General features: G+C 38.0%; 1 protein-coding gene across 2 annotated transcripts; it reads left to right on the forward strand.

Moving 5' to 3' along the window:
* The first annotated feature begins 16,898 nt into the window (after positions 1-16,898).
* Triqk (triple QxxK/R motif containing) lies at positions 16,899-71,694 on the forward strand. 2 transcript variants are annotated; one of them, XM_041656738.1, is made up of 5 exons: positions 16,899-16,979; positions 25,011-25,162; positions 50,975-51,053; positions 63,098-63,183; positions 68,483-71,694. In XM_041656738.1, the coding sequence occupies exons 3-5, from the start codon at positions 50,993-50,995 to the stop codon at positions 68,594-68,596; spliced, it is 261 nt and encodes an 86-aa protein (XP_041512672.1). In that variant the 5' UTR covers positions 16,899-16,979; positions 25,011-25,162; positions 50,975-50,992; the 3' UTR covers positions 68,597-71,694. The 2 variants fall into 2 exon arrangements, with proteins under 2 accessions (XP_041512672.1, XP_041512673.1); XM_041656739.1 differs by lacking the exon at positions 25,011-25,162 and having other exon boundaries at positions 16,919-16,979.
* The last annotated feature ends 72,485 nt before the right edge of the window (positions 71,695-144,179 follow it).

Genomic DNA, 144,179 nt, shown 5'->3' on the forward strand with positions numbered 1-144,179 from the left:
AGGCTAACTTCGGAAGTCTTCCTTTATTATCCTCCACTTTACTTATTTGAAGTCAGGGTATCAAAGACGCAACCCAAGTATGTGAGTTTGGTTTGTATGGCCATTTGCTCTGAGCATTGGAATCACCAGCAGGCTGCAGTGAGCACCAGGCCTTTGCATGGGTGCTGGGAGGGCTAAACCCTGGTTTCATGCTTTGGGACAAGTGATTTACCCACTGAGCTAGTTCTGCAGGCCTGGGGCAGACACTATTGACTGTAAATGTCACGCTCTGCTGTTGATCTCACAAACCTGTCCTTCCTGGAAGAAAGGTTGTGCTTTCTGCCTAACGTTTCTGATGTGGGATTCCCTCTGCATGCTCTGAATATCATTGGTTAATAAAGAAACTGCTTTGGACCTATAGCAGAGCTATAGCAGAACAGAGCTTAAACTAAACAGAATGCTGGGGGAAAGAAGGACAGATTCAGAGAGAAGTCATGTAGCCCCACCAGAGACAGATGCTGGAACTTTAGCCAGTAAGCCACAGCCACGTGGTGATACACAGATTAATAGACATGGGTTAAATTAATATGTAAGAGTTAGCCAATAAGAAGCTAGAGCTAATGGACCAAGCAGTGATTTAAATAATATAGTTTCTGTGTGGTTATTTTGGGTCTAAGCAGCCGAGCAGCCAGGAACCAACAAGAAGACTCCTTACAACACATTTCCTTATTGCTTATCTGTCCATCCTAATGTCCATATCCTGGTGGCTGTCATTATTCTCTATATAAATTTGACCTTTTAAGATTGTATAAACAAACAAACAAACATGTGTTTACTTAGACAGACAGATCGACAGGTAGATAGCAGTGTTTGTCATTTTCTGTCTTCATTCAGAAATTGACATTGAGCAAAAAGTCCCTGAGAGTCATCTGTGTTGTTAGAAATGATAGCTTCCTTTTAAAACAATGAATAGTATTCCAATGTGTATGTAAACCACACTTGCTTTACTCATAGGAAATAAGATCTTGATGGAATGAGATACGTTGAGATCCTACTGTATGCCAGCCCCTGTTCTTGGTGCCGGGAAATCTACCAGGGAACAAGATAACCCCAGTCTTTCTTCTTGGCAAGTGTGTGTTCTTTGGGAAAGCTTTTCAACCTTCTAGAAAAGAAATAATGACTCCTTGTCCCTGTTGCTTCCTCCTGATAGAAGTGAGTTAAATTAGCACAGCAAGGCAGTGCCTCCAGCTTCTGGCGTTTCTTTCCAGAGGAAGTCGTTTCTGTGAGGTGATCTGATGAGCAGCACCTGGATAGTCCGTTCTTCTGTCCCACTCAGTTCAGAAAGCTATGCCCTGGGAATGCAGACATTGCTCCACAGTGGTGGAGTATTGAATGCAGAGGAAGCAACCATTCCCTTGCGTAGGTGACCTGGATGATCCTAGAGCTGTGGGGACCGGTGTCCTGTCAATAGATAGGTTTATTCTGCCATACTCCTGCTACGCTTTCAGCTGAGATCTGGTCAGAACTGTGACCGGTCTCGATATCCTGCCCCATATCTGTAGTTTGCTTGTTAGACTGAAGACTGGAGTCCTCTTGGGATCTCATCATGCACCTTGAATCCTGTTTCTCTCCCATTCTCTCAAAATCAGCTTCCCTGGTCTGTGTAGTTTTCACATTTGTGATTAACCATAAGACAGCATTGATCTGCTTAGTATTTTAAATTTATATAAATGTGCCACATATTTATTATCCTGAAGCCAGTTCTCCATTGTGCTTTTTTTTTAATTAAATGGTGTCCACACTAGTTTGTGAATAACAAGTTTACCTTTAATTTCTGCATAATATAAGCCACAGGAATGTGTGGCAAAGGCTTCATCAGCCCCCTTGGGGTAGACGTTTCTCCAGTCTTAATCTTTCATGGCTTAGCACACTTATTCTCCTGTTCTGCTAGCGGCCAGCTCTGGGCTTTTCCACCTTCTAGCTCTGCAGGAACACTCCTCCTGCTAACCTTGTTTCACCCATATCCCCAGCGCCCACGGCCAGCCTACTCCCAGTATTTAGGTTTCATTGTTGACATTCTTCCTGCGTGCACCCTTCTCTGCTCCTCATCGTGGCTTGCTTCGCACTGTATTTCAGCACAATTAAAATTCAAAACAGACATTTAGGTGGCAGATCAGTTTTGTTCATCTGATATTACCTTTTCTACATGTTACACTGCACAACTTCTGACTAGAATAATAAATGACTACTGCCTTAAAAACGTCTTTATGAAATCGATCCTGGAGGACATGTATATCTATTGTCAATTAGCGACTTGGCATTCTTTTTAAAACTGAGGGCCATTGTTTTGCAGAATGTACTTTGTTGATTGTGATAGCTACTAGAGCTTCACGGATTGATGAAAGGGTCTTGTACTGTAGTTTATGATCATGCCGGTTAAACCCGTGCCGAGGCTCTTGTCTACGCCTACCTCTTTGCTCACAGGTAAGATCATCAGTTCTCTGCGAAGATTTTTAAATTTAGCAAAAAATTAATAAACAGAAGCACGTATCACATGTGCTAAGTTTAATCCTGAAAAGTACAGACATCAATTATATCCCAAATTTTTGCTTTGTTTTATTATTTACATTGAGAAAAAAGGTGAGGGATTTTTGTTTCTAGTACACATGGTATTTTGAGGGTAACATGCATTAGGGTTACTGGGACTGAAATAGAAAACTGGCTCTGGTTTTGTGAAACATACAGGCCACATAACGTTTCCAGGAGGGACCCTCTGAAGCCTTCATAATGCCCAAGACACATAACGTTTCCAGGAGGCACCCTCTGAAGCCTTCATAATGCCCAGGACACGTAACATTTCCAGGAGGGACCCTCTGAAGCCTTCATAATGTCCAGGACACATAACGTTTCCAGGAGGGACCCTCTGAAGCCTTCATAATGCCCAGGACACATAACGTTTCCAGGAGGGACCTTCTGAAGCCTTCATAATGCCCAGGACACGTAACATTTCCAGGAGGGACCCTCTGAAGCCTTCATAATGCCCAGGACACATAACGTTTCCAGGAGGGACCCTCTGAAGCCTTCATAAAACATTCATATCACTTGGATATGAAAAAACAAGCAAAGAAAATCCCCTTTAATAAAACATTTGCCCCTATTACTCTACACTGCTTTAGAATTTTACTTATTCAAGCATCACATGCAGTAAATTTGAATGATATGTGCATTTTACACAGAATGAGAGTGAACCAGAGCTTTCATTTTTGTAAAGAAAGAGCTTCCCACAACAGCAAGGGTGAGAATTTGGGTAGAGACTCGCCTGGTTTCCCTGTGTCCTGAATGTTTGTGTATGCTTTTCCTAGTTTGGATTTAAGTTACTTTTTAAAATATATCTGCTGAAGAAGGAATAATAATAATAACAACAAGAGATTATGTCTCTATAATTTTCTGGATAAGGGTTTGTTAAGATTTGAAAATATAAAATAAATAATGACTTGATAACATTTCCTTTGATTGTATTAGCACAGAGCTTGATTGAAATTGAAAGGCGTGTTAGAATTATAAAGGAATTTTAGTCCACGGAGAAGTGCATTTGAAGGTTTCTAAGGACAATACAATGTTTTAAGGCACAAAGGAATAAACATATGCATATGTAAGATAATTTCACAAGTTCTAACAAAATGCGATGTCTGACCAGCTTCCAAAAAGATCGTTGACATCCTGATAGCGTTAAAAGGTTCAGCCGTATGAAGTCATGCTTACATATCTTGGGCGAAATACGCCAGCCTTCTAAAGGAAACGTAAAATGTCGAACATCTATGTTCACTACAAGTAAATAACACATTATATGGCTACATTATGACCAGATTATACCTAGTAGTTACTGCTGTTCGCCATGTAAATCTCTAGATTCCCCTGGGAAGTGAGGAAATCATTTCAGACTTCAATAACTAACAATCAGTTATTGCTCTGGGCAATAATAAAGCTGAATGCAATTACCTAAAGTGAAGTTAGCAGTGTAACAAATGAAATACAGAGGGCTTTCTCCCTCTCTCTCTTAAAATAAATGTAGCATCTCCTCATCCCAAGTTACTGTGTATTCTAACAGGATCTTTCCAACTGTGCATCGCTTGAATGGCCGATTTGAGGTTTGAAATATATGTGATTACAATTTATGAAGTTCCTTTTTGATATTATTGACTTAGTTGGTATTCAGAAACATCACTGACAACAAGTAATAACAGCAAAAAATAAAAACATCATACTAGCAAGGCCCACAAACTGCATACTATAAAATATTTGCTTGAAAGATTTACTCCATGGAATTGTGTGTTTTTTTAAAAAAAGCATTATTTTTCTTAATGAACATGATCATCTTTTTTTGCTAGTGTTTATTCATGTAGCGAAAGGCCAGAACAAGCAATACTGATAAAATTACCTTTCTGAGTTAGCCGAGGCTTACATATGTTTATTACCCTTTATTGTTGAACTATTTACTGAAATGAAGAGTGAAGAGGAGGCAGTGAAGAAGAAAAGCTAATTTATAAGTTTTACTCTTGGAATTACTTTTTCTGTGACACCATTTACATATCCAAAACTGATTTCTAGTTCATTATTTGCATATATTTCCTATTTGTCATAACAGAATGCAATTATCCCGAATCGGATTTCCCAGTAGAAAGTTAATCCTGCTGTTTCCCATTTTGCTTAACCATTTTTTATTTATAAATATAGTCTTGTTTTGGCATTGATGCTCACAAAAAATGTGGCTTTTCTGGCAATTCAGCTGTTAGTATCCATTCTATGGTGAATATGGTCTTTCCTTAGCTCTGTATTCAGATAGCTCTGCCAAAGTCTTTTCCATGTTCTTTACCCATTTCTGTTTATAATAAATCCTTGGACATTTGACGCTAACATCTGCTTTCTGAAGAAATCCTTTCCCTTCCTTTGCAAAGGCATATTCTGACTTATTACTGTCCAGTTGTTTATTAGAGTGAGGCTGATAGCAATTATTAATGCTTAAGAAAACCGATTGTTTCGCAGGGGAAGGCATGTAGGAAACTGCATGAATAATATTACTAAAGGTTATGTAAAATTGGCATCCACAAACATTGAGAGCAGTTGCTTCCCTACAGATTTATATTCTGTAGTTTTATTATATGTTGAGTGATTGGAGGGAGGCTCCAACTTCACGGACCACATTGTTTGGAAATAAAATTCCTGTATGAGAGTAAAATCATTGTTGGGGTTTCTTACTTGCCTAAATATTTTATTTTAACTTCTTTTATTTTATTCTAATTGGTCTTTCTGTCTCCTTTTCCTATTTCTTGTCTGTCATTCAACTGATGATTATTGACAACATATTCTGTCTTGGGTCCACAAATCATAATTCCCATTTGCCATAATAAGTGAAAGGAGTACATGAACTGCGGAAGATGATTGTTTTTATTTGTCTGTGTGTTTGTAGTGCTGGCATTAAACACAGGGCCTTATGCATCCTGGTCATTACCCTATCACTGGACTCCAGACCAGACAATTATTTTTTATACTGAATGAGACTCAAACCAAATATTCAAAGAAAATCTCATTGAATATTTTTCTATTTATTAGCAATATTTTGAGGATGGACTATTAAGAATATTGTACATTATTATTATTTCCTCTGACTTCCACTGAGAGGTTGAACTCATTTAATGCCAGAGAAGTTTTCAAAGATTTAGCAAAGCTAGTTTGGTTCACCAGTCCTGTGTAAGATCTCGCATTTCTTACTTAAACTCTATGCACAAAGACACAAACACACATGCATGGACATGCAATCCACGCGCAGAGCAAGTACACGGGCGGCTTTCAGATTTCACATGCATCTGAATCATTAAGAAAGCATAAATTACCGAGCCTACATGTGTGCATTTCTCTGAGCAGATCTAGGAAAAATCCACCTCTGAATTGAAGACCTACATAGTAAAACCTGCAGCGTATTGGAGCGTGTTCCATCCTCTGCTTCGAGGGCGGGGTCGATAAATCAAATCTTCTGGTACAAGCTATTAACAGAGAGCTCAAGAGGGAGCTAATTCATCTGTGTCACGTGGTATGCCGTCGCTGCTGCTCTGCTCCTGTCTTTGTGTCTGTCTCCAAATATTAGCAAGTCCCGGAATAGATCTGAATTTTGGAATAAAATTGAACATTTGAATGATAAAACAAAGTGAAAACCCAGGCCCCTTTTGTAATTTGTGTGGCCCAGGTGATATTATTCATCGGAGTGCGACCTAGTAGGGCACAGTCTGTTCGTAACTAAAAGAGAGATCTCACCTTGCCGAAACTCCTCTTTCTATGATGGCACCTACTGTCACTGTCCAGATGATCTACCGATGAGAACAGTACATGGACAGAATTTTAGACACCCAGTCATTAACACAGACAATTCCTAGGCATTTTCCTAGGTTAAGATATTGTGTAGTACCAGAAAAAGACAGAGAGATAATTATGTTTTATATGAAAAACAAAACTGGACAGGTAAAGCTGAGTCAAGGCTTGTGAAAGGATAATTGATTCACTCGATTTTGAGTCCCAAATTGCTTCTTGCCATCCCGCCTCTAATTTCGGTCTCATCAGCTTTTGCTCTTCCCCCTTTCCACTTCTTGTCTTCATCCTCCAGCAGTAGATATTCTTCACGGCTTCCCTAGATTCATTCTCCAGGCCATGAATATTCCCCTCTCCTTCCCACTCTCCATCATCCACTTCAGCTGCTCACCCTCAGCATTTGCCTGCACCTTGGCTTTGATAGACCTGCAGCGACAGCTCACGAAAATGGATGGGAGTCTGAATTTAGGCAGGGCTTGAGTCCCATCCCTGCGCATCAGTTGCATTGCCCAGCCTCTACTTCCTGTCTGGTTGACCCGCTTATACTTTCTGCCTGGCCAATCAGCGTTTATTTTAAACATGATTGACAGAATATAGACAATTATCCCGCACCACTCACCGCCCCCCCCCCTTTTTTTAAAAAAAGAAACAAAACAAAGGAAAATATCCATACACATGGCTTGTACAATCCTTCCATCCCTGGCTTTTACAATCCTTCTGACTCCAGGAGCTGGATGTCATTAGGATAGTCACCAATCTGCTTACATAGATGGCCAGTTCAGGAACCCCCCCTTTATTGCTATGCTCGGTCATTCTTATGGATTCCTGTGGATTTCCTTCTCACCAGGTTTCTCCTTAACCCCCAATGTACCCATCAAGATATCTATCTCTTTCATTATTCTTCCCATCCATTTTGCCCCCACCTGCCTAATCTGCTCCCTCATGTTCCCATAGCTCCACCCCTGACCCCCACTTTACCCAGGAGATCTCTTCCATTTCCAGGGTAAATCCATGTGATTATCTTTGGGCCCTCCTTGTTACCTAGTTTTTCTGGAGCTATGGATTGTAGCCTGGTTATGCTTTACTGTACAGCTTATTGTAGAACCTGGCCTCTATCATTGGAAGCCCCTCCCCCTGGGAGTTGTCTTGGTCCAGACTCCACCTCCGGGAAAGCCCGCCATGCTTTTCTCTTGTTTGGTTAGAATTATTCCAAGATATTTTATATTATTTTAAAGGGTGTTATTTCTCTGATTTCTTTATCAGCCCATTTATCATTTGTATAAAGGAGGGCTACTGATTTCTTTTTAGTTAATCTTATATCCAAGCACATTACTGAAGGTATTTATCAACAGTTCCCTGGAAGAATTTTTGTGGTCACTTATGTATACTCTCATATCATCTGCAAATAGCAAAAATTTGACTTCTTCCTTTCTAATTTTTATCCCTTTGATCCCCTTTTGCTGTCTTATTGCTCTACCTAGAGCTTTGAGTTCTATATTGAATAGACATGAAAAGAGTGGACAGTCTTGTCTTGTTCCTGATTTTAGTGAAATTGCTTTGAGTTTCTCTCCATTTAATTTGATGTTGGCTGATGTCTTGCTATATATCATTTTTATTTTGTTTATGTATGTTCTTTGTATCCTGTTCTCTCCAAGGCCTTTATCATGAGTTGATCATGTGGTTTGTTTTCTTTCATTTTGTTACTATGATGGATTACACTGATAGATTTTCATATATTGAACCATTCCTGCATCTCTGAAATGAAGCCTACTTGATCATGGTGTATGTTTTTTTCTTTGTGTTCTTGGATTTTGTTTGCCAGTATTTTACTAAGTATTATTTTTTTCTTGGCTTTCTTTAAGGGATTTATTGATTTCTTCCAGTTTTTTATTTGTCTTTTAAAAATTTCTTTAAGGGAATTTTTTTATTTCATCTCTAAGGGTCTCTATCATTTTTGTAAAGTTATTTTAAAAGTCATTTTCTTGTCCTTCCACTGTGCTGAAATGTTCAAGTCTTGCTGTTGTAGGATCACTGGGTTCTGGTGGTGCCATATTCATGGTTTTCCAATGTATTCTTACACCTGTGTTTACTCATCTGCTATTCCAATTTATACACTGGTTATTCTTTGTCCTTTCTCATTGTTGTGTGTGTGGGGGATACCTTATGGGAACCCAAAAATGTGAGCCTGTCCCACCTGTCTGAAAGTCAGAGAGTTTGAGCTTATTTTGGCTCTTTCAAAGTTGTTGGCAATAGGAGTGGCTACAAAACAAGATATTGTGGCACAGGGTATGGTTACTCGGTGTTTTGGACATTAAAATGGCCCATGGAGATGGATCCACTCCAGCCTGACAAAATAGGAAGTTTGACATAGGTAGTGGCTGCCTACAGAATACATGATGTAAGGTGTGTTCACTGACCCAAACATCAGATACTTTTTTTCAGGAATTAATTTCTTGATGTCTCAAGTATTGAAGCAAGTAACTGTTCTGTTTGTCCTTTGTGTCATGTTAAAGCCATCTTTTGCCTTCTCCCCTCTTTTGTGTTGGGGTACAAAAGTGTAGGGAAAAGAAACATGGATGAACTCAGAACTCAGAATTCAGCATTCAGTGTCCACTGAGTTGCCCTCCCAGTACTTCCTGTTTCTCTGTGTTTCTTTCTTTTCTCTGTTCCTCCTACCTAATGTTTCTAATCCTCACACCCTACCATGGAACATACAAATTTGCCACAGCTAAGATTGTGGGAAAAGATCCCCCCCAAAAAGTGGCTCATGATAGTAACTTTTCATATCTTGAGTGAAACAAAATTGGCCCATTTAAGAAAAAAGAGGAAACCCATCAAACAGCTTTGAGGCTTGAGCATGGTATTCTCAGATAACTTATTATTTAATATTTGTTAATATGACTAAATGAAAAAAATCAGAATGCCATTGATAAGACTTTACAGGTCGTTGAGTTCCCTTTGAGATGGATCCAAAGATAATGTTGAAAAGTTTACACAAGGAAGTTTCTAAAAACCCTAACTGTAAAACCACAAACATTCACTAATCAGCGTCATCTTTCACAAAGCCCTGGATGCTTTTGACTACAGGAATGAGAGGACTTGGCTTTCAGAGTGTGCTGTGCTGCGTGGGTACAGACCAAGACAAAGCCATCTCAGAGAAACGTGTCTGAACCTGAGATCTGGAGACGGAAAGTCTCCTTCCAGGAGCTCGATGAGATGATCGTCATCTTAGTCACCAGATGATCAGGGTATTTCCTGAGGATGGAAAGGAACAAAGGAGAGGGAAATGAAGGAATGAGTAGAAGGGGCCCTGCATGAGGGCGGGGTTGTATGAGCATCAGCCAGCAGGCTGTTTTGTTTTATTTTATTTAGAACTGAATATATTGCTGGAAAGACAGCAAGTCAAGCGTGTAAGAGTTTAAGAACTTCAGGAAGCTTCCAAAGTTTAGTGCAGCAAGTCCATGAAGTACTGATCAATCAGAAATAACAATAATGACAAAGCTGCAAACAATGATTGACCAATCAGAATTAATGATAATGATAAAACTGCAAGCAATGGTAACCCTGAGGCAGGCCCGTGGCATAGGTAGAGATGATGTGGTTCTGTCCACTCCTCCCTGTGAGTCTCATAGCATGCACAGGGGTGAGCATGCTGGACCTCAACTTTAGTGAAAATGATGTGGATATTGTTCCTGATAAGGCATACTCTCAAGAATAATGGAGCAGCTTCCTGTCTCCCAGTATTCATCATTGTGCCCACCCCCACTGTTTTCCTTCTGTTGATGTCATCTGAGTTCTGTCATGTCCTTTCTGTCTAGGTCTAGCCTTTGAGAGCTGGAAGCCCTGCATCATTAACTGATGTGAATTGGAGATGTTAAATCATGAAATTTCCTTTTTGTCTTCAAAATTCATATGTGATTAATAAAGAAAGTGCAGTCTGAGGCAAAATAGTAATGAAACAAATTGTTCACATGAAAATATGTAGAGAACATTGTGAAAATATGTTTAAAATTTTCTATTTATTCTTTATATTCTTAGTCAATATAGAATAATGGATGCAAGAAGAATTTCAACAACTTAAAAAATGTAAAATGCTATAGGATATGTACTATAATTCCAGAATATGTAATAATGAGAAAATATATCTCTATTAAGTATAATTTCTTTTACTCACTATAATGAGTAGTTATGAAGTATTTATGAAATTGAAACTATAATTATAAGCTAATAGGCAAAGTGCCACATTGCACATAATGCCTTAAACAAAACTAAATGTTCTAAGAGGAAATATCATAGATTTAAAACCATTTTTATATTGATAGCATACCATAAAAGTAAAGTAACACTGAATAAATAGAAAAGCAGTAGGATGTTAAATAATATAGGATATAATAACAAATTCTAAGTTGAACTTTATTCTTTGAAAAGAAAAGGTAACTGCATGCCCCCTGAAAGTAACAATACTTATGATTTGAATATGAGCATGAAAATAATTGCAGATACAAAAACAATAAATATTTGTAATTAAAACCTTTGGTATAAAACTGAAAATTTAGCAGAAGTAAATGTCTTTCTAACAAAATACATGGTATTATTGTCAGTAGGACAGGTGAGTAAATCATAAGAGAAACTGGAAACCATAAAACCAAACAGTGAGGTACCAATGTCAAGTACAATAAAATACGGTGTGAGGTTTCTCTGTGACTCCCTTAACTTGTGAGTGCTGGTGTTTACCTGCGTTCCTTTGACTACTCCCGCTTCTACACACAGAACTTCACAGAGCTCGGTACTATGCTAGGTTTTGTATAAATGCTAGCTGCTGTTACTAGCGAAGAAGATTGACTACTAAAGCTACCTACATAATTGGCATGGAAAAACTTAAAATATTATTAATGAAAAACACTAATTTTGATTAAATGAAGACAAATATAAAATTTGATAGCACACACTGACTTTACTTACAAAAAGAAACCAGTGAAATATTAGTTAGGCCAATTTCACAGAAACACCTAAAGGGTGAAACTCAATTATTGAAATTAGGAAAAATACAGGGAATCATTAGGTTATTTTTATTTTCAACTCATTCGAAACAATGCCCATGCCTTTTCATACTTTATTTTTATTATTCACACATAAAATACAAAACATCCTGTATGAGTTATTTATTTTCTAGTTGCCTGCTGGCATCAGATCCTCCAGAATGTGAATTTCAAGAGGACAGAGAGCTTTCTCTGTTCTATTCTTTGCTATATCCTCTAGGCTTTGATTAGCACTTGGAACAAGAATTACGAAGACTGAATACTTTGATCAGTTATCTTATTTACTCCATGTTACATTTGAGGCGATAGTTAATGCAAATCATGAGAAAATAGCATTGGACTAGACAATTGTACTCAGGGATTCCTCCCTATGTCAAGATAAATAAAACTACTCAAATTAATGACTATTTGCTCAGGAGTTGAGTGCAAAGGGTTCAGTATCTCCACAGTGCTGCTGCAACTGGAGCTGAGCTGCTTTTAAGAGCATCCATGCATCTGCCCAGGGGCTCTGGCCCACCAGGTCCTCGGATTTCTTCTCTGTCCTAGTGTTGTTCTGCTGCTGTGATAAAACACTGACCTAACACAACTTCAGAGGAGGAAAGAGTTTACTGAGAGCCGCCAAGGCAGTCATTCCAGGCAGTAACCTGGAGAAGGCACTAGAACAGAGACAACAATGGGGTGCTCTTTCCTGACTTGTTCTTCATGGCTTGCTCAGACTGGTGTGTTACATGACCCAGGACCACCTTCCCCAGGAGTCATTGACTGTGTCTATAGCTTGTGTTGAACTGACACAAACTAACCAGCTAACCCTCTTTAGTGTTTTTTTTTAAGATACTGTGAATTCACCAATGAACATATACATGTACATGTGTGTACAGATACAAGTTTTGCTTTGATTCAAAATTAACTTTTTGTCATTTGTTATCAACAGATCATACTTGGTAAAAGAACTAAAAATTATTTTTATTGTATTTTAAGTTAAATACCAATGATACAAATTCATCTTGGCACGTCTCATCATACAAACCATAGTGCAGACACAAACAAAAAACATAGGAAGCGAAAAAAGAGCATTGATGCAAAAATAGCATCCATATTAGTTCATAATTGACTGAATTCTTAGAGCAACAGATGTTCTGGCTAATTTAATTTTCTTATAAATTGACAAATAAGACAAGAAGCTCCCAACACTTAAGGAAAATCTTTATGAACCGTCTTACTTCACTTTGTTGTATCAGAAACCAAAGAGCACGCTGCAGTGTTTTGTTGGTGACTCCAGGTTTCTCTCTATCCTACATCATTCTGACTAATACTGAACACAGTGACAACAGTTTTCTATTTTAAATTGCCTCTTGTTGAATTGCTAGTGGTTCCTAAAAAATCATTAATGTGATGGTTAATCTTGATTATCAACCTGACAGGATTTATAATTACCTCTGGGTTTTGAGCCTGTTACCAGGGAGCATTAACTGAAGAAGGAGATCATACTTGGAGCGTGCGTGCATTAATCTCCTGGACGGCTACCTGAACTGAATAAAACTGGGAAGTGGAGCTGATACCAGCATTCGCTTCTCTCTACTTCCTGACTGTACATGCGACATGACCAGATGCCACAGTGAGAGATACTCTTCTTAGCATGCTTTCTCTGCCATGATGAACTATATCCTTTTATAATGGCCAGAATACACCCTTCATTAAATTACATTTGTGGGCATTTTATTTCAGCAACAACAGCAGTGATTAATACAGAAAATTGGTACTGGGAACGGGTTGTTACTTTAATAAAGTCCTAATAAACGCAGCATAGGCCTTTGATAAAGGTTGCAGCTATGAGCTAGAGAAGTTTGAGAATTCCCTAAGAAAGGCTTAATGGACCAGTCTGCTGCGAGTTTGGAAGATCAGAACGCTAAGAGAGATGGTAACAGTGGACGCCTGGCTCATTCACGAAGTTCAGAATCGAGCAAGGATTCTATTAGGAGCTCTGTTAGTATTACACTCTGGCAAATAATCTGTCTTCATCATTTTCATATTCTGAAGACAAGATCGAAACTTACCTCAAAAGCGAAGGATGGATTTGTTTGGCTGAGGAAATTTCAAGACAAAATAGCACTTGGGCTATGTCATGGTTATGTCTTAGTGCTCCTGTCCATGTCAAGGTGAGAGGGAGCAACCAGTGAAACAGAAATTCATGAATGAGAAAATGGATGTATGACTTTGAAGTTGTAGTTAAAAAGGCTGTAGAGAATGAAGCTATAGTTGTTAGAACAATTAGCACAGTTAAGGAGAAACCTGCTTTAAACTGAGACAAGACGCTGCTCACGAAAGGCTGCAGCTCATAAAAACACAAATTCCTTTGGCAGGAGAGAAACTGAACAGAGAATACAGCTTAGTGGTTCTTTGCTCAGAAGCCACCACAATGGGTAGGGTAGTGCTTTTCCAGGTTGCCCCAGTTAGGTGCAAAGAGGCTATGGTGAAAGGGAGACAGGCATCTCCAGGTGGCTACAGACCTCGGCACTGGCGTGCATGCTGTACTGGCTGCGGAAGTACACAAAGCACAAGAGCAAGGGGGCCCTGGAGGAAGAAAGCCACTGAGGACTTTGTTTGGTGTCCTTTCCTGTCTCTCCTTCTTCCCTCCAAACCCTCCCAGACACCCCAAATTTCAAGTTGGAGCTATTTACATATATCCTCTTTTTCTTTGATCATTTTTGTTTTCTACATATATATGTATGTAACATGCACAAATATATAAAATATAATTTGCTAAGTCTGTTTTTGTGGCCTGTGTATATATGGATTCAGGGCTGAGCCCTCTGCATTAGATTCCCAATAAGGGGGTGTATTCCTGGGAGAGGCCGATAAGGTCAACTCTACTGTATCCTCATGCTCACCCGTGTGCTGCCGTGTTCCCAGCCATGATGATAATCGACTAAGCCTCTGAAAGTGTAAGCCTGTTCCAATACGTTTTTTTTTTTTAAATAAGAGTTGCTATGGTCATGGTGTCTCCATGGCAACAGGACACTAACTACGACCCTGACCTAGAAACTGCAGCAATTCTTCTGCCTCAGCCTCCCAAACGCTGGGAACGTGAGTGTGTACCATCACACTGTCTTTTGGTTTATTTATTGTCTGTCTCTAAAATATATTTATCTATTTATTTGGTACTTTGTCAGGTATGTTAGGTCTTCCATAGATGTGTGTGTGTGTTCTTTCAATATATCTTATGTCTACGCAAGAATCACAAGCATTGAAGTAGAAATATCAAATGCAAAATAAATAAGGTCTACACAGCCTCAAATTCTTCTACTATGAATATAGGAAACATTAAGTTGGCTGGGGACGGTCCTTTTAGCTTAATTGGTTTTAAAGACTAGAGTAAGGCTACTTTGTAGTAGTTACTGAACACTGTAGCATGGCCAGTGCCAGTTCATACAGCAGTAAATGCTTACACAAAAAGGAACTTAACCAAGCCCAGCTCATAAGGATACCTAGTTAGAAATTCCAGTGGCAGAGACTTATCATTTGCTGTTCTTTGCATATGGAGCAGGGTGTTTTCTCCTGGATGTGTGACAAGATAAAAAGGTGCAGAGTTCCAGCAGTCAGAATAGCTACCTCAAACATCTGCAGCTATCCATATGCGATACATACAGCTGTGTTTATTCCAAAGATAACACATTCGCATGCACACAATACATTTACTTAAGTGTATATTTTATGCATGTGAGGAATTCAAACAAAGGCTTTTTTTGTATTTTAATATGCATTTGAAAAGTGACTGAAAGTCTCCACAGTTATTTAAAGATGCTGATATTCTACAGCATATTTTTCAATACACAATCATAACTCTTTCAGGCTAAAATTCATTGCAAAATTAAAGAAACTTAAACGGTGGGGTCACACACATCAAGAAAATTTTGGGGATAGTTCAATCTTTCAGAAGACTGAAAATCCAGCATTATAAAATTATCTTTTGTAATTGGAATTTGTTTTTTTTTTCTTATTCCAACAATTTTGTCACAACATGGTGGGCATTTTATTTGAAAAAGGAAGCTGTACCTGAGGTGTTTAGTTTCCTTTCTACTTTCACGTCTGACAAGATACACATTTCTTGTTTTTGATTTAATAAATGATAAATAGAAGGCTTCATCATTTTAAGCCCCTCCCTGGTAAGAATAGTTACACCAGCCTGGCTAAGAACATTAATATAATCTCTTTTAATTGTACCGTTGCTTAGGTTTACAGAAACTGGATACCAGAAAACAATCTAGAAGTACAGAAAATAAAAACACCTTTAAGTTTCATTCCTCAATGTGGTATCAGGAGAAATTTCAGAGAAATCTGTATGTGTTTACATCCTTTCTGTACGCTATTTTGCCTTTTCCTAAAGATGTGATGGGTTAGCCAAAGGACAGCAAACTTTAGTAACAAATATAATGGAAGGGATTTTATTTATTCGTTGTTATTATTACATATTTTTCTTTTTAAATTAAAAATATATTATCCTCTCAAACAATACTTTCAAACGAGCTTCCCCCATTCCCTCTTCCCTAGATGCCCTACCCCTTCATTAGCTCTTCAGAAAAGCATAGGCCAAACAGAACAAAACAAAATACAGTAAGACAAGACAAAAGCTCTCATCGAGGCTGGACAAGACAACCCAACAGGAGGAAAAGAGTCTCAAGAGCAGGGAAAGAGTCAGGTGTGCTGGCTTCCACTGATGAGTCTCACAGTAGACCAAGCTAGCAGCCATAACGTATAAGCAGAGGACCTGGTGCAAACCTATCCTGCTTCAGTCTCTGGGAGCCCATGTGAGTCCTACTTAGTTGATTTGGTGGGTCATGTTATCCCGGTGTCCTCTACCCACCCCCCCTTCCTACAGTTTAGATTTTAATCAGTTTACATCAGTATAAATAAAGAGCATCACTGCTGACCCGTAGATTTGTGATGAAATAAACGTAACCGCTTCTAGTCTGTACCATACACTGTAGATAATAATATCTCTCAGGATCGCAAAAACAGCATAATTTAGAAAGCAGTCAGTTGTCGTATACATTCTAAAAGGTAAATACCTCAATATTGTTTGTTCCTATTCTACAGATGTGAAAACTGAGTTCCTGGAACACGCCCACAATCATAGTCATTGGTCATGTTTCAACAACTACTTTTCCTAAATTGATTGTCCTGTTAATAGCTAAAAATTAAAATAAGAATTTTCCATCAGCACACCCCCAGCCTCTTGACTCTCAGGCACACCTTCTCACTGTTGGAAAGTTTCCTAAGAATATCCCCTGACTAGATTTGGGTGTGCTTGCGTGTAAAAGGCTGGCCACTCACTAAAATAACTTTTGGTTTCGTTTTATGTTGGTTAACTCGTCCATCCTCAGCAGTCTCAAAGCTTTCTTGCTTGGAAAATAGATGGGCCTAAGGGCTCCCGCAGGCTGGCGCAGGGAAGGCCCAGCCAATCAGAGCGCAGGCTGAGCGCCGGCCCCGCCCCTCCTGCTGCGCTGCTCCTCGTCCCGCCCCCGCCTCTGAGTGACAGCAGCGTGGACTGCTGCCCGCCCGGCTGGACCCGCGGTTGGGCCGCCCCGGCTGTGCTACGCTGAGGTGTGTTTCGGCGAGGGCTGGGGGTTCGGGGTCACAGTGCGCAGGACGCGGGCCCGGGGCGGTCCCCGGCTCAGGGCCTGGGCATCGGGGGGGCTCCTCCAGGAAGGCTGGGCTCCCAGCCCTGCAGGGCGGCCTCCTCCTCCAGGGGTCTCACAGCCTCTGGCGCCCAGAGAGGACGGCTGGGCTGGGGCGGGTGGGCGTGGCCGCCTCGGTTGCCGAGCAACGCGGGGGTGCGTCCTGCCAGCGTGTCCCGGAGCTCCTGGTCCTGAAACTGTCAGTCCCACCCACTCCTCCCCCTCGGACTTACTCTAGGCTGGGGATTTGCTCCTGGTGCTGTCCATTAACTTTTGGAGCCTTTTCTTTGCTGCGTGTAACTCTGGTTTTTACAAACCCTGCTCGCCTAGGACTCCCTAGTCTGTGTTTTCACTCCTATGTACTCTTTCCTCTTTCCCTTTTATAGGAACAGAACAATCTCTGAAACCAAAACGTTTGTAGAGAAGAGTTGTTTTTTTGGTTAATGGTGGTGATGAAATGAGGTTACTTTTACTGTTGCTTCGTGAATCCCTGAACCTAAACGAGGTTGCTGTCTAGTGGATGACTGGGAAAGGGGGTTCTGGGGTATAGCGTCTTCCACTTGACCTTAACGAACTTCTTCTGCAAGTTGCAACTCATTACAAGAAGGGCTTTCGCCTCTGATCTTCCTTGCAGTCTACCATGAAGCATATTAAACCTCTAAGCACCTACTATTGGATCCATATTTCATGTAACTACAAGATAGCAACACCGATAACTCCTGCAGGTCTCTCTTCCCCTTATCTTTTGACCCCTCGTGATTCAGCAGAACAAACATCCTGTAGGAAAACACAGAGGAGAAGGAAGTTGGCCTTTCCGGTTCTGTACCAGGTTTCCAGAGTAAATCTCTTCAGGAAGGGAGTATTGCTTGTTCTGCTGTTTTTACCCTGCCAGTAAGGCAAGATTAGTTTTCCTTAGGTGAGAATCCTCAGCCATTTTTCCCTCTGTAGAGAGCTCAATCTAGTATCTACCCTAGCAGGATTAACTGATTTAAAAATATAATTAAAATGGTGATCTGTAAAAAAATGCAAGGTGTTACTAATTACATTTTCCATTCCTTTAGCTTACTGTACTTAAAAATGCTCTTGACTTTCCTCTTATTTCTTTGGTTAGTTGAGAAATGAACATTAAGCCGATTACTCTCTCCTCTACTGGTTCAGTGTTGTTACTGCTTAGGTAGCGCCTGAAGTGTCCTGCTTGGCAGTTTCTCTGCCCTTAGCAGCCTTGGTTCCCCACCTCTCAAGGATACACAGAGAAGTGGGGGTGTGGTCATGTGGGGGCTCTTGGAAAGATTAGGAAATGTTAATATTAAATCTAATCATTTCCAAACTCTGATGTCACCATTTTGACCATGGAAAGCTGTGAGTAATCCTTTAGCTTTCTTAGCAGAATGTAAAGATTACATGGGAACTGTATTGACACCAACCTGTTTTGGTTTGTTTGTTTGTTTGTTAGATTTAGGGACAAGATATTTCCTTTCTACCATGTCTGACCAAAGACAACTTGGAGCAGAGATTTTTAAAAATCATTCTTCCAAAGAGCCTCTTAGCCCATCTACCTGTCCAAATAGGGTCATTATAGTCTGTCTCTTTTTAAATAGTAATCAACAAACAGAAACAGCCAATGTTGAATAAATGTGTTGCTGTGTTAAAGAGTAAGCTGTATTTCATCCCAGATCTCATTGGTCTTGCCAATGACAGCATATTCAGATATTTAAACAAGTGAAGAAAATTTAGTGTTATATGGCAATACTAAATTGTATTTTGAGATAAATATAAAATGTGTAAAATTCCTCTGCACCAGGGTTCATTTGGACAAGGAGATTGAATATGCTTAGGTCATGCCACTGTAGAATCATTGCCTGATTCTTACTTATAACCCGAGTGAAAGGTCTGTTGTGTTTTAATTTTCATAGGCCAACACATATATCACGGCTGTCTTTACTGGTAGCTGTTTTCCTGACTTTATTTTCAAATAGAAGACTTTAGATTTTGATATTTTCTTTGCTCATATCACTCACAAAAATGGGCACCAGTTGTAGGCACGGTTGGAGAAAGCGTCAGAGTAAGAAGTTCCTATTTCTTTTGTGGTAAGTGTTGAGTGTACAAAAGAACTTGGTATTTCTTAGAACTGATCTTATGAACCCTACCTTTCTTTACTGGACTCTCAATTTTAGCAGAGAAACTGAATCCAAGAAAGATACACTAGATAGAGCATTAAGGCTTAAACATTTTAAGACTTAGTAATAGATTGCTGCTTTTTGCCTTGAGTTTGTACTCTATGAAAATCGTTGCTACAAGCTGACTGGGTTAGTGCTTTTGAGGGGATAGCAAAAATGGCTAGTAGTTCCTCCTAGCCTCCCTAAGCCTTTATTCCTTTCCCAAAGACAAGACTTAATCACTGAAAAACATATTGAGTTTTCAGAATAAGTATGCATACTCAGACTTACCATTTTGCATCACCCACGTTAGCTCTATCATCGAAGTGATGTCGCCTGGTGGATTCCAGTCACTGATTAGACATTGCTGTAGTAGTTACCTTGTTCCTGAAAAAATCCCTGACTACAGCAAATAAAGGACGGGAGGGTTTATTCTGGATTAGTGTACCAGAGCTAGTGAATGATGGGAAAGACGTGGAGGCGGGGGCATGGGGCTGCTGGGTAATATTGCATCAACAGAAGTAAACAATAAAAGATTGTGCTAACTGACTTCTTTTTATGCAATCCAAGACTCAGCCAAGGGAATGGTGCTGCCCACTTTGAGACTGGGTCTTCCCAGCTTTACCTAGTGACAATGATCTCATAGACACGCCCAAAGGATCGTCTCCTAGAAGATTCTGGGTCCTATCAATTTGATAGTTGATATTAGCTATCTGTCACATTCCCTTATTTAACTGAGTGGAATCCGAGGTCAGCATCGTTAACCTACTGCTCTGGTTTCTTATAATGAGTGACATTTCTTGGTCATTGGAAGTATGTAATCGCATTTTACATCATTATAATGTATTTAAGGAAGCTATTCTTGACTTTCGAGACTCTGACCCTGGGTAACAGTTGAGGAATAATATTCTTTACTTACTGCGGTGCTAAGTGATCCATCTCAAAGCATCCCCCTGGGAATGTTTCTCCTTGTCAAAGCATGAAGTGAGGCAGCGTTTCTACAGACTTGGTGCATATATCCTTGTTCTGATTTCAATAACTTTGGCTCTATGAAGGTTTTAAACGTACTTTTTAAGAATATAGTATTTTTGTATTCTCTCAGAACAGCCAAAATAATGCTAATAGAAAATAGTGATACATATTTACTCACATTTGATTTCCTCAGGAAATTTCTTAATTAAACAATAGGAATCATTTAGTCCAGGAGATAATTCTTTTTCAGACCTCTGAAATATACTTAATCTTTTTTTATGATAGAAATGCCAAGTGTCTAATTTGTGTGTGTATTGTAGTGAGAAAGAATTCTTTTACCTCATGCGTTGAATAATTATAAAGAGATAAACATTCTGTACTCAGTGATATAACAAACCATTGCATTGAAGCACCCAGTAAGATAATTTCATAAAATAAAGTTCTTGTCAACAGCATATCTTAAGTCACGGATCCAGCAAGAACAAAGTAGCTTGCTGCGCTTAGAATTTCTCATAGTTCTATAGTTGCAAAAATAGCAGTCCAGTTAAATTGTAAAATATAAATGTTAGCTATGACAAAACAAAAATTGCTCAATCCAGAGAACACTTTGTCTTACATAAAAACGTTGTATTTAGAATAATAAATTATAAAGCTACCCATGACTAGATCCAAATTACAGATTATAGTTTATACCCTGGTTCAAGTGGGAAGCACACTGGATGAAGAGCTTTAGAATGGATTCTGGTAGCACACATATTATTTATTGGGCTCTAATACATTTCTGGTCATCAAGTTCCTTCTGTGCAGGAAGGGTTGGAGGTTTTGGTGTTTTCTCGCCCCTGTGTTAGAGCATTGCCGTGTGTTCTTCACAGTGACTCAGGGTAGCACGCAGTTTCTCTGCGCAGGTCATAGCAGATGATGTACTTTCTGATGCTGTCCCTCCTCTGCTTCTTTGTGTCCCATTCTCGATTCATTCATGTCCTTAAATCTGTTTTCCCTGGAACATATGGGAAACACTGGACTATAGAGAAATGTCCTATAAAGGCTTTTATGTGCTTGTCTGGAAAATATAAGATTTGACAGTAAGATCAAGTGAAACAAAACACCCCATCAAATCAACGAAGTTAATGAACAACTCAGAGGCTTGCCTGAAACCAAAGAAGACGAACTGAAGGAAATCTTCGATGCTGATGAGTTCACAACGCATGGCTTCAGTGTTTAGAACTCCATCCAAAAGGAACAGGCAGTGATAAAATGATAGTAGAGAGATAGCAGCAAAGATGAAAAGATGACAAGAAATGAAACGTATGAGAAACATCAAGTCTTTACTTTTGGTGCAATGATACTAGTTTATAGTTTGTGGTTTATAAACAAGACATTGTTATCATTTTATACTCCAATATTTGGGAGTTAGATATGTATTACATTGGATGGTAGTAACAAGGTTATCAGGGCTGCATTCCTTTGTGTAACCTTCAGTAGACAATCTTGGTGCCACCCATATGCCTGTCTGACCCTCTTCTTTTATCTACCAAGGCAGCAGTGGTGCACATGTCGCCTGGTCCTTATTCCATTATGTGGCTGTGTCTGTGTATTATGGATGAGTTTCTCTTTGCAGCTGTCAAAATGACACTGTTCTGAAGACGCATGTGCATGTTTCATACAGAGATGCTATTATTTCTCTTGAGTGTGCACTTAGGAACAGACATGTTGGTCATATGCAATTCTATTTTTGGGTTTTTGAGAACAGTTTCAAAAGGTGGACACTTAAAAGAAATCCAACACTAGCTCATAACTGAGTATAATAGAGTATTATTTATTTAGGGGTAGACTCACAGATCACAGTTCAGAGGAGAGGCCGGACATGTGCTTTACACTGGCATATAGTATAAGAGGCCACACCCAAGTGGGTGGGTAACTTAAAGGCTACTGGCTATAGGAATTCCTACAGCATCCCTGTTTGTTTAAATAAGAAAGTTTTAAATCTAATACAAACTTATATACAATAAGAACAAATTTCAGGTATAAAATTTAGAATTACAACAGCATAAACAATATCAAGCAAGAAACATGTGATAAATGTTTTAATAATTATCCTGTCCTAATGAATTTAAGTATTGTATAATAAATAACTTGGCTAAGTCATGAGAGAAAGTAACTACAATTATCTAGTCTTTAACCCTATCAAAGTCCTGAGAAGGGAAATAATATTACTTGAATAAGCATGAAGTACAATCAAGCAACTTCCAAAATGTACAAAAATGACAGAGACAACTGGCTACTAACTTTGGCTAAGGCCTAGAGTAACTGACAGACTATTTTTAGAGGCAGGAAATTTTTTGAAACCATATTACCCTGTCTTGGCAAGATTTGACAGTCTTTTTTTTTTTTCCTGCTTGTCTTGTCTGAACATTGTGCATTTTATCAGTGGTCGATGCATGGGCAGTTCCTTGCTCAAAGCCCAGTTTTGCCAAGAAGAAAACAAGCTCCAAGGGGAGTGTCTTTGGTGCTCAACATTCTCTCAGGAATAGATCATTGCTGCCAAGAGAAGTCGTATCTCACGTCAACAGAACCCTAAGTTATTTAAATGTCATATTTTACAACTCTTTGAAGTGGTTGAAGATTACCTATCTGTGCAGACTGATTTCTAATGCATGAGCTCACCCCTTTACTTTCCTAACCAATGCATGAGGGTTCTACTCTCCCTTCACTCTTGTCCTCTTCTGCTGTCAATGTTTATCATTTGGTATAGTCAGCTATGCTGAGGTGAAAGGGATGTGCAATTGTTCTGAATTTCTATAATAAATAATGATGTTGAAGGTTTTTTTGTGCTTGTTGACAATTTGATAAACCTCTGGAAAAATGTCATTTCAAATATTTGATCACTGGAAGATTGGATTAATAATTTTTTGAATTGCTAAATAGCAAGAATTCTTCATATAGTCTAAGTATGAAACTTTTATCCAATAACCGATTTGTAAATGTTTTTTGCATTATGTAGATAACCTTTGTACTGTTTTTTGAAGTATATAATATTTTAGTTATAGTTGTTTTTTGTTTACTCTGGTTTTATTCTCTAAGAAACTATTATATAGCTCAACATAATGAAGTTTATCTCAGATGTTTTTTCAAGTATATTCTAATACTAGCCCTTTCCTTTAGGGATATGATTTTTGTTGTTGTTGTCTTTATTCTGTGGTTTGAGATAAGCAGCAAACTTTATTCTGTAAGCGCACTGTCTATTTAGAGCCATTCTGTCAAGGTGTAACTCTTGACTTGAATTTGTATCTGTAATTATAAAAGGCCTTCGGGCTGGATTGATGGCTCAGCAGGTAAGAGGGCTTGCAGCCTTTGCAGAGTACTGCAGATCAGTCCTCAGCTCCCATACTGGGGTTAACGGTACCAGATTCACAGGCAGCCTGGGGCTCTCTCACTCACATGCGTGTGCTCGTCTGCATGCATACTTGTCTGTGTGTGCGCACACGCACACACCCACCCAGTCCTACACACACAATTTAACAGAGTAAACTTTAAAAAATTATAAGGTATTTATATTGATATATGGAAGCTAAACATTTATGTTCTCAAATATATTGTTTTTAGTTTTCAGTTAGTATTACTAGAAAGCAGTTTGGAGTCATAGAAATTTGATTCTCATGTATACAAGAGTAATTTCAGTGTAATCTAGAGAAAAACTCGGAGTTTGATGCAATATGTATGTATACATATATATTCAATGAACATGTATATAACTGAAAAATAAATTACATATATTAGCTATTTTCCATTGTTACTGTTAGTAAGTGTTTAGGAACTAATATTCAGTTTAAAGCATATGATTAAGTACTATAGTTTTATGAGTTAATGATAATCAAATTGAAATAGATAAAAGCAATATGAAATTAATCTTTTACAGGCATGCATGGGTCTAGTGGTTCTCAACCTGTGGGCGTCTGCTTCTCTGATGGTCACACACTAGAAATCCCAAATATCAGATGCTTACATTGTGATTCGTAACAGCAGTGAAATTACAGTTATGAAGTAGCAACAAAATAATTTTACGGTTGGGGTCACCACAACATGAGGAACTGTATTAAAGTGTTGCAGTGTTAGGAAGATTGGAAACCACTGCTCGAGAACCTCAGCAGAATATCTCCCACGGTTTCTCAGATGACCTTTGCACTATACTAGGTCAAGTAGATTCTGTGATGATTTTCTATAATAGACCGTCTCCCAGCCATTGTTACAGGATTGTGTCTTATGAAGGTGCATTGTTTTCCAAATTCCCTGGGGAAGTTAAAACTGTTTTAAGTTGAATAGATAACAGAGAACCAGGAATCAAAGAGTGAAACAAAAAGAACCGTAGGAAACTCCAGCCGCTCTCATCTTTTCTGATACATTTTAATTTTTGAGCTCTCTTTTGGTCATGTGTGTGTATGTGTTCACATGGTCGTCATGGTTTGTGTGTGTGAGTGCATCTGAGACCCAGGGCTAATGTCAGGTGTGTTCCTCAATTATCTCCACATTATCTAACGAGCTAGGGTTGGGCCCTGGAGCCCAGAGCTTACCCATTTGTCTCACCCAGCTGGCCAGCTTGCTTCTGGGATGTCCCCTCTCTGCTCCCCCAGCATGGAGATTTCCCGCAGGCCCCATGCTTCCTGGCATATTCCCTATCCTGGAAACCTGAACTCTGCTCCTTACATAGGCACAGCAAGTTCTTTACCAACTGAGCTCTCCCTCCAGCCCCTTCAACTTGTCTTGTTTTTAGTCAACTATGTAACTGGAAACCGTTCACTTAATTGTCCGTATATTCTCATTTTAATTTACAGTAAGAAAAGTCAGCCGAGAGTGTAATTTTTGGTGACTGGAGTTGAATTTGCCAGGAAAGCAGTGCAGCGTCGGAGGCCTTGCTTCGGGAAACATCTCTTTTCTGGCCGCTGTCCAGAGTTTAGACTTGGCAGCATCAAGGACACAGTATAAGGTGTGTTTTCTTGACTGAATGGTAGAAAAAGGTGTTTTGATTTGTGGCTTGTTTCCTTTTACTTTGTTTTTCTTGGTTTGAATTTTTGCTTCTGGCACTGAACATGGCTTATGAACATGACTTTTTGTTAGAGAGGGCACAATTATAATGAGAAAATGTTTTACATGTTTTTATGTTGTGTAATTTAAACGTATTTAAGTAAATCAAGATTCATAAGCTGTGGATTTTTATCTAACTTATTTTAAAAAATAGTACTGTACTATTGTGCACTGACTTATTACCACATTTAGCATGTAGTCTCTTGATACTTGGTACATTATTATACTTTAGCAGCTTGTAATATTTTGGTAATTACTTATTGGTTTTAATCAATGTTGCAATTTATTAATTAGTGAACATAAAATTAGCTATACCACATAACGCTTACTGTTCCTTACTTCACTGACACATTGCTCCAAAGGCGGTGTAGAGAGGAACCCCAGCGTGAGTCGTCCTCTTACGCTGGCCCACACCCTTCCTTCCTCAGCCCCAAGTCAGAGGCTCTGCAGTTCTTCAGGCTGAAACCCGAGACCCTGAAATCCGCAAGTCTTTCTTTATAAAACCTATTCCCTTGTTTCCTTTCTAATTCCATCTCTGTTCTGAGACCCATTTATTTGCTCCAGCCCCCCCCCCCCCCCCCCATTTCAGCAAACTTGAACTTGCTGTTCTGTTTCTTTAGCACTGATTAGAATGCCGCCATCTATTTGTATTAAAAGGTCCCTTTCTGGCTAGAAACCCTGCCATCAACCTATTGTTCTCTGTCCTGTAGTTTTAATCAGTATTTAATAAGTCCCATATTTTATACTTACCTGGCTTTTTATGGTTGTCACCATCAAGAATGTAAGACATAATTGGGGTTTACTGTGAAACGTGCCACAAACCCTCCTGTGTTTGAACACTTGGTGCTTTGTGGGGAGGCTGTAGAATCTTTGGGAATTGAGGTTTAATGGAGGAAGTAACTCAGTGGGCCATAGGGTGTGCAGGTTGGCCATGCTCCCTGCCCTGTCTATCCTTCATGATCCATCATGTTCCTGTCCTGCTGCCAGCTGCACAGTGACGTGCACCTCCCACCATGTCTGCAGGGTTATGGGGGCCTGTGTCCTTAATACTGAGCCAAGATAAACCCTTCCTACTGTAGGTCTTTTCTTGTGAGGTTATTTGGTGGCAGGAAGAAAAGTAAAGAATGCAGTATGTGATGTCTCTGTACTCAGTCTCCGCTGACTAGTGTTTGGTTACTAATAACTGAGTGATGAGGGAATTCATAATCATCTGTAAAGCACATACTATGAGTTAAACACTGCTAGATCGTGATGAAACCAAATGCTGTACACAGTTCTTGTCTTGATAAATACAGTTTAATAAAGAAAACATAATTACAGCAGCTATTTTTTTATTTTTTACCATGGTGTGTTATAAAGACATGCAGCAAAATGCTGTATTGACCTGAATCAGAGTATGGTGTATTCAAAAATGCTTCCTGGATAAATGATTAACAGTTAGGGTAGCCTTGGATATTAATATATTCATATATTCATGTACACAAACCCATATGTCAGTGTCTTGAGACCCTAAAAGTTTATGCAGTATCCTAAAATAGGTTAGTGGGAAAGCTTAAGTACCCCAGCACCTGAGCAGACCCCCATGATCACCACAACCCCTGAGCAAACCCCGCATGATCACCACAGCAGTGAGAGAGAAGACCATCTCCATGATCACCTCAACACCTGAGCATACACCCCACGATCACCTGAACACCTGAGCATACCCCCCACAATCACCACAGCAGTGAGAGAGAAGACCATCTCCATGATCACCTCAACACCTGAGCATAACCCCCATGATCACCTCAGTGAGAGAGAAGACCATCTCCATGAGAACTGAGTTTAGACTTTTACTGGTAGAAGCAAATGGTTTACTGCCAGATGAGCCTGCTGAACACTGCCTTCTATCAGGAGACAGGATGTAGAGGAACTGAATCAGGTTATTAGCTGCCTACCTTTCTGCCATTTTTTGTGGGGTTTGTGTGAATTGTGTGTCTGTGGCAGGGCAAATGTGCCAGAGAAGGGCCTGGAAGTCAGGACTGTCGTCTTCTATGTGTGTCCTGGGGACATGCCAGGCCGTCAGGCATGATAGCAATGTGTGTCTCTGTAGTAATTAGAGCCACGGGGCTGCATCCCCAGCACCCCTGCTGCCTGCTCGGCTAGCTTATGCCCCGAAATAATTACACGGACACTGTATTCTTTTAAACACTGCTTGGCCCTTTAGCTCTAGCCCTTACAGGCTAATTCTCACATCCCGATCAACCCATCTCTAATAATCTGTGAGCACCGGTCTTACCGGGAAAGATTCAGCATGTCTAACCTGGCAGCTTGCTTCATCGCTGCTTCATCGCGTGCGTCTGCCTGGGAGCTGGTTGTGTGGCGTCTCTCTCATGCGTCTGCTCCCGAGAGGAGAGCAGTTGAGTCTGAGCTCACTTCCTCTTCCTCCCAGCGTTCTGTTCTGTTTACTCCTCCCACCTATCTTCTAACCAATAAAATGGGCCAAGGCAGTTCCTTTATTAGCCAATTACCTTCCTCCATCATGTCTCCACTAAGCTACCCCACTGGCTCCTCTTTTCTCCTGTTTTGATGGGAGAACATTAGATTAGTAGGTAAAGACATATTTAAAGACCTAAAAAACCTATTCCAAGAAGGACATGAACACAAATAATCAGTTTTGTAAGTTGATAAATTCAGAGCTACATGCAGCTCAAAATAGATGGAGCACGTTTTACGTGTGTGTGTGTGTGTGTGTGTGTGTGTGTGTGTGTGTGCATGCCTGTGTGTGGACTGGTGGGAGTTTAAAAGGTAAAAAAAAAAAAAAAAAAAAAAAGATTGACAAGAGAAGAAAAACCAGACTGTACTTACAGACAAAGGGAAACATTGAACTATAACACTATAACCCCAGGGATCTTGACTAAGTTTAAGCATCCAGAGCTTACTCTAGAAGTGCCACGAAGATGGATTTGAGGGAAGGGAGCCCGAGTTAGGAAAACAATTAGCATATGAATTTAGTGAGCAAATGAGGTCACAGGTTGGATATCTGTAGCAAAGGAAGAAAGGAGGGGACAGAATTGGAAAGGCTGAGACTGTGGGGACATCTGAGCACAGAAGATGCCTTGGTGGAGGGCAGGGTGCTCTTTGCTTTGCTACCCAAACAGAGGCACCATTGCAGACACACTGTTTCTGAGGCTGTGTCTGAACTGGCATATGTGGGAAAGAATGACTTACGGTAGGCGTGCAACGTGAGCGATTACTACTTGGTGTTCTATGTGTGTTCCTTTTACCAGGGGGATAAGCCCATGTGTCCAGACTAGACTCAAGGTGGCCTGGGGATTTGGAGGCACGGGAGTGGAGTAACTGTGGAGTGAAATGGAACCAACAGAATAGAGGCACGGAATTGCAGCCCAGCATTTGGCATTTATGAAACCGGATTGCATGTTGACTGCAGAATTGTCTTGAAGAGATCGTTGTTCTTTACATTGTTATGAATTCAGCAAAATTTGAAAACAGATTTCTTAAAAGAATTTGGTTTGGTTTTTGTGAGAATGACTCATGCGATAGAATCCAGCTCATAGACAAGAATCTTGAGTAATTAATAATAAAGCATCTTAGTAGAAGAAAATTTTCAGAAACTTAAGTAATTATCTAGTACTTTCCAGAAGAATTTTCTATGTGAGACTTTTCTTATAAGATGTCTTTGTGGTCAGTTTTAGGAATGCAACCAAGTAGAGAGAACGATACAGAGGTTGCCCACGTTTTTCCTGTCCTAACACATATGCAGCCTCATCTGTGATCCCCATGACACAGCAGAGTGGTGGGGTTCTAGCCCACGGAGTGCACAGTAGTCCATCCTCACCCCAAGTTCACAGCTCTGGCGACCTCACTGTTGGTGCCTTGAATTCTATGGGTTTTAACCTCTATGTCCCTTTGTCTCTATTTGAACAGACATATGTCCACCAGAATAGATTTGCTGCTGGGAAGTCTGCATCCACATCTCTCCTAGGGTTTACAACTCCTAGACACCTCCTTTCCTTCTGTTGTCTCCATAATTTTGCTTTTCCTGATGAATATCATATAGCTGGAGTAGCGCAATGTAGAACACTGAAAAAAAGATGTGTATTTGCTCTTTCTGTTTCTACTTCTGAGTACTCTTTATTCTCTTCCTTAGCTCATGTATTGGCAGACAGATTGTTTTGTGTTTTTAATTTTTGGTGTTATTTATATATTCTATATTTAAGACCTCTCTGAAGTATAGCTCGAAGGGATTTTCATTCATCCTATAGGCTGTCTGTCTGTACTGCTGCTAGTTTCTTTGCTGTACAGCTTTTTAGTTTCAAAGTAAGCCTTAGGATTATTTGCTGTATAATTGAAGTCATCTTAAAGAAAGTTTGTCCTACCTCTGTATCTTGGAATGTTTTCCTCCAGAAGTTTTAGGGCTTAGTGTCCTATACTGAGATCTTTGATCCACTCGAAATTTATGTTTGTGAAGGTTTAGAAATAAGTATCTAATGTCTCCTGCATTTGTATATGTCCAGTTTTCCTAGTTTCATTTATTGACAAGGCTGTCTTTTGTCCTAATGTATATTTTTGATGTATTTGTCAAGAATTGCTTTGAGAGTTAGTTTCATTCCTTTTAGAATGACTATTATCAGTGAAATGACATATGCTTGTGAGGATGTGGTGTCAGAGGAATCTTATACACTGTTGGGGTGAGTGTAAATGAGTACACACACTGTGGAAATCAATGTGACCCAGCTATATGCCTCCTGTGTACATACTCAAAAGACTGTCAGTCCTACCATAGAGACCCTTGGACATCTGTGTTGACTGCTCACATATTTATATTAGCTAGTAGAACCAATGTATACGTCTATTAACAGATATGGCAGATCTACGCAATGTGGTTTTATTCATGTATATGGAAAAACTAAATTATGACCTTTGTAGAGAAATGGATGGAACTGGCAGTTAGCATGTCCACTAAAACTAGCCAAATCCAGAGAAACAAACACAATATGTTTTCTCTCATGTGTAGGAGGAAGAGATAAAGGGGAGGGAGTGGTAGAGGGAGATCAGTAAGAACATAGTACACATGCACATGTAATAGCTATGATAAAACCCATTACTTGATGTGCTAATTATAAATAATGAAAAGAATAATAGCTTTTTCATGCTAGTTTCTTTCACCAAGCATTTTGTTTCTGTTCAGCTGTTTTGGGCTTGGATGTATAATTTTTCTTTTGCATTTTACTCTTCTGTGAGGAAGTATCATCGTTTTTAAAATATCCTATTAATGGGTATATTGGTTGCTTCTAAGTCTTAGCGATTATGTACAGGTTTTTGTGTGAATTTAAATCTCTGGCTCCTTTTGTTACCAAATGACACGTGTGCTGATTCAATGGTAAGTGTATGAGTAAAATAAATAAAAAATGCAGTGAACACCGCGGTGAGGGTTCCTGTTGAGTAACTAGGCAAGGACTCATCCCTGGGAGAAGCCACTCTTCCTCCTCATCAGTCATCAGGTGCTTGTAGTTGTGGGTCGTTTTCCCCTCCCATGTGAGCACGTCTGTTGAATTACCATTGTACAGCTCTTGTTTATGTAGCCATTTCCATAAAAACCTGTTTCCAGCAGGTTTCCTGGTGTTCTGATGGTTACACTTATCTGTGGTGTAAGAACATTGAGGATGTAATTAGGAATTATGTTGGCTAACAAAATGGCAGCATTTTATTCTCTTCTAAGGTCCATGACCTCACTAGCCCTGCAGCATTGGCTAGGTTTCTGTTAGGCCTCGTTAGCCTCCTTATTCCCCAGGGAAAGGTGAGTGTGCTATCTGCCCATTCACAGCCCCATGACGCAGCAGGACAATCAGATGCAATAGGGAGTAGAGTCAAAGCAGGAACTCAGTTTATTACTGTGAGCATCAGCTTATATAGGTTATGTGACATCGTATAATGTGGGGGTACCTCCAGCCAATGAGAGACAGCCAAGCCCTCCCTCTGGTTGGAGGGGCATCGACCTAGTTTTTGCTGTCTCATTCTCAATTGGTTCCCTCAAACCCAAGCCTGACTTCTCTCTGTCCTAAGGCCTCGAGGATCAGGCCCTGAGATAATTTTGGCTCAACAGGTTTCTAGTACCAGCCATGATTTCTTCCTCTTGAGTGGGCTTTATATCCAATTAGACAGCAGTTGGCTGTCACCAACGTGTGAGTGCCGCTTACCACATCTTTATGGATATCTGATACATATTTGTCTTTATGGATATCTTTTCATACTGGTCATGGTTATGGTTCATAGTTGTTACCACTGTTCCCTCTTCCTTTTAGACTCTCTCTACCCACTATTCCGCAGCATTTTTAGTAAAAGAAAAAGGAAAGAAACCGCTGTGCTGAGAGACGAGGTCAGGCTTTCTGCACAGACAGAGCTAAGAGAGATGAGGAGGGGCTTTCTGCACAGACAGAACGTGTATTAAAAGAAAGTCCTGCTGTATTGATGTCTTCATTTATGTGCTGTGATAAATAACATGCAAATTTTTGAAATAAACTTTGTTAATTTTGGAAAAAGTAGAGGTAACAAAAGAATTCAAAATAAAAAAATAAAATAAAAATTAAAGAAAAATAAATTCTAACCAGAGATTATAACTCTGACAAATATTTGAACAGTTTTGAAGGAAACTTTATTCCTTGTTGATTATGTAGTTTTTTTGTGGATAAAAATTACTTTTACGAAATTATTCTTTGTGGTCCTAGCTACTGAAGGAAGTAGAAAGACTAGGGCTGGAAACAATCCATAGGCTTTTGCTACATTCATTTTTAAATGCTGTATTTGAAAGGAATGCCCTGCTTTACGGTTTTCGTAGTGTTCCCTGTATAGAAAGAAGCAGATGGTATGAAAACTGGACTCCCTGATTTAAAGGGAATGTTGATATTTATAACCCAGCTTATCTCCAGCAAGATTTGTTTTTTGCAGCTGTTCCAGGTTGGAAAAAATATGATATTAAAGTTCTGGCTTGCTGTTCTTTCCACATTTAGAGAGGAAATTTTCAAAATGTGAAAAAGTGCTGTTTAATTTTAAACATGAATGTGATGTAAACTGTGAGATTTCTGTCTAAATGTGAATTTTCTGTTTGTGTGCTGGATATTACTCTTTTTGTTTCACTGGTCTTCTTCCTCCATACACCACATTCAAGGAATAATTTACTCATTTTGCACATATCATCAAAACATTCTAGGAAATCAGACGATTTTTAAGAGTTAGATTATATCATTAAACACACAATTTTTTCCCCACTGGGAAATTAAGTTTTTTCTCATTATAGTTACTTAAGATAAATATATTTATCTTTATCTTTTGCTATTTGCTTCTTTTTAATTGTAAATGGTACTCTCCATCATTTGACATACCTTAGATACCTTTGTTTATAATTTGGTTGAGAATTAACTGCATTCTATACTCTAAATAATACATGGAGCTATCCCAGTGGGCACATACTGTCATTAAAGACTAACTTTCCATGCCTACATATGCATATTATCTGTGGACATAGGTATGTCTGTATATATACCAATACATACATAGTATTATATAAAGAGTGGCTTTGGATTTAATAAGATATGAATAAATACATTGATTATTGATGAATGTGGTACTATGCTTATCAAATGCAAGTAGACTCTACTATTTACATAGGAATTCTTTTCTAGAATATGAAAGATTATACAAATTTTGGTTACAAAAAAAATTCATTTTTTTCTTTTAAACTTTGAAACATGAAATTTTATTTAAAAGTTTCTGTTCCTTGTTTGTCACAACTGAGTTTCACTATTCATTTGGAAATCAACCAAATTAGGATATTACTTCAATCTACAAACCGACTACTACTAGGAGTCATAGTTTCGTATTGTTTGTCTCTTATGGTTTGATGAATAAATCTTATAAACATGAGTCTTCAGCTGAGAAAGTGAAATCTCAGTACTTATCTCTGTAGTCAGAGTACTTGTATGTATTTAGTTCACCGGTGCAGACTGCTCTGTATCTTGTGTTATCCTTTCTTTGCTCTTTGCAAAATGTCCATGGTTTCCAGCATAAAAGGAAGATTACTAATCTTGTTGAGCGTGTTGTCTATCTTTTCTGGGGTGTTCTTATTCTAGTATAATACTGTATTACTCAGATACTGTTCTTTGCTTGTACAAGTATTTATTTTGTGAGCTTAGAAAAATTTAAATGAAATTTTCAAATTTGTGAAAACAGGTAATGATAGTTGAAGCATCTAATATTCTGTTTACTGACAGAATAGTGAATCTCATAGTTCTGTGAAAGGTACATGACTTTATAAATAAAATGTTGCAGATATTTTACTTCTAGTTTTGCTGTTTATGCTGGTTTGAAAGAAAATGGCCCCTAAAAGGAATGACACTATTAGAAGGTGTGACTTTTTTTTTTTTTTTGAGAAAGTGTGTCACTGTGGGGGCATGCTTTGAGGTCTCTTTTGTTCAAGCTTCCCTCAGTGTGACTGTCAGTTGACTTCCTGTTGCCTGTAAGATGTAGCTCTCTCAGCTCTGTCACCATGTCAGTCTGCATGCCACAGTGCTCCTTGTCGGGATGATAACTCTGAACCTCTGAAACTGTAAGCAAGCCACTCAATTAAATGTTTCCTTTCTAAGAGTTGGTATGGTCATGATGTCTCTTCACAGCAATGAAAACCCTAACTAAGACCTGGAGTGTTTGGGAATATCCATGGAACTCCTTTAGACAACAGCTCACTTGAATGTAATATAGTCCCACCACTGGAAGCCTTACCTGACTACGAGAGATGCCAGTTCAGACTCCATATCCCCCATTACTGGGAGTCCTTATTAAGGTCACCTTCATACATTCCAGGAAGGTTCTATGCACTAGGTCTCCTCACCAACCCCCAAATGTCTCCCAAGTCCTGCCATTTCTCCCACACTCTCTTTCCACCACTTGTTCCCATCCAGCCCCCACCCACAACAGTCTACCTACAGAATCCCAGGGAGATGTATGCATTTACTCCATACCTCCTCTTTACCCAGCCTCTCTGGGTCTACAGATTGTAGCTTGATTATCATTAGTAAACAGCTAGTATCTACTTGAGAGTCCATACCATGCTTGTCTTTCTGGGACTGGGTTATCCCATGTGGCCTGAGTTTTTCTAGTTCCATCCGTTTGTCTGCAGATTTTATGATGTTGTTTTTTAACAGATGAGTACTACTCCATTGTGTAGAGAACATTCTTTTAATAAATGACAGGGCTGAACAGATGCTGTGTCTCATGAAATAAATATAGAAGTATCAGCATATAAAAGATTAAAATAAAATATATTTAAAGCTATATTAATATAAATGGATTTGTAGGGAGGGACCCTTTATTACATGAGGACATTTCACTAGTGTTTCCTTATTACTAATAGTATGATGTAATTTAGTCTTTGTTATTAAAATTATTTTATAAACATCACTTGAATTTTTAATACATTAATTCTTTTAATAATTATATTATTCAATTCAATTCAGGATACATTGGAAATTCCTGTGCTTGTAGCTTCTCATTTTTGAACATTAGTAATTGTTATTCTGTTAGTTTACTGGAGCAAATAGCAAGCCACTGATAATCTCTTTCGCAAATATTCCATAGAGCCCAACGCAGATGTTAGACATTTACCTTCCTGGTAGATTGGATCATCACTGGCCTGGCTAGCAATGTAGATTTTCTCATATTTATTTGGAATTTTAAACTTCTCTAACTGACTCTTAGATCAAGATTTAATGTGTTGATGGGACTGGATCAGTCCCTCTAGGATAACATCTATCTTTTAGTACATTCTTCACTGTAGCTTGAGCTCCCTCATGCTATTTACACATAGCTGCAGGATTTATCCTGTACAAAGTGAGGATGAGGATGCAATTGAACTACATTGCTGTGGGACAATGGTCTGTACCCTGTCAATTGTATTTTAATAAAGTGCTGATTGGCCACTAGCCAGGCAGGAAGTTTAGGCAGGGTGATAAGGTAGGAAGTAGAGGTGGGGCAATGAGAACAGGAGAATTCTGGGAAAGGGAAAAGACTCAGTGTATAATTGTCACCCAGAAGCAGAGGACACAAGATGTGATTGCCTTGCCAAAAAAGGTACCAAGCCATGTGGCTAACACAGACAAGAATAATAGGTTAATGTAAGATGTGAGAATTAATTAATAAGAAAGCTGAGCTACTAGGCCAACCAGTTTATGATTAATGTAGACCTCTGTGTTGTAGGAGGAGGTAGGGCCACTTGTTTGTCCCGGCCATGCAGAACCGAAATAATCACACAGAAACTGTATTAATTAAAATACTGCTTGGCCATTAGGTCTAGCTTTTTGTTGGCTAACTCCTACATCTTAATTTAACCCATTTCTAGTATTTGTATATCACCGCATTTCTGTGGCCTAACAGGAAAGATTCTGCATGTTTGACTGTGACAGCTCCATGGCGACTCCTGACTCCGCCCTTCTTTCTCCCAGCATTCAGTCCATGGCAACTCCTGACTCCGCCCTTCTTTCTCCCAGCATTCAGTCCAGCCCTCCCCACCTACCTAAGTTCTGTCCTATCAACAGGCCAAGGCAGTTTCTTTATTCATTAATGGTAATCACAGCACACAGAGGGGACTCCCTCATCACTGTATGTTTCTTTGGGACTGAAGGGCTGCAGGATTGAGCAGGACAGAAACCTCTGTCGATACTACATATGATGCAGTTCACTCATAGAAGCGAGTTTTTAAGTAAATAATTATCTAACTTAAATTTTTAAAAATTTCCTACATGAATCCTGTATTTACATCATTTTCACTCTTTCCACCCTTCCCTCCACTTTTCTCCTGTCCCACAACGCCCACTCAAATCCAGGACTTACTTATTAATGTTTTATATATGTGTATGTATATGTGATATAGTTATATATAATATATAGCAAACATACATTGTATATACATAATGTATATTACATGTTATATGTGACAGTATTTTTTATATCTCTATCTTTCTATATATCATGTGCATAATCTATCCGGTGCTCTTCCCTGGATTCTCTCTCAGTGGCTGTTCATTGCCTATAGCTCTTCAACTATTAGTGGGACCTTGTAAGATTTCCCCATCCATATTGGCATGTCAACTGGTGTCGTGCTGGTCTTATTTAAGCAGCCAAAATGCTGAGATTTCATGGATGTAGCTCTCTTGTCATGTCTATATGATACAGTCTTGTGTCAGACTAAGGTCCTCTGGTTGTACAATCTTTCTGTCCCCTAGTCTATGATATTCTGTGAGCTTTGGATAGAGCAGAGGTCCTATAGTTGCATCAATTTGAGTTGGGTATCCTATTGCCAGTTATTCTGTACACTGTGCCCAAATGTGTGGATTTCTTTGATAGACTCTCTTTGCTTTGTTTTGGGATATAATAGAAATGGAAGCCAGTGTCTGCCAATGAGCTGTATCCCTGCCCTTAGACAGGTTTTTTTTTTTTTTTGAGACACTATTTCTCTGATTATCACTGGATGTCCTAAAACTCACTATGTAGAGGAGGCGGGTCTCAAACTCAGAGATCCACCTGCATTTGCCTCCGGAGTACTGGGATTAAAGGCATGCACCATTACTGCCGGCAATTATACCTTTTTATACTTAAACATAAATAGGCAAGAGTACCTGTTTTTTCTGGTTAAGTTCTATTAAACATTTAAGTAACGATAATTCCTATAAAAATCCAGTAGATGTGAACTGACTCGTGGTTTGAAGCACACAGACAGGAATAGCACTTCCAAACTTACCTCTTGGGGCTGAATCAATTTTTAAATAAAATCAAAACAAACACATTATAAGAATGAACACAATCTCTTTTAAATATTTTTAATCTTTGTTGATTATCTGTGTGAAATGGTGTTTCCTATCTTTTTATACAGCTTTTTAACTCATTGTTTTATTACCTGTGATTTGAGACTTTATACTTGTAGCATATTCTTTCTTGCTCATCATTTCTTAATCCTTTACTTTTTCTAATAGAGTTTTTCTTATGATTTTATATATGCTCATTTAAAAAGGCATTTCCCTGATATATAATATATATACACATACATATGTGTATATATGAGAGAGAGACTAGCTTGCCTACAGCATTATAGTGTAAATATAGTAGATAAGGCATATTTTCATAAAATGAGCATTTATATAACTAAAGTCCTGATTATTTTAGCAATAGTTTTAGACATTTTACAGGTTACCATCTGCTCTCAACATGGCTGAAATTTGAAGTCATTTTGCTTTTGGATAATATATTTCAAGTCTATATATACCATATTTCATTAACTATAATTGTATTGTTTCTGTTTTTAAAAGTAAATGCTTCCAAGAGGTCCAGCATCACTGTCAGGGAGTTCTTTGGCTTCTCCTTCAATGAAAATGTGCTGTATCTTTGATGAAATAGAAAGGTTGGAACAATAGTTGGCGTCTAGGAACCAATGATGGTACAATTTCCATTGTTCTTGTTCTTTATATTATTTTGTATGCAATCAGTCCTTTTTTCTATGATATATTTTAACAATATTTTAATTATAATTTTTAGTGTTTTTTCAATATTCAATACTGTAGTTATATTATTGATGTCATAGTACTTCTCCCTATTAACTTTTTCCATATTATTTTCCAAGTTTTATAAACTCAGTTCTCATTATTTCATTTCTCTAGTATAATTTGGTAGCTTTTAAATGTGTAATTTGCCTCATGGTTTGTAAATATTAAATTTAATATTCCAATATGTGTGGAAACTACCACTCTGAGAAATTCTTACATTAGTGAATTGGTAATGATGATATCACATGGGACTTCCATGTAATGAATGCCTTTAATGTAACTTCTGTCCAATTGTGTGCACACTAGTTCTTTTATACTTTTGACATCTACTTACTAATAAAGCTGTTTTTAAATAAGTCACACAAAATTACAAACTTACTAAATGCTAAGTAACCACAAATGACATTCTGATGGTTCACGTGAGCTATTTGTTTCCCCTTCTACTCTTAGATTGTATTTGCTTCATATCTTTCATTTGTTTCAGAAGATGTATTTTAAAACATTATATATTGGTTTATTAGACTTTTCCTACTTTGCAAAACATGTTTCTAGGCATTAAAATAATTATTCTCAGAGTAGTACAAATTGTACAAAAGGATTTTTAAAGGAATATTTTATGAAGAAAATTTGTCAGGTCATCTATTATTTTATTGTAAAGAAATAGCTAACCTAAGGCCTTCGACCTTCTAGTCTGTGTGCTTATACATTATTCCGTATTTGTTAAGAAACATATGATGTATGTCTTGGAAGATATTCAAGAACATACCTTTAAATTTGTTTCAGTTTATTCTCCCTGAAGTAGTCAGGTGTAAAAGGAAATGGGGAAGGTATTATCTAAGTAGTCGATAGCATTGATAAGAAAGGAAATGATACAGCTGCATTTCCTGTGCCCCAGTGTTGACCTGCCTAACTCCTCAAGTATAGTTCTCTGAGATTTGGACACCTGGTTATTTGAAGTAGGTGGTACATATTGAAATGACTAACAGTGAACACATATTAATTCCATCACTAAAAATAAATCTAGGAAGCTCAGTGTAATATAGTCTCTATATTTTTTTAGTCAAAAGTATGAGAATCATGTTTTAAGATCACAGATTGAGATAGAATATATATATTTATAATTTTGCAAAAAATATTTTGAATTTTAGCAATTTGATATATGTAATTACTTTATAATTTTACTTATATATACATAGTAGATAATTATTAAAGTCATAACTTCTTTTTTAAAATAGATTTCTATACAATATATTCTGACTGTAGTTTCCCCAACACCTCCCAGATCTGCCCCACCAACCCAAATCTACATCTTTTTCTTGCTTTCTTTCATTACAAATCAAACAGGCATCTAAAACAATCAAGTAGGTTAAAATAAAAACAACCCTGAATAGTAAAAAACAAATAAACAAACAGAAAAAGAAAGAGCTAAAGAAATAGCAGAAGTAACACATATAGATGTATAGACACACACTTTTCACACAAAGAAATCCCCCAAGAACACAAAGTTAGAAACCATAATAGATATGCAAAAGATTTGTAGTGTAAGAAAAAAAAAGGAGCCCAGACAAAGCATTATGAGAGAAAACCAACCAACTTCCAAAATTACTATTGAGTTTGTTTTGTGGTGATCACCTACTTCTGGTCATGGGGCCTAGCCTTGAGTGAGACTCTGTTAGAGAAAACGAGTTTTTCATTTGCCAGTGGTAACCAACTGGAATTAATTCTGGGTTGAGGATGGTGGTTTGTGTTCACGTTCACTCTCAGTTCCGGTACTCTATCAGGCCCAGACCTGTGCAGACCCTGTGCGGACTGCCAGTTTCTGTGAGTTCATGTATGTACCGGCAAGTCCTTCTGTGCTTCAGAGGCCGTGTTTCCTTGGTCTTTTCCATTCCATCTGGGTCTTACAGTCTTTCCACCTCCTCTTCTGCAGGGCTCCCTGAACCTTGTGGGGGTGCGGATTTGATGGAGACATCACATTTAGGACTGAGTGTCCCAAGGTCTTTCACTGTGTACATTGTCCGGCTGTGAATATCTGCATGTATTCCCATCAAAGGAAGCTTCTCTGATGGTAGCTGACAGTTCACTAACCTATAAGTATAACAGAAAGTCGTTAGTAGTCATTTGTTGCCATTTTCCTTCAGCATAACAGTATCATTTGGTTTTCTCCTAAGTCTCTTGCCTATCTAGTCTCAGTCTCTTGGCTACCAGAACACTGTTGGGGATTGGTTCCATCTCATGGAGGGAGTCCTAATTCAGATATTGGTTGCTTGGTCCCACATGCTTTGTGCTGCTATTGCTCTAGCACACCTTGTAGAGAATTCGTCATTGTAGATCAAGGGTTTATAGCTAGGTTGGTGTTTATGTTTCTCCTTTAGTAACACACAGAATACCTTCCATATCATGAATGCAATCAGTAGGGATGAATGCTCTAGGTAGGCACCAGCCAGCTTCTCCATGCTCAGCACACAGTTCAGGTGTTTCCTTTAGCAATAAGGACTGGCCATTAATTTCTGAAGAACAACCAGTATCATTAGCAATAGCCTAAGTTGTTTGGGGGTTCCCTTGAAGATACTTTGGTCAACAACTCAGTTAAATGTAACCCATTCCCAGAACTTGAAGCTTTATTTGGTTACAAGAGATGTCAAGTTGAGGCCCGTCTCCCCTGTTATTGGTCAGTTCCATTTAGATCACTATCATATATGTGTATTTGTGTGTTCTGAAGCTTCTAATTTGTTATTCTACTGCATTAAGTTTTTGTATAGGCCCTTAAAATGACCCTTAGTTTTAGCTACTCATCCTCATATAACAGGGGAGAAAAAATAGATAGCAGAGAATTGGGTCCTTAGGAAAGTGGCAGCTTCCAGGACAGCAAATACAGATGTGCCGTAAAAGGATGATAATTTTTCAGTAGAACATAAACCACCTTGAAGGAAGGATCTGACACTGGACAATGGGAGCGTCAAAATGATGAAATGAATTCTTAAAATTAAATAAAACAGTCTTCTGTGAATGTATACTGATAAACATGTATAAATGAATAAGAGAATGTTTTGTGTTGATTGCCAACTAGTAAATGTAGTAGGATGAAATTAGAATGACACTGTTTGTCAACTGTCAGATTTTAATTGATTCAGCACCAATAGATATCTAACAATAGCTTCAATTTGATGAGAAGCAATATGAAAGACAATGACGTTTCAGGACTTATTGTGAATTATTATAAAAGACAATAGTGAAAATTCTAGACTCACAGTGATGAGGGAAGAATCTGTGTCCTTCTTGGGATGGCCCTGGCTTCCACATGACACAGTGTAATGGCATTCCCTTTCAGGATGGATTCAGGATTGTTTAGATGAAAAATTGTGTGGTTGACATTTTTATAGGTATCTGTTAAAATTATTTTACAGAACTAATAGATAAACATATCTCATAACAGTCTTTATATCTTCTTTAGTAACCAAATGCTTATTGTTTTTAGTAATAATCCTTATAAATTAGAGCCTTAATAACTAAGCTTGCTACTTCCTGAACTTTGCATAGAACAGAATTTGCAAGATAAGTTTATATATAATTTTAAAAATCAGACAGTTAGAAATTAGGGACTGTGGTATATCCAAGCCCTTCTAGAGACTGGCAGACCACATGTTAAGACTGAGGAAGTCTTCAAGAGACTTTCAAAGTCTGCCAAGTTCTCTAAAACTGGAATTTGTTCATGTTTGCTTGAATGTATAATAAGGAAATAACATTGTTTTATCCTGCTGTGAGAACCAGCCTTCAGCAGCTCAGGAACTGAGAGGGAGCCACAGAGTTGGTGAACTAATTACTCAATTTGACTGTTCTATCTGAGGGACTAAAACTTAACTCTCTGGGGCCAGTGAATGCGGCAAAACCTAACTCTCTGGGACTGGCATAAAGGGGAAATGCACACATACATACCTTTAGGTCTCCCTATCATCTCTCTCATCTCTCTATTTCTTCCCTTACCTCTGTCCAGGTATTTCCCTTCTGTGCATCATTGATTTCTCCCTTACGGCTTATATACCGTAGCAAACTCTTTCAAGCAGTATAAAAATTACAATGTGACTTCATTCTACTTTCAAGTGAATGATTACAATGAGTACAGGTAAAAAGAATGTTTCCCATTTGCCTTAGATGATTAAACATTTTACATATCACAGGTGAAAAACAAATTATCCCCAAGAACCCACATGCATTCATGTCCAAGCAACATGTTATAGAGTAACAGAGTATAAGCAAGCAAGGTGTTTTTCTCAGCCAGTTCTTTCTCTGTTAAGCTGCATATTGTGGTTACAAAGGAAAGATAAATTATTTTAATATTTATCTCAAAAGATAATCTCATAAAAATCTCTAATGAATCACAAATCTAAACTTTTATATATGGAAAACAACCAGTCAGATCTGCTTTAAATCCTTAGAATGCATACCCATTCATCAACAGTTTTTTTTTTTATATCAGGAAGCTGAGAGCAAAACTAGATGCAAGGAAGTAATCATAACCGTTGATAACCAACCCATCCTAGCAAGGAAAGTACGTCAGCCAGCCACAGCCAGGCTGCCGTTGTCTGTGTTCCCTGACCTCAATGAGTCCCTTGTTCAACTACCAAAAGTTTTTCTAAACTTAAAATTGTTCCTCAAGATTTTCTACCTCAAAGCTATTAACAGAAACATCTTAATCTAGCCTCAAGTCATTTAAAGACTTGTTTTAGCTGTGATGCACATTGAAACCACATCTCCCAATATTAAGATTAAAAGAATCTGAGTTAGCTTAGCTTCTGGGACTCAGTTGTTTTCCTGAATCGTTAGCCTAACCTACAGTCTATAATGCTCTTCAATTCCTGACCAGTTGACATTTCCTTGTTCTTATTTTCTATCCTGACAGCCTGTGCTTTTTCAGGGGCAGGAGCAACACTATATCCTATATTAACCTGTATTAATTTTCCCACTAAACCAACTTCTGTCACAATCCCTTACTCTATTTATTTGAAACCCTAAATTGTCAAAATTCTATTTAAACTAACAATCAGACTTAGGAAATAATCCACAGGTAAAAATGCCCAATAGAACAGGATATTTCTATGAGATAATCACTCTACATTCAAGGCAGTTGGTATCCCCCACACCCATTCACAGCCTGCCAGACACCCAAGAAAAATGGTAGCGGCAAACACGCAAGGGCACAGCAGAAGCAAGAGACATTCTGGAGCTGAATCCTTCGGGGCCTTGCCTAGCCAATATTCACCCATCAGTGCTTTGCATTCTGGTCGGCTGATCTCCTGAAGTCAACTGCTACCAGCTGTTTTAATTAAGAATAGTTGGTTGAAAATCGTGATTCTGATAGATTTAGAATCTTTCAGAAAATTCCATCTGCTGGAACCTACTTAGATATTTCCTGCTAGGTGTACTTTCCTAATCTTTGTTTTAGAGAAATGTAACAAAATCTTTTTAAAAAGATTTATTATGTTTTTAATTATCAAAGGAAGTGGGAGAGGAGCTTTGTGAACTAAATGCAGTACCCAACCAGAAGAGGGCGTCAGATTTCAGGGTAACAGGCTGAGCTGCCAGACTTGAGCCCAGGGAGTTGAACTCTAGTCCTCAGCAAGAACAGAAAGTGCTTCAAACTGCTGAGTCATCTTTCCAGCCCCTATTAAACATCTAGTCCATTACAGTTCTCGAATATTATGTTAGAGCCTAAAATGTAGAGTTCATGTAAGATTATAAGTGGATATGTCTGCTGTCTTGGGTTGTCGCTCTTTTTCTGTAGCAATGAAGTGCCCCAAGACTAGCAACTCAAGTGAGACAGGATCCACTCTGGCCCACTGTCGTAGATCACGATTCATCACAGTGGAGGAAATGAAGGATTGGTGCCTCAAACAGCTGGCTGCGTCACACCCACCATCAGGAAATGGGAATCAGTGCTGACTTAACCTGCTCACTCCTTCCACACACATGGTCCAGGTCCTCAGCAGCAGATGATCTTGATTCTGATGGTGGGGGAAGTTAGGAAGGGTGTCAGATGCTCTCAAACTGGAGTTAGAGATGCTTATGAGCCACTTTGTTGTGCTAGGAACTGAATCCCAGTCAATTGGAAGAGCAGCCAGTTCTCTCAGCCTCTGAGCCGTTTCCTAGTCCCCTTTAGAAACTTCTTTAAAGGAACAATTTACATGAAAAGTAACCTTTATTTAAAGGCTAGTATAATTTGTTTGATTAAAGATTAAAGATTTTCTTTTCTCTCTTGTAAATGCTTGAATTATCTTTATTCCACACCTTTGGAAGCATAGTTACACCGTTAGATACATACTGTGCATGTGTTTGAGGAGGCATGTATGGACACAGGCGTCCTCACACATGTTGTCTTCTAGCATGTGCAGTGGATGAGTAGAGGCCACTGTAAAGGGAATTTCTCTCTCAGTTTCTTCACCTGGTTTTTGAGGTGGGGTCTCTTTCTGAGTCTGTCACTTGCAGTTTTGACGAGGATGACTGACTAGCCATCTCCTGGGATCTGTCGGTTTCTGCCTCCCATTCTTTGGTTTACAGGCATGAGTGGCCATGCCTTTTTTTTTTTTGTTATTGTTGTTAATGTTGGAGATTAGAACTCAGAACTTCATGCTTTCACAAGCACTGCTAGTCACTGAGCAATCGCCCCAGCACGGTTAATGACTTTCATTTGATAACCACAAGTTCATATGAGTAACCCAGCCAATATGTAGTTAATAACCTATCTCCTTTGGAAATGTAGAACAAGAAATTAGAAGTTCATTCTTTGCTTTCTCTAGGAAAGCTTTATTCAGTTATAATGGTTACTTTCATGTTTGGGAAAAGGGTCACTTTTTAAAGATTGTCTCCCTTATATGGCCTACTCCTATTATATTGTTGCAAAGTTTAGAATTATAAAATTTACTCCATTGGTCCCAGGTAATGTAGCATCAACTTCCCTCATAAAGAATGTTATTAATGACACACACAGGCAGCTTTCTATCTATTCTGGGCAGTATAAATTTAATGTGTTGTTTTCAAGTTTGTCATGTGTCCAGATGCTACAACAATCTGTGCATTAAAAGGCATCAAAAGAAAAGAAAGCAAAAATATTTGTGGAATTTTTTGATGGGTACTGAAAGATTTCTGATACAATTACTTTGAAATAGCCAGTTCTGTTAGGTTTGAGAAAAAACAAGTGCATTGTTTTCTTGTAGTTATACATGTTTTATCGGCTGGATTTATAACTCTCCTCCCTCTCAGCACAGATCCCATGTATGCTTCTACTATATTACTTAATTTCTGTTGGTGGTATTACCATCTGTGTAGCACAGTATTTTGCCAAGCATGGGCCGTGACTACTTACATTTGAAATCTCTGGCAAAGAGGAGGTGTTTGTAGAAGATCCTTAGCCCCTCCCCCCAGCCCTACTGAATATTCTCTAAGGTGAGTATGGCCTTGGACTCTGTATTTTAATGAACTATGCTCAAGGCAGAGATTCATTGCTCTTGTCAGTTGTTCTGCCTCATGGAGCCATCGAGGTGTTTCCCGGCTCTAAGGTATCACTTTGTTTCGTGGGCTGCTCCTGTAGTGGATTGCCTTTGGATTTCCTTAGCTCTGCGCTACCTCTGAGGTCTATCAGTTATCCCTCACCTCCCAGTCTATGTGATGATAGGAAACAGTATCGAATTTGCTTCTCTTACTACACAAAACCCTTTGATGCTGCATCAGAAAGCCTATCAAAACTCAAAGCCTCAACAATCTAGTCATGCTGCCCAAGCAGGTTTCCATCCAACAAAGAGGCTGCAGGGCATCACAGTCCCCTGTCAGGCCTCATGCTTTCTTCCAACAGTTTTACAAATGACAGCGTGTAGAAGCACTGACCCAGAGCTTGTTAGAAAAAGCGGTGGTCATCAGATTTCGTGGTTATACCTATACTTGGAGGTATGAGGGAACTAGCACTGGAGCCTTGTGACTCTTAGTCGCTGAGATTCTGATCCAGCAGGGCTGGCTGAGGACCTGGGAACCTCCTTCTTAGTGGTTAATAAAGGACGGATGGACAGACATCTTGGCAGCTGCTGTCCTACCTCCTTTAGTCCCTTGTGGTTTATAATGCCCCTGCTCCTTGAGACCTGAGACTATCTTCTGGGGGACTGACTTCTGTATAGCCAACCTTTCCCAGGAATGGATTTCCCCATTTTACCCAGCCCCAGATAACTCGTGAAAGGTCCTAATATTCTGTGTCATCTTGAGATAAACCTAATCAGGATCGGACACATTTGTTTACTCACTTTTCAGTATGACCTATTTGGTCATATGTCCTCCTGTGAACATTCATGTCCCATATACACTCCTGGTAGTTCATGACACCCCTGTATTATTTTATTGTCGAAATCCTTCCATCTGTAAACATGTCATTTCACCTGTTTTCATTTAACCAGATTCTCACCATTTTCACAAAGTCTTTTTGTTTGTTTTTTGTTTTTGACATTATTCAAGTACCCTAGCCTGACTTCAAGGCTGACCTTGAATTACTGATACTTTTGCTTCTACTTCTAAAGTTCAGGAATTAAAGGCCATTGCACCACTAAGCTCATCTGTAATTAATATGTGGATAATCATATTAATTCCATATTTATACTCCTATATAATTTTCTTTTTGATATAGATTAAAAAAAGCAAGGGTAGTCAAACAAAACTCCAGCTCATTTGTTTACAACACTTGATTCTAATTCCTTCAGCCTTCCTTTTATTATCTGTGGATATCTCCCTCTTCCCATACTCTTCTCAGTTCAGAGTCTGTCCAAGCTTACATGTATCTTCATGTCCCTTCACTTTCTACTTTCATAAGGAAAGCTTTATCCTGTCCCTCTCTTCCTTTAGTTACTTACCATTATGTTATCAGCCACGTTGGCAGTTTTGTACCAAATTTGGCTCCATCTCAATAATCAGTCACGACCATTTCCACATTCACCTTTAAAGATTCTCCACTCTTCTGCAATAAGATGGACATTCAGTTTAAGCCTTTGATTAATTTTAATGCCAAAGTTGGCTCCTTTATCTCACCAGAGCTTTAGTGTCTACCGACATGTATAGCAATACATTCTGATTACCTCTGCATTCTGCCAGCTCTGCCTCCTTCTATAGCTTTAGACCCCAGAGTGTGTCCCTTGGCTGCTCTTCATAGTTCATTTTGTGTGGATGATAGTGAAGGTAGATGTGTACATGTGAATGCTGGTCCCCATGAAGGTAGGAAGAGTCAGGCTGCCCTGTAGCTGGAGTTACAGACAGCTGTGATCTATACAACGTGGATACTAGAAGCCAAGCTGGGGTCCTCTGCAAGAGAGCATTTCCCTTAACTACTGAGCCTTATCTCCACCTCCATTAAACAACACAACATATATTTAGACATACTATTACAGAAATTGCTGTTTATACAGACCTAGTAAGCATTTGTAAACAGGAATGCCATCTTCAGTCTTAAGTATAGAGTGTAAAATTTTAATTAACTAAAATTTTAATTTTCAATTATTTTAATGTATAGTCTATGTTTTGAATAACATTAGTATTCTTTCTTTCCTAAATATGTTATCAAGTTTCAAGAATTTTAAAAAGTTTTCTGATGACTTAATCTGAAATAATTCCCACACAACAAAATACACAAATAATAAACAGTAGCTTATTAATCCATATTTTAGTTGAGCTGGGTCTCAGAACAAGTTATCTCCTCAGGGAATGCAGTGTTCTTCATAAAAGAAGGTGATGAGACATGGTCCCTAAGGAATTAAATTGTGAATATGATCTTGGTTTGTACATGCTAATATAAATCTGTTATTCCCTTCCCACATCTATCACAACACATTTTAAATTGTGGCTGATCTCACATGCAAATAGCTGTCTTATTATAAATCGTGACTGTGTGTGCTAATGTCTCCCTGGATTTCTAGGAGTTTGCTATCATGTCATCAAAGCAATAGAAATGGGTGATGGTTACTGCAAGGCTTTGAAGAGGGGAGAAAAGTCAGAATATTGTAGAATTTCTAGATGACTGAAGCACTGACAGTTTGCTCCATACAGATGAACAGGCATGCTTTTAGATCATTTTAAATAGAATTAGTACATTTATTAATGAAGCAAAATACTTCTCACCATTTTCTGCTTGTTTCACCTAACAAAATTTTGTCATATTCAAATGTTTTGTATGATTTTTCTTTTTATTTTTACTCGTCATTTTTTTTGCTGAAAAAATAGAATATTTTTCAAACACAAGAAGAAAGTTAAAATTTTGAAATTCTAATCAAGTATTATGATAAATTATTGAAATAATTAGAACCATAATTGAAAGCCAGTTTTTTTGTCTTTTGTCTAGAACTTTGAAATTGAAATTTTGCTGGTCTTTATATAAAATAAGTTCATATATATATATGTATATATATATACATATATATATATGTCTGTTTACAGCCTATAGACATTTATGACTTTAGGTTTGCTAATTTTTGGTATGATGTTATGTAAAGAACATTTGGAAATGAATAAAGTTCAATTTCCTTCGGTCACCTTCAGTCAAAAGATAGGTTTTTTTTTTTTTTCTACAAGTAATGGATCAATACAGTACTTGTCTTGTAAGTGTTACCATTGTCAAATGACCAGGAAGGGAAGGGTAGTGTGATGAATAGCCATTGGGCACACAGACTTAGCAGTTTTCTGGGGTTTGTGCATTTAACATAAGCATATTCCATAAAGAAAAAAAAGTTATATTAAAGAAAGAATATGTGTTTTATGCACGTAAACTAACTTCTCTCTTGATATGGATACATCTTCAAGCTCTACACAATTAATATTAAAATAATGACTCCACTTACTATTAATAAATGCAAACACTATGCAGAATAAAACTGCTATATGAATACATTATATCTATTGACATTATTTATGACTTGTCTTGACAGAACTATTTTTAATGTTTTGATTAATAACAAGTAAGACTGGATAGGATTAGGTGCTCTTTAGTTTCATTTAGAAAACTTTAAGTATGTGTCATCTTAGATGCAATAGCCCCATGGTTTATTGGAGACGGACTTACTTTGACTTTCTGTTGTTAGTGGGTATTTTACATTGCTAAATTTTGTTATACCATCAATCTGAAGATTGTTATTATAAAACTAAGCTTTGAGATGAGCTCATGCTTTTCTCACATGTGGGTAGAAGTTGCCTCTTTGGGAGGTCATTGTTAGCTGTCTCCATCAAGATGTGTAAAGAATGTGTTGGGCTTGAGCAGACTGCAGGTGTCCTTGGTCTTTGAGATCCCTTAGTAAAGTTCTTTAGGAAAAACCCCACCAGTTTACTTAGAGCCTGAAAGAGCTCTCCTTCTAGTAATCTAGTTCAAACCTGAGAAACTAGAACAGATTTCTCTGTCTCAAATTCTGTCTAGGCTAGGAGAGTTTTTTGTTACCCCTGCCTTTTCTACTATAGACAGCCTTGTTTGAGCCACACCATGACCACTTTAGAGGAACTTCCCGAGCACCCTGGGATATCTCCTCCTTCAGTGTACAGCAGGCATCATACTGTCCAATTGCTCTCCATGGCACAGCCTCAGTTTACTCAGGGGATGAGGACCAGGCGTTGTTTTCATCCCCCCACCCCTTTACTTAAATAGTTTCCTCATCTTTTGCTAAGCTTCTTACCACTGACATTGAGTTCCACATGCCTATCATTTTAGCACAGTTTCTTTCTTCTGTATAATTCCATATGCTTTTAGTCTATTCTTTGGAAGTCTGGGCTTCTGTGTCTCATCCAAGTGTCTGTTCTGAGGGGACCTGAAGTAGGAGATTCGGCACGAGAGTATTGCTCATCCTCTGCTCTCCTGTTCTCTTCACCATCTCTCTATCCTTCTCTTTTCTCTTCCCCTTCTCTCTCCCTGCCATCTCTCAGATGAGAAATATTAGCTGAACTTTGTTCTCCAAATATTTTTCTATTTTTTCTTCCTATCTGAATTTTAGAAGTTAGCTTTTCCAGCTTCTGAAACTCCAAGTTCTTAGAATTCCCGTGTCTTCATATGTTTTCTATTTATTATTTTTATTTGAGATATAATTATTTAACCCCCCCTGCTTTCTTTTCCCCTCTACCTTAAATATCCAAACCACAATGAATGCTTAGGGCAGGAGAGTCAGCTTCTTTCAGGGATGCTCTCCTAATTGGTATCTAGTGCAAAGTAGTCAGGCCTGAAACTATATATACTCAAGGCACACTAACCAGAAAAGACGGATTGTATTTACATATTTGTGCATATATATGTAGCAATAATAGTAGGAGGCCTTTGTGATTTTAATCCAATGCAGACTTCTTGCTTGACCATATATTTTTCACATAGAACCACACTACAAGGAGTAAGGAACAACTTCTAGTAACCGATGTTTGCCTTAGTAAACATTTGAGACTTCAGGAGATATGCCTACAAATATCTAGTAATTCACAGGAGAATTTAATTCCTTTCTCAAGGATGAAAAATTATTAAAAATATTTCCTCCACACCATGGATAATCAGGTTTCTACAAATGGGGCCTTCCAGATTTGTATGAGGGCTCATTTATCCCCCAGTGCATTAGGGGAAAAGAAAGAGAATGCATGGACATGCTTGTGAGGCTGCGCACTGGGAAAGTGGGAATGGTCGTACCTGGTGGTGCTGTCTGATGTTATGTGATAGGGCGCAGAGCAGAGCACCCTAAACCTGCCCATCTCGGCCACATTTGGGAGGCTTTGGATGCAAAGTTCAAACCATCCAGCTCACCTACTGTGGCCTTTCTATTTTAATGTAACACAGCGGATAGGTGCAAAGAGAAATTCCATTTACAGATACTATTCCCTCATATTCTGGATTGATCGAGCTGGGTTCTTGATAAAATTAATGTAGCCTAGAATAAATGTGTGAAGATTTTATCACCAGTAATTGTATATCTGATGATTTATTTGAAAGTTTTCTTGTCTTTGCAGATATCTATTAAGTTAGGTCAGCAGCATTTTGCTTATTGTTTTTTTTTTTTAAATGATCTTAATGAACTTTTGGGGGAGTTTTCAGATAATTTTTATAAAAAATGTTTCATTATAATTATTTTCTTTCTGTTTAACAGGTATTTTGGAGATCAAAGATGGGTAGAAAAGACTCTTCCACTACGAAACTTCCTGTTGATCAGTACAGAAAGCAAATTGGTAAGCAATGAGCTTCTGTGAATATAAATACAAAAAAACAATTATGTATATCAATTAAGGAATGCATTTTCTGTAATATATACAGCTCACAAAAATATAAGAATAAAGAACCACCTTGTAGGTTTTTAGGTCTTAGGAGGAAAAACAAATCTAACCCTGGCTCCTAGTGAAGAATACACTGCATGGTATCTGTTTTCTCTAGTGTAATTGTGAGTTTATCAGTGGAATAGAACTAATTATTATTGTTTTTAGGAATAGATGCTGTTTTACAGTATTTTACATATCATTATTTGATAAGGTATTCCTTTATACACATTCAAAAAGATAATTCTGTTGCTTCACAATGGCAGTGATGTAATTATTTCAGAATAATACATTAAAATATTCTGAATAAAATATAAGTGCCATATGTAGAACTCAGCTGAGAAACGAGAAGAACTTTTCAGGAGTCCTAAGTGAAGACTTAGGGAGAGAGAAAGATGGTGATGAATATCCCAAGGGGTGCTGTCCTAGTATCTAAGGATATGCTTGGGATATTCATCACCATCTTTCTCTAGAGAGAAGACGGCACAGAGAAAGGGCAAGAAGCAACCGCTCTAAATGCACACTTTCTCTCTAAGTGCTCGTGAGTGTTTGTGTACAGAATACTCATGCACAGGGAAAATCCCAAGAGTTTAGAGAATTCGTAGACTAGAGACATGTTTTTTAAAGAAATGCAATAAAGTAGGAATCAGACATTAAACAAAATTGTCTTCTTCTCAACATGACACTCTCTTCTCTTCTCTCTACCTTTACCCAATTAAACAAAAAGTGATTGATTAATGAAACCTCTTCAAGTTATTGAAGAATAAAAAATAAATTTCAATTGAATTCAGATAAATAATTAAAAATAACTGAAACAAAAATATATACATCTATTTTATAATATCTCTAAAGCATGCACTCCATAAATTAAAAATATTGTGAAAAAGACATATAAAGTAAAACAACAACAACAATAATTCATAGGTCAATGAATAAATTTTTATATTTTGTATTATGTAGAGCTACATAAGATCTGCATATATATACATGCATACATGCACATATAAGTACATTTGACTCTATAAAAGTCAATTAGAATATCCATTATTCCACATAATAGATAAATTTTGCATAAGCTAAGCCCACCCAAAGTGTACCTATCAATTTTCTGTTGTGTTCAGTATCACTAAATGTAGCCTATGTTAGACCTTTAGATGTTAGGACTTGGTTCTCTTTGACTTTACATCTCTGTCCTTCATCTTGGATAACAACCAAAGATATCTATTACTTCTTTTTTTATTCTTTCCTTTTGAGATTATACTGTAATTACATCTATTGTGGAATATGAGATGAAGGTGTGTTAAATTTGTTTATGCTGTGGAACGTTTGTTTAATGATGCAAACTTTTTTTTTTCTTTGGTTTTTCAAGACAGGCTTTCTCGGTAGCTTTGGAGCCTGTCCTGGAACTAGCTCTTGTAGTCCAAGCTGGCCTCAAACTCACAGAGTTCCGCCTTCCTTTGCCTCCTGAGTGCTGGGATTAAAGGCATGAGCCACCACTGCCCGGCTTGCATTCTTTAATGTTGTATTTGTTTAACTCTGTGAAGCTGTGTTAGTTTGCCAGTCTAAAACACCTGATTGGTCTAATGAACTGAACGGCCATTAGCAATAACAAGACAGGAGAAAGGTAGGTGGGGCTGGCAGGCAGAGAGAATAAGTGGAAGGAGAAATCTGGGATGAGAGATGGAGGAATGAGAAGATGAGGAAGAGAGGAGGACATCAGGGGCCAGGCACTCAGCTACCCAACAAGCCATGGAGTAAGAAGTAAAAAAAAAAAAAAAAAAAAAAGTATATTTAGCAGAGAAATATAAAAGCCTAGCGGCCAAAGGTATATGGATAATTTAAATTAAGAAAAGATGGCTAGAAATAAGCCAAATTAAGGCCGGGTATTGATAAGAAAGAATAACCTTCTGTACACTTATTTGGGAGTTGGGTGGCGGGTCCCCAAAGAGCAAAGAGCCAAAAGAACCTAAGAGTAAAAATAGCAAACAACTACGCACATCATGTCTCCCTTCCTTTGCCCCCTCACTTGCTGTATTTCAAGGCCATGCTCTCTTTTTTTTCATTTATTTTTGTGATCTACATATTACTTCTTAATTCGGTTGACTCAAGTATCAGATTGTGGGGAGAATGCAGTAAGATTCCTTGCCAGAATGCATCTTAAATGGCCTCAAGCCATCAGACAGATGATGTGTTGTTTGAACTTCGTGAGCTGGGCTTCCTCTATCCACACTTCTCTCAGCATTCTGGGCTTCTGAGCTCTCCCCGAGATTATCAGTTAAGCTCTACTCCAACATGGACGGCTCTCCTTGCCTGCAGATCCAAACTCTTTCCCATTCCTCCTATAGATTAGCTCCAAAGGCCCCCAAACAAGTGAACCCCCCTCTCCTGGTACTAGTTTTCTGGTACTTCCTTTCATCATTGCTACGACAAAATACCTGGCAGAAGCAACTTAAGGAAGGGTTTATTTCAAGTCACCATTCAAAGGATACATTCTATCATGTGGGAGAGGGCATATTGATAGGGACATGTAGTAGTAGCTGGGCTCATTGCGTGCACAGTCAGGAAGCAAAATCGAATGAATGCTTCTCAAGTCTCGTTCTTTTATTCACTCAGAAAGCTCAGCCAATGGTGGAGGACTGCACAGTTCACTTTGGATATCCCCTCTTCAGTTAAACCTTTCCAGAAACGTCTTCACAGACACCTCGAGAGGTCTGTGTTCATAGTGATTCCAAGCTAGAAAGGTTGACAATTAAAATTAACAGTGGGATGAATACAGTTTCGTCTGTATCCATGGAATTAGTATCAAATTCAGCCTTCTACTAATTTGTAAATGATTTTAGCCACCATTTTTTTTCTAAATTTGACAGTAATTTTTGTTTTGTGATGTCTTTGTTTAGATTTTGAATATAAATTAAAGTGGCTTAAAAATAAAATGTCCTCTTCTCTTTTGTGGGAGAGTTTGAGAAGGAAGCTGTTTGCTGAATGTCTGGTAGAATTCATCAGGAAAGGGATCCAGCATTGGGTGCTTTTAGTCAGGGACTTCTGATTCCTGATTCAGTATCTTTATTTCTTATCTGTCTCTTTAGGTTTTCTGTTTATATCTGATTCCTTCTCTGTACCACAAGCTACCAGCCATTTCTAGGAATATATCCGTGTTTACATAAATATCCCCACTTCTTCTAGTTATTTCGTTTGTTGGCTTATAATTAACCACAGCTATGCTATGAAGTTTTATATCTGAGTTTATTTTCTGGAATTTCTCCCCCATCTTCATTTTAATATTTGTTCACTTTCCTTGGTTTAGAAAACCCCTACTCTCTTATATTAATGTTTTTCCTACTGCATCTTAGTCTGAATTTTATGTGTTTCTTATATAGTATTTATTATTTTTTCCTATGCTTACTTAGCACTTAGTTTACTGTTTTATAAGTTTTGAGCTATTTCAAGTTGTTTGGTTAGAAAGATTCTCTTTAGTGCAAGTAGTTATTATCATAAACACTACTCTTTGCTATGTCAGTCCAGTTTTGCTGCTTTAACAAACTAGACTAAACCCAGTAGTACGTAAAGCAGAAAGGTTTGGGAAGCAGTGCGCTGCTGGCAGCTGTGTGTGCCTCCCTGATGTTTCTTAACACACCATCAGATATTGCGTGGAAACTGAGAGAAATCCTGTGTCAGCTCAGCCTGTGTTGCTGTTATTACAGCCACCAGTCTCTCTTGGCCCTGCATAACCCCGACTCTCTCCTACCTCCAAATGTTAGCAACATTTGGATTGCGAATTACATCTCAGTGTGAATTCCAAACTGTGGCACCTACTTTTGCTGCGTGTGGGTAATTTGTTCATTTTCACGTGTCACAAAATGTTTCTTTCACTCAGTGATTATTTAAGAGTCATTTGCTTTCACATCACATCTGTGGATTCTCCCATTTGGCTTGTGGAACTGATGTCTAATCTCATTGTATTCAGAAAAGATATTTTGAGGAGCTTAATTTTTTTATGTTCCTGAAGAATTGTTTTGTGCCGTAGCACATCCTGGAGAATGCTAGCATGCCCTCAAAAAATGTGTAATCTCTTACAGCTAGACTGGACACCCTGCCTTATCTAAGTCCACTATTTACATCTTGTAGATCTATCCATAAATAAAGCTGCACACTGTCAGTACATTGTCTCCTCTTCATAGCCATCTTTCGGTTCATGATCTGTTTGTGTATCATCTACCATCTGTCTATTTGTCCATCTTTCTATCTATCATCTCTCCATATATCCTTCCAACTATCTACCTACCTCCAAACACATATATGCACGTGTAGGTATAGATGCATATGTATGTATGTACTTCAAAGTTTAGTTCATATAAACAGTTTGCCTTTCATGGGTTTCAAAGTGCATGGATTCAATTAATCTCAGAATGAAGATACAGTAAAATTGTATCTGGCCTTAACAATACCAGGGTTTGTTTATCATCATCATTTTCTAACCAGTGCAGCATTATATAGGCTTTGAATTGCATTAGGAAATGCACAAGACTAGAGATGTTTTGAGGTCTACATATTAGCTCTGTGTTACAGAATGCGTAGGCACCATGTGAGCTCCAGGAAGTGCGCATCTCCTGAAGGTCCTGGAACCACCTTCTAAAGACTAAGGAACAGCTACACACTTTTATAATAAAGACATCATTCTCTTTAATTGGCTCATTCATAATTACATTGTGACTTTTTCATTGTCACAGTTTTCTTAAAGTTTATTTTTGTCAGCTGACAGCCGAGTCCCTCTGCTTGCCCTTCGTGGCTCAGGTGCTCTCTCCCTAGCTCTCAACTGCCCCTGCTCCAGTAGCCTCTGTTCTGTGATGACACCGCTTATGCATCATTAAATCTAAAGGAGTCTCATCTTGAAGGAATGTAATGTGTCTCTTAGAAGTCCACTCAGCTATTGGTTTCTTTATTGGTACACTTAATCCATTTACATGTAAAATAATTGTCAATAGAACAGAAATTATTTTAGCCATTTTGGTGTTTTTATTTTTTTCATTTTTCCTCCCTTGCTGTTTCTTTGCAATTTGATAGTTTTTTTTAATGCTATAAAGTCTTTATCTTATTTTTGTATCTACTATTTATATTTGTCTCTGGTTTCCCAGAGATTGCATGAAACATAAAAGTCTAGCTAAAACTGGTAACGACTTAAATTACTACAGAAACTGTGAAGAGTGTTTCCTGTGTTCTCAGGTTTTGATAGACACCTTCTTCTATGTTGTCAAGTTTGGGAGCTTATATTTAGTTACAACACTACTTATGCTAATTATGGTTTTCAGATATATTTTATATGTTATATATACATATTTAAATGTGACTGTTTAAGAAAGAATTAAAATGTTCTAAAATTATGGCATTTTCTATTTTTATTTAATTTCTTTTTGTCACTTAACATTTAAAAATTAATGTTTATTCTTATTTTATTGTTTCATTTTTCTTATGACTTAGAAAAAATATTTGAAAAGTTTTTCTTCTGAGCTGTTTTGCTTTTAAGTAGTATTGGTAATTCCCTTTGAAGCTTTTTTAATTCTCATGTATTTTTTTTATTCTTCCTTTTTACCTGGACTGTAATATTTGTTTTTCTCGTGTGTGTGTGTGTGTGTGTATCTATATATCTATATATCTATATCTATATATATATATATATTTATTTTGGAGAAACAAACTTATTTTACAACATTTATGGTCACCAAAAGTTCTTTATTCCTCCAGTTTCCTCTTATATTTATTTAAAGTTAAATTTTTCACTAGTTTGCTCCCTATTCTAAATCTCTGAAATATTTGGATTATATTTGTTCATTCTTAAGTATTTAAAAACTTGAATTTCTCTCTTTGTTCTTGGGATTTTTTCTTTATTTCCTGTTTTTTAGTATTCATCGAGTTTTGACCACATTGAGTATTGTTCTTATTTCTCATATATAATTATTTGTATATATTGCATTCTAGTATTCTTGAAGGCAGATGCTCTTATTTTTTATTTGTATGTATAATGATGTTTAAGGGAGGTCCTTAATAAAGATTTGCTTATATATCTTTAAATATTTTATCTTTGAGATTATAATATAATTAGAATATTTCTCCCTTTCTTTTCCTCCCTACGAGCCCTCCTGTTATCCCCTCCTCCCTGTCTTTCCAGTTCATGATATCTTTTTTCATTGTCATTGCATGCACATATGTGTGTATGCACATACATATTTCTAAACGTGACCTGCTGAGTCTGTAGAGTGTTTGTCATATGCAGGTATTCATGGCTCAGCCTTGGTGCTGGGTGACCCCTGGTGCTCCCTTTCCTGGAGAGGGCGGCTTGGGAGCCTGTCTGTAGCTCTTTGTGAGGGATGGAGGCCTCGCTGTATCCTTTTTCTCTTTGGAATGTTGTTGTTGTTGTCCTTGTCTGTTTAAATATTTTTAACTTAGAAACTTGCTAAAAGTTATAGTTATGTAACTTTTGAGACATTTTTGTCTTTTCCCATGCTTATGCATTTTTTATCATAAATCTTAGTGATTGTTTATATGCTTTTAAGTCATGTTGTGGCCTTTGCAGTGTATGGTTAGTGTCAAAAGGTTCTGTCCATCATGGAAAATTATTTGAATAACCTATAAACATCATTAAACTAAAAGTTTGACCTGATATTTACATGTTTCTCTAAATTAATTTACCAGATTATTTATTATAATCCAGATGTCTGTAAAATTTTGAATTTTTTTTTTAAATTTTACTATTATATTACCTTTATCTTCTAGGAAACATGTGGTATTTTATGTGACGTTCATTAACAAAAGTGATATATGATCATGGGTCAATGTTTCTAATTTTTTCTTGTTATGTAATAATATCACCAGCATGTTTATTATTTTAAGTGGATATTTTCTTATGATTATTTGTAATTTTGTTTATTTTTAAGATGTCAAAAAGTGCAAATTGTTTGTTGATGTATCCACGGGGGGGGGGGGGGTGTTATATAAATACCCTAAGAAAGACTGTTGAGTTTTGGTTTCATAGTGAAACTTCTGCATATGCACATAATATGTATATGTAAAATTCTACTGTGTATACAGTAAAAATTCATTTTTTAGTAATAAATTATCTTGCTCTTGTATTTAATTCTGTAGTACTAGAAGAGATTTTAAAATATTTTTGACTTTTGAATAAAGGAGGAGGGATTTGAAGCAGTTGAAATTATTCTAAAAATGTTGAAGTCAAGATAAATGTCTTTACTGTTGATTAGCAAATATTATTTGTCAGTACTTTTGGCATGCTGCAAATAACTCATCTTCCAATAATTCATTTGAATAATTAAATTTAGATTGCAAATTTTTCTTTTCAAATATTTTGACTGTTATCTCTCTTCTTTTATTTTGTATCTTAATTGGTGTGATCTATATAAATGGACAATAAATTATATATCTTTGTAATAGAGATCAGACAGTGAATAGAACTTGGTATTCGTCCCAGACAGAATTATGATTGAATGTATTTGAAAGATTAAAGCACTGATATTCCTTATTTCTAATTAAAGGCAATTAAAGATTTGCAGGCACAAATAAAAGACAATGAACTGAGGAGGAAGTGCAGGAGCAAGTCCATCTGCAGGTGAAATGGATGCGCCTTTGAGCAGAACCAGCTGCATTTTCATCACAAGAATAACATTTAGGAGGCTTTTCTGCGTGTGCTTGTTTGATAGCATAATGTAGTCATAAGCAGCTTAGGCCGTATTCAGAAAACAGAGCATTAATGTTTAAAGCAGCAAGGCAGAGGAAGAGCAGGCTGCCTCGGGACTATAATGAGCACGGCCAGTGTGAGGGGGAAAGAAAAACAGTTTGCTTCTAAAACAGTGGTCACCAGATGTTATCATGGTAATGACCGAGCAAGCACCTCGACAGAGGGCACAGGCGCAGTCTTCTTCTGGCCCAGGGTAAATAACTGAATAGGATAGAGCCAAAGACAGGTGTCTCTTTTTGTTTGTTTTGACTGAACTAAGACAATACCTACTTAAAACTATGTAATATTAAAAGAAAATGCAACTTTAATATGAAATAAAGCACATAGAGTTTATATTGATTTAGAGTATCATATAAATTACTGTATCCTTTCCTAAAACAATGTGATATGAGGAGTGATTATTGATAGTAACTATATAGTATGAAAATTTATGATTTTTATTAAAAATATTTGTTTGAGTATATATTTTTATTTATTTCTTTTAAAGGAAAGTGCTTGTTCTTAAATATATTTCAATGTTATTGGATATATAAATGTAATTTTCAATAATACTTTATTAATTCTTTGATAATTTCATACAATATGTTTTTATCATACTTACCCATTAACTTTTCTTAGATCTGATGTGGGAATATCCTTCTGTATATGTGTTTTTTTTATTGGTTAATGAATAAAGCTGCTTTGGCCTATATAGGTCAGAATATAGCCAGGCTAGATGAGATAAAGAGAAAGAGTAGGTGGAGTCAGAGAAACTCCATGTAGCTTCAAAAGGAGACAGATGCCAGATGGAACCTTACCAGCAGGCTACAGCCACGTGACAACACATGAATGAACCGAAATGGGTTAATTTAAGATCTAAGAGCTAATTAGGAATATGCTAGAGTCATTGGCCAAGCACTCTTGCAATTAATATAGTTTCTGTACGGTTATTTCAGGTCTGGAGGGCCGGGAAATGAACAAGCAGCCTCTGCCTACATGGATCTGTCTTCTTCTCACTTCCTACCCTATTTCCATTTCTCATCTGTATCCATTTCTTATTCTCTGTACATTGACCAATTGAGGCACATTCTTTATGTTAATTGTCATCTACTGCAAGAAGAAGCTTCTCTGATGAAGGTTGATAGATACACTGATCCAGGAGTATATCAGTAAGCCATGAAGATTGTATAAATACTTTATCCATTTAGCAGAATAATAGTATTGGCTTCTCCCCATGGGTCTATAACCTGTTTTACCACAGGTTCTTGGTTCCATTAATAGTGCAAGATATGGTTTCTATCTTAAAAAGCTGGCCTGAGATCATTCCAAATTATTGGTGACTCCCATAACATTTATGACACCATTGTACCACTGGGTGTAACTTTAAACATAAATAATGAAATTATGTCCTCTGTAGAAAAAGGATGGAGCTGAAGATTGTGATGTGAAGCCATGTAAGTTAATGGGAAGCTAATGCCAGATGTGTTGTTTGGAAATGGGCCAGTCCCGTGCTCATTTTAATAACATACATTTTAAGTGCACCTTTAGATTTTTGTATAATAATTGAGAAGTTTTCTTTCGTAAAGACTATTGGTGGATGAAGAACGGATAAGGAAATGTGCTACATTTACACAATGGAGTGCTGTGGGACAATGGTCTATACCCTGTCATTTGTAGTTTGATAAAATGCTGATTGACCAGTAGCCAGGCAGGAAGTAGAGGCAGGGCAACCAGAACAGGAGAATTCTGGGAAGAGGAAAGAGTCAGTCTGCGGTGGTCACCCAGACACAGAGGACACAAAATGTGACTGCCTCGCTGAAAAATGTACCAAGCCATGTGGCTAACACAGAAAAGTATTATGGGCTAATGTAAGTTATGAGTTAATAAGAAGCCTGAGTTAATAGGCCAATCAATTTATAATTAATGTAGACTGCTGTATGTTTTTTGGGGGACTGAATGGGTACAGAACAGGGTGGGACAGAAACCTCAGTAGGCAATGGAGTACTACACAGCAGAAAAAAGTAACGATGTCTGGAAATTTGCAGGCAAATGGATGTATCTATAAAACATCATATTAATGTGAGGTAACCCAGACCCAGAAAGACAAATATCATATGTTCTCACTCATAAGTGGCTTTTAGACACAAAGCAAAGAAATACAGCCTACAATTCACAACCCCAGAGAACCTAGACAACAATGAGGACCCTAAGAGAGACATCCATGGATCTAACCTACATGGGAAGTAGAGAAAGACAAGATCTGAGTAAATTGGGAGCATGGGACCTTGGAAGGGGGTAGAAGCGGGGAGAGGCAGGGAGGAGAGCATAGAAAAATGTGTACCTTAATAAAAATCAAATAAAAATTTAAAAACAAGACCATAGGTGGAACAGAGTAACTTAAGCAATGGTATTATGGTGCCACCGGTTGACTGGTAAATTCTTACTGTTAAGTTGACTCTGATATCTATCTGGTGATGTTATGATGGACCATGACAGAAACCATGAATATCACTCATTAATCATGTTTAAAATCATCATTCACACTTTTTTCTCCACTTTACCTTAAAATTCTTATTAGACATATACTAGATGAATCGAGGGGTTTCTTTCTGCTGGTATCTGTGATCTCCACATTTCTTCTAAGATTTGCATTGGAAATGTGCTTGGTGGAACGGAGTGGAGGAACAGTGTCGCGACTTTCATTGCTCCTAACTGTTTATATCTCAGCAGGACGGACACAGGAATAGCTGGACTATTGAGATGTGAAATCAGAATGAACACTTGTCAAGGGTTTTTTTTATCTCTTTTTCCAGCAAAATTAAATGTTACTAATTTAAAGTGAGTCACAGTCATGTTTTTCTGCTAATTATTTATTTAAATTTAGAACATTTGATATTCATCTTTTACAATTGACTCTTTTCTGCATCATTAAACCCTATCAACAAATAATACTTATTAAGCTTCAGCCGGTAGAAGCAGCGTGGCTGCTGTGCAGCAGTGCAGCTCACTCTCTGGCCTCGAGAACTCGCACATGGCCCTTCAACCGGAGAAACGCTGGTCTGTGTCTAATGAGCCAGCTGTTGCCGTTCTCCGTCATCACTGTCCACTTACCTCCCTTCTCTGCCGTTCGCGTTTCTAAAACTCTATGTGGAAGATAAAGGCACTTTTGAATCATTAGCAGACGCATTAAGAAACAGATGTGTTTAGCATTAAATTTTTATGACATCCTTTAGATCAGCTGCTTCCAGATTTATCTGAGTGTGAATAGGATGTGGAAATTTGGGGTAAAAAGGGCAATGTGTAGGTAAGCTCCTGAAACACTCTGAGAGGAAAGGCTGAAAAGAGAAGAAGAGCACAGGGTGAGGCTAGGAAGTATGCTGTCCTGTCTGTTAGCTGCTGCTCAGAACGCCACCTTAGAGTTTTTCTTACGACAACTCCCACTTGTTTCCTTAAAGAGAATTTTTTAAAATACATACTTTTCTTGATAATCTTTTGTTGTGAAATCTAATATTTTTCCCGAGGCTGAGTACTGCTTCTTTTGTAGCTTGTCAGTGGGGTCACCAGATGGTACACCAACCCCAGAATTTAGTGACACTAGCTCAGCTTCGCTTCTCTTTGGCTGGGAAATGCAGTAAGGAAGACTGAGTGTCATATCTAAATGTCGCTCGCCTCTGTCTGACTTAGTCATGTCTGTTCCGTCCTCTGGTGAAAGGATGAAAGTTAGACATTTTTTGTTCTAATGAATTTAGGGACTTTAAAGTCAATATCTTATGGATTCCTCTGTTAGTCTCAGGAAAAAATGAGCAAATATTTCTTAAATTATACTCTTGTGTATTTAATGTATCCACAATGTTATTAATTTAACAGGAGTTATTTTTAATTGCTAAAGCAATTTATTTAATAGTCGATTATATATAACTATATAATTATATATCTTGTTTTTATATGTAGTCTTATAATTTATATATTAAGTTATTAGTACTTTTATTTTAAAAGATTCACACTTACTGTGAGTATCTTATTCTCTAAAAATAAAAGATATAATTTTGTTTTGGCATTCTGTGCATCAGATCATGATGTCTGTCAGAGTCAAAAGAGATCAGTCTTGAGTGACTTATGGAATCTTACCTGTGAGTGTCTACTTTGTGTAAACATCCTTTGACACTGTATAGGTGATTGTGAAATTTAAATTATCCATAAAAATAACTCATTGTCTGAAACTGTTTCTTTCTAGGCAAACAGGATTATAAAAAAACCAAACCTATTTTACGAGCAACCAAATTAAAAGCGGAAGCAAAGAAAACAGCAATAGGCATAAAGGTATACTTCTGTTTGATTAAGTTATAGTTTGATGTGTGTATGCCAGTTCAATTTACACAACTCAGTTGTATATGTGTTAAATTTGAATGTCTTAAACTACTTCAATCTCAATAAAGTGTTAGTAAAGTTTTTGTAAAATAATTTTCTTATTGGAAAACATCATTTCTGTCTTGAAATTTTGAGGACCCTTAAGATAAAGTTGTAATTAAAGTTTATAGTATATTCCGTACATAGAAAACAGGCTTCTTCTCAAGCTATTATTCTAGCTATTAGAAATATTGTTCAAACACTTCAGTCATGTATGTGGGTTATCAGATTCTTCCACTCAGTGAACCCCACTCTATAGTTGTTTACTTTGTCTCTAGAATCTGTGTAATGAAATTCTAGTGATATCCTCAAACTTGCCCTTTTGGCAAACCAGTGCCTATCTGCTTATGGGGGGGGGGGGGGGAGTGCAACTGAGAAGGGTGTCAGCAGATATTAGTTTAATGTGCTTACAAAACTAAAATATTTTATTGTTGGTTATGTCAAGTGTTCACCAAATATTTAGCATGGAGTAAACTAGGTAGGAAAATCCATTTGGAACTAATGCTACCAAATGTGTAAATTAAAAATGACCAGTACAAATATTTTATTTAAATATTAAACTGTTAAAAGAAAATCTGGGTGTTCATCTGGCAGATAAAAAAATCAATTTTTCTAAGTTATAGCTCATAACAAATGCCAGGGTATTACCAGCAAGCTGTAGCAGCTGTTGCCTTGCCAGATGATGTCCTTGGTGAGCGTCCAGAACTCGCTGTTCCGATGGTGGAACCCTGCTTTCCCCGCCTCTGACTGCTGACTGTGATCAGCTCTGCTGTGTGATGTGCCCTTCCCACAACAGTCTCCTCCGTTAGTGCTGTGCGGCATGTTTTAAGGAAAAAGGAGATTTTTTTTTTAACTTAAAAGATTGGTTTGTCTTTTTAGTTTTTTATAATTCACACAAATTACATTCATGGCATTCATACAAAAGACATTCTGTGGCATCAGCTTTTAAAGAACCATGTTTAGCTTTTATTTTCTGTTTAGCCACGTAATGACTGACTCTTGTAATAGGAAGCATTTCAACAGTGTCCTCCAAGGAAAAAGTTAATATTTGCTTTTATATTTCACAGCATACTAGGAGATTATAAGGGAAATATTAGTGTAACAAAATGTATTTCTAGCATAGTTTAATGAATAGTTATATATTAGGATTATTGAAATAATGCAGTCTTCTATATATTTATAGACCACACTTGTGTGCCCACCCCTCATTTAATTTGCTTTTACACTTTTGGTTTTGCTTTGAGGAAATAGCAGTGTTATTTCCTCTGGTTATAGGTTAAAGTAGTGTAGAGTGCTGTTAGTTAATATGTTTTTCAGAACTATGAAGAATTACTTTTTTAGCTTTCTTTCGCCATAAAAACATACACTGAAAAGTGTCTGATATTAGAATATAGATCTATTTTAATAATCTAGCATATCATTCTGTTTGGTAAACCTTAAGAAACAAAGACATTAACCACCATTATCTTTGCATGAAAAGTGTATATTCAAAGCCTATTGTCATGACATGAAACTTCTAAGAATCAAAACCACGAAGGTGTCTTGCGTTTCAAATCGAGCATACTAATTAGTTTGCCCAGTCAAACTTTGATCGCCTTGTCATTTTGCTGTAGGATTTTTAAATAACAGAGTTTCCTTCAGCAATTGTCTTTTAAAGCTTTTTAATTTCCCTGGTGAGCGATTTTATCCATGTTGATAATGTCAGAGAAGCAAGTGAGAGCTAATGAACATCAACCATGTTTGGCTCTTACCGAGTTGATGCAAGATGACCAGAAAGTCGTATTGTGTTACTACTTTTGAGTGAGTTAGAGTTGCACTCTTCAAATATTATGAATCTACAGAAAATAGGAACAGGTGCATAGACTAGAAAAAAAAAACACCAGTGACGTCAAAACTGAGTGTGCCGTGAAAGACCTGAGATCACATCCCTTGTGACCCTCACCATTGGCATGAGTGAGCTGACTAAATCGTCTTAAGCTGTGTTTGTAGTTGGAGACTGTGTCCTTCACCTCAGGGCTGAAAGTAGAGGGAGAAGATAGAGCATTGAACTTACCACATCCACGGCACCTGCAACTATTAAGTGGTTGGGAAAACCCCAGATTAGCCACGCCTCGTTTGGGTAAATACGACCCTTGAATATTTGTCAGGGCCGTCATTACGTCCCCAGGGCCTGTCTTGTGTAGCCACTGCGACACAAAGAGCTCTGGGATTTGCTGTGGGGTTGGTATTATGAGTATCAGTGCCTTAAAGCCTTTCAGCCATCACACACTTTTAATATGCTTACTGTGCAAGTCACATCGGTATAATCGATCCAGTCTTACTTACAAATCAGTATAAGAGATGAGTAAGATGTGATTGTCTTGAAAACTGTGCATTAGACGTCACCTCCAGGTTGAATTATCATGTTAGACCAAGTGCGCTGAGCTTTGAGATGACTGGCTGAGAAGAAGGCATTTGCCCTTTACGAGTTCTGGCGCCTTGTTCTAAATATACAGTTGTGTAGTAGAAAATGTTTTGGAGGAACGATGAATGGTTTCAGCTTTAAAATAAAATTATTTTATTTCTTTCTTTTATTAAAAATAATTTTTATACAATATATTCTGATTATGGCCCCGTCCCCCAACTCCTCCAAGATCCTCCACACCTCCCCTTTCATCCAAATCCACACTCTTTCTGTCTCTTGCTAGAAACCAAACAGGCTTCTAAGAAATAATAATAAAATAAGATAAAACAGAAACCAACACACACACTGAAATAGGACAAAACAAACAAGCAGAAGGAAAAGACAAAGAAAAGCATGAGAAACATAGATGCCGAGACACAGATGTTGTCCACATTGCTGAAATTCTGATAGGATGCAGATATCTGTGCTCCCCAACATGCAGGAAAAACAAATCTGCATTAGCTACCTTCAAAAGTCCTCACAAAGTCTAAGGATGGAACACTTAGCCTGTCCACGTCAGCCAGATATGCAGTATCAGGCGGACCCTGCCTGCAACCCTTGGGAGGAACAGCTTGAAATGTTGTTTGTTCTTTTTATTATTTCTGGTTTAAATCTGGACAGCAGCCAGATCATGGAGAGGAAGGCATCCTACAGGTGTCTAAGGTTATGGCCACAGGCTCTGGGATCCTGAATGCTTCATTTGAGATTTGATCATGGCAGATTCTTTAGAACAGTCACCCTCCATGGTGTCTGCCTCCACCAAAAGGCGTTTTGAAGGAAAGTGTTTGTGACATTGCCCTCTGTGTTTTTAAAGCCATTTGCATGTCATACACTGACCAGAGAGCATTGAACTACAGCATAATCTCTGCTTTCTACCCTTAACATCCTTCTTAATACCTCTGAATATCCCGAACAAATTTAAGGAGGGCTGGCTGCTTGTCTTAACAATCGTGAGTGGGAAAGCAGTAATTAAGAGTGGCTATCAGTGAGATGAGGAACACATCCTGGAAACAAGACTACAGATTTCATTCTCTCTCTGAGCTGCTGGAGTGATGGCCGCTGTGGGTGGGTTCTGCTGTCCACTCCCCAGAGCAGATGGAGCTTGTGGTTATGCCGCTTGTTCCCTATGTCCTCTTAAAACGGGAAGTGCTGTAAGCAGATGGGCCGGAAGCACAGCTGTGGCTGGAGGACATAATGAGGCCTGCGCAGTGCTGCCCTGTGCGGGGCTGCCCTGCCCCTCGGAGGTGCCAGAGCCTTCCAGCTGACATTACATTGATATAGTAGATTTTAAATATCAGGTCCCACAAAAATTACTGACACAGTTTTCCATGCTGTAGTCTCTATCAATATTTATTTTCATAGTTTGGATATCTAAATAAATATAATCAAGAAACAGAAAATCTGTACATAATGTGTTTGTGGTTTCAGCATTCACCTGAAATTTCGTGTTGATTATATATCAAATTCATTTAAATATTTTTTAAAGTTTAATAGGTGGCACATGTTGAATTATTTATTTTGCATTCATCTTAAATGTAAAATATATTCATACGGATGCAAATGAATCGCTTCCCCATGAAACAATGCCATGTAGGGGATGCACAAGTGACAGCAGGGTGTGTAAGAGCCTTGTGGGTCCTGCAGTGTGAGCAGGGTGTGTAAGAGCCTTGTGGGTCTTGAAGTGGCCTCTTTTCTTTTTCTGTGCAGTAAAATAACTCATTAACATTGAGAAAAGTTCTTTGCACACAGACCACACGCACACAGACAAAAACACTGATATTTTTTGAAAGGAATTGTAGTTTTATCGTATGTTAAATTTTGCCCATTACTAAATATAAATGATTGATATAATCAGTATCAAAACGCTAAAGGTAGTATCCAATCCCTGTCTTCAGTGCTAAGATGAACCATATTAGTTTCTACCTCATGCACTCAGAGTTCACTTTGTATCCCACTGTGTAAGTTACAAAGTTTAGAGTTCTAAAAAGCAGAATGTGTAGCTAAGCATGTTGGGGCAAACCTGCAGTCCCTGCACTCCAGTTGGAGACTAAGGTAGCAAGTGCAGGAGCTGGAAGCCAGTCTCACTCAGCCACACAACATGTTAGAGGTCAACTTTTCTCCAAAGAAAAAAGAAAAAGAAAAAGACAAAAAAAATGGAGTGGTGGGGATTGGAGGAAACAGAGAAAAAGAAAAAGAAAAAGAAACAGTTAGTGGAAAAGAAGCCATGAATTTGAAGGCGAGCAGGGAGGGGTTTATGGAAAGGTTTGGGAACAGAAAGGAGAGGGAGATAATTTGTAATTCTATTACAATCTCAATAAAGTGAGTGTGAACAGTTGCGCTTCCAATGTATCTGTTTATTGGAATCAAAATCAATGGCATTTCCTTACAATAGAAAATGAGTGGTAATTTGTAAAATATCTTCTGATAATCACTAATAAGTAATACTTAAAAAATAGTTACATGTTCTCAATAGAGACCTATTCAAATACAAGCACAAACTACATTGACTGACTTTAAAATTTTGATGAAAAATTAAGAAAATATATTAAAACATATTTCAATTTTGCCACCAGAAAAATCTTAATAGAAATGCCTCATCCGTTTATGAATCTGCTATTACAATATGTATTGTCTTCTGAAAAATAGATTACTTATTAATAATTATTGAGTTGACAATATTTGTCCTACACCATGAAGTGATAATTTTATTGTATCTGATGAAGCCAATTTCTCTTCGTCAGCTCAAGTTCACTGTTTTCTCTTTCCCAGGAAGTTGGTCTCATGCTTGCAGCTCTCCTGGCCCTCCTACTGGCTTTCTATGCTTTCTTTTATCTCCGACTGTCCACGAATATTGACTCTGATCTGGACCCAGATGAAGATTAGCTGAGCAGCAATCAATAAATGAAGGGAACTAATTCCGATAAGAGCATCCTTGGGGAGAAGTACTTTGACAATTTTCAAAACTGAAACATTTTGAATATTTTCTTCTTGGTACTGTCAGTTTGCAGAAATATCTTTGTACCTCATGGCATAAGGTATCTGGAGACTTTATCCAGCAATCCTGAGTCACGTATGCTACTCAATACTTTGTAAATCTTTCAGCTTTGGCAGATACCCTATTCATTGATATAGCTGGATAACACAGTTTTCATATGTCTTCCAAATTTACATGTATAACTCAGCCACTTAAACATCATTAAATCTGTTTTATCCCATGCATATTGTAAGGAAAAGTTTGCATTGTTATTTGAAAACGCTTACTCAAAATCATATTCAGAACCTAAGAATGAGCAGAAAGTAATGGGAATTTTTTTGATATTTTCATTTCATTTTATTAGTTTTGTTTATGTGGATACAGTTAATTAGTCATGTGTGTACACATGTATTTTGGGTGTGTTCGTGGGTACCCATGCCTGTTGGGCTCAGGGTTCAACCCTGAATGTTGCTCTTTTTTTAAAAAATCTTATTTTACATGCCCTTCCCAGATTTTACAAAGAAGCATGCTTTCTTTCCAGACATATTTGATATCATTAGGGAGACTATCTGCCCATGCATCCGCAGGAATCTTTTCCTTCCTTGCCAACTGTTAGTGCACATGTGCTGTGTCAGAGATAGCACCTGGATGACAGAAGCTCACAGAGTCACATATGCCCCTAAAGAAGAGTTCCTTTCCTCCTGGGCCGTCTGAGCTGGTGGAAACAGAAAGTTCAGCTGATCTCAGTTTTAATTAACTTATTATTGCATTAATATAAAATTGGAATTCTATATTAATTATGTTGCTCTGGTTGCCTGCAGTATCAGCTCGCCCTTCTTGTTAGGGAGCTGTGCAGCAATCTGCTTCTAATTGCACAGGGTTTCTCACGGTGCAGAATTAGCAGGAGTGCACCTACGCAAAAGCATTTTGTTGGGGTGTCTCTTAAATCTGAGCATTACAAAGCCTTGTTTTTTAAATTACATTTTGTCTCTTGAGAACTAATTCATACTCAGTAGAGAAAAATAAATGGTAGAAAAATATATGCCACATGTTGCTTTCATCTGTACTTTTCTAAAAATTTTGTGAATATCATTTGTGTTGTAGCATAGATACTATTCAGTATTTGATTGGAAGTCAGAGGTTTAATAAAGTGTTAAAATACAGAACACATAAATCTTAGGAAGTTTTGTGGATATATGTGTACATATATGCATATATGTGTATGCATATACATATATACGTATATCTATAGAATTGACATTAGCGTCTATCTACTATAAAGATGTATAGAAATGGCTATTTTGAAATACGTGCAGAGTTTTAGAGTGTACCTTGACTTTCTGAGAAATAAATACAATTCTAAGATCATTTCTATACTTGCGAGAGGCGGGAAGCTCTGCTAGATACTCTGGAGTAAGTCTGGCTGTAGAGCATGGGTTCTAAAAGAACAGACAGTCTTTGTGACTTGTGCAAAAGCTGAGTATGTCAGTGTAGCATTTGTTCTGTGGAATTCATTTCATCAGTGTGAAACAGCCTAAGTTTCCAGTATCCTCACAGATTATTTATGCCAAACATCTGAGAGCAAAATTTAGCCAGCGTTATTTGCTGGATTCTTCCTCCTGAACCCACAGACTCAAGAAACAGAAGAAGAGTTCTTGTATACTCACCACAGAGGGCCCATCCAAGTGGCATTTTTAGGAAAGGTTGCAGCATTTTACGCCATGTGGTATGTCTGTTCGCGACGTGAGCGGCAAGGGAATATCCAAGCTGGCATTTTGGATTTGATGGGCCTTTTACTTTCCTGAGTGACATGCCACATGTCAAGAAATACTGTTTTCTTCCAGTCTCCTCACACTGACGTGAGCAATTTCATTTAGTTATTTCCCTCCCATATGGTGCTAAACACAGGCACATCCAATGCAGCTTCTTTCTGTTTCTCAGTGGTAATTGAAGTGAGCGGATGTGTAACAATCGTGTATCAGATACCTGTCCAGGTTCTAGAGCAGCACAGTTACCAGCACTCGAAAGAGATGTGTGCCTCCTCGGAATGCTTGACAAGTGGCTGTTGTGAGAAAAAGCTTCACCATTCTGTTCTGTTCATGAGATTTGCTGTGGAGAGAAAATGTTGTTTCTGTAATAATAAATACAAGTTGAAATGTACTGTAATAATAAGCAAGTTTCACCACCTGAATTTCTCCATGTCCTGTGTCCATTTGTGTAGCTGGTTGATTCATGACATTCCCAGAAAACAAATCCCAGACTAAGAGCGTTGATTTCAGTAAATAGCAGATAAAGCAAGATGATAATATTTTTACATAATACTGTTTTCATAAAATGCAAATTTCATGAACTCATATTAACTGGAAACAGCCATCTCATGAATAGAAACACCAGGCTGAACGCCTAGTTTGAACATTTCAAGACAGAAAGATGTTGGCTCCCTGCTGTTTCAGAGGACCACACTTTTGAGTAGTAGGTAGCATTTGTTATAAATGTGGGGTTAGAATCAGGTGTAACGTTTAGGCATGGCTATTTCCCCATAATAACTTACTCTGCTTAGAGTGATGGAGAACAAAATAGAAGACATTATAATGGCCTGTAACTTCAGAATCCCTTAACGTATGATATGCTGTAAATTTCCAGCCAGGGCCAGAGAGCTAACCCGTAACCAGTGGAGAGCTGCGAATGAGGTGCAAAGGTTGTAATGTCCCATGCAAGTTTAGATGAAATTAAATTTATTTGAGGAGAAAATTGTAAAACTATCACATCATTTAATATTTCTTTCTATAAAAGAAAAGCTACTTTTAGTGAGAATATAGGGTGGTCTGCTTTGCGACTGCGAAATATACCAAGAGTTTACGAAGACTGATGACATACTCTAGCCCCAGCCCATGATGGGGAGATCTTGAGAATATGAGTCTGTTTCCTTATGTCTTTCCAGTGTGTGATCATCTACCCATGAATTTAAGTGCATGTAAGAGTTTTGTTTTAGTGTATTTTAAATGTCTCGGCGTAATTGTTTTATATAGTGGATTAATCAATTCAGAATTAAGTATTTATGGTTGTCTGGTATATTGGAAGATTTTATATATATATATATATTTTACAAGAATTAATGATATATATAACTTGTGTATGTATAAATTATATATTAATTGTATGTATAATTAATTGTTGCAGAATCAAGCAATTGGTACAAAGTCAATAGGAACTAGGAGCGCCAGGATTTTTTTTTTTAGGAAACTGAATCTTATTTATTTAAAAACATTCTTAGCAGTTCCCATCAACTTACCATACATATTCACTCCAAATGAAAATAAAATAAAATTTTATTATCATGTTTCCATGAACACTAAGGCACTCAATCTTCTAGGCTCTAAAAGTGCATAGTCAATAATATTTCATTGGATGAATTGTACATTAGATAAGCTTCATAAGTATATGCTTAGAGATTAAACACTTTTCTATTTTAATGTACTACATCTGTAACAAACTTCTTATCCAGAGATGACCAAAGCCGATTCTTTATCCTCTCTCTAGCGGCAGTGACACTTCTTTACACTTACCTGAGCCTCTCTGAGGGGAGCTGCCCACTTCTCCCCTAGCAGCCTTGCCTTCTCTGATTAGCGCTGCGGCGAAAGAGCAGCCTGGGTAGAATGCTATGTGTTGTCGTGCTGGCGCCATACTTAGGATCACTACACCTTCAGTAAACGTGGAGTTGTAGCGGATGAAACCGCACCTACAGAATCATCCTCACCATGGTCCTCAGCTGGAATTGCATAGAGAAGTACAAAAGAGTTGGAGAATCACGTGAAGAAGTGTGTCACTATGGAACCGTCCTAGCTGATCAGAGAATCTCTTAAAACAATTGAACTGCAGCCCTCGTCTGCTTAGTAACGCCTTGTTACACAATTTCTGTATCCGTAGCAACAGATATGGGATGCTTATTTCAATAAAATAAGTTACTTTACGTGCCAGAAGATTTTTGATGACAGTACCCCCTCCTATTTTTCATTTTTTAAAACAACAACCAAATTGGTGGGGAGGCAGCCAAAATCTGAGGTACCAGTGTTTCTCGAACAGATGTCGCGCCATTATTTTTTAGCTCGTTTGGATGAATAAACATGCGAAACTGTGAAGTATTACATTTTAGATTTTTCCATTAAAAAAAGAGACAATCTGTTTACTGTCCTAATTGAGACAACAATCCTCGTGGTTGCCAGTTTTGGCAGTCATAACAATGAACTATAAATATTTGGACCAATCAAGTAAATGGTGAGCATAAAGGCTATAGCATGTGTAAAGTTCTATTTTCACGGGCACCCATCTTAGTATGACTTTTTTTTTTTAAACTTCATTAAATAAAATGTTTGTGCGGAGCTAAAGTTTCATGGTACAGCTAAAAGAAGTGGATTTTGAGATCTAATTTCTTCCTGCTTTGTCATCCTCTTCCGTGTACAGCTGTTTCTCTGCCAAAGGAGGAGGGGCAGGTTCATTGTTGCCCCTCCTGTGGGACGTTTCTGATCATAGCACAAAGCTCAGTTGTTTTTTTCTTAATTTTCTTGTATTTGCAAAAATACCACACATGTTTTAAGGTAAGACGGAAAGAAAGGAAACCACGGGCAAGTTAGTAGACCAGACAGCTAGCCATGGCAATAATGCAATCATCTGTGATCCACAGAGAGCTCTTCAAGGGACTCTTGTTTGAGTTCCATATCCTCCATCTCCGACTGCCCACCTTCAACCCGATTTCCTTCCTTCTCTGTTTGTGTAGTCTCTAACATCCTTCGGGTTGTGTGTTGCTTGTTCTATTTGACCCCCACTCAAATATAAATATTCAGTGTGAACCTGTCTTAATAGGAATGCTTGTTTTTGTTTGTTTGATTATTTAATTGAGTGCATATTATGAAGGTACTGTTACTGCAGCTGATGTAATTCAAGATTCTTTCTTAGTATCATCTAATACCAAGTCAATACTCAAATGTTCCTGATTGTTTCCAAGCTATCTTCTTTAATGGACCCCGAGGGAGGTCCATGGTACTCTTGGTTACTTTTTAAAGTTCTTATATAGCAATGAGTTTTATTGTGGTTGTTTTTATATTTGTTCTGTTTTTGTGGGATTTTTTTTTTTTTGCCATTGACTTACAGGTTCTAGTGACATCCATTATTCCTGATTTAGAGTTTGTCATTGCTATTCATTTACGATTCTATTTTGATATTTTTATAAAATGTGGTAGTTGGATATTACATCTAAGCCAAGAGTGTACATAACACATAATGAGGAATATATGTCATTATCTCACTTGGTTAACTATGATTTATCAATGGGCTCATATGCTACCACTGTGATTCCTTCTGAAATAAAGCTTTCACTTAGTATTTTAGCTGTATCTCTTAGTATACATTGAAATTGTTTATTAGATCCCTTGTCTCTTTAAGCACTGCAAAATACAGTTTTCTGTCATTCCTTTGTTTTTTTAAGTGAAATAACTTATCATTATTATTGTTACCATCATCATTATTGTAATTATTATTATTGAGACACTATATTTATATGGGCTAGAATTATTGTACTTTAATGCAAATAAACAATTTGTAGTGAACAAATTGATTTAAAAGCAGGTTTATCTCCTCGATTGTGTCTATGTATTGGTAACTTTTGTAGTCTTTATTTTTTTGAAATATAACATTACATGAGAAAATGGAATAGAGATTGTGAAAAATAGAGAGTAGGGGAACAGAAGGAAATTACAAAAGGCCAAAGAACAGAAGACTTAGTTCTTATTTTTGATAGCACAATAGAATACAATTCTAATTTCTGATGTAAAATTACCTTTGTTTAATTATAATTGAAATATTTATATTCTAACCTGTAGCTCATCTAAGACAGAAGAAATCAATACATAAATCTTTCCCATTGTCAAATGTCATAGCTGTGAGTTGCACTCTCTAAGGTGGCCAGTGCATGTTTATGTTGTTGTTGTCCTCGTCATCTGTTATTGTCATTGTAAGTTACAGAATTTTATGTATTTGATATATTTTAGCCTATGGCAATCATCTTTTTATTACCCAAATGAAAATTCTATCATGATTGACATTAGAAGCACTTTTATGAAAAGAATGGATTATGTTCCTCTGCATTGACATTTTCTAAAAATGAGACCCAGTGCAATAAGATTTTATGTATGTAAGCCAGTATTGCGTACACATGTATTTAAGTATGTGTACATGTATGTATGTATGTATGTATGTATGTAAGCCAGTATGTCTGTGCACATGTATTTAAGTATGCGTATATGTATTATGTATGTATGTATTATGTAATCCAGTATATCTGTGCACATGTATTTAAGTATGTATGTATGTATGTGTATGTTTTTATGTATGCTATATATTTGTTTATTTGAGATGAGCCCACATACCCCAGGCAGGCCTTCAGTTCACTGTGTCTCTAAGAATGACCTCGAGTTTCAGATTCTACTGCCTTTGCCTCCAGAGTACAGGGTGTTCAACTTAATATTTTTTAATGTAGGAAAATATTGAATGATATATATTATATTCCTTTAGAATATAAATATATGATGATAGCATCTTCAATCTAGGTTAATAAAGATAATGTGAAATGTAAATTTCCTAATGTCAATTTAAATTTTGGCACATATACCAAATTAGGAAATATGAGTCTTTACTAAAACAAAACAAAACAAAACAAAAAAGTCTTCAAGAGACAAAAAAGAAATCCCCAGTCATCCTGGATGTAATGATTCAGTTGTACTAACATAAACAATATTTTAATTTGAGTACAGAGAATTTAATATGTAAACTATTATTGTTTAGCATAACATTATAGTTAAATTCTAGTATATAGTCATAGTTAGGAAAAACTAGACCAGCAGGACAAAAGATGCTTTATGTACTTTATGTACTAAACATAGATATTTATTTAATAAATAGTATATAATAATAAAAATAGTCATTAAATGTCTTTTTAAAATCAAATATCTTTTACAAATTAAAATATGTCTGTATACCAAGACTTACAACTAGATTAATTTCCAAAAATTTGCAGTCTCTGAAAAAAAATGAAATCATGTAAATTATGAGGAGAAATCACAGACATTTTTAGAATCTTTTAGTAGAAAATTATTTCCAGACATTGATATGAGGTAGAAATCATGAAGTAAATACTCTTAGATAACCACACACTAACCCAGTCTAACACTGGAGCCTTGATCTTTAAGGATCTGAAGAAGCAATGTCTTTCACACACTGCTTGAGAGCGAGAATTGAACATGTTTTCCGGAAGGCTCTTTTACAGAGTACCTCCAAGCTGTAAATGCCACACACACTTGATGCATTCATTACAAGATGATGATGACACCAGTGTTATGCAAAGAATAAGCAAAGCATTTTAGCCACAGCGCTGTTCATTATACTCAAAGTACTAAAGGCAATGATGGTGCCTACCTAGCACAGGACGAATGACCCATGTCAGCCCATAAAGTCAGTGTGGTATAGTCTGCACGTGATAAGTATTTAGCTTAATGATCAGAGGATGGAAAGTTGCTTGTAAAATTACATGGCACACAATTTTATTTTGCTTAAATGTGTCTATCTGCAAATCTGTATTTAAATGCATAAAAAGGGCATTTAGCGAGAAGTAAGGGATATTTATCTTTATATACAAGTTAAGATTGATTTACATCATTGTAGCAAGCTGAATCCTGTATCTCTTCAGAGACAGCTAGGAGGGAAATGTTTCATTGAGCTACTTAAGAATCCAGGCACCAACTAGGCATGTTTCTGTTGTTTCATTTTCTTTCCTTCTCGGTCACTTAACAGTTATGACTACCTATCTACCTATTAGGTATTAAATCTGCCATGTCCGCCTTCACAATCCTCAGGATAAGCACGAGATCTGAAATAGCTTTGCTCTTTACAGTGACAAAGTCATCTATTGTTTATACACAAACTATTCATTATTCATTTTCTATATTTCACTCTCTGCACTTTGCTCTTATAAGAAAATCAGTCTTCAAAAGTGAAAAGCCATACACTCATCTCATGACAAGTAATACTGACAGAAGACAATACTTTGATCAAACAGGTCATGGAAAAAAATGAATAAATTGGTAAGATGATAAGAGATTGGATGGAAAAAAATCAACAAAAGGGCATAAATGTATTTTGGTGCCCAGTCCATTCCCTCAGGAATCCATCAGGAATCAAAACTCACCGTGTGACTGGTGCTGAAAGCCCGGAAGGCTGCAAATGTCCCATTGTGATCACTAGTCTTCCCTAGTTTACTCTAGAAAATTCCTGTATGTCTATCTGTTAAGACTGATCACTTCTCAGGGTTTCTGGAGTTCCCTCACCCAAAGCCAAGCAAGTGGACTCATAATGAAAACTTTCACGTGATATATTTCACGTGCATTACCTGTCCTCTACCTGCTTGCTGGTCCTTCTTACTCAAGTCCACTCTTCTAAAGGGAAAAGTAACCTGCTGTTTTATTGCTGGCTCCTCGGTGCTCAGCTCTGCCCCTAACCTTTCATATATACAATAAATGTCTTTGACTGCCTAGCACTGCCTCCCCCCGCCCCCCCATTCCTGAGAATGGGCCTTCAGTAATGGCATCTCTGATCTAAAGGAATCGGAGTGGCAGGTGAACCTTTGTGCAGATGTCTGCTCTGTGTAAAGATGGCCTAGGTTAGCACAGTTTCCCATCTTCTTTTCCAGAACCAAAACACGAAAAGTTGTAACAATTCCAATCCTACTGACTCCTAAGTGAATATTGGAAAGCACGGGATGACCATTTTCAATTCCTTTCTTTCAGGAGAGGCATTTTGTTTGAGTATGAACATGCTTAATTTTGTGTTATTCGAACTTGACTCCTGTACTAAAGATGAGGTATGTGGGTGGTGGGACACTGAGGGTGTCATGTATAGAACATGGCTGTCCAAATTCTCAGGATATTGTAATTGTGTTGTGTTTTTGTTTTAATCTCAGATGGGGAAATAGGGAGTTTAAAATATTCATTTTGTAAATTAAATAAGCTAATGATTTCATCAAGAAATTTTAGACTTTCAAGACAAATTTGAGACCCCCCTAAAGTTTTCTTTAAATGGCTGTTATTCTGCTATTCTGGGTCTGATTAGCAGAATATTGTTCACTGTGAAGACCTGCATCTCTTAGCTTTAGTGGTGAGTCTTGACTGTCAACTTGGTAGCACTTAGAATCACCAGCAGAAGGGACTTCTAAACCTGTCTATAAGGGGACCCCAGGTCGGGTTAACTGTGGTGGTGGTGGGGGGGGCACCTGCACTGACCAGGGTTGGCCCCTGGCTGAGCAGAAAGGGGTAAGCCAGCTGAGCATACACATCCTGCAGTTTGTTTCCTGGCTGTGGACACAGTGTGGCCAGGCTCCTCCTCCTGACATGCTAGTCAGAGCCTTCCCCACTAGGGTAGCACCTTCCCTGCGACTACAGGCTATGGGCAGGACTGTTGAAGACAGATAATCCCTTGCTTTTGTCAGGTATTGTGTTGCAGCCATGTGGCAGGTAACTATCAGAGAAGTCAAATGATGAAACTTCAAAACAAGCTTGATTCTTAGAGAGCCTTTTGGAGCTTCCTGTGTGAGCTTTTTATCACTAATATACTGATTATGTCTAATATACCTTTATTTAACCACAAATTATTGTATTTTAAAAATTCATAAATTGCATATATACCTACATGGTATTGAAAGAATTATTTTAAAAATTAAACTCATCCATATAATGACAATATGCCAATATTTAGTATTTCCTCTTTTAGTTTTGGCTATTTGGAAATTTTTATGTTACTGGTTGGTCTTGAAGTTAAACAAGTTTTAATATGTATTTCTACTCATTTACATTTTATCTGTTCATGTTTTGTCCACTTAAAGTTTTGAGGACTGGGGAGACAGTTCAGTAGATAAGAGCTTGTATTGCTCTTCCAGAGGACTTGAGTTCAGTTTCCAGCCCCCACTGCGATTTCAGATCCAGAGGCTCGCATGCACCTGACTTGTGTGGGCACCTGCACGCACGTGCACATGTCTACAAACAGACATAATTAAAATGAATAGAAATAAGTCATTTAAACATGTTGCTATTTCTAAAAATAGAATTTTTGTGATTTGTTAACATAAATTTTTATCATCCATGTGTGTGCTTGTATGTTTAAAGAATATTCTGAGGATTTATATGTTACAGTCTCACTTTCTTTGAGGTGTCTGCTGATTTAAAACAGTTTAATGTGATTAAATGCAAATATTGAGATCAGAGCAAGTCTTCCTCCACAACCATGCAAGAATAGATTGTTAAAAAAAAAAAAAAAAAAAAAAAAAAAACCTGGTGCAGTTTTAGGTGCCCCATCCAATTGACTTAAATACTTCCTTTATATTTTCAGTGATGTCTGCCCTGAAGACTTCACATATTCCGAGAAGTCCTTCCTTGCCATGTTCTGACTTTCTCCCCAGCACTCCACAGTCAGCCTGTGTGTATCCTCGCAGTGCTATTCCGGGATGCAGTTCCTTTCTTCCCCAGTGTCCTGTTCAGTCTGCTCCAGTGGGCATCTGACAGTCCTGGGGTCCATCCCTGAGCCATGACCACGCAATCACCTTGAGAGCAGAGAATTTGTATGCAAATGTCCGCAGAAGTGGCTGTGTGACCTGTGCTCTTTTCAATGAGTGTTCGAATTAGAAATGCTTGTTCTCTTTCTCTGATAAAATCGAATCATTTTTAATGTGATTCTGTTAAATCCATATGAGAAAAGTCTCTGCTTTAATGCAGTCCACAGAGCATTTTCATTTATTTTGTTCATTTCATTAAAGCAGTTGTGTAAGTTGTGCCTAAGTGTTTTTGTTAGAGATATTCTTAGATGCATTTCGGTATGTATAGTGTCCTGTCCATATTAAATGAATTTATTCATTAGTGTTTTCACACATGTCTAATGCATTCCGGTCACATTCAACCACATACCCTCCTTTATCCCCATCCCACACAAATGCCCAACAAACTTGCTGTCCTCCCACCAAGTCCCCATCCCATTTACATGTGAACATTTAAAAATTATAGTTTTATTTCTACGGAGAAATACAAAGAATGGTTGCTATTAATACTATTGACATGATAGTAATAAACAATGCATTCTAATACTCTAATAAGTACTGTAAAGACTCTGGAATTTTATTTAGACATATGGCATTGTATTCAAATAAATAGTAACTTTGTCCACTCCAACTTTAGTGCTATTTAGTTTTCCTTATCAGCTCAAGTTCGGTTAGACCCTTCAGTACTTGGCAGCACAGACTTTGACTTGTTTGTGGCAGAGCCTGCAAGGGTCCTCGCCAATGTTATCTCATGAAGCCTGGCCCAGCTAAAATCCAAATCCCATTTATATTTGGGCTTCTTAGTCGCCTTCCAGTTCTGTTTGTTTGTTTTCTGTAACAGTTATTACAACCTGAAGTAGTCATGTTTTCTTGCGTTAGTCTGTTACAAGTCTATCAATCACCACCATAGAATGTTCTGGATTGTTGCCTGAACTGTTGTGAAGTAATTAAATAATGAAAATTATAGATATTTATATGTATGTTACAAAACATCTTTATGGTTTTATTTAGTTTTATTGTTGATTCTGTAAAGATTTTCAAGTATGTAATCCTGTTTATTAAAGGGCAGTAAGATTATCCAGTCGATGTGAAACAGAAATAATGATTTTGTTCATCCTTATTTCTCATTTTCCTTTTCTTTATTCTACTCTCATACAATACATCCCTATTGCGGCCTCCCCTCTTTCCCCTCCTCCCAGAGCCCCTTTATACCCCCTCTCCCTGAAAATCACTGCTCCTCCTTTTCCCATAAGGAAAGAGCAGCCCCTACCTAGGGATGTCAGCTGAGCTTGGCATAACAAGATGCAGTAAGACTAGACATCAACCTTCATATCAAGGCTAGTTGAGGCAACCAGAAAGAGGAAAAATGTCCCACAAACACATGAAAGAATCAGAGACACCATCACTCCCTCTGTTAGGAGTCCAAGAAAAACCTCAAGCTAAATACCCACAACATGTTTGCAGAGAACCCAGTACAGACCCATGCAGGCCTTATGAGCCTTGCTTAGTCGATTCTCTGGGCCCCGTTCCCCTCACGTCCTTCACCCCTCTGGCTCCTGCAATTCTTCTTGCTCATGCAATCCTACCTCCCCCTCTTTAGTAGGGTTTCCCAAGCACGGCCTAATGTTTGGTTGTGGGTTTCTGCCTCTGCTCCTGTCAGCTACTGGAGGAAGCCTCTCTGACAACTGGTTTAGGCACTGGTCTGAGTGTAGCAGAATATCATTGGTAATTATTTCAATAACTTTCTTTCCAATTCTGCTTGGTTCTACTCTATGCCAACTAGCTTCTGGATCCTTGCCACCCAGTGAGTGCCAGGTGGGCACCTCCTCTGGCTTACAGCAGTCATTCATTGGTTGGCCTCTCTCAGCTCTTAGCCCTAGCACATCCTTCAGGTAAAACAGGTTGTGGGTCGTAGGGCCTGGGGCTGGAATGGTGTCCCAGTCCCGCCAGTTACAGAAGATAGCCTGTTCATATCCTTTGTCACCAGGAGTCCCCAGGAGAGTCACTCTCATAGGTTCCAGGAAGTTTCCACTGCACTGGCTGCCCACATTGGCCTCCCAATCCACCCCCCATTTCAGTCATCTCTTCCCCGTCTCTCTCCATCTGTCCCTACCCTACCTGATTCCTCCTGTTTCCATCCCCAACCACCCGCAGTCCTACAAAATCTATTCTATTTCCTGTTTCTAGGGAGACACATGGATGTCCCCCTAAACCTAACCCCTCTGGGTCTGTGGATTGTAGCATGATTACCATTTACCTAACAGAAAATATCCCCTAATAACTGAGTGCTTATCATGTTTATTTTTCTTGGCCTGGATTACTTCACTCAGGATGATTTTTTTTCTAGTTCCACCCATTCGCCTGCAAATTTCATGATGCTGTTGTTTCTAACTGCTGAGTAATACTCCATCGTGTAACTGTACCACATTTTCTTTACCCATTCTTTTGTTAAGGGACACCTAGGTTGTACCCAGTTTCTGACTGTTGTGCATACAGCATCTCTAAACAAAGCTGAACAAGTGTCCTATGGGTAGGATGGAGCATCTTTTGGGTGTGAGCCCAAGAATGGTGTAGCTGGATCTTGAGGTAAATGGATTCCCAGTTTTCTGAGGATCCGACATATTGACTTCCATAGTGGCTATACAAGTTTGCACTCCCACAAGCTATGAGAGTATCACACCTTGTATCACACCCTAGCCTACATGAACTGTCATTTGTGTTATTAATCTTAGCTATTCTTGCAGGTGTAAGATGGAGTCATCCTTCTTTGTAACATTGCTAAATCATTCTGTTACACCATCATGAAAAAGTTTTATTGAATGTAAGCATGATCTATATCATCTATTATCTGTCACTTATTTTTCTCTATCTCTATCTCTTCCCTACTACAATTTGAGCACACTTCCTCCAAAATACTCAGAAACTGACCTTCTCTAATCACATCGTACCGGATGAGTCCGTCATCCAGAACGGTCTTGAGATTGTCAATTGCACTAATGTGAAATTTTTCCTGAAACAAATGAGTTAAAGCCGCTTTCGATTTGAAAATGGCTAGCATGTGAAAATGGTTAGTTTCAGGTCTTCATGTTGTTTGTTAGGAGCCTATGTCCGTTCTTGCCAAATAATGTTTCTCTGTCTGTTGATGCTTTACTATCTAGTAAGAATTTTTGAGTTCCTGCCCTGGGTTTTATCAGGCATTCCTCAATAACGGGCTGTGGTCAGGATCTATAATACAAACCAAATAAAGCCTCGCCTTCTCTACTTGCTTTTGGACAACGTTTTATCACAACAGCACAAAGATAAAAGAATGTGATATTTTATCTCACTTGTATTATCTTGATTCTTTTCTTCAAAGTTCTCCCATTGAATTTTCACTGAATTCATTAAACCTTGGTTATATTTTAACTTCCTTCTAAGATGGACTTAGCCATCTGTTTGCTTCAGTTTCTGTAGTTACATAATTTTTCTTATTCTATTATGCCTTTTATTTTACTTATGTTCTTTTGCTTACAGTTTTATTCTGGTTTATGCCAACATCCATCTAACGACTTCCCTACCTTCTTATCATATATCTATATCTGTAGCTAATTTTCAAATGATTTTTGAGACATTTAAATTAATACAGTGATTATGTTTGAGACTCTTTCGGATCTTTTTCTAATTGTTTTTGTAGACAAAACACCTAAGGTATTTTCAGTGTTCTTATTCTATTACCCTTGTAAAGGGTTGTTGGTTAATTGTTTTCAAAGCTACTGACTTAAATTCTCATTTCTGCCTTCTTCCCAGTAGCCACTGTTAAGAAATATCAGACCCACATTTCCCGTTTACCACTGGAGTCTGTAGCTGGAGCATATACTCCATCATCTGCTTGTACTTCCTGAGCTTCCTGTGCACCTACTGGCTTACAGTCCTGTCAGGAGTTTTGATGCAATGTGTCATTACATACCAGTTAATAATAAGCTCATATCTGTGGCACTTTCCTTTTTGTAGTAAAGCAACTGTTGAATCATTTCTAGTTTCACTTGTACCTTTCATAGCTTGGGAACAGGGTCTTGCTATATAGTTCAGGCTGTATAGTATAGAACTCATGACTCTTCTGCTTTTGGCTGCCAGATGCTGGGATGACATCTCCTAGTTTAGTCTAGTTTCTAATATCAGTGTGAGGCAGGAGTGTAATTTGAGATGAGATTCAGGTTCAAAGGGGCACTATTATCCTCAGTTCCAGAATTTTATTAGAAGCAGAGGTTTTCATTTATCATCTCCAAGAATAACTATATACAATAAAATTGCCTTGAAATTCCCCCCATAGGTTTGAGTTTTTAAGGTTTTCATAGGTTTGAGCTGTACTCAGTACTTTGAGAAAAGGTCTTGTCGTACTGATGTTCATGCTATTAGTTGGCATACGATCATGCACGTAACTTTCCCAGGAAAACACAGATGAAAACTATTACTACTTTAGAGAATTAAAGAAATTATAACAGCATATTTGACTCACCTATTTTATGTGCCCTTTTAAAAGTTTCTTAAATAGATAAATATTTTACAAAACAAGTGCAGTATAATCCAATTTCTTTCAAAATCCTTTACAAGAATCTTCAAGAAAAATAATGCACAGAAGTTCATATTCTCCTGACAAAACAAGAAATAATGAAAACTAATTTCTCCAATTGATATTTTCTCAGTGCTTTTCCAGTTAATAAAATACTAATAAAAATAAAAGCCCATGCATTTTTCCTTATTGTAGTTCATATAAAAATTAAGGGAGCAAACAATAAGAAAATATGATACATTATTTTTTTATCTCTAGTATTTATTAATTCATTTAATTTAAATGCAAATTATATGTTTTAATAATCATACATTTCCTGGCATCGGGCTGGTCCTCCTAATGAGCAGCGTGAGAGATGGTACTTTTTGAAATTCTAATAAAGCATTCTATGGAACGTGCTTCCTTTGTGAACACCACTGCTCCTTGAAACATCCTGAAATGTGGAGCTGAGATGATTGACAGCCAGAGAAGGTGTTTAAGGTTGGAACAGGAACCACCCTGACTGCATGGCTCAATCTGAATGCTGAGTTAAGAAGCAATCTCACATCAATGTGTGGAAAGATTTCACTTGTGATCACAGGCAAACAGAGGCCCTCTCGCCGGTAGGTGTCAGAGTCATGTGATGGACACTAATGATGTCCTCTGCCTTTCATCGTCTGTCACAGACAAGTCACAGTCTTTTCCACACCAACAGTTAAGAGCATTTAATGAAACAAAACAGCGTTATCGAGCTTCGGGTTCCTTGTCTTCTTTGGTCCTAGAAACGAGGCTTCAGTTCATTAAATTGTGGCTTGTGGAGGTACACCACAATTAGAGTCTGTCCACCGAAGCAAAAATTATAATAAGATCCCAAGGCGAGTCTTTAATGTACACTGACCACCCTGTCCCTGTCTCAGAAGTTTAGAGAATTTCAGTGAATATCACAAGTTTAGTCATGAATATATGTATATGTATCTTGCTTTAGTATGCAATAATATGTTCTTTATTTTAAAATATAAAAAGAATAAATATGGCAGGCCCTATTATCCAGATAGAACCTGTGATATTATTTGATAACTTTTATTTGGTTGTGCGTCCTTCCATCCTAGAGGAAGTATTCATAAGAATACAAAACCTGCAATTGATTTGTTCCTTGTCCTCTGCCTATTACTATAGGAATATCCAGAGGGGTTTTTGTTGTTGCTGCTGTTATTTTGTTTTAAACCAAAAGATGCACAAATGTAGGTAGAAACTGGCTCACGATATTGCTGTATTCATTAACTCTACACACACTGGATTTCTGTGAGGAAGAGGGCACTTTCTCATGGCTAGGAACGGAGCAGTAAATGAAAACTGAGTCCCTCCCCCACAGAGCCTTTGGGCTGCCTGCTCCACTCTGCCTTCTCAGGTCTCTAACATGTGTTCAGTAGCACCTTCTCAACCAGCTGCACACAAACCCGATGCCTCATTCTCTGAAACCCTCAAATCTCACGTCACAGTCATTTCTTCACCCCTTAACAATATCTCTTTTGAACATTATGTGTACTTTGGTTATTAAGCATACTATTTCCAGGCTTCCCCACTGGAGAGTATATGGGCTGTGGTGATACCTTGTTTGCACAAATAAAGCTTGCCTGATGATCAGAGGGCAGAGCTAGCCACTGGCTAACCATAGAGGTCTGGAGGTCTGCACAGACAGAGAGGAAGTGATATGGCTGGGCAGAGAGAGGAAGTGATGATAAGACAGGAAGACTTATTTGTACAAACAAGATAGCACTACAGCGGGCTATTCCCATACTTTTATTTTTGTACTATATCATTTTTTTCTGTCTAATCAATAAAGTATATGAAGTGCTGAAACTAGCTCCTAGCATGCGTGGGTTCCACAGATATTTGTTGGAAATTTGCAATGGTCATATTGAATAGAACACTCAAAGTGTGAGGGGATGTCAGAATGGAAATAAGACTCAGGAAGTTATAAAGGGTGAAATTTTATTTCAGACAATTAGAATCAGGTCTGTGGGAAATGATAAAATGGACAGAAGCAGAGGTTGTTTGTTCCTGTCAACGGTAAATGAAAGGCAGTGAAGAAACCCCAGAGAAGAAGGCTGAGGAAAGTATCTACACAACAAACACGAAGATCCAGTTATTATGTATGCTGTGGCCCAGTAAAGGCAGGACTTCAACAAGGATCAGACCCCAGTGTAGACTACAGAATCTTCTCCTTTTGTGATACATTGGCTTGCAGCCTCACATTAGGCTTTCCTACCCTTTAGACTCGAACAGAATGGTGGATTTCCTGCGAGCATCACAGCTGGCAGGGAAACTTCTCTGTGAAGAGGCAGAAAGGACAACTCAGTTCGGCCTGACTTAGTAGATGCTGGTCAATACGTGAGAGTCTGACACTAGCCAGTTTATTGTAAGCATTTTTAAACACAGTACAATTGGGGAGGGGGGCTTCCTGGTGTAACATAACGTCCAGTGCACAGTGAGGCTCATCACTTAAGACTCAAAGTGTGTGTGACCACAAAGATGGGTTCTGTAGCTTAGGGCCTAGGATCTGGTGTGGTCTAGGACAGAGATAACAGAGTTGAGCAGCCTGCGAAGGGCAGGTGATGTCTCCCCAAGGATAGATTCTGTGGACTGAGAGTCAGAGAAAAGGTCTGTGGACGAAGCGTCCGGGGATCTGGGTGAGGTCACCAGGTCATTAACAACACTCGCTCCAGCTTTCTGAGAGGAAACAGGTATTTATTTCCTCCACTGAGGTGACAGTGGCAGTGGTTAAAATTTCTGGTTTCCCTGGTGACCTTGGTGCTCTCAACACAAAATAACACATTGATGTTTGGTGGTAAAAATTTTATTGTTGATTTCAATCTTATTACAAAGTATTATAAGATTTTTTCAATTTTGTAAAATTATTCACATACATTACAATGCATGAACTATAGTGTAATCCAGTAAATGAACAAAAAGTAATTTGAATTTGAATACTTTAAGAAGCATAAATTTCACATTAGAAATCACTGACATAGCTCCTCCCTCATGCTCCTATCCACCCGACTAGCATCACAGCTCTACTTAAACTGACTCACATTGATGCTCCAAGTGAGACCCTCCCCCATCTCCCTCCAGCTGCCTCCATTGTTGTCTGGCTGGACTTCATCAGACACTAGGAGCTGTTACCCAACATCTCCAATACCCAGGGTAGTTACAGATGGGCCAGACCTTGAGGTAGCAGGCAAACTAGTAGGACACTGAGTAACAATAATTTTTACACTCGTTGGTTGGTGTACGTCCAGCAGCTATTGGAATTATGTCTGCAGGTTTCTACCTCCCTGTGGCCTGGCTCCATGTCTAATCCATCCTTTCCTATACCGCAGTTTCTATAGCCCATATGCATCTATATTCATTAGAAGTCCGATGAGCCACCATTTTACAAGGAAGCCATCTGTGTTTATATTGTAAATAATACACAAATAACCCAATGGAAATACCTAATATTATGATATCAGCGTAAGTCACTGGGCAAAGACAATTTGTATCCAAAATTGTGTAGTGTACTTCCAAATTAAGGTCACAAGAATCTCTATGAGCAGTAGATACCCACCCAGATTTATAAGGAAGTAAGTATCTTTCATAATCCTAAATAGTTGGCTACTGAAATGTAAAAACACACTTAAAGTATTCACACATTAGTTACTGTCTTCCATTACGTTCAGCAAGCCATTTTATGTGCATTAATGCATGTTTTTGCAATGTTTTAGACATTTATTATGATCTCGCTGCTCTCTGACTCCATTGGCAGAGCTCACCCTGAAATAAAATTAACATTAATGATTATTAATAACATTTTAATGGAGCATTATATTAACATGTGAGATTAGGGCTTTCTCATGTGATAATTTCTCTTTACAGTTTAAAATTTATCGTGCCGTTACACTAGCCCCCTTCTCCTTCAGCACTGTGTGGGCTTGCCACTTCCAAAACCACCAAATTTAATTAGCAGCGGATGATAATAGCAACAACAGCTCTCGTCCCGGAGTGCTCTGCCACCCTGGGCCCATCAGTAAGCACTTTAAGTGCATTGCATTCTTGGAGGCTTGAGGATTTCCTTGATTAGTATCATCATTATTACCATTTCACATTGAGAAACTGGAGCCTAGATGTGTGAGGTAACCTTTCCAGCATCATAATCTAGAAGTTACGAGCCCAGCTTTCCAACATGGAAGTCTCTGAGTTCTGAACGAACCCTTTCCGGATGCTTCTCCAGCTTTTGTTTCTCTCTGCTTTCTGTGAATGGTAGACTGGAGATTGTCCATCCACTCTACCTATATTGTATTTAACTTCTAAAGATACGTTATAGTTGGTGTTATATAATTCTGTATAAGTCCCTGTGGTATGCTATGTTTGCTGAATTCCCATAGTATATTAATTGAGAGCAATTAACTTAAAAAGTTAACCCGGGATAGGTTTTGAGTTTATAGTGCCAGCTTCATTTGCATCAACATTCTCTCATGCACATGTTCTGTGGAGGCCAGAGGTTGATGTCAGGTTTCTTCCTCTGTAATTCTACATGATTTCTTTGTTTTAGACCAGGTCTATCATTTGACATAGGAGCTCATCGACCGCATGGAAATCTGGCTTGTTTGTGAACCCTTGCGATCCTCTGGTCTCCCCATCTCACTGTTGGATCATGGATCATTGCTGTACCTGGGCACATGTGGCCTTCTGTGTGGTGGTGTGGATTTGAACCTGGGTATGCACTCTTCTTCAGCAAGACTGTTACTCACCGAGCTGTGTCCTAAGCCCCAAACACTTAAACAGGCCGATTGTGAAATATGCATGAGACCCTAAAATAAAAATTATTAAAACTAAATTATTTATTTTAATTAAATTGCCTTAATAAAATTTTCATTATCCTAATGAGGATGAAAATAGGAAAATCTCTAGCAATGGTGTTTTAATTGGATTTTGGTCCAGAAGGGTCCATGATTGAAAATTCTTGGTTTCTAGGCTTTGACATTTGGAGGGCACAAGCCAGACTCTCACTTGGAGTCAGTGCTCTAACATGCTTTTGAATATCAGGCACATTTCCTTTCCTGTACACTTCCAAAACTTTGAAATAAAGATCGAAAATCTTCATGATTTCCTTAAGGATATCCAAGCAGAGCGATGCACAGAAGAAGCAAAGCTTCCATAAACTCTAAGAAAGGACTATTGGAAGTTCAAGGAGATGTCAGTACAGCTGGGATACATTAGTTCTACCCTTACGTGGATTTTTTATTCCGTTTTCTCTTATGATTATTCACCCTACATTTTCTGTCTGCAGATTATTTTGTTTATGGAGAAACCAGCAAAGTCAGGGACTTTAACCCAACAGTGGGCAAATGTGCCCTTCCCTGCCCTTCCTCTTTCTCTGGTGTGAATTAGACTCTGCAATATTTATCTTTAGCAATTTTTAGCCACTCAGTTCTCTCAGGGCCTGATGTTCTCCGATGGTCTTCTCTAGAAGTTCCTGATTTCTTGTTTAGGGGTGGTGTATGTTCTTTAACTTACACTGTACTTTGAAGTCCACTGGGAAATTCCTTCCAGAGTTATATGGCATCAAAATGGATGATTCTGGGTTATTTTAAATTAGCAAATACCCACAAAATCTCTGGATATTCATCTGCATGGAATGATGCCTCTGAAGGCTACATAATCCAGGAGTTTACAAAGCATGAACTTTCATTTCCAGTTCTTTCTGGACCAAATTCTAATTAAAACCCCATTGCTAGAGATATTTACATTTTCATCATCATTAGAATACTGAAATTTTTGTTGAGGTGAACTAATTCATATAAATAACTTAGTTTTAGTAAATTTTGCCTTAGGTTCTCATACATAATTCCTAACATCCTCACTGAGCAAACAGGAGACTGCTGTCCTATGGCTTTGTTATGACTACAGTTTTAAACCACAACCGTTCTTGCATTATCTGTTCATTTAGGAAATGTGTACCATTTAAAAATCTGTGCATGCCTTAAAATATGTTTATCAGAGGGTGAAAAGATGACTTGATGGTCAAGAGCACACACTGCTTTTCCAGGGGACCTGAGCTGGGTTTCCAGCACCTACTTCCAGTGATTCACAGTAGCCTGTACCTCCAGCTCCAGAGAGTCCTCTGGCTCATGTAGGCACCTATACTGCTGTGCTCACACACGCACATGATTTTAAAAATAAATATACATATATATATAAATTTTAACATATATATTAAAAACTACATGAAATCTGTAAGCCATAATGTTCTAACCTACTAAATATAATTAGTATTTACCATATTGTTTATTAATATGTTGTTTTTATTTTAGTTTTTAAGAAGAATTTTTATTTATTTATTTTTTATTGTTGTTATTGAGCTATATATTTTTCTTCAGTTCCCTCCCTTTCTCTCATTTTCCCTTCTACCTGCTCCCATGGTCCCCATGCTCGCAATTTACTCAGAATACCTTGTTTTATTTTTATACTTCCCACATAGATTATATCCATGCATGTCTCTTTTAGGGTCCTCTTTGTTGTCTAAGTTCTCTGGGATTGTAAATTGTAGGTGGGTTTTTCTTTGCTTTATGTCTAAAAGTCACTTATGAATTAATACATATTATATTTGTCTTTCTGAAGCTGGGTTACCTCACTCAATACGACGTTTTCTACATCCATCCGTTGCAAATGTCATGATGTCATTTCCCCCCACTGTCTAGCACTCCATTGTGTACATTGACCATATTTTCTTTATCTATTCTTTGGTCAATGGGGTGTGTCCAGGTTCTGGATATGAGAAATAATGCTACTATGAACACAGCTGAGCACATGCCATCCAAAGCATCTGTGCCAGGTTTGTGCTTCCACAAGCAATGCAGGAGTGTTCCCTTTACCCCACATGCTCTCCAGCATAAGTTGTCATCAGTGTTTTTGATCTTGGCCATTCTGACAAGTGTAAGATGGAATCTCAGAGTTGTTTTGATTTGCGTTTCTCTGATGACTAAGGATGTTGTTTCCTTACGTGTCTTTCAGCCACTTTAGATTCCTCTGTTAAGAGTTCTCTATTTAGGTCGTGCCCCATTTTTTTTATTGGATTATTTGTTCTTTTAATGACCAGTTTGGGTTATTTTACATACCGACCACAGTTTCCTTTCCCTCCTCTCTTACAATCCGCTGCTTCCTGTCTACCTTTCACCCTGTTCACTCGGCTGTCTTCTCCATTGAGAAAGGGACAGGCCTGCCATGGGAGTCAACAAAACATGGCCCAGCAAGTTGAGGCAGGACCAAGGTCTGTGGAGTATATATGCAAATGGATTTAAGGACAGCAGATTCTGCTGGAAGAAATATGAAACTGTGTTATGTTGAATTTAGTTGGATCCGTTCATCAGAGAATCTGATTTAAGGTTACAGTTTGTACTGCTGAAAGTGCTGATAGTTCATTTAATTTGTTGGCTGAAGTATGGCTTCAAAGATAGTTTACTATGAATGAGAGGCGAACCTGACATCCCTTGACTTAACAGTGATAAAGAGATTTGAACGTGAAAACTGGAATGCTGGGTAGATTTGCTATTTGAAATCTACTCCCCTATAATGGGAGGATCCAGAAGATCTGCCCGTCACTAAAAGCAATCATGAAGGGAATACTGTCACTTCCCATTCTCTATCCCCTGCTGCCCTGGACTCCTTCATGCCTTTATCACTATGATTCTCTACACTCTGTCTGATCATGATACAAAATAAATTCTTGCTTTCTTACATGGCTTTGTGTCAGGTATTTGGTCACACATAGGGAAAAGCGACTGAGATACTAACTTAATTTAATAAAAAGGTATGTTCTGAGTACCAAAAATCCTGAGATTCATGTAATGCTTTCCCCTTTAGTCTGATACTCGGCATCAATTTGCCTGACACCATTGTGCATTTTCTGTGAAGAATGCCAGGGAATGGCCACAGGTGTCTGGCACATTCCGCCTATGGCCAGGAGACCCATATCATTAGGATAATGACCACGAGTCATCCTATTTGGCTATGTGTCTGAAATCAAAACAAGAGGCAAACCCAACATAAGTGCAGTTAATTTAAGGCACTTTTGCTCTATTTATTAAGGCTAATTGCAAGTCTGGCTTACAATTAACAATTGCCCGAAGGATTAAAGTGCCCCTGGCACTTGACAGAACAGAGTGTCCATGGCACTGCCCCTAGATTTAATATTTCCAAGAATGGATTTCTGCCTGTGATTTTATGGCTACAAATAGCCTGCTGCATAATAAGTATCAAAACTTGGCAATGCCAAAGCAATTGATGATTTTTGTGATAGTCTATCCTTGGGTCTGGTAGAGAAGCAATGCAGCTGGAGGCTAATTAAGGGATGCAGGTAGGATGTTCCATCCTGTAAGGGGGAGGCTGTCTGTTTTCTCACCGGCTGGTGGCTGTAGCTCCCATACTGATAGGATGTGGTTGCCAATGTTACCACCTCATTAGAAAATTAGCTTTTAATTAACTTTGGAAGCTACTGCATGTGTTTTGATGGGAGGCATACATTTGTACACATCTTGTTGCAGAATTAAAATTCCCCTTCATGTTTCTAATGGGCCTCTCCTGCCTTGCAGAAAAACAGCAGTCTAGCTGCATGTAGGCAGCTGCTCCATAGGCAGAGGTGGCCATACAGCTCCAGCCTGCTCTCAATTACAAAGACATGTCCTTTATGGCCCTCACGAGCATCTCCTTACTCCAAAGCCTCTAGAGACATAAAACAGCAACATAGGGGACCACAATCAGGTGCTCCTCTTTCATATTTCTCACCCCCAACCTGGCATTAATGGCACATAGTCTGAGAAGAATACGCTTTACCTCATTTTTATGTTTAAACATCTCTGCCCGAGCACAGTGGTGATAAACCTACAGGAAGATAAATGACTAGATCATTGCCCTTCTCCCCGGGGGAAGCAGGCCTGTCAATTAGGCTAAGGGGAGGGCTTGGGGACAGCTTTGGCATGCCCTAACACCAGGGAAGACTTCTGTCCTGGGTAGCTGGAAAGCCCAAAGATGGATTTGAAACGTGGCTGCAACCCTAGGGTGGCCAGCCAGCAAGGAGGGAAGTCAAGGATCCTCGTGATTAATCATCAGACATGACAATGGGAGCGCAAAGAAGAGGCCCAGGAGAGCCGATCTTTTGAGCTTCATTATAATTAGACATTGCCTCTTTCCATTCTTCTCGGCGGCTTAAAAGGAGATACGGGTGCACTTGGTTTAAGAAGTGAGGCTCCATCATTTACCAAGCATAAGCGTTCTTTTGTTATGCTTTTGCAGAGCAGTGGCTGTGACATCGCCTTTGACCTTATTACCAGTCTCAGAGGGATGGAGGGCAGCTGGCATTTTTCTAGTTTTGCAGATGATAGAGCTGTGTGACACAGCAGAGTTAGGTAATTTCCCTGTGATCACACAGCCAGCTGCTGGTGGCACCAGCCTAGAGTCCAAATAATTCAATCTTCCAACCCCTTATTCCCAATTCCTCTATTATTCCTCACCTTCCTTCCGCAGAAACTAAATTACCATCTGCTAAGATGATACTCTTATAGTTTTCCCCATTATGTTGTTATGCAAATGAGAAAAAATAGAAAAGGAAACATATCCTGGCAAATACAGCCTAATAAACACGAAATAATATAATATGAATTGGAAAGCATCATTTTAGACCTGATTTCTTCCCTAAGGCTGGAGGGGGCATACAGAGGATTTATTTTAATATCAGAAGAAAGGGATGGACTTTGCAATGTTGATATTTTTTATTCAGGGATAGATTCTGCTCAGAATGGAGTTTGAATTGTAAATAGTCTTCTCACATATTCTGTTCTGCCTGCACACATCCCAGATTTCTGCCCTTGTCCAGAGACTACATTGGTTTTAGAATTTGCACTGAAAAATAATGTCACTCCAAATTTCAACCAAAATTTTAGCTTCTAACTCCATTGTCTCTCCGAAGAACCCAACATCTATCTATAACATCTATTTTTGATTATTTTCAAGAAATACCTATCAGGGGTGAGCATCGAGGGCTTTTCTTTTTTCTTTTTTTTTCATTTTTTTTTTATTGAGAAGAGGAGAAAAAAAACAAGTTTCCACCTCCTCCCAGCCTCCCATTTCCCTCCCCCTCCTCCCACCCTTCTTCCCTTCCTCCCACCCTTCTCCCCCTTCTCCCCCCCTTCTTCCCCTCCCCCCACTCCTCTCCCCCTCCCTCTCCAATCCAAAGAGCAGTCAGGGTTCCCTGCCCTGTGGTAAGTCCTAGGTCCTCCCCTTTCCGTCCATTCCTAGGAAGGTGAACATCCAAACTGGCTAGGCTCCCACAAAGCCAGCACATTACGTAGGTTCAAAACCCCGTGCCATTGTCCTTGGCTTCTCATCAGCCCTCATGGGATAAAACTGGACTCTCTGAGCAGGGCGAACAATGAGGGCTTTTCTAGAGATGGTGGTGGCTCTGGTGATGATGACACAGACCAGATGTCCTGCTGAATACCTCACATCTACTGCCTCTTATCCTCATCCTCAGTCCTTTGAGACAGCACCGCTCTTCCTATAGCACGAGAGCAAACTGAGGCTCGTGATGAAAACACATCCTGCTCAAGAGCCAGCAGAAAGGAGGTGGCAGAGCTAGTCGTTGAACTCAGGTTTTCTGGTTTCAAAGCCTAGAATCTGAATAGCTATGACTTTTTGAGAATTACCAAAGTCTCAGCAATTGAACCGTCTAGACTGTTCTCTGAAGGGTTCCCTTCTTAAGAACCGTGATAGACCACAGTAAAGCCTCACTCTCCCAAGCTGACCACCAGTTTCAGCTAAACTCACGCCCATGTTAAAACATGTGTCTCTTGGCCCTTTTTGCAAATTGCACTTAGGAGAACCTAGGAAATTATCATATGTACATACATGTTTTATTACAAGTCTATACAATGTTACTTGTATGTGTGTTTTCAGAGAAGACCATTTGGTTTTGGATGGACGATAGGTATACTCTTCCCTAGGGAAGACTATTTCTTCTGCTCCAAATTCCTTAGTTGTCTGTAATTATTTGTGTAGGGTGAGGATTCATTGGCTTTTCCCCATCGATTTCGGCATGGCTATGTGGCATGTTGGTGAGACTTTAAGAGTACAGCTTCTGTCATTACTAGGAGACACAAGTTCACAGGAAAATTCCCTACTCTCTGTCTCTTAGCATCCTTCCATGGGCCAGAAACTCAGTGTGTGTCATCTAAAGCACCAGCGCCAAACCAGTTTTAACATCAAAATAATTGGGAAAAAAATGAGAAAACTTTTAAGTATGGCAAAACAGCACACAGACCTCTAAAATAACAAACTACAACTTCCAGAAAAATTGCTCGCATAAAGTCCAGTGTAGCAATGCAAGTATGTAGCCCCACAGTCCTGGAGGAGTCAGCAGGATTCTGAGGTTTTGTGATGTCAAGACTAGCCTGCCTTATACAGAAAGATCTTGTTTCAACAGACAAACCAATCAACCAACAAATAAGCAAAGTTCAATTAGAACATTAAGGTCAACAACAGGGGGCTGGAGAGATGGCTCAGCGGTTAAGAGCATTGCCTGCTCTTCCAAAGGTCCTGAGTTCAATTCCCGGCAACCACATGATGGCTCACAACCATCTGTAATGAGGTCTGGTGCCCTCTTCTGGCCTGCAGGCATACATGTAGAAAGAATATTGTATACATAATAAATAAATAAATATTAAAAAAAAAGGTCAACAACAAAAACAATAGAGTTAGATCATACAATCTGTGACTTGTAATGGAACATGTATGTACATATAATTGATATAGGACAAGAGAAAGACAAGCATGGTGAAAGCATGTTAACTGCCTACTGCAGTTCCCTCTAGGGTATACAATGCCAACTGCTCACCCCTGAAGACATCTAAGTAAAGTACATCTATCCTGAATGAACAGATTGCTTATTTATATTTAGGAGTGAACACACACACACACACACACACACACACACACACACACACATTAGAAGGCCATGAATTTGAAAGACATCAAGAAAGGAGTTGTAGAGAAGAAAGGGGAAAATGGAAGCATTTTTTTTCTTTTGAAAGTCAGAATTGGTGTTGGGTAAGCTAAAATATGTGCTGATTATGTGAGAGATGATGCCTAAAGAATGGGAAATTTTATAAAAAAAAGACTGACAAAATTAAAGGCAACCAGTGAAATTTTGATTTTAGATAATTAATGAATATTTCTAATTTCAGGATGTCCCATGGGACAGACTAATATACTGAAAAGTGGAAAAAATAGTCATTGTGTACTTCAATTCAGAGCTAATTAGCGATTTTGTATACTAAATCTAGGAATATTAAGACTAAAGTAATGTTAGTCTAGCTATTTTAAATTCAAAAAGTCATTCACTTTAGAAATATTTTTTTCAATAAGGACACATAGCAGAAGCCATATAGTAACTGATACCTTGTACTTCATTAAAAATTTAAAATAATACCATAATAAAATAAGACACTACAAAGAGAAAATGCAATGCATAGGCTAAAAGAAGACATTTTAAATTTATGTAACAGGTAAAGGGTTAAAATCAATAATTAATAAATTGTTTATATAAATAGGAAGGAGAGGGAGAGGGGGAATGAAGGGAAACAGGGAGAAAGAGGAAAAGAGGGAAGAAGAGAAGGAAGAGAGAGAGATTAACTCATTGGAAAATAGATCAAAGTACAGGAAGAGGCAACTCCAAATGGAAAGTCAGAAGCTCCATATTGTAAGATAACAAACTCCGTTAGTTAGGAAAATTAAGATTAAACTATCAAAGAGTTTAATTGGTCCTCTAGCTGTTAAAATCTGACCATTATTGGTTTTCTAACTGTTAAAACATGACAAGCCAAGTGTAGGAAAGGGAAATGATAAACACTTGATCAGTGTTGGGCACTAACTCTTTAAAGCTAATCTGGCAATATTTTTTTAATCTGTCTACAAAGAAGCACACAGTTATGACATGCTTGAACACGGATCCTCCTTGTGAGGTGTCCCTAGAACTATGCTGTCCAGTACAGTACATACTGATACTTAGTAGAAAATAAATAAAATAAGGAATTTTGATCAGTATACTGGCCACGTCCCAGGTGCTGAGCAGTCACATGTAGGTGACGCCTCTACTGCAGGGCTGAGATTTACAATGCTCTCCCACTGTCTCTGTGGGACAATGACCTGAGCAGTTAATATAACTTCTATGAGGACATTCTTTTTTCTGACTGATTTTTTCTAACAACCCGGTAGAATTGTTTGTATCTTAAGCAGCAATCACCATTCTAAGACAGTTTGTCTCAAAGACATACTTTCTGTAATTTAGCTCAATAACACTTAGCAGCACTAGAGGAATGTCTTTCTCCTATGAAAATGGATGTAGAGACAGAGTCTGGGGAGAGGAGATGAAAATGGTCCATTTACTTAAAACACGTTACCAAATTTTATGGCATGAGCCTAAGGTGTTATTTTGCTGGGCCAATAGTTTATTTTTTTTCTTTTTAATTGAATTTGGGCACAAATTTATAGATTGTCCTCTTCAAAACAATTGTCTTGTTTCTTTAAAAAAAAGGTAGAACAGTTTGCAAAACTGAGTTTCCGTCTGCTGAGAGAAAAGCTTTGCTAGTGTTCTCTACTCGGTACTTTATATTGGTTTATCCTATGCCTCACTGTTTCCTTCCTAATAGCATCTGCCTGGACTAGAGAGGCTACACGATTTCAAGCCATGCTATCAACCTAGATAAATAATTGTGCTAATTTTAGCATAGTCAGGCACTCCAGTACCCCAGCCATGTTTTAGTTGTGTGTGGCTGACCACATGAGGTGACATGAAAATTAAACTAAGATAACATCCACTTGAAAAGGCAAACACATCCATTGATTGAGTTAAGGTGTTTTAGTATGATCTTAGCATTCTCTGCACATTCTTATTTCGGGGGTTTTATATTTATGGACATGTCTGTGTTTATGCATCTGAAAGCTGTTACTTTGAGGAAATGAAGGAGGGGACGGTCCAGTCATACTTGGCTGCTAGGACTCAGTGCTATATTCTCAGATGCGCTAGAAAAGGCCATCACTTGGCCATTCGGTTCACACCTGAGTGGGGTTAAAAAGCACAATGTAAGTAAAGAAGCATAATATTATATTTTCAAGAATCAGAAATGCCAAAATCAGTGCCTTATTGCCTCTTTTATGGAAAGTGAATAGCTGCTTACAATGGAGATGCATTCCTTCTCTTAATTAATTAGGCAGCAAAAGCTGAGATAGCAGTTGCCCCGTAGAGGTTAAATAGCCATTCTTTGGGGATGCTGTAATGATGTGGGAGTGTCATATATCAATCTGTTGATTTCATTGGTTAAGCAATAAAGAAACTGCTTGGCCCTGATAGGTTAAAACAAAGGTGGGAGGAGTAAACAGAACAGGATGCTGGGAGGAAGAGGAAGTGAGCTCAGAGACGCCATCCTCCCCTCTCCCGGGCAGACGCTCACGATGAAGCAAGCCGCCAGGTCAGACATGCTAAATCTTTCTTGGTAAGACTGGAGCTACACAGATTATTAGAGATGGGTTGATCGGGATATGAGAATTAGCCTGTAAGGGTTAGAGTTAATGGGCCAAGCAGTGTTTAAAAGAATACAGTGTCCGTGTAATTATTTCAGGGTATAAGCTAGCCAGGCAGCCAGGGTGCTGTGGATGCAGCCCTGCCACTCCGATTACAACACTGTAAGAAGAATTGCTAGTTCATTTTTGTTTGACCGAGATTTAACTTAATAACTTGGTTTCTTGCAGTCCTGAAATAAGAGAAAAAAGTCATTAGAATGGTTTGGGCAATTGCAGATCTAGCAGTTTAGAGGGGCTGAATTCAGGGTTCAGATGCAACTGTGGTTTAACAGGTGCCTCACGTCTGTTACACAACAATTGCCCACTCCTCTTCTTCCAGCTCTTCGGCAAATTTAACCATCTTTAGATACATCACATTACTGGGTCCGTGCAATGTTTATTCTTTGTGTCTGGCTTCTTTCAGCTAAAAGAATGTCCTCTAGGTCCATCAAGTTTTAATTTTTTTTTTATTTTATTTTTATTTTTTATTTTTTGCTTTTTCAAGACAGGGTTTCTCTGTGGTTTTTTGGAGCCTGTCTTGTAACTAGCTCTTGTAGACCAGGCTGGCCTCGAACTCACAGAGATCCACCAGCCTCTGCCTCCCAAGTGCTGGGATTAAAGGCGTGCGCCACCACCGCCCAGCCATCAACAGTTTTATAATGGCAGAACAATTTTCTTCCTTAAGTTTGGGTACTTTCCTGTGGCATCTATATCATATGTTTCTTTATCAACTCATCCATACATAAATGTAAACATCATGGTTTACATTTTGGGATGCTCACATATTGTAACTCTTACAATAATGAGGCAGTGGGTATTGGAGAGTCTGGTATCTGTATCTATTCTTTTATATGGTCACTGGGCTATGTATTAGTTCAACTTAATTTGCTGAGGGAACTGCATACTTATTTCAGTAATAACTGCTGAAATTTATAATCCTACAAACTTCCACATTCTTTCTGTATGCTACTGTATGCTATTTTTTCTATGTTGGCCTGAGTAACTATTGGACAGAAACTTAAGGGAAGGACCTATTTTGGCTCATTGATTGTGAGGGTACAGACCATGAAAATAGTGAAGGCGTGGTGGTAGGAGTAGCCTTGGAAGGCACAATGGAAACAGGAGGCAAATGGTTACCTGGCACTTGTGGTCACGAGGCATAGAGAGCTAGATCTGGACTAGGCTTGGCGTAAGGCTCATAGGCTTGCCCCTAGCCACCCACTTCCTTCAGTGAGACCCAAGTTCCCAGCTGCCTTGTCACCTCCCAAATCAGCATGACCATCTGGACACCACGTATTCAGACTCATGCATGTGTGGAGTATGTTTCCTATCCAAACTGTACATTCCCTAACACTTATCTCCATTTTTATATTTTAATAATAATCTCAACTGTGGTAGCAATGCTTTATTGTGGTTTTGATCTTAATGTCTGTGAAGAATGGTAATGTTGAACATTTCCTCAAATGATCTCCTTTGGAAAAGGTCTGCTGAACTCTTTTGCCCATTTTAAAGATGACTGTTTTGTTTTTAATCTTTGTATTTCCATTGTCTGTGGAGATTCTTGCAGATTTTGGATGCTAACCACTTATCAGAGGGACTGAGAAATATTTTCTCACGTTTTGCTAGAATGCCATAAAGCTCTTGATGTTTTCGTTTGTTGTACTGAAGTGCTTTTATGAGCTTCTTTTAAGATTTATTTATTCATTTATTTATTTTTATATGCATGGGTGGTGTGCTTACATATTTATTTGTGCACCACATGGGTGTGGAGTCCACCGAGTCCAGAAGACAGTGTCAGACTCCCTGGGACTGTAAGTAAAGACAGTTGTGAGCTGGTAATAATAATTGAGAAATAAACTGTAATCCGCTGAGCTATTTCTCCAGCCCTAATGTATAGGAGTGTTAAAGTTTGATTTATTGTTTATTTTTGCTTTTACTACTTGATCTCTTGACCTGATGCATAAGAAGAAAACTTTCCCTCGAACAATACCTAGTTGTCTCTTTAGGTTTTATTTTAAGAGTTTAACCTGTATAAATTTTACATTTAAGTGATATGGGATGTCCTTCTGTATATGTGTTGCTTTTATTAGTTGATGAATAAAGCTGTTTTGACTAGTGACTTAGCAGAGTAAAGCCAGGTAAGAAATCTGAACAGAGATATATAGAGAGAGTTGGTGGAGTCAAGGAGATGCCATGTAGCTGCCAAAGGAGACAGATGCTGGGTCCTTTCACTTCTTTCCCAGTAAGTTACAGCCTGTGGCTATACACAGATTAATAGAAATAGGTTAATTTAATATATAAGCGTTAGTTAATAAGAATTCTGAGCTAATAAACCAAGCAATGTTGTAATTAATATAATTTCTGTGTGATTATTTGGGTCTGAGTGGCTGGGAAATGAACTAGCATCCCCCACCTACAAAATGGTGCCCAACGCATGGCCTGCCACCCATACTGGGTCCGGGTTCCTGTATACCTGATCAAGGTTAGGAGGAAAGTAGCTAAGAGCATGCCAGTAGCTCAGCACTCTCTGCCTGGGCAACTTGCAGGATCAGAGCTGCTAGGCATACACAGGCAAGACATGGAAGATTTTCACCAACATACACAGAGCTATCTCCAGGCTGTACTGTGCACTACATGGCAGATTTGGTTTTTACTCAGATAAAAGGGGTTTATGTGCTGCACACTCCTTTCCAGTGTTGAGGTAATGAGAACAAACCTACCTGGTCGTCCCAGAGCCGGTGGTAAGTTACCTCCACCATATTGAAAAGCTGAGAAGGGTAGAGCCTGCATCCAGGGTCACTGCGACCACACTGCCTACCATTTTAAAATGCGCCTTGTCAGAAAATGATTTTGGATACACAATAAAGACAGATTCAGACAGAAATAGACCTTTGAATAGCTCATAGTGTGTTTAAAAAATGCACATAGGCTTGGGAGGAAGAAAAAAAAGTATAGACAGTTATAAAAAGAAGTAAAGTCTTTAAAGAGACAATAAAAGTAATATAAAATTGTCATAGATTAAAGAAGTAAAGAAAAATAAGCCACATAAAGATGGAAAATACACAGTCTGGATTATGTATATTATTTTGTTTTCTTTAAATTTTTTGACTGCAGAGAGACATTTGTTTCTGGGGGATGCTAAGTTAAACCAACATAAAGGTTATCTTGACTTCAAAATTTGGGTCTAAGGATATGTTGCTTTAAAAAAGAGGTTCTATTTTTGTTTCCACAGAAGATGAGAATATGTCAATTCCTTCCAGGCTAATGTGGTTTGCTGAAACAAACCCTCCCCACAAAAGGTCTCTATGAACTCTAAAAATACTTTGCCCAACAAACAGGAGGAAACAGTTTGGAAAAAAACTATGTCCAAATTCCAAAAATAATTGCTTATAAGTATTTGCTTTCATTTAAAGGGAAATATGATATATAGAGATGACTGCTTTATGTTATGGATCTTGGTCCATTGATACAAATTTAAGGTTAATTTTGCAACACTTTGTATATATGTGTTTCTACTCTTATTTAAGGTATTGTTTATGCACCTCATTTAAAATGTAATATAGAATTTAAAATTACAGATTAATTGGTAGTCATTTATAATAGTCAAACATAGTCATGTTAGTTAGGTTTTCTAGACATACAGAGAGATATTTCAGTTAAATAATCATCAACACTTCAGAGACCTACAGAATATAGTATTTTAATTTCTAGATTCCTTTTTTCTTGCCAGACTTCTTGAATCTAAAATAGTTGTGCACATTTTCTTTCTAACCACGAGACCCAAAGTATCGAGGAGTCATGAATTAGTTGGGGTTCTTCAGAGGGACAGAACTTTAGGCCTGGATGTAGGGGGTGGGCCTTGGACTTCCCACAGGGCAGGGTTTCCTGCCCTTTCTTAAGGAGGAAGGGAGAGGGGGAAGGGTGAGGGGGGGAATGGAAGGGGAATGGAAGGATGGGAGGAAGTGTAAATTTTTTAATGGAAAAATAAATAAACTAATAGAAAAAAGAAAAAAAGAGAGAGAATGCTTATATATAAAACCAAACCCCAGAATCAAAATCCAGTAGTTATTCAGTCTACAAGTAAGATGTCTCAGCTGATCTTCAGTACGAATCTGGAAATCCCAAAGAAGTAGTCTCTGATGCCTATGAAACAAATGAAGATACCAGTGAGAGTGGCAGCATGCAGGTAAAGAGCAAGCCCTTCTTTCTTCCGTGACCTTCATATAGACTGCCAGCAAAAGGCAAGTCTTCCCACCTCAAATGATTTAATTAAGAACAATCCCTTAAGGGAGGTCAAGACTGTGATGGAGAATCCACAGAGACAGCTGAACCAAGCTCCTGGAAAATCATTAACTCTAGATCGACCACTTTGGAGCCTCCATGGAACCTAACTAGGCCATTCTTATGTGGGAGACAATAGTGAAACTTGGGCTATCTGAGGGGCCCCTCACAATAGGAACAAGATCTATCCCTGGTCCTTGAACTAGCTTGTCGGAGCCCATTCATGGAGTCCATGGTGGAATGTCATGTTCAGCCTTAATGCAGGGAGGAGGGGCTTGGTCCTGCCCCAACTTATTGTGCCAGATTTGTTGACTCCCCAATGGAAGCCCTTACCCATGGTCAGGAGTAAATGGGAGGTGTGCTTTAGGGAAGACAGGGGGCATGAGGAGAGGTAGGAGGAAGAACTGTGTTTGGAATGTAAAATGAAATGAAAAATAAATAAATAAATTTTAACAAAGAACGGCCTTCACGTGTAGGCTCAGTCACTTGTCTATGTGTTAGTTAATCCCAGGTGTAATCAAGAAAGCATGGTATCACTATGAACTTGGTAGCAGAGAACCAGATATTAAATTGCAATGGACGTAATACAAAATATTGTAAATCCATTTGGAAGACTGAAGAAATAGTTTCTTGATTGAACTTTCAAAAGCCACACTAGGGATAGTTATAAAACACAAGTTATTGTCTGTTATCCTTGTATTACGTCAAGTTGTGCCATGGTTATAGTTACAACACTGCCAGAAGGAAACTTTATCCTACCACTTAGCACTGGAGATGCCTAGACCACTGACTAGCTTCATTTTCTGTTGACTGAGGTAACCCCTGTGAGATTTTAATCTCTTTTCCATAAAATGGACCCAGGTATGCCTCATTTTCATTAAGAATTTAAAAAAAAAAGAAAACAAGCTTTAGGAGAAGAGTTGGCATGTGAATGGTCATCACTTTATTAAAACTTGCAGTCCATACAACACCTGATGTAGCACTGTTTTATTCTGAACTGATAAACTGGGTAGATTGGGAAAATGAGAGGATAAGTTTTATTTGATCAGAGAAGTAATTGTCCTCATAAACCCAATGCTGTGAGTCAGTATGATTGAATTCAAGTCGATTCAGTTCGTTCCGAGAGAAACATTGCTAGTAAATGGCGACGGACCAAAGTCCAGGCAGCTCAGGTGTTCCACACACATTAATAAATACCATCACTGTGATGATTTGTCTTTCTTCTTGCTGCAATCAATATGGGTCTTGAGTAGGCCTCAGTCCCTGCTCCTGGACTTATTAACTAAATGACGGTATTCAGTAGATTTGATCTCTTTGAGCTTCAGTTTTTCCTGTAAAATAAATAAATAAATAAAAATAGATTTAGGGTGAGCCAGTAAAGTTCTTGAGACCATAATAGGCACTGGACAACTGACAGGCACATGACCTACTGCTATCATTAAGTAAATGAATACATTTTAGTATCAGAGATATTTTTAACTGGCACATATCATAGGTACAATAAATACTATAACTATCACAGGCTGAAAGACAAAGGGTAATCTGTATAATACACTCTTCATTTCAGACAGCCTTCCGTTTTATATCGTCTCTATTTTGTTTCCTTCCTGAGACTCTGATGTAGAGCCCGAAGACCCTTGAATACTGCCCTCTCTCTGTGCAGTTTTCATTGTAGTCTTCCAAATAATAAATAGTACTGACTCTTTCCAATCAAAGTCTTTATCTTTGGCTATTTATGAGACAGATATTGATGCATTACATAGGGCTTTAAGGTCAATATATTACAGAATTAGTCTTCACTATAATTTAGGTTCAGTTATGTGTATGTGCAAGCTAATATGTGCATGGGGGAATATAAACACAATTTATTAGGTGAATATGCATATCTGTAGAGAGTCTTGAAGTCACCTCAGGTGTCATTCCTCAATGATAATCCATCTCGTCTTTGAAACATAGTCTTTCACTGGCCTGAAGCTCATCATGTAGGTTCATCGGGTTGACCAGCAAGTCCCAGAGAAATGCTTTTCTCCATGGCCACAATGCTAGCTTGTGTGTGTGTGTGTGTTTGTGTGTGTGTGTGTGTGTGTGTGTGTATGTGTGTGATACTGGGGGTTGAATTTAGTTTCTTGTACTTACACAGAAAGCACTTTATCTGTTGAACCATCTCTCCAGTTTGAACTTCACTATGACTGCTTTAAGAGTTGAATGAACTATTAGAATCCCCGAACAAAAGAAGTACTTTAAAACTGTACGCAAAACATTAACTGAAATAATGGAAGCAGTATCCATTTGTCCTAAATACGTGGAGAACAGATGAATTTGCTGCTGATTGCTTTGAAAATAAATTTAATACCTGGCAGCTAGTTTAATCCCACTAATCAAAAACATCATCATCTTATATGACATATGAACCATTGTATCTTAGGACTAACAGTCATGTTAGCTTCATTTAGCTCCACGGTATGTACAAAAACAGTAAGACTTCAAGTTACCATCCGGATTAAAATGAAACAAATTCTGGAAAGTCATTCTATTGTGTAAAACAAACTGTGCTATGTCATTTATTAACAACAGATCATTTAGGTACTTCACATGCTAAATAGAACCTCATAGCATATAGCAATTACTAAATTAGGCTTAGCTTGTTTTTAAATGGCAAAATTTCCTCTTCAGCATGTTAGTATTGTGACACAAATCTGTGGGTGTAGTAAGATCTTGGGTATCAATGATCCTGAACGATCAAGCACATAAAAGACACACAGGCTATATTTTCTCCTGGAGCTATTAATGACAAACATAAATATTGTAGCACTGAACATAAAACACCCTTTGCAAAAATATAGACTTTGTTTGTTTGATTCCTCTAATGCTTTAAGAAAAAAAAAGGCTTGCATCAAGGGTGCTAAAGTACTATATTTAACAACGTAATTCAACTTAAGGGGTTCTATACTGCATATACATTTTTTCTGTTGAATTACTGCCTATTTTCAATTCAAGCAAGCGCATTGTTCTATATCAACAAACCTTGTTAGGTACTTAATAATAACAGTAATAAATAAGGAGTGACTTAGGCACTTGTTGAAAAAGCGGCCATTATTAACAATTACCTGCAACTTTTTGCCATCAGAGCTCAAATAGTTCAAGGACTGTTAGAATTTTTTAAACTAATTTTATAGATCACCTACTATGTACATAATCCTGGCTTTGAGTTTTCCATGTGCGCTCAAAGACATCTTACTAGTTTTGCCCATGTTGTGGTTTCAGTGAGAATGGCCCCCTATAGGCAAAGTTCACATTCACCAAACAATGGTCAGATTATTGCAGTAATACCCCAGTCCTTCTGCCTTAGTTAGGGTTTTATTGCTATGAAGAGACACCATGAGCACAGCAACTCTTATAAAGGAAAACATTTGACTGTGACCGGCTGAGAGTTTCATCAGTTTGGTCTGGTGTTACCATGATGAGTGGCAGGCAGCATGCAGGTTGGCATGGTACTGGAGAAGGGGGAGGGTTCTACATCTGGATCTACTGGCAGGAGATGTGCTACACTGGGTGTAAGTTGAGCATAGGGGACCCCAAAACTTGCCCTCCTGGTAGTACTTCTTCCAACAAGGTCACACCTCCTAATAGTGCCACTCCCTATGGGCCAAGAACTCAAATACATGAGTCTATGGAGGCTATTCCTAATTAAACTAGCACTCACTCTATCTATCTGTCTGTCTGTCTGTCTGTCTGTCTGTCTCTCTCTCTCTCTACCTATCTGCATAGTTTATAACAAAAATGAATTCACTATCTTGCTTCAGCTGTCTAGATGTCAGAATTCCAGTTTGTGGGCCATCATACTTGGCAGATCAAAAATTAATTTTTGAAGTATATGTCTTTGAACTGAAGTCCCTTGATACTTTATAGATGAATCATGCTCTCTCAGTAATATAATAAGCATTGTGAGCATTTTAAGTTATTCGCTGTCACCTTCAAAAACCTCTCCATCTTTTTATCAATAGATGCTACTTTAGATGATACTAGATTGTGTCCCAAATAAGAAAGGTGAAGCAGAGGTTTCTTATAAAGTCTCAATGATAGGTAGAAACTTAATGTTTCTAAATGAATTCTAACATGCCTTGCAAATGCTGCACACTTACAGAGGTGGTTTTAACAAGAACTCTACACTGCTTAGAAAATCCCTGCAGCTATTTGAAAGGAAAAAAAAATTATGGGGAGTAAGTGGGCTTGAAGATTATTTAATTTGTTACTTGCTTCAGGATTTTAACAAATGTTGACTGGGGAAAATTTTTAGATGCTTAAACTTGTACTTTAGGGTGGAGGAAAACCAACCAGTGCTATTCTGTGTAGCTTGTGTGGTCTTTCCTCTTCCAGAATCTTCAATGATTTTTCTGTTTCACTTGACTTAAGGAAATGGTCTTAAATGACTCTCCTCATCCTTTTCAGTCTCCCTTCACCTCCTGATTCATCTTTACATTCCAAAATTTCTTGTTAGTTTTACTTGGCTCCTGTCACTGATACTCCCTTATTCCCATCTCAAGTGTCTTAGTTTATGAAAATTCAGTGTAGCAAGTACTGTTGCCTAATTGTACCTAGGAGAGATGGAAAATACCGAAAAGTAAAACACCCCTGCCATACGAATCATGGAGATCTTTTGGTAGAAAGACAAAGGACATCAGTTGATTGCTATGCAGCTCAGCAAGTCTGACAGTGGAGGACTGTTAGAAAATACAAAGAGGCTAGCAAAAGGTGGGATTTACATCAGTCTGGAAAAGTTACATAGTCTGTGTATTAAAGAAATAAATGATTGCAAGTGTAATCAGGATACTAAACAAGTTACATGTATATTGATACAATAGGTATTGTAAAAAGAGCTATCTACAGTAGTTTATTTTCTAAGTTGATGTATGTGTGGACACCCCCTCCACAGGTTTTTTGTTTTTGTTTTGTCTTCTTTTGCAGGGGTGACTCTTGGGATGGTTTATGAGCTTTATCACATAAAGTGTGGATATATTAGAAGTTATGCAAGTCACTGAGTATCTGGTATTGAGATTAATGGCTTTGCCCTGAAATGTTTTAATTCATAAGAAATTTGAGTAGCTCTGAGCTTTCCTGAGTGAATCAGAGTTATTTCTCACAGACTTTCAGTTTTCAGACAACTAGACAGTGTTTTTTTTTTGCTTCCAAGGAGAAAATATGAATATTATGAGACACAAATCAAACAATTGACTTTGGATTGAAATAATGCATTTAATTATTATTTGACTAACCTAATTCTGTTATTGAGGAAAAGAATTTGAAGCATTATTGTTTTTTTAGAGAATAAATATAAAATTAGATTTATTTTTCTGATCATTATTGACTAATAAAAACCAGGTTCGCCATGCTAACACCTGTTTCATCAAAACAAACAAACAAACAAACAAAAATGTAGACAAAACACACAGTGTAATGACCTTGAAGCATTGGTTAACAGGCAATATGAGCAGCATTAAATAGAATCAACAGATTAGGCTTATGTATTTATATGTATGTGTATATGCAGTGATAATAGCTAAAGAAAACAAACAATAGAGAATATATAAATGTAGAAGAAAGGCTTAGAGATAGAGGAAGGTGAAGAGTGGGAAGAGGGAGCAGATTATGCGATGAAGTAGTGAAATGGTCAAAGTATATTATGTATGTGTATCATAATTAAACCCATTAGTTTGTACAATCAATTAATGTTAATAAGAATTAAAATAAAAAGAAATGCTGTTGGTGAAATGCATCTGAGCCTTGTCTCAGCAATTTCTGTGAGAGAGCTCCCTAGACCCTATAACAGAGAAAGAAAAATAGGCTGAAGCTCATAGACACCCTAAGTTGAGGCGACAGACCTTAACCAAGACAGTTTTCAGAAAAGTCCCCAAAGAGATAGGAAACAGTAGAAAAGGATCACTTGGATGGATATATAGATGGGAACAGCCTATATGACTCACTCAGGTTAGAAAACCATGCTCATTTTCTGTAGATAGATTAGAAAAAATCCTTCACATGTCTGCTTTTACAATTGTAGGTATTGCTTGGCTTCAACAGTCAGGATACCTTTCTCTTCAGAAGGTGTAGATATTCAGGATACCTTCTCTTCACCAACAAAATCAAGATAACTTTCTCCTCAAAGCTATAGGAATCCAGGATGGCTTCCCTTTCCAGCTGTAGATATTGCTTGACTTCAACAGTGAGGATACCCTTCTCTTTAGAAGCTATAGACACTCAGGATACCTTCCTGGTGTAGGAGGTCCTTTTGTCTATATGTTGCTTTCATTGGTAAATGAATAAAGAAACTGCCTTGGCCTAGTTGCTGGGGCAGAACTAGGGTAGGCAGAGAAGAGAGAACTGAATTCTGGGAGGAAGAAAGCAGAGTCAGAGAGACACCCTGGATCCTCCACCTGAGATAGATGCTGGTTTGAATCTTTCCTGGTAAGCCACTGCCACGTGGTGATATACAGATTAATATAAATGGGTTAAATCAAGATGTGAAAGTTAGCCAATAAGAGGCTAGAGATAATGGGCCAAACAACAATTTAATTAATATTATTTCTGTGCGGTTATTTTGTGGTTAAGCAAGCTGGGTGCCACAACAAACAAGCAAGCAGCTCTCCCATCTAACACCTTCCCTTCACAGATTCAGGTATACCATGACTTTCCAACAAGTCAGGATACTTTGCTCCTCGCAGCTGTAGGAATCCAGGATGGCTTCCCTTTGCAGCTGTAGGTATTGCTTGACTTCAACAGTGAGGATATGTTTCCCTCTAGAGTGGTAATACTTGCAGGTATAGCCTGACTTATGATAGTCAGGGTACCTTTCCCTATAGACATGTAACACTTGCAATCTGTGATTAGATTAACTGTGGGTAAGGCAGCAGTGAAGAGACTAGTGAAGGAAGGAAGAAAAGGCTCACAGTTGTGAGGAGAAACGTATGCTGACTTGTGAAGTCAGACTATACCTAAAGCTGGGGGATGGTCTTCCCTCATGATGTGGCAATCCTGCTTCTCCAAGGGAGAGCTACCATGACAGGTGAGCTCTGCTTCAGTCCCCTAAAGAAGTTTCTCAGCAGAGATGCCCTTTGCTTCTCTGTCCCACTCTGCAAAGAGAGTTTCTCAGCAAATATTCCACTCAACTCCAGCAAAAGAAGGCCTTCACCAAAAAGTCTCCCCCAAAAGAGTTTTACTTGGGAGGGAGGAATCCAGAAGAGTGGCTGCTTCTGCCAGGGCAGAGAAGGACAGCTGCCAACTCAATAGACACAGGGCTTACATAAGGCTTCTGGGGGTCAGAGTTTTTCCAGGGAAATGATTTTCAGGAAGGAAATTGGTCACATTTCAATCCTCTGAGCTGGAGAAGCTAGGCAATTGGCTAGATTTCATGCTCAGGGATTGGTTGGTTTGTGCTCAGGGATTGATTGACTTTTCTGCTCAGGGATTGGTTGGTTTCATGTTCAGTTGGTCAGGGGCAGAGTGTGTTTCTTTGGCTCTGGTTTCAGGGCCTAACTTGTTTCTTTCACCCTTTTAAAACTTTTGTCTCTAGTTGCAGGGCAGGGTTTTATAGGACCAATGTGTGTTTCTTTCACTGGCTCTGTTTTCAGGGTCAGGGTGGGTTTCTTTGACTGGCCCTTTTACTCTACACACTTTGTCAGAAAGCTTTTATTGTTATTAACTCTAAATTTTTTAATAAAATACTGCTATAATCCAAACAATTTTCCATATAAAATAGAGGGTAAGACCAATATACATGAATATAATATTTGGAAGTCTGAAGCAACTTCAAATGGCACAATAATAAACTTATAATGGTTAGAAAAAAAAGAAAATGAGTTCAAGAAATAAAAAATTTACCTGGGCAGTGGTGGCACATGCCTTTAATTCTAGCACTCATGAGGTAGAGACAGATAAATCTCTGTGAATTCAAAGCCAGCCTGGTCTACAAGAACAAGTTCTAGAACAGTCTCCAAAGCTATAGAGAAATCCTGTCTTGAAAAAATAAAATAAAAATCTTTGAGCTACAAGTTTGGCTCAAGATCTAAGAATCACAACAAACACAAAACATTAAAAAGGAATGTGGATGCATGGAATCTCATCATAGTAACAAAGCTACAATCCATAGAATCACAGAGGTTAAGTATTGAGTAGGGAACTAAAGGGGACAGATGCCAGGCAGTGGTGGTGCACGTCTTTAATGCCAGCACCTGGGAGGCAGAGGCAGGTGGATCTCTGTGAATTTGAGGTTAGCCTGGTCTACAAGAGCTGGTTCCAGGACAGACTTCAAAGCTACAGAGAAACCCTGTCTTAAAAGAAAAGAAAAGATAAAGATAAAGAGCAGCAGTGAAATGACTCCTGATGACTAGTCATATTCTTCTGTACTCATAGATGAGTGCCTTATTGAGTCATCATCAGAGAAGCTTCCTCCTGCTGCAGATGGAAACAAACACAGAGACCCACAGTCGGATATTATGCAGAAAGTGAGAGACCTTGGAACACTCACCCTAAATGGAATGCCTCCAACAAATCCCTCCCCTATAGCTCAGGGAATACTGGGAAAATAAAGATAGAAGGAGTTTAAGAGCCATAAGTGATAAAGGACACCAAAAAAAAGGTGCTTTAAATCAGCATGATCAAAGCTCATCTGAAGTCACAGAGACTGTGGCAGCAAGCACAGGGCCTGCAGGGGTCTGCACCAGGTCCCCTGCATATATAGTATGGTGCCCACTTTAGTAATTTCAGTGAAATCGTGGGCATGCGAACAAATAGGTCTTTGTTTCTTGTGCTTTCTTCTGGGCTCTTTTCCTTCTGTTTCTTTGTTTTGTCCAATTCTGATGCGTTAGATTTTGTTACATTGTATTATATTTATTTTATTATATCTATTTTATTTTATTATTTAAAAAAAAGATAAAGGATGCTGTGCCCATGCCTATGTCAAGGGAATAAAAGTTAAAAAGGAGTAATTGAAGCATGAAGATTGTCATCAATGAAGACATTATACAGTGTAAGTTATTAACTTGGATAATTACAACTTGAAATTCACCATTAGGTCAGTATAGACATTATGATGGAAAAATTTTTATCATCTGAGTCTATATGCAGGAAAATATTTATTAAATATAATACATCAAATTGAAATATTTATACATTATTCTATTTAATTTTGAAAGTAAACTAATAATGCCAAACAAGAAAAAAGAAGAAAACCCATTATAGTTGACCATTTGAAATGTCTGATGATGGTAATTTTAAAGAAAAAAATCCTAAAAGATGTCAGAGTAAAAAAAAAACAAAACAAAAACAAAATCCAAGACCACGATAATAACAGAGTGTGCGTCAGAAAACATGTTGATGAGGTGAGAACCGATAAGAAGCATCTTCAACGAACCAAAATGGAGCAGGGAGACTGTGAAATTAGTTATTGAGCCATTGGGGGAAAATGTTATAAAAGTTTCTTCCATATCCAAATGTTGATAGACGCCTTCAGCATTTGCAACCAAACTGTGATGAATACAAAGGAAGTCATTGGATGGAGAGAGGCTCCCACAACTTGTCTAGAATCCATCTGTCTCCAGATTGCTTGAACCTATGTAGGCACATCTGACACCATCCAATAAAAGCCTTGCTTACTTGATGGTTCCTTCTCTTCTTATTTCAGAATGATGTGATCTCTTCACTGCTTATTCCCTAAGTTATTGTTTCTACTTCAAAAATTTCTCAGAGTTTAGCAGTCTACAGTACCATTCAAGCATGGAAACCCTGTCACATATACTGATTGTGAAAATTAATTATCTTGACTGTAATTTTAATGGCAGTTAGATCGTAGTCAAAAGAGTAGGATAGTGAAAGCTTTTGGTCAATTAGCGTCTGTTTCAGCTTCTAGATGGCCCTGGATCCAAGGAGACCCCTTTCAAAGGAGGACTGAACATATATTGAATGACTCCGCGTAGGGCAACCCACTGGAAGGGTTTTGGCAACAATCGTAGATTCTAGTGATGTCCAAGCAGCGGAAGAACAGTGGTCAGTAAATCTGTATTATCTTTGGAATGGGTAAAATGGGATTCTTAAATATTTCACTTTATATACTATTATAAGTTTTCAATTTTAAGGCCACAATAGATGTTACTCTAAAAGTTACGTGAGACAGTTACTTTTGTCTATTCTGATTACATTACTTTGGCACTCTTGTACTTTTAATAGTATTTCTAGGCTCAATTAGAAAACAGAGAATACAATTTTAGATAGCTAGTGCTTGAAAGACCCTTTCTGGGGATAGATTGTTCTACACCCAAAAATAAAAAGTGTGCGTGTGTGTGTGTGTGTGTGTGTGTGTGTGTGTGTGTTTAAAAGAAAGAGGAGAGAGAGAGAGAGAGAGAGAGAGAGAGAGAGAGAGAGAGAGGGTCTGTGTCTATGGGGAAGGCGTTTAATTGTTGTGTGTCTTATGGATTACAGTGTCAGCAGAATCAAGGTGATGCTTATGCTTACAGGAGGAAAGTAGCATTATTTATTGGTTGTGTGTTTTTATAGATGATATCTTTTGATTGAATGCTCATGGCCAGACCACTGATTTTACACAGCTCTTTATTTCATGTTAAAGGCCAGGTCTCTACAATTATAAAGGTTGGCTGAAATCCCAGCTAACAGGTGGTACTCACCATGTTGCCAGGCAGCCATACCCAGAGCCTGGCCTGTCACCTGGCAGGTGTTTCTACTGATGAAGTTGAGCCCTTTTCAGAACCAAACTTTGTTTCATCAGCTGGATGGTCAGGCTCTAAGTTTTCGGGGGTGACCCTAAAGTATTACAGAAGGAGCCTTTTGTAGGCATGCCCCTAGAGAATAGACCAGGTCGATGAAACACCGCACACATCCTAATAATCATACAGCCATCGTTCAGGATCCTACTGCCCTGAATAAGATTCACTTTTCCTGGAGAGGGCAATGTAAGAGTAGCTGTGACAGCTGACAGAGAAGGGGTTCACTTGCAGCCCAAGCAAGACTTCTGGTCTTAGGCCAAAGGGCCTCTCCTATCAGCAATTGCAGCAGCACAGGCTTAGTGCCAAGAGCGGGAACCATGTGACTTCAACCCAGCAGATGGGAGTCAGGTGTAATCTTATTATGGGATGTAGATAACCCAAAGACCATGACCCTGCACTTTCTAGGATTACTGCTTATAGAAAAGACCTATGACCCACTGGCTAGACCAACGACAGCAAGAACAACAAAGTTGGGGGCTTAAAACTTTCAGATGTTAATAAGGACTTGGGGTCCACTGCATAGCTGAGATTTGCAAACATTGTTTTTTTCTACCAAGTCTCCAAGATCGTGACCATGCTGTTATGGGCAAGGAATTGGTTATCACTGGACAAGACTCTCAGCCTTGTTTGGGCAGCAGCTAGGGCAGTGGCACAACACACACATCTTCATAGTATTATGACAATGCACTTTCTCAGAAATTTCTGTTTCTACTTCGTCTATTATTTCTATTTCACTATTAGGTTAGAGTTGAGGGATTTATAACTAGAAAAAGCAGAGGAGCTGAAAAATAAAACAAGCAACTAGAATATTTATGTTCCTTTTTGCTCTGGATAGTCGTTTGCTTAGTGAAACTTTAGGTAGAAGCATAATAATAAGTTAATATGCCCAGCAACTGATGAAGGGCTTTTAAATTACCATACCTGAACATGAACAATATGAGTTTAGGAAGTATCTTAGAAACACCATCTACAATTTTCATACAATATGGTTAGACAAAAGTCTGTGATATCCTTTAAGGAAAGGTTACAGTTGCTTTCACATGCTAGGGACTGATACAATCTTTTTTAGAAGAACATTTGCTCTTTTATTTTGAAAATAGTTTGCTAGAAGTGTTGAGCCTGAGAGTATGTGTACATACAAGGGCATGTATATAATGCGGATATTAAGGCAAATGCTAAGTTGAGTGATGAAAAAAATAAAAAGGAAGAAAGAGGGCCAATGTGAAGGAAGCTGAGAAGGGGCGGGGGAGAAAGGATTGACAGATGAAGCCATCTGAGAGTGGTCAGAAGAAAACAGTGTCTGCTGCCTGAGCTCAGGTGGGACATCTTCATGCTGGTGGCTGAGTTGGAAAAACTGTCTTGATAAGTTCCCCCCTCCAGGTACATGACCCCCTGGGGATGAACACCTCTTTTAGTCTACTCTCTGCACACACAATTCATCTGTACTATCGTGTCTTAGTTAAGAGTAAAGCATAGAGGTTGGATGCATGCTGAGACAAAATCATCAAAGAGAGAGTACAACAGCCCCTAGAAATTCTAGTCTTGTCTTAGCTGTAGCCATTCAATAACTGTTTGTCAGTGTTAAAAGACACTAATGTTGTCAGAAACTAGAGATGAAAGTGTCAAAAACGAGTTAAGTTTCCATTAAGTAAAGGTATCTTGACACTAAATATCTTTTGTATGCAAATTACTCCCTTGATTACATCATCCTGTGTCATGGCTTTAAATATACTCTATGTACTGCTGCTTAAAGATAACGTCCAAGTAGGACTGGGTGGGTCATGCATAGTAATCCATAACTCAGAATAATAAACAAGGAAAATTATAAGTTTAAGGATGGCTAGCTTGAACTTCAAAGGGAGTTCAAGACCAGCCTGAACTACCTAGCAAGTCCCTGTCTTAATTACTTAAGCACGCTGATTTCTAATGCCATGTCCCTTATCTACCAAACGACTTCACATGTCTTTTGGGCATCTCAAACCTAAAGATAGGTTCATAGGTTCAGTATTAACTGGCAAATTTGTCAATACCTCCCCAGCATGTGTTATTAAAATTTCCAATCTCAGTTAATGAGTTTATTAATCATTACCAGACTGGTCAAAAAGAATTGTGTTGACACCTTGAATCCTTCGAAACAATCTCACCCCTAAAATTTACTTCATGTATAACTGTTTGATCACACTCTTGCTTAGGTCCTGGCTCTATGCTCTCCCAATAGCCTACTGGTAAACCTCTCTGAGCTTACTCTTGTCCCAGAGCCACCTGTGTTTCACCTACCCCAGGCCTTCCAGTGCAATGTCTATAGAGCAGGAAGATTGAGCAGTCTTCTTTTGCTCCTTGCCCTTCAGTAACCTCCATGAGAAAACTGGCTTCTCTCTCTCCCAAGCATATGTGCATCTCAGTAGCAAGCACAGTGCCTGGCACAGGCTGAGTGTTTAATAATATGTTTGTTCGCTGACTAGATAAGTATAATATTTTTCTGTTTATCCAGGAAGGCAGTAGGCATCGGGAGGTGTGTACTACTAAAGGTGCTATGTGCTCCGCGGCAGCTTTCTTTTCAAGGCTAATTTCACAGCAAACATAGGATTATGTTTTAACAGTTTCTGAGAAATGATAGCAAATGGCAGAAAATCTGTACATTAGCAACATAGACAACTTCATGGCTCAGGAAATGAGAAAATGCAAAATTGTGATAGCATAAATAGGGGTTTATGTATATATAAATTCCTCATAGCCCAATCTTGTGTTTATTGAATATTCATTGGGGTATGTTAGAACAGCAAACAATATTTTATGAGTTTGGCAAGGGGGATAAAGATCTGAATGGTTTTTGTTTTTGCTACCAAGAAAACTCCAGAAATGGGCTCAAAGTGGGTCTTCACTACACACTCATCAGAGATGTGTGAAAGGTGAGTCTGTCTCTCTGCGGCCAATGGTTCAGCCTATTCTATTGAGCGAATGAGCTCCGAAGTTGTGTTCTTCACGGCTGCTGAAAAATGTTTTATAAAGGTTTTCTTGTTGATAATTTCAGTTGGCCATATTTCAAGCACTATATTAGGTGATGGTCACATGCTTCATGACAGGATTATATTCTTCTACGTAAACCATCCCAGAATGCATTATACTCGTAAAATTATTGGCTGCTCAACCCATTATGTTCAAGTAATATTCAAATTTTATACTTTTGTAGAAACCAGCATGTCAAGTGTAAGTGCTATGAAGGAATACACTCAATCCCACTTCTGTTCACTTTCTCAAGGAAACAGTGAAGCTGAGTTCTGGCACCTGGCAGACACACAACTAACTGAGTGAAAAAATGAGCAGTTGAGGAAGGGATTTTTGTCCTAATTAAAAACTAAGTTTGTTTTATAACCATCTTATCTTATATGTGGTTAATATCTTTAGCCTTTATATAGTTGTTAACACATTTAATTTTTATCTAACAACATTATCTTATATTCTTGGGTGAATAAAACTCAAAACCTTAGTGTCTTGTATTTATCAACACAAACTATTAAAATTCATGTCAAGTGGAGGACTAATTGTCCTAGCAACATTTGAGTCATCTTAGTTTGCATAGAATTATTGTTAATCTCTGTTAGTCTGCTGTACTTGAAGCTTTTTACTCTCCAGGAGTTGGGATGATGGGTAAGTGGGTAAATTCCCTGCTCTCCCTGCATGAGACCCTGAGATGAGAGTCACCAGTATCTGCCTGCTTGGCATAGTAGTACAAACCTGTAATTCCAATGTCTAGAGACAAAGACAGGTAGATCCTGGGTGCTTGCTGACCAGCTGGTTTACCTGTAGCAGTAAGTTCCAAATTCTGTGACAGAGTATATCTCAAAAAATAAGGTTGGCAGAAATAGAAACTACACACACACACACACACACACACACACACACACACACACACATGCATGTGCACACATACACACACAAATGCATGCATGCATGCATGCACACATACATGCATGCACAAACTAGAACTTATGCACTCATGCATGCATGTGCCCACACACTTTTCTTTCTGGTCCCTCAGTTCACCAGTCCTCTGCCTCACTGTCCATTGCACAAAAGCAGTTTGTGCTCATTATTCTTTTGTTTTTGTTTTTGTTGTTTTGTTTTTTTGAGACAGAGTTTCTCGGTAGTTTTGGAGCCTGTTCTGAAACTTGCTCTGTAGACCAGGCTGACCCAAACTCACAGAGATCCACCTGACTCTGCTTCCCAAGTGCTGGGATTAAAGGTATGCACTACCACCACCCAGCTGGTTTTGCTTCTTTTGCTGACGTCATGAATAAGACAATTCTATACAATGTTTGTCTCCCACATGGGAGATTCATTATTGTTCCCAGTCTTTGCCTCTACACACGGGACTCAATATATTATTTGTTGAATCTAGTATAAAGTGAAACTGTGGAGTTACTGGTTTAAGAAACATTCAAACTTTCAAGATTTCTGTTAATAAAAAGTTAAGGCACAAACATAGCTGGCATGGATTAGCATTCACTGTGGCATCTCACAGTATCTCCCTCTGGACATGAAGTATCTGTTCCTGTCCAACTGTTGTTGAACTTGAACATGGCATTGACTTTGGCCTGTGAACTATGTACACAATTGGGATATACCAGTTCTGTTTCAGTCTTAAAAGCAACAGATGTCTCTGATCATCTTTTCTGCTATAGCTATATCAATTTCATACCCATATCTCCATTTATCCATGGTGTTAAGTAAAAAAAAATAATAAGAAAGGGCGGCTGGTTGGCACAAGAAATCCAATTAGGTCAAATCAAACCAAATCAAAATACTCATCATTTTATTAAGAATGACGCTCTCGGGTGGCCGAGTGCATGGGGGAAAAACAGAGAGCCCATACAGACCCAAATTAAACGCCCTGTGGGAATAAGTGGTCCTGACCCCCCCCCCCCCCGCTCCCCCCCACGGGAGGGAGTCAGGACCTGGCATGCTGGGATTTGGAGTCCAGAGCAATGCAACTTCCATGCCAGGTTGGGTGGGATGGATGCCAGGGGCTGGGGGCTATGCTCCCAATTTAACACATGGGACCACGGAAGCTTCAAGCTGGAACACGTAGTTGACTGTAGCTGAGGCCAGTCCATATCTGCTAGTTCCAGGCACGTTTGAGATATGATAGGTGTTTGAGCTTTGAAGTGCCTTATGAAATAGCCAAAGTCAAGAAATGCACAATATAAAGTCATAGATTACCTAAGAGACTGTAGCAGCCAAGGATGGAATGACTGCTCCTTTCAAACCCCCCTCTCACCGGCCAGGTCACAGCCTCATTACTCACTGAGATCCCTGTCTGTCACTAGCCTATCACCCCGGCCCCTAGAGCCAGACTGTAAACGCTGCACACAATGCCTGCTTTTTATCATTGCACCGTTGTTTCTAACCAAGCCTGTGTCTTCCTAGTACTAATGACATCATTTGAGAGAACAAGAATTCTCTGAGAATTGAGGGATAGTTTGTTATTTTACTTTTTAAGTAGTCTTCGGGCCTCTGCTTCGGGTGAAGTCTGGACTGTTTTCCATCAAAAAGTCACAATAAACTTTGAAAGGCATTATCAGTTCTTATCACTTTGATTTGAATTTGTATGTTCTCTTTGATAACCACAGTGACTCCAAAGGCCTACTGGTAATGGCTTCTGTCACTGGGGAGCTCTGTTTGACAGGAAGTACTCTGTGGGAGGTGAGGCCTATTGGGAGGCTTTCTGGTGTTTGGAGATGAGTTCTTGAAGGGGAACATGGGACTCTTATCACCTTTGTAAGATAAATATTTGCATTTTACAATTAATTATAAATTGTATTTATAGTATAATTTCATGATAGTAAAGGAAAGGTGACTACATATGAAATAAAATCTAATCCTTCTCTTTAAATTTTCTGCATTTTTCACTTTTCTCCTTTCCCTTCTGTTGTCCCTATAATCCAGCCACACACACCCTTCATCACTACTAATCTCCCCAATGATGAATATGCATTCTCCACCTCATCTTTAAGGTGTCCTTGAATGCAAGCTATCTTCTCTAGTCTACTTCCCTTACTACACTGCAGTCCATGGGAGATACCACGTCTAGAGAGACATTGACAGTTGAGGGAAGTAAGAATGGTACAGTATGCCCTCGAACGGTAAATGGAGGCAGTAAAGAAAAGGGACCAGTGATCAGATTTGCGGTACTGTGTGCTCTGATCTTTGAGCCAAGACATCCGATTGAGAATTTTTCTCTGCATACCTTCTGATTTCTGTTTCTCTTTACAAGGTAAATTAGAAATGGCTGTTCTAATGTATTTCATCATCACCCCGCTTCTTCATAATTGCTAAAAAATTTTATTTATTGAGATTTTATTGACAAAATATGTATATATATATACATGTATTATATATGCACATTGGTATATTTAGAGAAAAAACTGTAACTGTGAAGTGATTGATTTAATTTAAACCAAGAACGAGTCCATCGTTTGGAATATTCCTCCTGCCTTCCTACTCTCTTATGTGCAGTGAGAACCTATAACACAAGATCTATCTTCTCAGCAAATGGAGAGTAGACAATAAACTATTTTTCACTTAGACGCATCATTGTACAGGAGCTCTCTACAATTCATCTTCTTTCACTGAAGGTTTGCGCTCTCTAGCCAAGACTTGCCTGCTAGTCTTTCCCAAGCCTCTGAACCTGCCATTGGATTCTCCGACTACAAATCTGACAGTTGTCACCTCATCGAAACAATGCCATCACACAGCTCTTCTGTATGTGGCTTAGATTAATCAGGATGTCTTTGTGGCTCATTCATTTGTTACACATGACATGATATCATTCTTTAATAGGCTGAATAGCACCCTATTGCACTTATATTACATGTCATTTATCAATTGACCTGAACATATGCATTTTAGCATGCTTTTCTTAGCTATATTGAGCAAATGCTGCAATGAACACTAGAGACTTAACTTTTCTTGAGATATGGGTTTCAGTTGTTTTGAGTATGTCGAGAATTAAGATTGCTAGATTATATTGCAAGTGCTCCAGTTTCTCCTCCACTCACCTAGGTGTCATGGTTTTTAAAGAAGATAGTCATTCCCACAAGTCTGAGGTGACATTTTACTGTGGTTTTTCTCTATATTTCTATTAGTACTAGAGGTACTGAATAGCTTTCTATGTACCTGGTAGCCAATCATATATTTTACCAGAGACAATATCTACTCAGATCCTTTGTCCCCTTTTAAATATCAGGTTCTTTGTTGTTGGGCTATTGAGTATTACAAGTTTTTGTGTATTTTACATTTTAACCACACATTAGATAGATGGTCTGTGAATATTTTCTCCCATTTTAAAGAGTATTTTAAAATAGTATAGATTATTCAATTAGCTATAAAAATATTTCCAGGAGCTGGAGAGATGACTCAGAAGTTATAAGCATTGAGTGATCTTTATCAAACCTGGTTTGATTCCCAGAACCTTTGAACTCCATCCCTAGACAATTCAGTGCCCTCTTCTGACCTCTATGGCACCAAGCATACACATGATACACAGGATTTTAAATTTTATTTATTTATTTAACATCCTGACAGCAGCCTCTCCTCTATCACGTCTCCCTCTGTCCACTTGTTCCTTTCACGTTCTCCATGACCGACCCTCTACCCTACCTATCCTCTGTATCCACTCAGAAACTGGTAGGCCTCCCATGGGCATCAGAAAAGCATGGCATATCAAGCTACTGCAGGCTAGATGTCTTCCCTTGTATTCAGGCTGGTCAAGGCAATCCAGCATTAGGACTAGGTTCCAAGAGCCAGCCAAAGTACCAGGGACAGCCCTGCTTCTGTTGTGGGGGTTCCACAAACAGACCAAGCTACACAACTGCCACATTTATGCAAAGGGCTTAGGTCGGTACCATGTAGGCTTTCTGGTTGTTGGTTCAGACTCTGTAAGTTCCTATGAGCCAGACTAGACTATTCTGTGGGCATTCCTGCAATGTCCCTGACCCTCCTGTCCCCGGTACCTCCTGGTATCCCTCCTCCCTCTCTTCAGTAGGACTCCCTGAGCTACATCCAATGATTGGCCTTGGGTCTCTGAATCTGCCTCAGTCACAGGATGAAGGCTCTCCAATGACAACTGGCGGGGGGAGTAGTCACCAATCTGATCACAGGGGATGGCAAGTTCAGGCTACATGTCTGCTACTTCCAGGAGTCTCAGCTGGGGCCATACTTGTAAACTCCTGGGAGTTTCCCTTGCATCAGGATTCTGTCCAATCAGAAAAGGCCCACTTTCCAGTCACCTCTCTTAGCAATCTCACCCCCAACCCCACTGTTAAGTTCCATGCCTACCCACCCCCAGTGCCCCAAGTAGAGTAAAAGATTGTAAAAAGATATTCTAATCAAATGGACCTAAGACGCAAGTATAACTATCCTAATATCTAACAAAATAGACATCAAACCAAAATTAAACAAAAGAAATGAAGAAGGACATTCACGTTCATCAACGAATAAACCATCAAGATGATGTCTCAGTTCTGAACATCTAGGCCCCAAATCTAAGGGCACTCATTTGTAAAAGAAACATTACTAAATCTTAAATCACATATCAAACTCCACACACTCATAGTGGGAGACTTCAACATCCCACTCTCACCAATGGGAAGGTTTCCCAGAGGAATAATGGAACTAACATGTTTATGACTCAAATGGACCTAGCAGACATCTGCAGACGATTTCACCCAACCACAAAAGAACATACCTTCTTCTCAGACCTCATGGAACCTTCTCCAAAACTGACCACATATTTGGTCACAAAGCAAATCTCAACAGGTACAAATAATTTGGAATAACCCCTGTATCTTATCAGATCTCACTGTGGATTAAAGTTGGATTTAAACAATAGCACAAACTACAGAAAGCCTAGAAACTCATGGAATTTGAATAACTCACAGCTGAATTATCACTGGACCAAGGAAGAAATAAAAAAGAAATTAAAGACTTCATAGAATTCAATGAAAATAAATGCACAACATATCATAACTTATGGAACACCATGAAAGTGTTACTAAGAGGAAAGTTCATAGCACTAAATGCATTTATACATAAAAAAATTGGAGAAATTTCATACTAGCAACTTAACAAAATAACTGAAAGCTCTAGAACAAAAGAAAAAATCACAAACACACCCAAGCAGGGAATAATCGAACTTAAGGCTGAAATCAATTAAATAGAAACAAAGAAGGCAATACAAAGAATCCATGAAATAAAGAGCTGGTTCTATGAGTAAATCAACAGGATAGACAAACCCTTATCCAAACTACTAAAAGATAGAAAGAGACTATCCAAATTAACAAAATCAGAAACAAAAAGGATTATATAACAACACACATTGAGAAAATCCAGACAATCATTAGGTCATTCAACATGTAATCCACCAACCAAGTGGATTTTTTTGATTTTCGAGACAGGGTTTCTCTGTAGCTTTTTGGTTCCTGTCCTGGAACTAGCTCTCTTAGACCAGGCTGGCCTTGAACTCACAGAGATCTGCCTGCCTCTGCCTCCTGAGTGCTGGGATTAAAGGCGTGCGCCACCACCGCTCTGCCCAAGTTGGAAAATCTAAAGAAAGGACAAATTTTTGATAAATATCACATACCAAAATTAAACAATGATCAGACAAATAATTCAAACAGACCTATAAGGAAATAGAAATAACTGTTAAAAGTCTCCCAACAAAATAAAGCCAGGACCACATGGTTTCACAGCAGAATTCTACCAGATTTTCAAAGAGCTAATACCAGTACTCCTTAAATTATTTTACTAAGTACAATCTGAAGGAACATTGCCAAATTCTTTTTATGAGTCTACAGTCACCCTGATATCCAAACCACACAAAGACTAAAGAAGAAAGAGAGTTACAGACCAATTTCCCTCATGAATATTGATGAAAAACTACTCAATAAAATCTTGACAAACCAAATCCAAGAATATATCATAAAGACCACCCACCATGATAAGTGGGCTTCATCCCAGAGAGAGGCAGGGATGGTCCAACAGACAAAAATCTGTCAATGTAATTCACCATATGAACAAACTGAAAGAAAAAGACGTAAAACTGTTTTTTAAAAAAATAAGATTTCTTTTGTGGAAAATTTGGAAAAGAAAAAAGAAGAGAAAAAAACACGGTTCTATCAAATCCAGATTATACAGAGAGTTCTTGATATGGAATTTAACCAACTTATTTAGTTATAATAGAATATTTTATTGTTATTTCCTTATAAAACTAAACCATCAACTTTATTTCTATTAATACATTTTAAAGTAGATGTATGAATGTATTTTAGGAAAAATTCAGTAATAAATTTCCTTTCATCTTATACTAACTTTGATCTTTGGCAACTTTATACACATATATGATTACTGATGTGGGATGTTCTTCTGTATATTTGTTGCTTTTATAAGTCAATGAACAAAGCTGCTTTGGCTTTTGGCAGGCCTGGAAGAATGAGAGAGTGTAGGCAGAGTCCAAGAGACATCGTGTAGCTGCCAAAGGAGAAGGACATGCCAGAAACTTACTGGTAGGCAACAGACTCATGCTGAAAAAACAGATTAATAGAAATGGGTTAATTTAAGATGTAAAAACTAGTTAATAAGAAGCCTGATCTAATGGGCCAAACAGTATTATAATATTAATATAGTTTTTGAGAGATGATTTGCATCTGGGCAGATGGGGATGGAAGAACAGTCTCCATTTACATATTACTATTATTACTGTTACCCCCACCCTCTTTAACCATGACTTTTTTCTTATCTGTGACAATTTGGCTGGTTTAAATATTCTCAACTTGTATCCTTTTGTCCTTACACTTAAGTGTCCCTCAACTGAAGAATGGTTTAAGACAATGGGGTACATTTGCATAATAGAGTATTACTACACTGTGAAAAAAATGACATCATGAAATTTTCAGACAAATTGGTGGAGCTAGAAAAAAATCATCCTGAGTGAGGCAACCTGGACCCAGAAAGACAAACATGATATGTGCTCATTTTTAAGTGGATATTAGCTGTCAAGTAAAAGATACTCATCACACAATTCACAGACCTAGAGAAGTTAAGTAACAAGAAGGGCCCTAGGGAGGATGTGTGGATCTCTCTGGGAGGGAAAATAGAATAGATTTTGCAAGTAGACTTTGTGTGGTGTTCGTGGGAACAGGAGGGGTCAGGCAAGTCAAGGAGAGAACAAGGAAGAGGGTACAGGGAAACAACTAGACTCGGGGAACATTTGGGATATATTATAAAAACTTAGTGCAGTGGGAAGTTTATAGTACCTATAAATGTGACCCTAGCAGGATCCAGAGATGGAAACACATTAAGAGGGAGCCAGAAGGCTCAGAGACCTAAGGTAGAACATACCATGACTAGCAAAAAAAAAAAATCAGTGAAATGATTCCTATTAATATGATGCTATACTCATAGACATGTGCTTAGGACAATTGTTATCAGAGAAGCTTCATCCAACAACTGATGGAGCAGATACAGAGACCCACAGCCAAATATTTAGGTAGAGCCTGGGAACTCCACAGAAAGTGGGAGGAAGTATCATAGCCGCCAGATGGGTTGAGGACATCAGGAGAACATGACTGACAGACTCAACTAAGCAGGGCTCATAGAGGCACAAAGAAATTGAAGCAGCAATCATGGAACCTGCATGGGTCTGAGCTAGGTCCTCTGCATATATGCTGTGGTTATTTAGCTTGGTTTTTTTTTGTTTGTTTGTTTGTTTGTTTTTTTTTTTGTGGGACTCCTAATGTGAGATAGCAGACTCTGACTCTTTTGCCTACTTTTGGGACCCTTTTCCTCCTACTGAGTTGCCTCGTTCAGCCTTGATATAAAGGTTTAGGCCTAGTCTTATTGTAACTTGTTATGTCATACTTTGTTGATATTCCTGGGAGGCCTGTTCTTTTCTGAAGAGAAATGGGGGAGCAGTGGATCTGGGGGAGGAGGACTGGGAGGAATGAAGGAAGTAGAGACTAAGGTCTGGATGTATTGTATGAGAAAGAAAAATTTTTTAAAAAAGAAGTTGCTCCATTGTCTTCTGATACCAAGTATCATGGAGAAACAGAAGGTCGACCTTGTTCATCTGTTACCATCTGAGCTCTATTTTTCTTCTAGACTGCATGCAGGAGTCTTGATTATTCAAATTTATTTTTCCTCCAGATTTATCTTGGTATTTATATCTTCACATTAGTTTGCTGTTACACTCATTAACGGTGACTATGGATGATGTCTTTCTCAGAAAAGGAGTATATTTAACAGATTAGATCATGGTACATGTCATGGAGGAGACTCTAATTCATCCCATTTTCAATGTTTGATATTTTTTATTCAGTAAAACTTTAGCACAATCTGATCGTTGATGGAATGCTATGTAAAGAACATAAAAGAATGAAAGTCTACAACCCTTGTTGTAGGTAACTTTGTGAACATTTTGAACGATGTATTCATAGTAATAAGGAAGCTTGTACAAGAATGTAGGAAAGTATTTAGATCAATCTTTAAAGATGACGGCCTTAAGGATAACCCAGATATATTTCTCATAAGAGTAATCTACCTAAAATAATTATTTCACTTAACAAATACTAAATGATGGATATTTACCTGAACATATTTTCTGATAATAAAGCTATTAGACCCTCCTAGAAAATTAAAATTCATAGAAAACACATCGAACATCAGTGTTCCTTGTTATTCCATCACCATAGATCACATCTGCTAACATTTTTATGATATTCAAATTCACTAAACACCTAACACAGTGGAGGAACCTGACAGGAGTCATTAGCAAAAAGTTTAAAAATGTGATTATTGTTTCCACATTGGGGGAAAATGTATTTGAAGTGCAATTTAGATTATTTACTTTTAGCCAGTGCTTTTCAGAATGTTCTCTGTAATTTAAAATGTAATATAAGTAGCATTAAAGAACATAACTTACAATAATTCTTCCAGCCTTGGAAGTAATGGAAAATAATTAAAATCAAAGCAAAGAAGTCAACAATATTATTATTCTATAAAAATTATATGTTAAATAAAACAAGATATGATGTTTTTACCCACAGAATCATAGTAAATTTGAAAACAAACTTGATACAAATTTAGGACAGCACAAAGATTCCCACACTTCTAATTTCAGACCTATCACGTGATTCTTTTATGAGGGTTTCAGTCAGACAACAAAGGTCGAATTGTCTAGCTGAAAAACTGCTCCACACAGTTCACCTAGTTTCATATTCGTGAACAAGAAAGGAGGGACTTGGAAGCTGGGGGTGGGGCTGGAGGTAGGCTGATGGTCTATGGCTTGGGGCATGAGAACCATGTCCAGTCCAGAAAGTTCTGCATGGGGGCAGGGTAGAGCTCTAAGTGGATAATTGATGGTGGGAGCCCCAGCAGTCCTAGCCTCTTTCCTGGCCTTGTTCTCACAGAAAGACAGCACTGATAGCCCTGAGGAAGCTTCCACGTTTGGTCTTTCTGTGGTTTATTGAGCTAGTTCTAAAGTTCAAGGGAAGGGGGTCACAGCAGCATGTATCTTCTCTATGGCTTTAAGCAGACATTAAAGGAACGAGGTCAGTCTAAAAGGTTCTCACAGGGGCTTCCTCAAAGCTCTCCTCTGCTAAAGAGGCTTTGTTTCTTCATGGTAGATAAAGCCATGTTTACTCAATGGCTTTGAGAGTATTAATTAATATTGTTTTTCCTTTCAAATTTCAGTAAAATTTTAAAACCAATCACATTAAAATAAATATTAGCAGTTTACATAACCATAAATCAAGTTTAAGAGTAAGAGTGATTAATGATAGATTTTTTTTTTGGACTTGATTCTCTTCACATATTTATTGAAAATTACATACTCAATGTGATTTTATAAATTCATTAATAATTCCTATTTTAAAATATGGCAAAGGAATTGTGAATATAGTGATTCCAGCTGTGAAGTTAATGCAAGCATGCACGTTTCCTTTTTTGGTTATTTAAAATAGCAGTGTATCATTTTACTAAGCCCTTTGGGCATATAGCAATAAAAAAAGCCTATATATGCATGATTTACAAAAGTACTTCTCCATTGATGTGATGGCAATAAGTATATACAGCCAGAGATAGAGCAGATATGTCTCAATAATAGTAAAATGCGCATTGAATAATGTTAGTCAATTCCGTCAATAAGCGGCTATCGGAATACTGTAATATAAGAGTAATCACCTCTATATGCTTTTACAGCTGGACCTATTATATGACTAGAAGCAATCGTCACAATATCTGAACAGTGATGCCTTGTATTGTGACTCCTGAAATAAACAATTATCGAAGCCCAGCGTTTGGAATGTCCCCCTTTGGCTGTATATGTGTTTATGTTCACACACATGCACACAGATCATGTGTCTTCATTTAAAAGCTGTAGCTTCTATAAAATTTAATTACATCTCCCTGCAGCTTTAAATTGTGAGTGGCTTTAAATCAAGTGTGCCTCGCAAGTAGAGGCAGCTTCTATTACATGTAATTATGTATCCCTGTGTTTCGGGGAGCAGACGTGTTGTTGCTACAGGGGCATCTTCTGTGAGAGCGGCATAGTGAGGATGGCAGGGCTGCATGGGAGGCCCTCGTGCCTCCTGGAAAGGACACACTGCTGCTCGCCATAATCCAAGTGCTCTGAGAAAGCCTTAGTGACGGAAGACAAAGCCAAGGAAATGGAATTTCATGCCATTTTCATGTATGATATGTATGTCTTTGGAAGCAGTCCACTTACGCTAATTCTTCAATATATTAATTATGAATTCCAATGATTGAGATGCAGAAAGTCTTTTGCATTATATCTGAATTTCAGACCCATATGAATCACTAATTTCTAGCTGTACAAAAGGAATTGCAGGGGCAAAGCAGCTTGGAATTGTGCTTTCATTCGTTAAAAACAAACACACAAAGAACTCTGGAAATTTTTATACGCTCTCAAAAAGAACATTTTCATTTTTAAATTGAAAATGTCTTCTTATTCAGTTTCCCCTCTTACTTACTTAGCCACATAGGTTAATTCTTGTGAGAGTATGTATTTGATCACACGTATGTCAAATATTATAAATAAGATTTTGAAAACCCAGGTTAAAAAAAACTAATGAATAGTTCATTTACAACAGGAGATTGATAAAGATTTTGTGTTGTCACATGGTTATTGTTGACTAAATCCTTGTTAGCACATCACTTAAACACAAAATGTCTATAGGTATAAGCTAAGTAAAATAGATAGTTATATATATATATATATATATGTTTTACAATATTGAATAAAATATTATGCTATAATTTATTATTACACAATTATTTCCTTTTAAAAGGTAGGAAGAGGTAGATTGTCACAATGTCCATGTTCCCGAAGTATAAGAGCATTTGAGTAAAATATTACTATTAAGATCTATAACACATCGTCAGCTAGGCCAATATTATGATAAATACTGAAGAAGTTCATGTGTTTCCAGACTTACTCAACAGAGAGGTCTTTTCCTTTATTCTTTTTATATTTTTATAAACCTAATTCTTTTTGCTAGAATGGAAGCAAGAATAGCCTTTTATTCTTAAAAAAATGTAAATTCTGGCCAAATGTTTTCCTAACTTGTCTGGAAATAAAATAGCCTCACCCGGTTGGCATCTCTGTTGACACAGAGATTTGCAGTGGGATGTTCTGGCATTGAGAATTGCCATGCCCTGGTGAGATGTGTTTACATTCAAAATAATCAGGCTGGTGATAAGACAGGAGAGGCGCTCTCCTCTCTTCTCTTTTGGGGGGAGGGGAACATACAGGATTTTATTGAAGACACGTATTTGTTTTAAATGCCCTTTTATATTAAAATGAAAGTTTTTAAATTTTTTAACCAAACGATAAGTAGGCCAACTTTCGATTTTCTTTAGAATCATAGCTTTAGAGGTTTTTCAAATGCTGTTTATGTATTTACCAAATCATACAAAATTTACTCTTCAAATACACGCTCTTCTAATCTAGCAGCATACTCCTATAAGTAAAAGAATCCATCTTCAAGTATCATATTTTTATTGTAACCCTATCTCCACTCCTGAAAACAAAACTGGATGTTTCAACTGTAAGGACTACACTGTCCACATTCAGAGCAGGGTGGGTCCCTAAAGATTTCTTTCAGACCATGGTGCACTGTTCTGACACACCAGTATATTTTCTGTTAAATTTATCAACACATCACAACTTAGCAAGCATATCTTGTAAAAATGATTTGTAGATTATTTGTCTAAATTATGGTCACTGGGCTGATTGGGTGACTGTTCTAAAGTCAGCGTGCCCTAATAAATAAAACCAAGATGTTCATTAGTAAATTGGGGGCGTGAAGGTAGAGGAGGGAAGCCAGCTGAGTGCACAGGACCTTAGCTGAGTCCTGAGATCCTTGGACACCAGCATCTGTGACCTCCTCAGCAATCTTTAATGAGTTATTTTTTTCACTGACTAGTAATAGAGAGATTTTTGTCGCTAAATAGCAGCAGGGCGTTTTTGTTGCATGTTACAGTGTGCTGTACATTTGCAGTACTATATATATATGTGTGTGCATTAAATTGTAAAGCTTTCTGCATTCCATTTCCACGATTTCTAAATACAGTATAAAATAAAATGATTAAAATGTCACCAGATCCACATGCATTCCATTTTTGCAATGAGCATTTCTTCCTGCATAATAGAAATGCTGTTTAACGCCAGTGTGATTGTGAATTTGGTAAAATGAGGATGTAATAACATTTTTACTTAAATGTATAGCATCTTCCGTTCATATTGCATTTCACAATAGTTCCTTCATAATTAAAGTGTCAAAAAACACATTTGCAACAAGAATGATGAAATCCATTTTGAATAATCCGCTAGCAAATAATCACCTGCACTTCCCGCTCTCACACAGCACCGTTTAATACCTCTCAATCATCTGCTTCTTCCCTCTCGCTTTGTCTTGCTCCTCTTAGAAAGTAACTTTTCTGTAACAGCTTAAAATATTCTATGGGTTTAATGGAAGTTTTCTCTCCATTGGAGTGAAGTATGGTTAGAAAATGTTCCCGTGAATATGTAAGATGCTCGCTCCCTGTCTCTCACTGGCTTCCCTTAGTACAGAGTACTTTCCGTACAAAAAACAAGGACATCTTTAACTAATAAGAACTCCTCATTTTCCCCAAATACCATCCATCAGTTTTTCTATTTACAGAAGGAAACAACAATCATCTTGTGAAATGGTTTTTCTACACCGAGATGAAGTCAGGTTGACATTTAGATGCTGTAACTTAGCATGCTTTTGAAATATTAAAGGAATAATTGTGGGAGTTTTCCTCCTTAAAATTTTGGGTTTTTTTATTGTTCTGTGTTAGCAGTCACATTCATTTTATGTGTAAATCGCTTAGAATTAACTTAGTAAACATAAGATGGACATATCTACACATATGCCTGATGGAGATTATGATAATATGCAAGTCAGAGGAAACAAGAAATGTAAGTGTAAATAATTTAGCCTTTAGTGTGAGGCTGGGTGTTCTGCTTGGCTTAATATTTTCTCCTCTATATGCTCAAAGCTTAGATTTTGGAGAATTACTGGACCAGAGTGCCTGTCTGTCAGAATGATGAACACGTTCATGTGGTCCATACACAGAGAGGTTTCATCTCTCTCGTATGCATCTAGTTTAGTGAAACATTTAGATAATAAGAGAAGGGACATAAATTGTTTTTGGAATCTATCTTAAGATTTTGCTCCAACACGGGTCAAGCATAATTGTAAGAGGGAACAAGAAAGTCTTTTTTCAAATAATTTATTCTTTTTCAAATGCGTGCACCAACTGCCGCAGCTGCAGCACCATGATGCTTTCATTAAGCATCACATGTGGGCTGCATTAAAACAGGAGCCTTTTCCAGCCCCGGAGTGCTTGTCAGGTTGAAAGTTTTTCTCCTAGCTCCTGCAGCTTGTCCAGAAATCAGGAGCCAAGACAGAGAACAGACCTGGTCACGAGCTGGTACGGGGTTTAAGTACATTCCTGCTCCGTTATTCAGAGTCTGGCTCTAATTCCGAGGCACATCTCCCCTGTGTCCACTTTATTAACTTCCATATGACTAGCTCTTTTGTTTAATATGGAAATAAAGAAAACAGAGTTTGCTGGAGAGTGCTGCTGTAGACTGAGAGTTATTTTCCATGTTTGGTTTCCACTTTCCTAAGCATCGCCTCTTCAAAGCAGTGTCTCTATTCTTGAGCTGCTTCGAGATCTTTAAAGATAGATAACACACATGACTTAAAGTAAACCTTGTTTTCCAGTTAAGTTTAGGATTGGGGCATGCTACTCAAGTCTTAATTCATCTCCTCATTTCATATATTAACATCAATTAATTGAGTGAAGCGGTTCAAAGAAAAAGAGTATTATAACAGACACGTAATATAAAAGTGACCCAAATTTTGGAAAAATTATTTCAGCAACTGAGTTCAAAGTTGAATAGAATATCAACAACATATTGAGATACCAAGGCACAAAATAAAGAATGGGGATGATTTTTTAAACAAAAATTTAATGTATATTTTGATGAAATAAACCACAGACCAAATGGAAAGAAAGATTTAAAGTTTAATTTGGATTATTGTTTGGATTTCTGTTGATTCTCTGAACCATTAGGATCTACAGTCTTTATCCATCTCTAGAGAATACATACATGTCTTAAAATGTTACTGTGTTCTAACGCTTGGAGCCAAAGAAAAACACAAACTCAGAAAGTTTGAAACTCGAAAGACCATAAAGGAAACAGTTAAGGAAGCAATTACATTTCAACTTGATGTGAACTGAAATGCATTTAGATACACATTGTAGTCGTGATTTACTCAGCCAGAGGAGGTCATCTTAGGGCTGGCCTTTGAAAGGTGAGTAGAAGTTCACCAGACCAAAATATTCATTGATTTTAGAAAAGTTTTAGATTCTTTGGGATATTGCTCGAGGTTGTAAAATAATCTGACTAATGTCTCAATTAATTTCCATTCTTTTACTTATCGATTCTAAGACTAACTTTATCCCAATGGCACTTTTCCTGCTTGTGTGAAAGCAGTAAATACGTTCAGCATGCAACAGTGAGAAAAGTAACTTTAAAAAACAAAATCAACAGAACCAAAACAGGCAGAGTCAAACTCCTCTGGCTGATATAGGAGAACAGTGACTTCGCTAATCTCTCTGGGTTCGAGCTTTCAGGTTAGAAAGGTGAAAGCATTGCTAATAATCTCCACATTACAGAATGGTGAAATAATGGGCGCCCAGCACATCCACCCACATAGGGGGAAGGAGTCTCTCAAACACGTCCACTTCTCACGTTTCCTTTCAGGATATCATGCAATGCATGTGTATGCCAGGGGCATGAAAGTTCATAGACCTCTAAGAACAAATTATTTGATAATTAACCCTGGCATTAAATAGATTGATGAAAGAAAAGGATACATAATAAAACCTCTTCTAGTTTAGCCACCTCCATAGCAATGTCTTGGTGGACATGAGAACACATTCCTTGCTTTCTATCCCGCTGAAGGATGTGCATCAGCTTCCGAAAAGAGGAGGCTGCAATGAGGAGGTTGCGTCTGTTTTTGCTTTCATCATCAGCCTCTTAGTACCTAGGAAAATGACTGCCAATGGCATTCAAGTATTGGTAATTGCTTCTCAAAGTTCAGATTTAGAATTTTCCGGACAGCTTTCACAGACTTCTGTCTAGCAAAAAAGATGGAAACCATAGACCAGCAAGAATGTTCAGTGCTTACAAGTCCCTCCTATATTTGGTTGAACTGAATTCAGGCCCCCATTTCTCCTGGTAGAAGGAGAGAAGCAACTTCCACAAGTTGTCATCTATTCTCTCTGACCTCTACATGTGTGTATATCATGTATATGCTTTCACTTCAAGCACACACACACACACACTTAAATTTTTTTCCATTTTTTTTTATTGAGAAAAGGAGAAAAAAAAACAAGTTTCCACCTCCTTCCAGCCTCCCATTTCCCTCCCCCTCCTCCCACCCCTCTCCCCCTCCCCCCACTCCTCACCCCCTCCCTCTCCAGTCCAAAGAGCAGTCAGGGTTCCCTGCCCTGTGGTAAGTCCTAGGTCCTCCCCTCTCCGTCCATTCTTTGGAAGGTGAACATCCAAACTGGCTAGGCTCCCACAAAGCCAGCACATTACGTAGGTTCAAAACCCCGTGCCATTGTCCTTGGCTTCTCATCAGCCCTCATTGTTCGCCATGCTCAGAGAGTCCAGTTTGGAGATAGAGACAGAGACACACACTTAAATTTTAAGTTACAAATTTGGAAACCACATCCTCCAAGTTGAATCAAGTCACCTGAGTCTGTGTGTAAAACAACATAGTTTAATATATAATTTTTAAACTTAAAAAAATGTTGCTCAAAATGTTCAAATGTAAAGTGAATCAAATGTCAATGTCCATGATCAAACTTGTCCTCACTTCAGTTATCCGTACGTAAGGGAATGTGGGTACGGAACTGGGTGTTTTCTTTCTCAGCAGCTGTTGGTTACTTAGACTTTATTGGGCTGTGAAGGTAAAAGAACCTGTCTTTCAGTCTATAACTTATGTGAATATCAATGTCTAACAGCTACACCACTGGGAAGAAATGGATAGACTTCCCAGCCAGAAGAGGTTCTGGCCATGTAGGTTTGATAGACAGGAGTGAAAGATGTTGTAGGTCCAGACTTTAGCCACATTTTAAAGGAGGGATTGGAAATTAAATAAATGGGTTCATAATTTAGCACAGTTTTATAAATGTATGCTTCAGATTTATTTCCAACTGTGAATATTTATTAGTTAGAATGAAATACTAAATATGAGTTAAAAGTCATTTTCTTGAAAATTAATTGCCTTTTGAGTAATGACAACAGGCCTGTGGTTCCCATCATCTTCACAACTCATAATCAAGTTCCTGACAGAGCTTTAGATAATACAACTCTAATATAATTGAAAGTGAGAAAAAATATTAATTGTATTGACTGCAGTATATTCAGACCACATTAAATGCACCTGTAAATTCAGTTCTATTGGCTTTAACAGCAAAGTTACTATACTATACTTAATATAATATCAAGATGCTAGGAAATTAACAAGGAAATAGTTACTCCCTTCAAATTTTGCCAGGAGAAATTTTTTCCATGCATAAATTATATTCTATTTTAAAATAAAATCAATTAGGGAGGCTGGTCCACTCATCAAGCAATGTAGAGGATGGCTCAGAATGAGGGTAATATAATAAAACTGTCCCAGGAAGTAGAAGTGGGGAAAAATAAAGGAGTTTAAGAAATATCTTAAAGTAAATGAATCATTAAACTATACTCTATTAGATTTGATCAGGTAAGGAATCAGTGTGGCAATAATACGTGTAGCATTGAATTCCTGGGAAACATTTTACTGTGGATGGGGACATTATTTGGATAATAATCAGCACTACTGATTAGGGTTTCTCTTCCTACCTGCATTAAGCCAGACATCAAAAGCAAACTGACTCATAGGGACAATGCAAAGTCAGTGAAAAGGTCTACTAGGCACTTTGAGTTAGAACGTTTGACTTTCACACAAGGAAAACAAATGATAGCAAGTTACGTCATGGGGGACTATTGGCTCATGGTATTTCAAGTCTTCTTGGGAAAGTAGTATCCTAGTAATTCCAGATCTGTTTCCTTTGATTAGTACAATTAAATAAATATGCAGTGTTCACTTCTAAAGTTTGTATCTCTTCATATATCTTATAGAGAGGACACTTTTATATAGAACTAAATGGTGTGGTAATAATTTTAATTTTGCCCAACCTCAGCTGTCTACCAGTAATCTCCGTTCGAGAACTGCCTTCCAGTGTTTCCCACTCAGCAAAACAGCACTGTCAGGTACCACATTGCTCTTCTAAAATGCATGATGCTGTTCTATTTCTCTAGAATTTTTTTTATTTATTCAGCTGCTCTAGTCGATCCAGACTCCTACACCATTGTCAATTCTCTACTTGAAACACAGTCCTCAGCTGGACGCTTGTGTTAAACTTCTCTCTCACATTCCCTTGCTAGGCTCTTTACTAGAACACTCTTAAATTTTTCCTGAGCATTGTTTCCCAATGCTTATATCTCCTCATATACTCAAGCCATTCAGGAATGAGATGATGGGCCATGGGTCAAGTGCTTGCTGTACAAACATACGAACCTGTGTTCAGACGCCATACCTATGTAAAGTCAGGGCATGGTAGTGGGTTTCTGCACCTCAGTGCTGGCGAATGGGGAAGAAAGAGCTCACCAAATCAGTGAGAGACCCTGTCTCACAAACTGAGTTGAGAGAAGAGGAGAAGCAAAACTATTCAATAAGTTAATTGCTCCTATTTATTTTATTTTTTATTTATTTTACCTCCTATCTACTGGAAACTATTGCTTTTAATTTTTAACAGAATACATCTCCAACAATCAAGATATATGGCCCTCCTCTACAACTTGCCTTATAGTAGACAGACAGAGCTTCTCTTTGTTCTTTTTCTTTTCTACTGTCTCCAGAAAGTGAGTTTGGACAGACGTTGTTTCAGCATACCCTTTCTTTCCTGGCAGAGTATTCATTTGTTTGACTTCTATTTATAAACTTCTTGCCATTCATAAGACTATCCTGATTTGTATACCATTATCCAACAAATATAGAGAATTGTAATCTGTCTCATTTTTGGCAATTGACACACACTGGGCCATGAGGACAAAGCTCGTTGTCCAGTACCTAGCAAGATACCTGATACTGGAGTTTCTCAATGTATATTTATAAAATATGCTGTCTTTATTCTGCTTACACATGCATTCTTTCTCTGCATTAATAAGCCAATTTAAATAATTTCCGATGATGTAACTCACTTGAAATTAGGTAAAACAAAAATATTATTAAATCTTTGCAAAGTGTGGTTTCTTGTTGAGAATAAAATAGAAAGGTATAGCACAATTAAAAATTCTTGAGTCCCTGTTGTTTATGATTATAAATAATAAAAATGATATTTAAGGAAACTAAATATAAAATCACAAGTATTCGTTTAATTAATTAAAATGATCCAATCTACACATCATGCAGGATATAATTAACAAACAAAATTAAGAATGGTCAGTGCTTCTTAAACATATTGTTCTAAAGGCAGTAGCTTTGTTTTAATTTTCTAATTGAGTTTTACTTAAGATGAGTACAAATGCTGAATTACAGTGTGGAACTCAAATGCATTCAATCGTGTTGACGTTCATTTGACTGCAAATTACAGTTTGCAAACAACTGAACTCCCCTTCCTGCTAATACCATTACAATGAAGCTACAATAGCATCTCTCAGCATAGCCAAATTAGAGAAGTTCACATAATGCAGACTCTCATACAAATGCCCTTGTGTAACCGATACATCCCTGAACAGGAAGATGACAGTCGTTCACATAAAACGCTTTTATTATTTACTTTCAACAGGTCTCTATAGCAGTGGCATGACTACTGTTGTGAATCATTTCAATAATCTTGTTATAGAGCTGGTAATAAAAGAAGAGGCACTTCAGAGAGAAATGACCTGCCTTCTGACATCTTCCGAGGCTCGCCTGACAGTGATGAGTAGATTACTTTTCTGTTCAAACAAATGCGACCATCGACCGACCTTTAAAAACATCCTTTATAGCCTAAAGTAGGTTTGACAAGGAAGGTACAGGTCTATCCAGTCTATCCGGCAATTTCACCACTGTCAGTAGGGGGAGCAGCTGGTGCAGTTTGACAGAGCCATGGTAGCTTTATAGCTATGACAAGACATAATGGCTTCTGCACAGTCCATATCTCTTACATATAAACAAGTAGAGAAGAATAATGATGTTTATATACATAAAAGGGTTTTGACCTTATTAAATTAACCATGGATGGGCACCTCACAATTTATGTGTATGCGTTGTTTTTCAAAGCCCAGAGTGTAAGGCATATGTAAATATTTTGTCCTATATTGACAGCTAAAAGAGAATTCCTTGACATTATTAACAATATGCATATAAACATAAAGAAATTTCTGTGGTATTATTGAGCATCCATTGGGTATTTCTAGGTCTTGAGGTAGATTGCTTCCTAATATTTTGAGAAATTGTCAAACTGATATCCAAAAGTACTGCACCAGTTTCCACTCCCATTAGCAATGGAGGAGTGTTCCTCTTACGTCACATCCTCTCCAGCATAAGCTGTCATCCATATTTTTGATCTTGGCCATTTTTACAAGTGTAAGATGGAATCAAAATTGTTTTGTTTTGCATTTCTCTGATGGTTAGGCACTTCCTTAAGTGTCTTCTCTCTATTGGACATTCTTCAGTTCAGAGTCCTCTGTTTAGGTATGAACCCCATTTTCATTGGATTATTTGTTCTTTGATGTCAAGTTTCTTGAGTTCTTTCTATATCTTTTTCTTTAATATGTTCATAGCAGCATTATTCGTAATAGCCAGAACTTGGAAACAACCTAGATGCTCCTCAACTGAAGAATGGATGAAGAAAATGTGGTTCATTTACACAATGAAGAACTCCACAGCAGTAAAAAATAATGACATCTTAAAATGTGCATGCAAAGGGATGGATCTAGAAAAAAGCAGACTAAGTGAGCTAACCCAGACCCAGAGAGACAAATACAATGTGAACTTGCTCATAAATGGATTTTACACATAAAACAAACACACACACACACACACACACACACACACACACACACAAACAGCCTACAGGCTACAACCCTAGAGAACCTAGACAACAAGGAGGAACCTAAGCAAGACATACATGGATCTACACAGAAAGGTCTCCTGAGTAAATTGGGGTCATGGAAGAGGGTAGAAGGGATGAGCAGAGAGGAAGGGAGGGGAGCAGAGAAAAATGTATAGCTCAATAAAAGCAATAAAAAAGAAAAATTGGCCAATCCTAACATTTACAAATTATGCTATCTTCTTTTGCTCCCCTGTGGGTCTATTACTGCTGAGATAGTCTTGATACTTTCTACTTCATCTTTATTTTGAGTAATATTAATGAGATACTGTTATATTGAAAATGTTGATGTACAGGATCAGCAAGGATGAGAGCTCATATTTCTTGGAAAGAAAGAAAGGAATGACTGGGACTGGAGAGATGGCTCAACAGTCAAGAGCAACAGCTGCCCTTGCAGAAGATTCAGGCTCAAGTCCACCCCAGAAAGTCAGATGACCTTTTCTGAGCTCCAGTAAACATCAGTTATACATATGCTACACAGACAGTCTTGTCCACAGAACAGCCATTCACGTATTTTTTAAAAAGAAAGAAAAATTATACTTAAAGCAGAAAATTAATCTTGGCTGGGAGGTAGACCAACGGTAGAACATTTGCTTAGTTTGGGTTCTACCCCCTAAGCTGCTAAACACTAACTCAGTGGTTTTAAGTTTATATAACCACATGTCTGTTTCTTCACATTATATGTGTGCATGTAAACACACGTGTATTATGGTGTGGATAGGGATATCAGAGCATAACATCTGAGACTCTGTTTTCTTCACCATATGGGTTGCAGGGCTCAAGCTTCCGTGACCAATGTTTGGAGGCTGGCTCCTTCGCCTGCGGAGTCATCTCGCTGGCCCTGCTTCTCCACTTTCTGAAAGCATAATGGTAACCAACACAAAATGTATTTTTGATCTTAAGTGGCCACTTGAATTGGTCCTTCAGTGTTTATGCTGCTAAGGGATCTCTCTACATAAACAGGGAACTGATGCTTGGCAGATTAGCAGGGTTATCCCAAGACCCTTCCCTGTATCTGTCTCTGCCTCAAAAGGGAATCAGCTGAAAATGTCCTTTTCCAATGCTGAATGTTCTGCTAGGCACACATGACTTTAAAATGGAGGAGTAATAGCCACGTAAGTACCAGGTAACACTTCGTGTGCTAAGAATCCAGGAGGCAGTCCTCTTATCTATTAAGATTTTCTAACTTTCTATATTATAACAACATATTTTTATAATAAAGATTCCATTTTTAATTAGAGTCATTTCCCTATGTCTGAGATTTTGAGGCATCTTACCAATCAGATTAGTATGATAGAAGAGCTGGAGTCCAGAACCATGTTATGAATCAGAAGACTTGGTTAAATTCCATATTTAAAGTTGACTAGCAGTCTTACACAGGTAATTGTAGGGTTTTAGAGGTCTGATATTTTTTAATAGTAACATGAAGGCAATGGAATTTTTATAAATATTTAACACTACCATCAAATAAATTATAGGAATGATACAGAATGAAAGGGTAGATTGTTGAACCTACTTTAAATAACAGGGTAGATTATTGAATCTATTATAAAGTAAGGGACATCTATTGACCTCAATACAGATTTAAGGTCAATTTTGTTACTAAAGTTATCTTGTTACACTGTATGTATGATTCTACTCTTATATAAAGGGTTTTTACAGATTGATACAAATTTAAGGGTGTTTTTGTTACATGTTGTGTATGTGTTTTTCGTCTTATTTATGGTATTATACTATGCAGTTTATTTACAAATGTAAGGTAAAGTTCTAGTTTTTGAAAGAAACTATTATAAATTATATAATGGACAATCAAAAAACATAAGTCAGTAGTTAGTCATTTATAACAATCAAACCTGTAGATATGTTAGCTATGTTTTCTAGATTAAATAGATATATTTTAGATAGTCTTAAAAGATCTATAAAATATGTCATTTAAAATGTTTTGTTAATGTAAAGATTTTCATGACAATGAGACACATTTGCTCCTGGCAGAACCATTTTATTTCAGAGAAGATGGTGGGCACTGAAGAAACTCTCTGTGGAGTCTGATTTTATTTTGGCAAAGTTAGCTCCTGGGCACAGAAACTGTTCTTGCCTTAGGACCGATGACAAAGAGCTGTGCAGATTGGACGTGAAAGACACCCAGAGAGACTGATGAACTTTGCAAACAAAACCATGGCACGACAGGCCTTCAAAATCCCTGGAACTGCCAGACATTCTGGAATGCACAGGAGAAAGTGACTGACAAGCCACTTTTTAAATTTCTTGTTTCTTTGCAAAGTCTGCCAGATACTGTGGCTCTGCAGGTTGAAGGTGGATGTCCCAACACTGCATAGGGACTTGGGTTAACTGTCCACGCAGTAAGATGTCTCTGCTGTTGTTAGACTTTCATGGAAGTTGTTTGCACCTTTTACTTACTCAAATCATATTTCTTCATTTCCTAAGTATTTCTAATTAGCTTTGCAGATTTTGTTTGTCTTGTTTTCTTCCTTGTTATTAGTTGTAGGCAAAAAATATTGGCCTGGAGTATGAGGCGGTGTTTTAAGTCCAAAAGACAGTACACGGTAGAGTTACATTTGGGTCTCAAAAATCAAATTTTAGTAGAAGGAAAAAAAGTGGAATTAAGCAGAGTGGTCACACAAATAGTCTTTGGTATAACACTGATAGACATATCCGTGATGGGATAGACTCTTCCCATTCAATAGCAGAGAACTAGCAAGCTGACAAGGCACGATACTGTTTAGAAATATGTTTTATAATAGTGGTCAGCTTAGAACTTTTGTTCCAACATATGTGGTGTATGTGTCTGACATTTAGTATAGCATGAAAATCTGTCTGTTACGTGTTTATGCTACTGATGGCTGCTCACATAATTTACTATAGTTAGATAATAGTAAAATTAAGGCAAGTGATATTTAAAATCCCTTTGTTTATTCCATGTACTTTGAAGTGACCTCATGGTGAAATTGGAAAGAATGTACGTAGAGCAAGTTATCATTTTTAATGCTAGGAACATCTTAGTGAATGTGGAGAGACAGGAGCTTTGAGAAGATGGTGGGGCTCATGGCAATTTCCTTGAAAAACATACTATTGTGGCTTTATAGCTGAACAACAAGGAAATTTATTTCATTCATAGCCTGTCAACATATGTCTTTCTCCAGGGAGATAACATCTCACAAGAACTATAACCAGGTGAGTGCTCTCATTTCCACTGGGTAAACATTACTATAATATTGGGTGAACTGTTTGCTGAGACACTTATGTAAAGATACCTCAAGCAGCCATCTGCTATGAGTTGGAATCTATGTGGGGCTGCCAGATCCCCTAGGTATAAGGAAAGAGATCGGTCAAGGGCATCACAAGTTGAAGGGCATCTTTTTATTTCTTACACAGGTGGCTTTGGATTCTCCCCCACTCACTGTCCTTTCTCAGATCCATCAGTAATTAAGCTGTTCGGCTACACTCAGTGGTATCACGTGAGTTTTCCAAACTTGGAGTTAAGGACCAGCCTCTAGAATAAAATCGTGGATCTAAGACTTGTTCATTTTGTTTCTTGAGTGCTTCTGATTTCTTCTCTTTCTGTAGAGTCAGTTTTTTCAACCAGGTACTCATGCCCTGTGTTATAGAAATGGCCAAGGGTGCTCTTACTGCAAACAGAGTTACAGAAGCAGCATGCTGAAACGGAAATTACTGATACAGACTATATATATTCTCATGAGCTCAGTTTTAAATATAGTAAAAAATATAATTTAAATGTTTAACTATATTTATTGTGCATGTACTTAACAGGTCCCAATCACTGCCTTGAAGGTTTCTGAACATGAACTCGTTTAACCCTGACCACAATAATCCACAGCACAGATATTATTATAAAGCAGGAAACATTGTTCCTTGACCACAATAATCCACAGGACAGATATTATTATAAAGCAAAAAACGTTGTTCCTTGGCCTCAAAAACTTGTCATATTTTATATGTATAATGCAAATATTAGCCTTATTTGACATAATAAAATCAGAAGCATGAAGAAATTGGCTTCCTGGAGTCACAGTTAGTAAATGGCGAACCACACAATGAAATGTATAATGCCTCTACGTTTTCCTCCTATTTTCTCCATGGTTTCACACCCCAATCAGCCTGTGATCCTTACATATAGGGCCCTCCTAATTATAAATTTCTTTTCCGATCAACTCCTTGGGGCCAACCAACACCTGTCAGACACATAATTTTTTCTCTCTGATTGGAATAATTTATGTGACAAAGAATAACACGAAAGCGTGAACTAGGACAACTTAATCAACTCAGCAATAAACAAGCCACACATTGCTACATTTACGGGTGGAAATTATTTCAAATATTCAGTATGTGGGCCATAAATGTAACACTCCAAAAACTAAAGCATGGTATAGATTAGTCAAGTTAGACCATCCCTAATCCGAGAGCGGAAATGGCTTTCAGTTATTTCCACATGTCTACAACACAATATGTAGTGTTTCCCTCTGTGAAGAACCTAGAGCATGTATTTCCTGTCAGGTTTCCTGACTGTTAGCTGGAGGTAGGGTCTGACTCAGAATTCTGAGGCAATGTAATTAGCATAGGGGCACCGTGAAATCTCTACACAACTGCCAATTAGCACTTAAATAATTTGCTTCTGGTACAAAGACAAAGTGATAGACGGTGTATTTGAAAAGCCCTAACTGCATTTGAGAGTCATGGGGTGGTTTTTTTTTTTTAATAACAAATGGAGTTTTTTCTGACTATCTATGCTGACCATACTAATGTGTATGAATTCAATCAAGCCAATTACACATATTTGGGTGGAATTTATTTAATGAAACGTGTGATTTTGCTTGCCTATTATTTTAAAAATCTCATTTACTAGGCTAATTTTTATATCTACAATATGTAGTTTTTAAGACAGAGTTTATACATGTTTATATATATGTATACATGTAGTATATATTTAATATATAATAAATATATGTATAAATATGTAAGCTATGTATTACATACACACATATATATGTGTGTATATATGTACATATATACATTATACACACACACACACACACACATATATATATATATATATGTGTGTGTGTGTGGATACTAGCTGTTTTGGTCACTGCTATTACCCTTTCTTCCCTGGATATATAATATTTTACTTTCTCTCAAAGAAGTCCTAAAAGTTGAAGTTATTCATACTCATAAAATTCTGATAACTACTGTAGCATGGAATATAAAAATGTAGTTGGTTATTGCTATACTTCACCAACCTGAATCATTAATTATATTGGCAGCAATGTAGCAATAATAAATTGTAAGGACTACAAAATTATTTGTTATCATGAAAAGACTTTTTTTAAATTAATTTATTTATTAGAGATTTCTTTCTCTTCCCTGCCACCGCCTCCCATTTCCCTCCCCCTCCCCCAATTAAGTCCCCCCCCTCCTCAGCCCGAAAAGCAATCGGGGTTCCCTGTCCTGTGGGAAGTCCAAGGAACCCCCACCTCCATCCAGGTCTAGTAAGTTGAGCATCCAAACTGCCTAGGCTACCACAAACCAGTGCGTGCAGTAGGATCAGAAACCCATTGCCATTGTTCTTGAGTTCTCAGTAGTCCTCATTGTCCGCTATGTTCAGAGAGTCCGGTTTTATCCCAGGCTTTTCCAGACCCAGGCCAGCTGGCCTTGGTGAATTCCCGATAGAACATCCCCATTGTCTCAGTGTGTGGGTGCACCCCTTCCTTGCGGTCCTAAGTTCCTTGGTCATGCTCTCTCTCCTTCTGCTCCTGATTTGGACCTTGAAGTTTATGTCCAGTGCTTCA

This window comes from Microtus oregoni, unplaced genomic scaffold, assembly GCF_018167655.1.
Source record: "Microtus oregoni isolate MIOR12 unplaced genomic scaffold, Mior012 000008F_ref0000371, whole genome shotgun sequence".
Taxonomy (NCBI): domain Eukaryota; kingdom Metazoa; phylum Chordata; class Mammalia; order Rodentia; family Cricetidae; genus Microtus; species Microtus oregoni.

Excerpts from the sequence above, each read along its gene's own strand:
- Triqk (XM_041656738.1), top strand. The coding sequence starts at position 50,993 with ATGGGTAGAAAAGACTCTTCCACTACGAAACTTCCTGTTGATCAGTAC. Across the intron at positions 51,054-63,097 it reads TCAGTACAGAAAGCAAATTG|GCAAACAGGATTATAAAAAA; the intron begins GTAAGCAATGAG and ends GTTTCTTTCTAG. Across the intron at positions 63,184-68,482 it reads AAACAGCAATAGGCATAAAG|GAAGTTGGTCTCATGCTTGC; the intron begins GTATACTTCTGT and ends TCTCTTTCCCAG.